The 144,179-nt window shown below is 37.4% G+C and overlaps 4 protein-coding genes across 9 annotated transcripts; 2 read left to right on the top strand and 2 right to left on the bottom strand.

The window, feature by feature from the left end:
* Nucleotides 1-53,899: 53,899 nt before the first annotated feature.
* LOC137031640 (endoplasmic reticulum magnesium-transporting P-type ATPase-like) lies at nucleotides 53,900-89,758 on the bottom strand. Its single transcript, XM_067402744.1, has 29 exons — nucleotides 89,563-89,758; nucleotides 87,987-88,067; nucleotides 86,570-86,701; nucleotides 82,325-82,521; nucleotides 81,645-81,796; nucleotides 80,906-81,008; nucleotides 80,729-80,815; nucleotides 78,270-78,386; nucleotides 78,075-78,179; nucleotides 76,470-76,622; nucleotides 76,107-76,386; nucleotides 75,371-75,544; nucleotides 74,641-74,743; nucleotides 72,594-72,739; nucleotides 72,266-72,423; nucleotides 71,314-71,425; nucleotides 71,145-71,239; nucleotides 71,051-71,053; nucleotides 70,860-70,959; nucleotides 69,632-69,740; nucleotides 68,187-68,367; nucleotides 67,996-68,073; nucleotides 67,326-67,411; nucleotides 58,026-58,107; nucleotides 57,670-57,830; nucleotides 56,461-56,558; nucleotides 56,180-56,273; nucleotides 55,796-55,966; nucleotides 53,900-54,931 (listed from the first exon to the last, which is right to left on the bottom strand). The coding sequence occupies exons 1-29, from the start codon at nucleotides 89,756-89,758 to the stop codon at nucleotides 54,859-54,861; spliced, it is 3,627 nt and encodes a 1,208-aa protein (XP_067258845.1). The 3' UTR covers nucleotides 53,900-54,858.
* Nucleotides 89,759-89,875: 117 nt separating this feature from the next.
* Nucleotides 89,876-102,654, top strand: grapb (GRB2 related adaptor protein b). Of its 2 annotated transcripts, none has more exons than XM_067404527.1 (5): nucleotides 89,876-89,992; nucleotides 90,926-91,023; nucleotides 93,761-93,880; nucleotides 100,536-100,704; nucleotides 102,260-102,654. In XM_067404527.1, exons 1-5 carry the CDS (start codon nucleotides 89,915-89,917, stop codon nucleotides 102,437-102,439), a joined length of 645 nt encoding a protein of 214 aa, XP_067260628.1. In that variant the 5' UTR covers nucleotides 89,876-89,914; the 3' UTR covers nucleotides 102,440-102,654. The 2 variants fall into 2 exon arrangements, with proteins under 2 accessions (XP_067260628.1, XP_067260629.1); XM_067404528.1 differs by having other exon boundaries at nucleotides 100,536-100,713.
* A 971-nt stretch (nucleotides 102,655-103,625) lies between these two features.
* On the bottom strand, nucleotides 103,626-139,225 carry slc5a10 (solute carrier family 5 member 10). 3 transcript variants are annotated; one of them, XR_010896800.1, is made up of 16 exons: nucleotides 138,631-138,814; nucleotides 138,040-138,111; nucleotides 136,174-136,278; nucleotides 135,068-135,127; nucleotides 133,769-133,873; nucleotides 132,439-132,544; nucleotides 129,608-129,688; nucleotides 127,115-127,320; nucleotides 124,619-124,754; nucleotides 116,808-116,915; nucleotides 116,516-116,666; nucleotides 115,853-116,021; nucleotides 112,501-112,716; nucleotides 110,894-111,296; nucleotides 109,266-109,356; nucleotides 105,320-105,355 (listed from the first exon to the last, which is right to left on the bottom strand). XR_010896800.1 is itself a non-coding variant. In XM_067405132.1 (15 exons), the coding sequence occupies exons 2-15, from the start codon at nucleotides 138,052-138,054 to the stop codon at nucleotides 105,159-105,161; spliced, it is 1,746 nt and encodes a 581-aa protein (XP_067261233.1). In that variant the 5' UTR covers nucleotides 138,055-138,111; nucleotides 139,206-139,225; the 3' UTR covers nucleotides 103,626-105,158. The 3 variants fall into 3 exon arrangements, 2 of the variants coding, with proteins under 2 accessions (XP_067261233.1, XP_067261231.1); XM_067405132.1 differs by lacking the exons at nucleotides 110,894-111,296; nucleotides 138,631-138,814 and adding an exon at nucleotides 139,206-139,225 and having other exon boundaries at nucleotides 103,626-105,355; XM_067405130.1 differs by lacking the exon at nucleotides 110,894-111,296 and having other exon boundaries at nucleotides 103,626-105,355.
* Nucleotides 117,945-126,987, top strand: fam83gb (family with sequence similarity 83 member Gb). 3 transcript variants are annotated; one of them, XR_010896799.1, is made up of 6 exons: nucleotides 117,945-119,382; nucleotides 120,088-120,255; nucleotides 120,367-120,491; nucleotides 121,854-123,063; nucleotides 124,581-124,648; nucleotides 124,875-124,922. XR_010896799.1 is itself a non-coding variant. In XM_067405129.1 (5 exons), the coding sequence occupies exons 1-5, from the start codon at nucleotides 118,924-118,926 to the stop codon at nucleotides 124,584-124,586; spliced, it is 1,968 nt and encodes a 655-aa protein (XP_067261230.1). In that variant the 5' UTR covers nucleotides 117,945-118,923; the 3' UTR covers nucleotides 124,587-124,869. The 3 variants fall into 3 exon arrangements, 2 of the variants coding, with proteins under 2 accessions (XP_067261230.1, XP_067261229.1); XM_067405129.1 differs by lacking the exon at nucleotides 124,875-124,922 and having other exon boundaries at nucleotides 124,581-124,869; XM_067405128.1 differs by lacking the exon at nucleotides 124,581-124,648 and having other exon boundaries at nucleotides 117,946-119,382; nucleotides 124,875-126,987.
* Nucleotides 139,226-144,179: the final 4,954 nt, after the last annotated feature.

The following is a 144,179-nucleotide window of genomic DNA, read 5'->3' as shown; positions in this document are numbered from 1 at the left end:
ACCTAAGCAACACCTTGAACTCTTTGTAATGTTCCTCAAACCATTCCTAAACATTTTTTTTTTGCAATGTAGCAGGGTGTATTATCCTGCTGAAAGAGGCCACTGCCATCAGGGAACACCATTTCCATGAAGGGGTGTACTTGATCTGCAACAATCTTTTGTTAGGTGGCTCGTGTCAAAGTAACATCCACAATGAATGCCAGGACCCAAGGTTTCCCAGCAGAATATTGCCCAGAGCATCACACTGCCTCTACCAGCAACCTGCTTCCATCTCAACCACAGGTGCATGAAGCACACGGACCCGGCCCTCCACCTGATCTAAAAGAAAATGTGATTCCTCAGACCAGGCAACCTTCTTCCACTGCTCTATGGTCTAGTTCTGATGCTCACATGCCCACTGAGCAGACTAGTCTGAGGATATGCAACCCCATACGCAAAAAACTGTGATGCACGTTGTGTTCTGACACCATTCTATCATGGCCAGCATTAAGTTTTTTCAGAAATTTGAGCTACAGTAGCTCTTCTGTGTGATTGGAATAGACGGGCAAGTCTTTGCTCCCCATGTGCGTCAATGAGACTTGGGCGCCCATTAGGACTGGATTAAAAATATTGATTTCTAATCTATTCTCATATTGATATCGATTCTTAAATCCCAAAATTCAATTTTTTAGCTGTTTTCAGTTGATGAATGAACAAAACTTTGTAGCATGTCTCCCACGAAATAAACATGAAGGAACATCAGAAGGCATGTTGAAAGATACAGTACAACTTACAGAAATGCGTATCATGTCACGTATTCACTCAATCAGTGTTTCAACTGCGGAAATACGTCAATAAAACAGCTTGTAAACAATGTCACGTAATGTTACATTTACCAGAAAAAGCCATTCAATGTCCTTGAACTTCATCATCAACTCTTGAGGAGGATTTTGATAAATACTGTATATGCACTATATTGCATTTTCATTTTTATTTAACATGTTCTTCCATGTATGTTTGAATAAATCCATCATGTTTCATGGCAGACACTATTTAAATGTTTAAATTTAAAAAAATAAGTAGAAATGTCATTACAAAATGTATTATTATAACGTTATTATTATATAACTTCCTTATGTGTAATTTAAATGTAAGTAGCCTATACAAATCAGTTAATTTTAACTATTAATATTATAGTAATGTACCAACTTGGTTTCCCTGTATATTTACAGCAGTAGTTGATTTTTTTTTTTTCTTCTTGAGAAAATTTGCCATGTACTGTACCTGTGTAACATGTATATTCTGTTTAGGTTCTGTTCTGTTTCTATTTGCCTGTGCTCCTTGTCATTTTAAGTTGACCTAGTTTCTGCTTGTGTGCCAGTTAATTACTGATTATGTTTACCCGTGGTTCATTTAATTCTATTGTTTACCTCTGTGTATTTAAGTCCTTTGTTTCCTTTGTTCAGTTGTCCATTCTATGTTACGTTGAGTTGTTTTCAATAACTCCTGTGTTCTATGCTATATAAAACCATTACTGCTGCTAATAGATCCTGCTTTCAACTTTATTTCCAGCCATGACAGACAAACAGACCAATTAAGATGGACTTACTGTTATTGCACTATCAACGAGGACAGTTGCTGGAGGATTATGTCAAAGACTTTATTGAACTGTACCATCTAGTTCACTGGAATGAGGCCACACTAAAGACCTGCTTTTGGAGTGGGCTGGATGATTACCTTCTCGAACCTATGCCTACGGGAGAAACAAGGTGCTTGTTACGGCAGTATACTGAATATGCTCTGTGGATGACTGCATTTCCCCTGACCGTCGAGGAGATGGAGGAGGATGGCCACTCCACAAACGCCCTCCCAATTCCACCCACAACAGTCCACAATCTTTGAGCCCAGCCACCAGTCCAGCCACACAGAAGCTCCAGCCCACTGCGGACACAGAGCCGAAGCCTGCCACAATCAATGCGCCAGACGCAAACTGAGCCGAGGATCGTCCCAGAACCCACGAGTCTGACCAGGTGTGTGGAGCTTGAGGGAATGGAGGAAGACCCTGTCCACACTCCCACCACTGAAGGTGAGCTGCAGCTGGCCTCTGCAAACTGTTTTTGTGATGATTTGGAAGAGGACTTTCCTGTTTCTCCCATCCCCACTGGTCCCGTCCAGCACAAAGTCTCCTGTGTTCCCAATAGTTCTGCCCAGATTGAAGTCTCCTGTGTCCCGACTGGTCCCGTCCAGCACAAAGTCTCCTGTGCCCCCACTGGTCCCGTCCAGCACATAGTCTCCTGTGCCCCCACTGGTTCCATCCAGCTTGAAGTCTTTCCACCCTGCCTCCCTCTACTGCTTCCTCTTCCAATGTCAGCCAGTTCCTTAGCCCCACCTCCGCTGTTTCCCGTCAGTCCCTCGGCACCTCTTCTGACGGCACTCTACTATGTGGATTTGCCAAGGGTCTTCCGGTCTCCATCTTCGCCTCCAGCCTCCAAACCCATCACTCCACCTTGGCCTGTCGACCTATCGGCTCCACCTTGGCTCCTCCTTCCCTCGGCTCCACCAGATACCATCGTCTTTTCTGCTCCACCGGGCTCCCTTGCCCCTCCGGCTCTGTCTCTCCACCCTTTCTGCTTCATCTGGCTTCACCTTCCCCCCAGCTTCACCTAGTTCCTCAGTCACATCAGTTCCGCCTCAGTCCTTTGGCACCCTGGCTTTACCTCGAACACTCGGTCTCCAGATTCGTCAGAGTTTTATGGTCCTATCAGCTCTTCAGCTCCTCCTGGTGTCATCAGCCATGACTCCACCATGGCTCCTTCCTCTCTCGACTCTGCCATAGGCCATCATCCTGGCTGCTCTTTGGATCCCCGCCTGGCTCCTCCTGCTTCTGGCTCCTCCCACAGTCGCCACCCTGGTCTCTCTGTTTTTCCCCTGGTTTTCTGCCTTTCACCTGCTCTGCATCCTGCATCTGAGCCCCTGCACTCCCTCCTCTGTTGGACTTTTTAACGGTGTGAGGACACACTTTCCTTTGGCACCTTTCTGTTTCTGCTTTGTTCCTTGTCATTGTAAGTTGACCTAGTTTCCTCTTGTGTGCCAGTTAATCACTGATTACGTTCACCTGTTGTTCATTTACCCTTGTGTATTTAAGTACTCAGTTTCCTTTGTTCAGATGTCTGTTCTCTGTTAAGTTGAGTTGTTCTGTTTCCATGACTCATGTGTTCTATGCGAATAGACCCTGCTCTCAACTTTATTTGCAACCTAGCCATGACAACCTGATGCATACTCCAATTAATCAATATCAAATTCAAGCAAATTCGGAATTGAATCAAATCACAAGCTTGTGGATTATAATTGAATCGAATCATGAAACTTGTGTCAATACCTAGCCCTAGCACCCTTGACCCTGACGTCAGTTCACTGGTTGTCCTTTGTTGCACTAATTTTGGTAGATATGTCTCTCCCCTTGACAAGTGCCACTGTAACAATATAATGAATTTTATTCACTTCACCTGTCAGTGGTTGCAATATTGTGGCTTTTCTCTTAAATATTCCTCTAAACATTCAGTGAGGAATCTTGTATAACATTGGGTGGGGGGTTGTGATCATGTGACTAAAATCACTTTGGATTGGACCCAAAGCACAGAGGAAAAGACATTTTAAAGGCATTTAAAACTTCCATAGTGCAAACAAATCTCAGTTCAAATTAACATATTTTGTATGTACACACCAAATGTGTGTGTGCACATATGTGTGTGTGCGAGATGAAAAGGGAGAGAAATCTGGCTGATATTGGAGAGTTAATTAAATTGTGTGAGTAAATGTCACACAGTATTAGAGACAAGCTGCTCTTTCTGTCATCCACACACACTCACAATTAGATATGAACTCCAGGAGGTTTATTAAAGCAGGAGACTGAAGCAGTGAGACATGCTGACAACAACATGCACACATGCGCACAAACACACGCACACACTATTTCACCAATGCAAATCACTGGAAATCATCTGAACATCAATCTTCATGATAAAGTTATCAGTTGTTTTTCATTTATAGATCAACTTTGTCTCCTGTTCATCTTGCATACAGTAAGACAAAAGAGCTATTGCATAACTGGAAAAATTTAATGATAAATATCTGAGTTGATTGCAGACTTTGGTCTCCTGGCAAACCTGAGCATAGCGTGAGACATTGTTGTCATCATTCATTCCCCCTCATGTTGTTCCAAATTCATATGCTGTTATTTTTTCAGTGCTTCACTATGACCACGTCTGCCAAGCTCCAAAATGTGAGGAACAGACCAAATTTTAGTATGTGTGAGGAAAACAAAAGCCAAATGCTGTTTTTTCATCGGTGATGTTGAGACGCCATTTTTTTTAATCTGGATGTAAACGGCACAATAAGCCTCAGGTGTAGGGTGACCACCATCAAACAAACCAAATGTGGGACGAGTACTAAGTTTGTGTGGGACAATGTGGGACATGTTACCAACACTAAAACACAACCTGAAGCTGTTATATAATGTCTATCTACCTTAATAACAACATTTGTATTCTGCCTTTCAGCTGATAAAAATACTTTGTTCTTTAGTCCCTTCCAGAAAACACCATTGCATCACAATATAACATAACATGTCTTTATTTTACATGTAATTTAAATTAAACATAACTGACCCTAAAGGCAGCAGGCATCATGCAGATAACTATTTTTAATAAGATGACCAGAAGATTTCTGAATCGAGAGGTGAAAATGTCACCAAAATCTCATTTGTTATTATCTATTTAAAGGTGCCCTAGTGCCCTTTTTTTTTAAAAAAAAAGATGTAATATAAGTCTAAGGTTTCCCCTGAATGAGTCTGTGAAGTTTCAGCTCAAAATACCCCATAGATTTTTTTTAATTTATTTTTAAAACTGCCTATTTTGGGGCATCATTATAAATGAGCCGATTCAGGGTACATGGCCCCTTTAAATCTGGTGCTCTATGCCCCAAGAGCTTGCGCTTGCCTTAAATAACATAAACAAAGTTATGTTACACAGCTAATATAATCCTCAAACCTTTACAAAGTGTTTGTCATGCAGCATGTCTAATTGCGTAAGTACAGTGTTTATTTGAATGTTTACATTTGATTCTGAATGAGTTTGAGGCTGCGCTCCGTGGCTAACGGCTAATGCTACACTGTTGGAGAGATTTATAAAGAATGAAGTTGTGTTTATGCATTATACAGACTGCAAGTGTTTAAAAATGAAAATAACGACGGCTCTTGTCTCCATGAATACAGTAAGAAACGATGGTAACTTTAACCACATTTAACAGTACATTAGCAACATGCTAACGAAACATTTAGAAAGACAATTTACAAATATCACTAAAAATATCATGATATCATGGATCATGTCAGTTATTATTGCTCCATCTGCCATTTTTCTATTGTCCTTACTTGCTTACCTAGTCTGATGTTTCAGCTGTGCAGATCCAGACATGTAATCCCTTTCATAATGTTGGGAACATGTGCTGGCATATGCAAATATTGGGGTCATACATATTAATGAGCCCGACTGTTACGTAGCAGTCAGTGTTATGTTGAGATTCACCTGTTCTTCGGAGGTCTTTTAGACAAATTAGATTTATATAAGAAGGAGGAAACAATGGAGTTTGAGACTCACTGTATGTCATTTCCATGTACTGAACTATTGTTATTTAACTATGCCGAGGTAAATTCAATTTTTGAATCAAGGGCACCTTTAAAAAACAGGGACAATACATTTTTGAATGTTTTTGTTTTTAATTGTTGTGGGTTCCTTATAGGCTATTATTACATTAATAATTATGATTTAGTTTTTTTATTAGGATTTTTGCTATGGTCTAAATACAATTCACCAAAAAAAAAACCTTTTATACGATTAATAGTAACCACTGTAAAAGCAGTTCAAAACAATATGCCTGTTATAACATTAGTGTGACTTTAGAAAAGCACATTACTTTACAAAAATAAAACTACATAAATATAAGAAGATAAATATTTTACAGCATTTAACAAGTATTTTTTAACATTATTGAATTTAATATTTTAATTTTCACAAGCTGTTTTTAGCTTTATACAGTATACAACTGTTTTAACTTTTAACGATTTTGAAATATTATTCTGCATTTTAGACTCATTTTAAGCACAAAGTACATGTATTATTTTATTTTATTTTATCTTTATTCATATCTGAGTGTACCTTCACCACGTGTGTGTGGAAATTGCTGCATTGTGACGGAACTTATGTGGACGTTTAAAATTGTGCAAAACAATCTCGCACCCTGTTGAGGCCCTGTTATGAAACATACAAACAGTATGAATAGTTAGTATGTTACTAACCTTGAAACTGATAATGATGTTTATTTTGATATTTGACGATAATGGCGCTTTGCTCTGTTCCGGATCCACATTACGTTCCTCAGATTACGTTCAGTAGCGGCGCGCGCGCGCGACCTATGGGGGGCGGTCCGTGCCAGTTCTAAGGCTAAGCAGGCGAAGGATAAGGCGCAGTCTACCCTTACGTCGCCGTCAGACCGTGTCAAATTTTGAATGGGATTGATAGGGAGGACAGACGATAGACCCGCGGCGACGTCATTGTAGATCTAATCGTAGGCGGCGACGTGACGGCGGCGTACGTGAGAAATTTACATTAAAAAATGACGTGTGATTGGTACGTCTGAAATATGTACGTCGCATCATATGACGCCTGATCATCATACGTCGCATTATATGACGCCTGATCATTATACGTCGCATCATATGACGCCTTTAAACGCATTTAAAAATTTCCATTAGTAGTTGTAGGCTATATGTTATAGACTATTGTTTTTACAATAATTAGTTAACTAGTGGCAACAGTGCATATGAATTCTAAATTTATTTAATGTATTATGAGTGTGTGTGTGTGTGTGTGTGTGTGTGTGTGTCTTTGTGTGTATTGGCTGTTACGTTAGTGTTGAAGTGAACAAATTAAGAATGTTTTGAAAATTTAAAGGCATTATTTTAACTTAGCCCTAAAAGCTTATGCTCAATTTGTCTATATCTTTTTTTGTTCTTTCGTGATCTTGCCTGAATTTTCTTTGTCATTTAACATTTTCTTCAAAATGAGATGGAGAACAAGTTATTCCTAGAAAACATTCTTGGTTTCATGGATATAGTTTGTCTATTTGGGAAAATAAGAAGTTACAAAAAGTATAAACAGTAAAAAGATGATGGTAGAAAGGATTCTTCTTCTTATTATATTATTATTATTATTATTACATTTGTTACAACGAAGGAATACTAACATGGTAACTTCTGACCAAAAAGAGGAGCAGTTATAATAGATGTATGAATTTCTGATGCTCAGGAGAACAGCTAATTCTAAACCAGGGGTTGTCAGCTCTTTAAGGTCCACTTTACTGCAGAGTTTAGCTCCAACCCTATTCAGTTGAGAACTCCTGGTTTAGAATTTGCTGTTCTCACCCTGAACTATTATAATTTTATTTTTGGTATTATAACCACTGCTCTAAATCATCAGCAATTTCATCTGCAACCTGAAGGCTTGGATATTAACCTTGTCCACTAGATGGAGCTATAAGATAAGGTATCATTTTAGACTTATATTATTAATTTGTTTTCTATCCCTTTGAATAGAAATAAATGCATTTATTTATGTAGATAATTTGTGTAACTTGTGTATTGACAGTATATTTCATTTACATGTAAGTTTGTGAAATGTGAAACAGTAATAGCCTATTTGATGGTGGAAAAATATATATTTTAATATGATTAATTTTAAATCATATAAATGATGAGATGTGTTAACTTACCTGCATTTTTCCATATTTTTGTATTTTTTCATTATTTATAATTATTTATTATTAATTTAGTAAAGTTTTATTTAACAGGCGGTGATTTCAATAAATATTAGTAGTAAGTAGGCTATTGCTTTAAAAATAACAAAATCAAGTCTATCACTTGGAGAAAATGCATTCCTCCCTTCACTCTAAAGAAAAATGGTTTTAAACGGTACCAAATTATGGTTCTTCAGCTTGTAGCAATAGCAGAAGCTGAAATGTGTAGTTTGATGGTTGAGCTCCAGAAAACCATTAATGAGGTGGCTATGTCAGTTACAGCTTTGAAAAACAAAAAAGCAGGAATAAAGTAATGCATATAAAGGGGTTGTTCATGAGGGCGATGCGGTTCTAAATAGAACTGTTACTATTATCATATTTTTGAGGGAAAGTGTTCCGTAAGTCTATTTTTAATTTTTATTTTCCAGAGAAGAAAGAAAAAGAAATACGTGTTTGGGACAACATAAACATCTATATCCCTTTAACCCATGTTCAGTTCAACAGTTGAGTTTGTGGCAGAACCATTTGCGTTCTTGCATTATTTTATTAACCACTACATAGCTATTTTAGTTATGAAAAAATATTATATAAACGTTAAGCCAAAACGAATTCATTTAAAGCTAAACTGAAACAGAAACCTGCGTTATAACCTACCTCTCTAATTTGGCACAAATCCAAACTATATTTATTATTTAAACGCTTTTACACAGACTATAGCAGTATAACCTTTTATATGTTTGGTTGAATGTATGTTATTTTGACAGTTAACAACTGCGATGTCAAGTTACTAAAACTGATATGTTTTGTGTCCGCGTGATGAGGCGCCGACGCGTTCACTTGAATTTTCTTATAAAAGCGGAAACATCTTAAAATAATCAGACATTTATGGTGTAATAACTTGAGAGAGAGACACATGCAACACCATTCGAATCTGTGAAGGTTTTAATAGGCGTATTAGTTTACACTCAAAAATTAAAAAGAAAAAAAAAATAAACAAAGAATTTCCTTCCGTCTCGGTTTCCTTTCTGTGAACTTCTCAAATGAACCGAAACTCATGTAGTCTAGTCTATTGTCGCATTCTTCCCCTTTCATTTTTTTAATAGGCTATGTTAAGTTATGCGCATAGACATTGGCTATTTATTCCTTTTATATAGCCTAATTTAATCTTTTTTTTCCGTTCACACAGAAGTGCTGCAGATGCGTGATTAATGCATCCTCATGTTCTGTTGTTTATTTTGCTATTTGTTCAAGTAGGCTAAAACTAAACCCCTGGGACTTTTTAATCACAGACACTTATCAATTCTAATTTCGTTTAATTAATTTAATTTAATCTTGTCGGTTAATGAAAAGATGATCGCGTCAATTGAAAGTCAGGGGGAAATAAACAGAAACGATATTGACAAGGCAACAATAATTTTCGTTCAGTTTAAGTTTTTCAACTAATATTTATATTTTCTTATTTCATGTTTATTTCGATTAGCATAAATGTTTTAATAGTTTTTGTTATTAATTAACTATAATGACCCTGCAAAACCGAACTAAACAGTAAATTTTCCCGCTGTATAAGCCACGAATATTTACAAAGATTCACGAATTATTTAATTCCGTCTGGGACACAATCTCAGGCCGGGAGTCTCACGCTCATCGAGGCCAATAAACCTAAAGCTATTGCTGAAAACAAAATTTACATTACTTTTAAGAATAATGTTGGAAAAGTGATAATAATGTGCCTCTTTTGCCCACTTTCATTTATCAGTCCCCCTTTGCAATAGTAATAATTACAAAACATATATAGCCTAAATATGTAAAAATAAATTATAAATTATGTAAAAATATAAATAAATAAATTATTTAGCAGATGATTAACAAAACAATCATTACTGACAGCCCTAGTTAAAACATTTAAAAATTAACCTGCATTGTTATGAAATTTGTGATTAGAATATTTTCCTATATTTTCTATAGGCCTATTTGATTTCTTGAAAATAATAGGCTATTAAAATGACTTAATCTTCTGAAAACAATATTGCATATAGTCAGATATTGTGAGCTGATCTATTCACACATTGTATAGTCAGCTGTATTAATTAAAAATCTTACCACTAGGCTATCAAAAGTAAAAGCTCAGAATGACATCCCAGAATATTATGTTGCATAGATTATAATTATAAATTTTACGTGCTTTGAATTTGAAGTTGGTAGGCTTAATAATCGTGAACATAACATAAAATTGCGAGTTTGGTGGTGTATAATTTGGTACAGTCATTAATCTCAAAGAGAAAGTTAATGATTATTTTTTAATTATTAGGTTTTTTAACAGTAGGCTACAGAGAACTGTGCATGCAATACACCATTTGTATATCCAGTGTCATCAGAACAGGAAAGTAAAAGAAAAAAGTTATTGATAAAGAAAATACGAAAACATAGGAAAAACATGAGGGTAAGATATTAATTTATTGTGGTGGCGACGTGCTCCTTCTCCGGCGTTGGTCTCACGCGTCTGTGTTGCGACGTGCTCCTTCTCACACGTAAAAAGTACACGACTGTTTCCTTTGGTTGGTAATCAATGGCACGAATCCGCCCCCATAGCGACCAAGTATAGCTATCAGCCCCCTCTTGGAGAACATGATTACTACACAATTTCTCCAGCAGGCTTCTGTATGCTCGTCTGTCTTTTTGCAAATGTATACGCGGGTTGGTTTGAACGAGCTGTAAAACGGGGACATGTCAGGGGACAGAACACCAAAAACCGGTCTGGTCACCCTATTTTTGAAACAGTCCAACTCCGCTCCACATTTTGATTGACAGCCGTCACAACCTACTAGTGACCGTGTTTACTTCTTTTTTTTCACCCACTGGATAGGATTTAAAAAACGGCTGTTGGGATGTTACTTCTGTCGAAGCGCAGGTGAAAAACTACACAGCAAAAATAATAAATTTAACGCTTTCTTAAAAAGTCAAAATAACGCATGCACGTTTTCTTTATATTATAATTAAAAACCAACAGACTGCTGAAAATGCAGGACAATTTCTCAATATGCGACGTGCAGGACAAGGAGTCAAAATGCTGTGCAGTACAACGCAAAGTGGGACGGGTGGTTACGGTTTAATTTTTGTTCTGTGTCTAGCTATCATATGACTTCAAAAGACTTGTAATATAACATACAAATTTCAAAGACATTTGCAAGACCTGCACAAATTAATTAACTTGGTATGTCCATACAATTTAAAATTAAATGATGTATGTCTGCGCTTTACTAAAGCCAGCTGCTCATTCAAAAATATAATGGAGATAAAATATGCACTCTTACAACCATCTACAACATATTATAATATAAACTCCATAAAGTACATTTTTGGAAAAAAGGCTCATTGGGGTTCTATATAGAATTTTAAAGAACGCTTGATGTCAAAAAGGTTCTATAAGAAGAAATGTTTTAAATGATTGCAAAATACTTTCATGTTTAATGGGTTATTTCAATTTTTTGCCAGCAAGACAATTTCAATACCCAGAAAGCTACTAAAGACGTAGCCTATTTAAAACAGTTCATGTGATTACAGTGGTTCAACCTCAATGTTATGAAGCGGCGAGAATACTTTTTGTGCGCCAAAAAAAGCCCCAAAATAATGAATTATTCAACAATATACTCCAGATAGATCCAGATAGAGTCCTCAGATGACCAACACCTATGAAGAGACGACGCCAACTCCTGCGAGGATCAACATGCACATTCCCAAATTTCTATATATCCTAATTATTGTTAATATGTAATTCATTTTGCCAGGAGCTCATTTCTTCTACCTTTAGTTCAATCATGACAACTCTCGGAGTAGACTAAATTCAACCAGCATTTATTGGCATGGGGTATGAAGTATACATGGCTTGATTTTGGCGTACAAGATCTGCTGCTGCTGCTGTTGCTGTTGCTGCTGAGCAAATACAAATTGTTCAGCTTAGTCAAATAAAACAAGAATGGTAGAACCCCCGTAGCAGATCTCTACAAGTGGCGCTGGGGAGGAGGAGGGATAACAGCGCTTCACATTGCGCAGCTTGTCGATCGCAGGCTAGGGTACGATATATATGGCTGCGTGGATATGGAATTACTTCCGATTGGCTGATGCCATGGCGTAGAAAGAACCAATCAGCGCTCGGTTAGAGTTTCATGACTGAACTTTGTATTTAAACTGCTAACAGTGATTGTAAATTAATTGCCTAAATTATTATATTATTTGCTAACTGCATTCTTTAAATTGTAATGTTGACATGCATTCTCTGTAAAGCTGCTTTGAAACGATATGTATCATATACAAATAAATGTGAATTGAATTGAATATCTAGTGATGGGCGATTTCAAAACACTGCTTCCTGAAGCTTCGAAGCTTAACAAATCTATTGTTTCGAATCAGTATTTCGAAGCGTGTACCAAACTGCCAAAGTCACGCCCCCCAGTGGTGAACCATTGAAATTTCGAAACACTTATGATGTAATAAAGCCTCGTTTACTGAAATCACATGACTTAGGCAGTTTGACACATGCTTTTTTCATCTTTGGGTGAACTAACCATTTAAATTGCTCTCCATTCAATCTCATTGTTGATTTGAAGAAGCAGTTCAGCTCATTTGTGATTTTTCTTTCCTTCTTTCCTTTATGTAGTCACCAGTTTGTATAGAGAAACTGTTGATCGAATCTGGTGGGCCTTTCACTCAGATAGATTAAGATAAAGGACTGTCCATGAGAAACCACTATAGACAAAGAAAAGGCAGCCTTCTAAATTCAGTTTGTCTTATATGAATCTGTCTTTATCTCTTTCATGAGGGTTGTATAAATCACAGAGCTGAAGCTTTAATTTTTGACTCTGCACAAAACAGTTACAGACTGTTCTGACAGAGTGTTGCTTTCTAATCCATCAGTACCTCATTTAAACATTAAAATGCAGGAGAGCTTCGGCTAATTTCCCTTCAACGGTGTACTGTGGGCTTAGATGGGATTTGTGGGTGACATTAGTGAGGACAGAGTAAAGGACAATGCTCAAGGACTGCGGATTCGAAGATGTCATGTCCGCATGTAACCTGTGTGAGTTCAACCTCTGGCTGAGCAAATAAATGCAACAAAGATACAAAAGGGAATGTCGATCAAAAACAAAAAAGTACACCACAGGCAGAGAACATCTCCAAAACTGAATATTCCCAATAAAATATTCATGCAGGAGTGTGACAGGAGCTTTAGACTTAATATATATGACGGGCAGAATGATGAATTTCACTCACGGCAATTGTCTAACTTAACATCAACATCAGAAATACCTGTTACTGGCCACAATTGGGCTGTCTTCCAAGCCTAATGATTGTATTAAAAATAATATTATATAATAGTAAAATGGAGCAATAATATTTATAAAAGCAGCAACTGTATACAACATTTGTTTAACAGTTGGTATGCGGCAACCAGAACGAACCTTTAAAGGAAGCATTCGAATGAAGGATTAAAGGCAATTAACAGGCATTATTATAATTAATTATGGTAGCAGTAATAATGTCAATGTATAATTATGGGTGTTCCACAACACAATTACAATACATGTTGTTCATTTATATAACTATAATGTTCCAAAACATACACAAACACTAATAGGAAATAAAATTAATAGTGAGATCAAATATAGACTTATGCTTAAAGTGTTAGTTCGCCCAAAAATGAAAATTCTGTAATTAATTACTCACCCTCATGTTGTTCCACAACTGTAAAACCTTTGTTCATCTTTGGAACAAAACTTAAGATATTTTTGTTGAAATCTAAGAGGTATATGATTTGTCCTTAGACAGCAATGTAATCAACACTTTCAATGTCCAGAAAGGTAATAAAGACATTGTTAAAACAGTTGACGTGACTACAGTGGTTCAACCTTAATTTTATGAAGTGACGAGAATACTGTTTGTGTGCAAAAACAAAATGAAAATAATGACTTTATTCAACAATCTCTTCTCTTCTGTGTCATTCTCATATGTTGTTTAAGTCCAGCGCTTCCATGTTCTACGTCAGAACGCCGACTCAATATTGGCCGGCTTGCCACGCATGCGTCGTGCTGCTCACATGATCAGCTTTGGCCAATACTGAGCCGGCATCTGGATGTAAACACAGAAGCCTTCGCTGTGCTTACTGAGGCAACTGCATAATAATGACAGGGAAGAGAAGAGATTGTTGAATAAAGTCGTTATTTTTGTTTTGTTTTTGAGCACAAAAAGTATTCTTGTCACTTCATAATATTGAGGTTGAACCACTGCAGTCACGTCGACTGTTTTAACAATGTCTTTAGTACCTTCTGGACCTTGAAAGTGTTTTAAAAAACAAGTTTTAAAAAAAAGTTTTGAATTATTTGTGATGTCGCAACACAGTCATCTCATAAATATTAAATAGTTCAAACTTACATTCGGCAACCTTCAGCCTAGTCAAGATACTAATTAATATTCATTGACTTAATAATGTAGTAGATGTGTTTTATGTTTGAAATACAAAACAAAACAAAAAAGACTAAAATAGAAATGCAAACCAACAGAAACACATTTCAGCCAACCAACTTTGGTTCAGCAATGCTAGATTCTGGTCTGTTTTGGTCTGAGATTATACTGTATTGGTTGTCTAGATTTTAATTCACATGCACCTTTGTGCACTATGCAGTATATATATATATATATATATATATATATATATATATATATATATATATATATATATATATATATATATATATATATATATATATATATATATATTTATTTTTTATTTTTTGTTGCTCTTTTTAGTCTGGACTGAAATCATTGTGCCGTTATTTTTTTGCTTGTTTGCATACTGTATTTCAACAACTGCCTCAGTTTTAGTAATTTTAGGAGAAATGTCTGAGACAAAGTTGATGAAGAATATAAATAAGTTTTAACCCTTTGAGCGGTACGGTCCCACATGTGGGACTCAGACATTTTTATTTCTGTGTACCTGGGCGTATGGTCCCACATATGGGATTTAGAACGTTCAGTGACGTCACATAACTGCCAGATTCCAACTGTGCTTTCGCACTTTGGCTGCGAGACGGATGCGCACAGCTCTTGTCATATATCACAACTATGCAGTGTTTTCAGCCACATAACGTTTCTTTTAAGGTTTCAGACATTTAAATACGCATAAGCACTATTAAAACAATATATTTAGAGTTTATTAAATACACACTGATGTCAGACATCAGTGGAAGGAGCAATAATAATCCATTCAAATACAATTTGCTGACATTTATTCATATCAGACACACTTAATGGGCCTAAGAAACTACAAAGTGTACTCTATTATTCTTCCAGTTCACAAGCCACTTATTTGCATATATTTCAGGAGAAACGGATGAATTCACCTGCTGTACTGACGGGACTCTGCGAACTGCGGGGCAAACTAAGATGGCGGCGCCCATTTCGTGTTATAGATCAAGATAAAGATTACAACAAAACAACAAAACACACTCACTTACACATATTTGAGGATCTGAATATCAGATAGTTGATGACTGGTAAGCAAGTTTGTGAATATTTTAAATAAACAAAGGAAAACAAAATAATAGCGATCCATCTGTCATACAGTGTTATTGTGGCTGCGTTCAGCACTCGTGACATGCAGGGCGCGTCGCTATGGAAACATTAAAGTTGTAAAATAACGGTCGCCTTAAAAAAACTCACTCTGGGGGGACAGTTAGAATATTTTAAACTCACGCTTGAAAGGGTTAAATATAAATGAAAATAAAGTTTGAAAAAGAACTGCAAAAATAATAGTTGTCTCCAAACAGGTTTCCCAAATGTGTTATTAATAAATATTAATAATATGAAAATATTTTTAATTAACTTTTATTTTTATATTTTTTATTTTAACTATTTCATTTTAACATTTTAACAGCTTTAATAATTTCGTTATTTGCTTCTGTTCTGTTTTTTATTAGTTTTTGTTTAATATTCCTATTTATCTTTCATTTATTTTAATTTCAGTGTTAGGAATTAAAGTACTTCAACTTATTTTACTTCATTTAGTTGCCAAGGCAACACTTCGAATAATTAGGGGCCAAGCACCAAAGGTGCGTAGGCACCTATTGTATCCGTTACCGTTCTTATTATTCTGCTTCTTCAGCTCTGGAAGTCTATGGCAGCCCATAGAACCGTATGGTAAAAAGTTGTGAAATTTGGCACACAGTTAGAGGACAGTCTGATCTATGTCCATAGCAAATTTGGAGTCTCTAACTCAATCCCTCTAGCGCCACCAGCTGTCCAAAGTTGCACTTATGTTTATGCTAATAACTTTTGAACCGTGAGGGTTAGAAATGATTTTTTTTCCCTCTGATTCCTTGGGTCAAGCCTAATCAAATGCACCCTATGACGTCATTGTCCGTCATTAAAATTCGCCATTTTGAATTTTCGGTAAAAAAAAACCTTTTTCATACTCTTCCTAGGCTGTTACTCCGATTTTCACGAAAATTAAACCAGATCGTCTTCAGACCATGCCGACAAAAAGTTATGGATTTCAAGTCAATTCCTAAAAGCGTTTTCGAAAAACACGCAAATTTTACATAGCGCTTGGGAAAATAGACGTAAGGCTGTATCTCCGCAACGCTTTATTGTATTCAGACCAAACTTGGTACATGACATCACAAGCATGAGCTGAGTCATCATGCAGTGTTTCGGTGCAACTCCACCTACTGGTGCGGAGATATGAAAAATGGCTGTTTTTGCTTATCATTTCTGATGGGTTTGTCCAAAAATCATAAATTTGGTCTCGTTGGATTCGAGGCATCATGCCGAGTCGAATGATAACCAATTTTCCCATATCGGACATTTTGGCCATCGACCATTTTGAATTTTGTGCAAAAATGCTGTATTTTACGAACGCATTAGCGTATCTTTACGAAACTCTGTATGGGTCTTTGGCACCATGCCCTGACAATACTCAAAAAGTTTTGGTGCAGTGCCACCTTGTGGTCAAAAGTTATAACAAAATTTACAAAAATGCTAATACCTTTTGACTATATTAATTGATTATAATGAAAATAGTCTCAGTAGATTCCTTGGGTCATGCTGAGAACATAGATATCAAATTTGCCATAGTCGGCTGAACTTCCTGTCCGCCATGTTGTTTTTCTTTAAAAACCTACTTTTTCGAACTCCTCCTAGACCGCTGTTCCGATTTTCACCAAAATTGAACCGTATCATCTTCTGACCATACCGACAAAAAGTTATGGATTTCAAGTCGATACATCAAACCGTTTTCGTATACCAGAGCAAAGAATTTGAGGCATGATGCAAAACCCACTCTTGAAGCTGTATCTCTGCAATGCTTTGACATATTGACACCAAACTTTGCAAGTGTCATTGTCACCTCACTCTGACCATACCACAACAATTTGGACACAGCGCCACCTATTGGTCGAAAGTGGTGAACCAGTAAATCCTAATTTTTCAACTCTTTTGACTAAAATTATCTTAATAGGTCTTTAATTGCTCACTGTTCGGTTAGTCTGATGCTCCCAGCCATGTTGGTTGGCTTCTTGTGCCGTTTTTGTGCTTGGCCCCGTAATTGCTGCTTGCAGCTATATTTTAAGTTAAAGTTTTTCATCTAATATTTATATTGCATTTTATTTCAGCTTTACTTCAATTAACGAAAACCTCACCCCCAAAATAACGCCATTTGTTGAGCCAGGAATGGACATGTCAGATCGCTAAAATAAACAGAATAACTAATGCAAACTCCAAATGACTTACTCAATTGTTTCTGCACATTTAAGTGAGATAGAATGCATTTTAACATTTGAAATAACACACTTTAAATCTCCTGAGCAACCTCTGAGCAATGAACTTTTCCTCTGGGCAGACACACACTCACAGGACATTCTCTGAATCATAATTTCAGCATCATCAGCAGTTACCGTCCTTTCACCCAGACACTGAAACTCAGGATGTGCCGTAACCCCCTCGTATGACTAATGATGCTGTATGTTAGCATATGGACAGCGTGACTGCAGGTGAGTGAGTGTGAGCTGGACAGGGAGGAGGACAGGAAAGGGACTGTTAGTATTTAATAAGACAGAGTGCCTCTCTTCATAAAGAGTAGAATGACTGATGAATGACTGAACGGCTGCCATTCATTCCAACTTGGAACCCTCCGCAAGGACATCGCTATGGAAACTCTCCTTTTTTCCCTCTCCCCACTCCTGTACGTCCATCATCCTTTTTATTCAAATGCCGTTTTCATCAATAAAATTACATTTCGTAACTTTGGCCAGATAACAGGGCTTTTCCAGCACACAATCTATCTGTCCATCCATGTGGAGACTATTAAGCTTTTAGCAGAAACTTGGCACTTTGCATATAGATGCACAGTTATACTAAAACACCCAGCCACACACACTCGCATTACTTTTTCTGATCAAAGGGGTCAAATCATGATTTTCCTTGATCTTTTGATATAATAGAGCTCTATGTACTATCTGGGCTAAATGTGCTCTAGCTTTCCTGCTCATCTCATTAGTATTCATAGATATTCTTACGTAAGGTGTACTTCTACACATGGGTGAATCTCATGAAACCTGTCAAGAACCTGTCTGGGTCCGATTTCACCCCCAAAACCCTAAAAAGAGAGAAATAAGACCTTCAGTTTCTTTAATATAAATATAATTTCTGTTTATTTGGGGGCAACACATGACCTGGACATTTCTTAGTGAGATTACATAAAAAGTTCGTTCAAAAGTTATTACTATTACATAAGAAGACGTTCAAAAGTTTGGGGTCAGTAAAATATAATTTTTTTTTGAAGTCTCTTATGCTTAACCAAGGCTGCATTTATTTGATAGTAATAGTACAAACACTAATATTGTGAAATATTATTACAATTTAAAATAACTAGTTTCTATTTTAATATATTTTAAAATGTATTTATGATGACAAAGCTGAATTTAAAAGCATCAGTGTCACATGATCCTTCAGAAATGTTGAAAGCAATTCCTGATTTTTTGTAAAAGCTGAGATACTTTTTTCAGGATTCTTTGATGAATAGATCATTTACAAGAATGTATATTACTGTCTTTACTGTCACATTTTATGCATCCTTGCTAAATAAAAGTATTACATTTCTTTATTTTATTATTATTATTATTATTTAAAATGGTTATATGGTATGTATTTCAACCATATCACCGTTTTCATGTTTGGATAGACAAACATGAATCCTCTGTTGACATCTACCTGAATTCAATGAATATTAATTGACAAAGTTTACCAAATTGGTCAGATTAAACTGATTGATGCAAAAAACAAACAAACAAAAAAATTATTAGCATTATAAGGAAAAACCATGACAAAACAATTAAAATTCAAACTGAGCAAACTGAAGGATTACGCAGGCTTCACCACTTGAGCTGACAAATACACTTCTGCTAATCAAAAATATTTAATTCTCCCTTCACTGTCTGGTAAAATTTCGCAATTCATGGTGTGATCTGTTGACATGTTTGCGGTGCATTAAAGAACGTTTTAATTGCAGGTTCCTGTGGACAGGGTCTGACACATCGCTGTTCTAATGAGCTGTGAATATGATCAAATGATCAGATGGCTAAGAAGCAGAGAGACGAGAGTCATTATAGCTGACACCCTCTGCTCGTAGTTTGCACTGCAAAACTCAGCTCAGTGGGAGTGGGTTTAAGATGTGCCATTGTACTGCTATATATTAGCATATACTGTGCTTTGCAAAAAACCCTTCAGGACCCACCGTTTTTATTTGTTTACTGAATAAACTATTTCAAAGCATTAAAACTTGAACTTTTTTTAATTTACATTTAATGTGATTTTTTTTTGTTCTAAAAATATTAAAATATAAGTATAAATAAAAGTATAACAAATATAATATAAAACTACATAAATAGAATGAAAATGTAAAAATCACAGTTTATTATTTTGTAGTGTCTACTGGGGTTGAGGATGTAAGAGCTCTATGGAAGCTTTCCCATCATGGAAAGAAAAACGTACTCGGTTACTAACGTAACCTCGGTTCCCTGAGATACGGAACGAGTACTGCGTATGGGGAAAGGTCTCCCTTTTTCCCCGCTGCTGAAGCCTTTTTCAATAACGCAGTGTAACTGCACCGTCATTGGTTCACTCATAGACAAGTTGTTGAACCAATGGCGGCGCGGCATAGCTGCGCGGCCTATGGCGACAAAGCTCACGAATATTCCCGCCGAAATGGGCGGGGTATAGGGCTATATAAGCAGGCGTTTCGCCATAGGATTTCAGTGTCAATCGACTGAAGCGACGACCCTGAGCCGCAGCCTCGTGGCACGGCAAGTGACGCAGTACTCGTTCCGTATCTCAGGGAACCGAGGTTACGTTAGTAACCGAGTACGTTCCCTTTCGATACTTCACTCGTACTGCGTATGGGGAACGAATTCAACCACGCCGTGCCACGGCTGGGAACGATATAGCTTGCATTTGGCCAACCCAGAGGGGGGCCAAAAGGACAAGCGGAGGCAAAGCCTAACCGAACCCATGGTTACACTGAAGGAAGATACTTCCTATGGTGGCGTGAAGCGGGACTTGTTGAAGGCCGCTAATCACACCGACAGGACCCGAGCTTGTAAGGTCGGGACATCGAGGTGATAGAACCTGACAAAGGTGGACGGCGAAGACCAGCCGGCCGCCTCACAGATGTCTTGGATGGAAACTCCGTTGGACCAAGCCCACGAGGAAGCCATTCCTCTAGTGGAGTGGGCCCTGACTCCTATGGGGCAATTAGTGCCCAGTGAGGAGTAGCACAGGTTAATAGCATCCACTATCCAACGGGAAATGCGTTGTTTCGAGACCGGAGACCCTTTGGTGCGGCCGCCAAAACAAACAAAAAGCTGATCCGACTGTCTGAAAGACTGTGATCGGTCTACGTAGGTCCTCAATGCCCTGACTGGGCAGAGTAGCTGCAGCTCTGGTTCGTCCGCCGAGGGAGGAAGAGCAGAGAGCGAGATGACCTGAGCTCTAAACGGAGTTGAGAGCACTTTAGGGACGTAGCCATGCCTAGGTTTCAGAACGACCTTAGAGTCACCAGGCCCGAATTCGAAGCATTCAGGGTTCACGGAGAGGGCCAGCAAATCGCAACACGCTTTACCGATGCTAGTGCTAGTAGCAGAGCGGTTTTTAGCGTTAGGGGCCTGAGGTCGGCTGAACCCATTGGTTCAAATGGGGCTCCTTTCAAGGCCCTGAGGACCAACGAGAGGTCCCAGGAGGGAATAGTGAGAGGGCGAGGAGGATTCAAACGCCTAGCACCTCTCAAAAAACGGATCACAAGCCCGTTTCGTCCCACCGATTGGCCAGCAACAGGAGCGTGGAACGCTGCAATGGCTGCTACGTAAACCTTAAGCGTGGAAGGGGAGCGCCCCATTTCCAAGCGTTCTTGGAGGAAAGACAGTATGGAAGATACGTCACTCTCCACAGGGTCTATGTTGCGTGTTGAACACCAATCAACAAAGACTGACCACTTCTGGTCGTAGAGGCGCCTCGTAGACGGGGCTCTAGCCTGAGAAATGGTATTTAGGACGTCCTCGGGGAGGCTAGTCGGCTCCCATCGAGGGACCAGAGGTGCAGAGCCCAGAGCTGCGGCTGTGGGTGCCAGATTGTTCTGTTTGCCTGAGAGAGGAGGTCCCGTCTCAGGGGAATCGGCCACGGGGCTCTCAGAGAGAGCCTGAATAGCTCTGAGGACCAAACCTGGTTCCTCCAGAGCGGGGCCACCAGAAGGACTCTGTGCTGGTCTTCTCTGATACGCCTGATGACCTGGGGGATCAGTGCGATCGGAGGGAAAGCATAAAGGAGCGTGCTGGGCCATGTGTGGGCCAGAGCATCTACTTCCTTCGAGAAAAATGTTGGGCAATGAGAGTTGTCTTCTGAGGCGAAGAGGTCTACCTCTGCCTTCCCGAAGAGCTCCCAGATCGTGAGGACCACTTGGGGGTGGAGCATCCACTCGTCGGAGGGGATGTTGCTCCGTGACAACATGTCCGCACCCAGATTGTTCCTGCCAGGAACATGAGTCGCTCTGAGCGACTGAAGCCTCGGAAGAGCCCATTCCAGCAGATGTTTCACCAGAGCGCATAAGCGGCTGGACGAAAGACCGCCTTGGTGGTTTAGGTATGACACCACCGTCATACTGTCTGACCGAACTAGAACATGACGTCCCGTCAAGTAAGCCTGAAAGAACTGAAGGGCTTTCATCACTGCTAGCATCTCTAGACAGTTGATGTGTAGATGGCTTTCCTCGTGGCTCCACGAGCCGAAGGCCGGTCTGCCCTCGCACACAGCGCCCCAGCCCAAGTTGGAGGCGTCTGTTGAGAGCACCGTCCTCCGTGAGACCGCCCGTAAAGGGACTCCGCGCTGGAACCATACTGGATCCATCCAAGGTTTCAGGGCTAGAAGACAGGCCCGATTGACCTTGAGACATAGGCGGCCGTGCCGCCATGCGCTGGGAGGAACCCGGAACTTCAACCAGTACTGAAGAGGCCGCATCCGAAGAAGGCCTAGCTGCAGCACCGGGGAGGCGGAAGCCATCAGCCCTAGCAGCCTCTGGAAAAAGGCTTTGTTCGTGACAGATGCCGTGAGCTGCTGAATTGCCAGGGCGCGCTCTGGCGAGACTACTGCCGTCATACGGACCGAGTCGAAAACTGCTCCCAGAAACGAGATTCGTTGAGTGGGGCATAGCGAGCTCTTGGCTAAGTTGACCCTGAGACCCAGGCATTGTAGATGGCTGAGGAGCACGGATCTGTGGCGCTCCAGCTCGACTCGCGAACGGGCTAAGATGAGCCAGTCATCGAGATAATTCAGAACCCGGATTCCCATCTGTCTCAGAGGGGAAAGCGCCGCGTCCATGCACTTGGTGAAAGTGCGGGGAGCCAGAGACAGCCCGAAGGGCAGGACCGTATATTGGTATGCCACCCCTTCGTAAGCGAATCTCAAGAATCGTCTGTGACGGGGGCTATCTGGATGTGAAAATACGCATCCTTCAGGTCCAGCGAGCAGAACCAGTCCTCGGGGCAAATGTGCGCGAGGATCTGCTTCAGCGTCAGCATTTTGAACTTCCGTCTCATGAGGGAGTGATTCAAAAGCCTGAGGTCTAGGATGGGTCTGAGACCGCCATCCTTTTTGGGGACCAGAAAGTAGCGGCTGTAAAAGCCTGTCTCGCTCTCTGACGGAGGAACCGTTTCCACAGCTCCTTTTTCCAGCAACGACATGACTTCGGCCCGGAGGACATGAGCGTCGTCCGGATTGACCGACGTTTGAAGCACCCCGGCGAAGCGGGGGGGCCGTCGTGCAAACTGGAGCGAGTAGCCCTGGTTTACAATCCCCATGACCCATTCTGACACATCGGGGATGGCCTGCCAGGCCTCGGCCCGAGTGGCTAGGGGTTGAATAATGTTGGGTGACAGACCGCCGTTGAGAGGGTCGTACACCACGAGGGGTGGAAGAGGAAATTTGCTCTTTTTGTGATGAGGTAAAAATTTGTTCGCCGTGAAAACGGTGTTTGGAGTGGGCGCAACAGGTGTGGGCCCAGCTGTCACTTGGAGTATGTTTCCCACGCCCGGAAATAAACGAGGCGGAGGGGAAATTACTCGTGGGAGCTTTTGGGGTGGTCCGGTCGTAACGGGACGGTCCCCCATCCTCTTCCTGTCCGACGAATCAGGACGACTTCGGAGGCACCGGGTCCAGCACAATCCTGGGCCGGGGTCCCTGGCGCCTCGGGAAGGGAGGGCGCTTCGCAGGGCGCGAGCGCTGGCGATGCTCCTGGGGCGGCGCTGCCTGTTTTGCAGGTGGGGCTGGATTGTTCTGCTGAGCCGGCGCAGTCCTGGGGCGGCTAGACGCAGAAGCGGAGCAGGAGCGCTTAGGCAAGAAATGCCTCATAGCCTGAGACGATTTCTGCGCGGCAGTAAAGCGCTCAGTGAAGCCATCCACTGCAGGCCCGAAGAGACCGGAAGGCGAGACCGGGGCATCTAAGAAGGCCGTCTTGTCTAGGTCTTTGATCTCCGTTAGGTTGAGCCACAGGTGGCGCTCCAACACGACCAGGCTAGCCATGGAATGACCGATGGCCTGGGCCGCAGCCTTCGTAGCTTGCAGGGCAAGATCCGTGGCGCTGCGGAGATCTTTGAAGGCTGGCGCGTCGATTCCAGACTCATCCAGAGAGCGGAGGAGTTTGGCCTGGAATACTTGAAATATGGCCATGGTGTGGAGCGCAGAGGCAGCTTGGCCCGCCGAGGTGTAAGCCCGTCCAGCCAGAGTAGAGGTGGTCCGACAGGGCTTGGAAGGAAGGGCCCTCTTCGTCTTCCAACCCACAGCCGCGGGAGGACAGAGGTGAGCAGCCACCGCTTCATCTAGGGGTGGCAAGCGCTCGTATCCCTTCTCCTCGGCGCCGTTGACGGCGGTGAGGGCGGAGCGGTGCGTAGTGTGGAGGCGGGCAGAGTAAGGAGCGCGCCACGAGTTCGTCAGCTCTTCGTGGACCTCAGGAAAGAAGGGCGCTGAACGCTGGCGAGGTGCTTGGCGGCGGCCTGGCAGAAACCATTCGTCCAGGCGGTTGCGAGACGGCTCCTCTGGAGGGGCCCACTCGAGGTCCAGCTCTTCAACGGCCCTAGACAGGATGCGGAAGAGCTCGGCATCCATGCCCTGGCCATGCTCGATGGGTTCCAAGGGAGGCGGTGGAGCGGGGTCTTCCGGCTCGCCAGCCCAACCTTCCGCTTCGGAAGCCGCAAGAGACATGGAGTCGTCTTGTTCGTCGTCTGTTCCCCCGAATGAGACGAGGTCACTCGCTTCTGCGGAGGGACGCTGCTCAGGGCGAGAGAACAGAACGGGAGAGAGTTCCCTGGGAGGAGAGGGCGAGGCACGCGGGGGCTGGGCCGGCGTGAGCTCGCTCAACTCCTGGCGCTGAGTCGCTCTACCCCGCCGTCTTTTCCTCACCGGCTCGCGGGAGGAAGGAGACGGGAGGGCGCGAGCGGCGAGATCGCCCTCAGTGAAGAAGGCGACCCGCGAGCGCAGGGAAGCGAGACTCATACACTCGCAGTGCGGGCATGAGTCTGCGTGGGGCTTGCCCAGGCAAGCGGCACACTCGCTGTGTCCATCGTCGTCGTGCAGGGGGGCCCTGCAAGTACCACATGAGTGGCGTGGCATCGTGAGACGCCGCTGCCGTGAAAACGGCAATTGGGTGGCTCTTTTAGAGCGGCGAGGGCCGCGGAAGCTCTTAGAGCGGTGAAAACTGCTGAAATTCGCTCTTTTAGAGCGGCGTTTAAGCCGCGGATGAAGCTCTCAGGCGGCCCGCCGGATGGCGGCAGGGACACACAGGAAGCGGCCGGAAGCGGGAAGCGGGAGGCGGCGGCTCGGCGACGGCGCTAGACGCTGCAGTCCGCGAGGGCGCCGGCGCTTTTTTCCACCGGCGAGTCCAGGCGAGTCCGCTGCGGGAGCCTCTTCAGACGGCGGCGAGAGCAGAAGGCGGCGAGCTTCTTCGGCTTCAGGCGGAGATCAGCGAAGAGAAGTAGATGTCGTCGCTGAAGGAGAAAACACTGAAATCCTATGGCGAAACGCCTGCTTATATAGCCCTATACCCCGCCCATTTCGCCGGGAATATTCGCGCGCTTTGTCGCCATAGGCCGCGCAGCTATGCCGCGTCGCCATTGGTTCAACAACTTGTCTATGAGTGAACCAATGACGGTGCAGTTACACTGCGTTATTGAAAAAGGCTTCAGCAGCGGGGAAAAAGGGAGACCTTTCCCCATACGCAGTACGAGTGAAGTATCGAAAGGGAACTAAAAAAGGTAATTGCGAATTTTATCCCACAACTCTGACTTTTTCTGATATCTTGCAATTACGAGGAAAAAAGTCAAAATGACAAGTTATAAATTCAGAATTGTGAGAAATAAAGATAGAATTGTGAGATATAAACTCGTAATTGCAAGAAAAAAGTCAGAATTGTGAGCTATAAACTTGGAATTGTGAGTTATAAACTCGGAATTGTGAGTTATTGTTACAGATCCCTTGTATTGTGGAAATCCGTATCTGCCTCGTCTCTCTACACCAGCATCCTTAACAGTTATAAACTTGGAATTGTGAGTTATAAACTCGGAATTGTGAGGAAAAGGACAACTGTAAGAAGTAAACGCGAAATTGCGTGAAAAAAGTCAGAACTGTGAAATGTAAACTAGGAATTGCGGGAATAAACTCAGAACTGTGAATTATAAACTTGGAATTGTGAGGAAAAGTCCGAATTGTAAATTATAAACTCTGAATAAAAAAAAAATAATAATAATAATATAGATAAAATCAGAATTCCAAAGAAGACAATTGTAAGATGTAAACTCGGAATTGTGGGAATAAAGTCAGAATTGTGAGATATAAACTCGGAATTGTAAGGAAAAAAAGTCAGAATTGTGAGGAAAAAAGTCCGAATTGTAAGTTATAAGCTCGGAATCACAAGAAAAAAGTCATAATTGTGAGATATAGACTCGGAATTGGGAGAAATAAAGTCAGAACTGAAATGTAAACTTGCAATTGCAAGTTATAAAGTGATAAAAACTTGCAATTTTGAGAAAAAAAGGCCGAATTTTAAGATATGAACTCGCAATTGACCCTTCGCAATTGACCCTTCGCAAAGACCCGTTCCCCTTAGTTACTGTTGCTGTGTCCGACAAGCCGTGGCTCTGTCATGCCAAATGCAGCGAAAAAAACATTGTGGAGTAAAGAGGACACTGATAACACGTCAACAGACAAGATAAAGCAGATTACTTATGATATTAAACAAAGCTTTCAAACTGTGTAGTTCTTTTAAGAAATTCAAACAATAAAAACCGTTTTGTGGCTCTTTAATGTGTCGTGACCATGGTCGTGACAGGTTGCTGTAGCTCCTCAGCTCAAGAGGCTCATAAACCGATCATCTCTTCCTACTAGTTCATTTATAACATCAAATAAACATGAATGAACATGAGAAGGAATGTTGTTTCAAACACAGAAAGACGTCAATACACACCATTTTTAAGTTTAAGTCCACCAAGTTTAATCTTCTAACTCCTGACTGCTTTGTCGGACAAAATGGTGGATTCGGCATTCTGATTGGTTAGATCGCTTGTCAATCAAACTCCCGGCGAAGGGTCAATTGCAAGAAAAACAGACAAAACTGTAAGATAAAAAGTTGTTACCTTTGTTACCTTCCAAATTACCTTTATATATATATATATATATATATATATATATATATATATATATATATATATATATATATATTCCAAGGTAGAAACAAGCTTCCATTCTTCACAATCTGTTGAGGTGTGAATTTGGCCTGTTATTCCAAACAGCTTGGTTCCAGGTTGTTCGGGTTAATAGGATGAAGATTATGCAATTTGCAAATTTAGTGTCACAGATTCTCATTTGGACAGAGATCAGGTAGAACATTTCCCTTCTTAAAGCGTTCCAACTTTAATTTGGCTTTGTGCTCGGGATCAGTGTCTTGCCGAAAAACAAACCTTGTTCTTAACTTAAGGCTTTAAACAGGTTCTCTGTGTTTTTCAGCATCTAATCTTACTCATTTAACAAGATGCCCCAGTCCCTGCTAATGAAAGGCAGCCCCGCAGCATGCAGTCTCAGTAGGCTGGTATACCGTGTCCTTTGAGCTGTGGGCAGTAAATTTGTGCCATGTACAATGCTTTGCTCTGGGTCTCATTTTATCATAAAAGCTTTTCCCCATATTTCAAATGGGTCACTAAAATGCTTTTTAGCGAACTCCAGACATGCTGTTACATGGCCCGTTTACACATCTTGAATTTCTATGGATTTTGCTGCATCAATAAAATATCATCTGCAAAACCTGTTCAGAAAGGGGCCATCACAAATTAACCGCAGGTGTAGTGCACCACATTAACTACAAGCATATTACAGTAACGTTAGACATCTAGAAAATGTCCCAATACATATAAACAGTATATTAATTGTTTTTAGGGATGCACAGATAACAAAATTATGGCTTATGCCAATAAGTAAATAATTATTTTAATGATATGATAATCAGTGAACGGTCAATATTAAAAATTTGGCAACACTTTACAATAAGGTTCCATTTGTCAACATTAGTTAACTACATTAGTTGAACTAACAATGAAAAACACTTCTAAAGCATTTACTAATCTTAGTTAATGATTAGTTAAAGGTGTCATCGAATTGAAAATTGAATTTATCTTGGCATAGTTGAATAACAAGAGTTCAGTACATGGAAAAGACATACAGTGAGTCTCAAAACACCATTGTTTCCTCCTTCTTATGTAAATCCCATTTGGTTAAAAGACCTCCGTAGAACAGGTGAACAGTCGGGATCATTAATATGTACGCCCCCAATATTTGCATATGCCAGACCATGTTCAAGGCATTACACAAGGGCAGCCAGTATTAACGTCTGGATCTGTGCACAGCTAAATCATCAGACTAGATAAGCAAGCAAGTACAACAGCGAAAAATGCAGATGGAGCGATAATAACTGACATGATTCATGATATTTTTAGTGATATTTGTAAATTGTCTTTCTAAATGTTTCGCTAGCATGTTGCTAATGTACTGTTAAATGTGGTTAAAGTTACCATCGTTTCTTACTGTATTCACGGAGACAAGAGATGTCATTATTTTCATTATTAAACACTTGCAGTCTGTATAATTCATAAACACAACTTCATTCTTTATAAATCTCTCCAACAGTGTGTAATGTTAGCTTTAGCCACAAAGCACAGCCTCAAACTCATTCAGAATCAAATGTAAACATCCAAATAAATACCATACTTATGCGATTAAACATGCTGCATGACAAACACATTGTAAAGATCTATTTTCAGGGTTATATTAGCTGTGTGAACTTTGTTTATGCAATGATAGAGTCGAGAGCTTGGGAGGGGGCGGAGAGCGCGAGCAATTAAAGGGGCCGCAGCCTGAATCGGCGCATTTCTAATTATGTCTCAAAATATAGGCATTTAAAATATTAATTTAAAAAAAATCTATGGGGTATTTTGAGCTGAAACTTCACAGACACATTCAGGGGACACCTCAGACTTATATTACATTTTGTAAAAACAACGTTCAATAGCACTTTTAAAGGTGCTGTATTTATTTTTTTTATTTTTTTTACTGTACTAAAGCATAAAAATTCCATAATATGTTCGCAGATATTTAGGAAACATGCAAATTTCAGACAGAATTTGAACATGAACTTACAATGAACAGTTGTATTTTTTTAACGAGTATTAACAAAATATAAATACTGTAACAAACGTATTGCTCATTGTTATTTAATGTTAAAGCATTACCTAAAAATTTAACTAATGGGACCTTATTGTAAAGTATTGCCAAAAATTCAATATAATTTTGTAAATAAATAAATGCAAAAAATTAAAAAAATATTTTATTTTCTATAAATGAATTTAGGCATCACAGCATTATAATCTACAGTATGAAAAATGGAAATTAAATATTATGAAATTATTAAAGATTTTTAACTTTAAGTGAGCATTATATTACAGTATAAGTAATATGTAAAATATAAGTAATATAATACAATATAAGTAAAAATGTAAGTAATGTAAAATGTAAAATAATTTTTTTTGTCAATGTTCATGGTGTGATCATCAAAAAAAATCATACATAGACATTAAAGAGAAAATGGTTATCAGATAAAATAGAATTAATGGTCAGAACTTGAAAGGCATTTTATCGTTGACATTACAGATGCACAATAACAAACTCTGATCTCGCCTGTGATCACCACATACTCAAAATGTTTGAAAAAGAAGCAAAAACAGGCAACTAAAAGATAATTCCAACCTGTGAAATTATGATAAATTGACAGTTAATCGCAATTAACCAAAATGACAGAGTGCAAAGGCTCAACTGGGCACTGAAGAGTCAGCAACAGTCTGTCTAATGTGGTCAGACAAAGCAAAGCAGAGGAGTGTAGAGTTATTGATCCGTGACAGGTCGAGAAACTGGAGAGTGATCGATCTGAACAAGGCAGAGAGAAAGAGGGAAAAGAAGGAGAGAAACAGAGAGTGAATGAGAGAGGGGAGGAAACAGAGCGAGGGCTTTTCCAACCATCAGAGCAATTCAAGTCCGCCACAGTAATATAATGTCTTATATTATTGTTTCTTAGCAAATAATATGGATATCAGCTTATATTAGAATTTTAAAAAACACCAATAATTTAATATTAAATATAATCAAATAAAAATAATAAAAATAACATTTGTTAAATGTAATCTTTAGAAATTTTTTTTATACTTTTAGTTTACAGTTATAATGATAATAGTTCAATAGTTCACAGTTTACATTATAATGTTGTGATGCCTAAATTCACTTCATGCATTTAAAAGATTGATTTCAATCTTAGTTTATATTAAAATTATCTTTAGAATAAAATATAAATTATATAACATGACAAAAAAAATTAACTTTAATTAAAATTAATTTTATATGCATCCCTACTATATCCAGTCGATTGCAATGTATTTGATTAATTTATCAGTATCATGTACTGTACTTAAAGGGGACCAATTATGCTTCTTTTCACAAGATGTAATATAAGTCTCTGGTGAGTCTGTGAAGTTTCAGCTCAAAATACCCCACAGATCATTTATTATAGCTTGGCAAATTTGCCCCTATTTAGGTGTGAGCAAAAACACGCCGTTTTTGTGTGTGTCCCTTTAAATGCAAATGAGCTGCTGCTCCCTGCCTCCTTTCCAGAAGAGGGTGGAGTTTTAAAAGCACATGCTTCGATTACTCAACAACAACAAAGCTGGAGAATCTCACGCAGCTGAACATTCAGCCAAACCGGAGTCTGACACTGATGGAGAGACTCAGGAAGTTATAACTTTTAGAATGAAACTGGACATTTCTGAATGGATAGTGGATAAATTTATGTAGTTGCGGTGAAGTTGATTGCCGTCATGTTCATCTTTTGTGCAAATCCAGCATTGAATTGACCCTCGTTTGTGAAGCAGTCCAGCATAAAATGACCGCATGGCAACAACAACAACAACTCTTCCTCTTCTCTAAAGCAGCCAAACATGGCCTCACCCTCTTTATTGTCTGTTTCTGGGGGCAGGGTTGATGTAAATTTTGGGGTTGGTGATGTCATCAACCCAATAAGAACCTTGTTGTAGTCCCTACCAGCCATTTGTTGCAATCCTTAAAAAGCGATTTCTGTAAAAGAAAATATCTCCCTTTTCATTGAACTTTGAGCATCATAACTTTGCAAATGTTATTTATGCTCAAACAGCAACATTACACACTAATTAAAGTTAAAAAAAGTGAAATCATAATCAAGGACCCCTTTAATCAGTATCATGTAGCTTTTAATCACTGATTTAGCCCTACTAAATACACTTTACTGTAAGATGCATTCAAGACATTAAAAATTGCTTCTGTCCATTCAGTTTTCAATGAGCTGCAGTTTTTCTATCATAATGTTTTTGCAGCGCCAATTAAAATTCAAACACACACACACACACACACACACACATTACAAGTCAAACTCATCAGCACACATGCGGACAAAAACAATTACGCAATCAATTTACTCCAATTTACCATAAAACTAATATTTCAGGCATAATGGCGAATTAGCTGAAGTCTATAATTATCAGACATCATTCCATTAAACTGTAGCTATCCTAATTGGACTAACACATCAGCTATTAGATTAAAACCTCTCTATAAACCATTAAGCCCACAACGCCTTGTGATGATGCTTCAGGACGAGCCCTAGAGACAAAGAAGAACAGAAAGGCATGGAGAATACATGGACAGAGCGAGTGGAGGAAGACAGGAACCGTGCCGGCAGTGTGTTGTAGTTCTTTAGAGGTGATTGATGAAACGCAAGGTGATAGAGGCAGAACGCAGGGAAATGAAGCCTAACGTGCCCTCGCCAACAACACAGATCTGGCCAATAACAAACCCTGCCTGTTTTGTTATGAACTGGCAATGAAATGTTAGATAGAAAGCATTCAAAATAAACCCACAACAATAATATGATATCAAACTATTCTGCATGATAAACACTGTTCACAGTAAGCCCTCCCCCAAAATGCTGATTCAGCCAATCAAATGTGGCGGAGGCTTTGGGGATAGAGTGGAGTCTTAGCTCATTTGTTGCTTGGCAACCAGGTGCTTACCAAGGAAGGGCTGATCCCAAAGAGAGTCCACAGATAGTGCTGTAATATAGCGCAAACCCCCTGCTTCCTCCTGATTAACTTCTTATGTCCACCCACCCGCACACACACACACACACACACACACACACAGAGATGTAGAGATACAACGATCTCACCTCACAGGAATCTGTCAGCACTCTCACCGGCATCACCAACAGAGATGGACCCTTGGGGGCTACACGCTTGGTACACGAGTTAGTGATTATGGGCTGGTCGCTTGGGATCTCTCTAGCTTTTAGTAGAAAAACACTGTTATTACCTGTTTTCTGTGTACACATCCAACTTGGCTTCTAACATTAAAGAGATAGTTCACCAGAAATGAACACTGCCATTTTTTACCTACTTTACTGTCATACAATTCCAAATCCCTTCAATTTTCCTTATGCTGTGAAATAAATAATTTTACATTTTGAATTGAATGGCTTGAATGGAGTATTATACGAGTACATATTATAAGAAAATACCATTTCAGTCTTTCTACCTTAACATTTCAAGTTTAATACAATGTCTTACTTTCTTTGTAATTTTTTGTGAAATTTACTAGCTGTTTCTGAGGGAAACTGTTTCAAATCCTACACAAGGTTTCTTTCATTGTTCATTGCAAGTGTGTGGGATTTTTTTGCACCGTTTTATTGTCTGCGACGTCTGATTGCTTACAACAATAAGAGCACACTGTTCCTCAAAAAGCAGCACAATGTGAGGTAAATTTGAGTTATCCATACAATGTTTGTACAAGGGCTGCATAATTTGGGTGGAAAAGTAATGAAAAATTGCAATTTAAAATGTGTTTTTTAAAGCTCCAGGTTTGCTGTGCCAAAATGATTATAAGACTATAATTAATAAATAAATGAAAACTTCAGATTCAAGGGCCTCTAAGTGCCATCTGAAATTTTCTTCTAAAATGAGAATTTTTATCAAGCTTGTATGTTTAGGTCCAGTTATTTCACTTTAAAGGTGCCCTCGAAAAAAAAATTGAATTTATCTTGGCATAGTCAAATAACAAGAGTTCAGTACATGGAAATGACATACAGTGAGTCTCAAACTCCATTGTTTCCTCCTTCTTATATAAATCTCATTTGTTTAAAAGACCTCCGAAGAACAGGCGAATCTCAACATAACACTGACTGTTACGTAACAGTCGGGGTGTACGCCCCAATATTTGCATATGCCAGCCCATGATCCCAACATTATGAAAGGGCAGGCAGTATTAACGTCTGGATCTGAACAGGTGAATCATCAGACTAGGTAAGCAAGCAAGAACAATAGCGAAAAATGGCAGATGGAGCAATAATAACTGACATGATCCATGATATCATGATATTTTTAGTGATATTTGTAAATTGTCTTTCTAAATGTTTCATTAGCATGTTGCTAATGTACTGTTAAATGTGGTCAAAGTTACCATCGTTTCTTACTGTATTCACGGAGACAAGAGCCGTCGCTATTTTCATTATTAAACACTTGCAGTCTGTATAATTCATAAACACAACTTCATTCTTTATAAATCTCTCCAACAGTGTAGCATTAGCCGTTAGCCACGGATCACAGCCTCAAATTCATTCAGAATCAATGTAAACAATATAACAGTATACAATACTCACATAATCCGAAGCATGCATGCCACATGCATGATGAACACTTTGCTAAGATCCATTTGAGGGTTATATTAGCTGTGTAAACTTTGTTTATGCACTGCTCAAGGCAAGCGCGAGCTCCGTGGGCGGAGAGCACGAGAATTAAAGGGCCAGTAGCCCTGAATCAGCTCATTTATAATGATGCCCCAAAATAGGCAGTTAAAAAAATTAATTATAACAAATCTATGGGGTATTTTGAGCTGAAACTTCACAGACACATTCAGGGGACACCTTAGATTTATATTACATCTTTTTAAAAAAAAGTTCTAGAGCACCTTTAATGGCAATGAAAAGACCTATTAATTGCCACTAAAGTGAAATTACTGAACCTAAACATACAAGCTTGATAAAAATGCTAATTTTAGCAGAAAATTTCAGATAGCACTTAAACCATCAAGCCTTTATTTTGGCAAAATAACACAGGAAGCTCTTGTGTGGATCAAGTTATACGCCAGAGTTACTTAGGATAGAGGTTTGGAACAAACTAAGTAAAACAAAAGGCCAGTAAGGGTAAAATCTTTGCATGACAGCGAGAGCTGCCCCAAAACCTGCCACAGCTGAAGGCAACTGTCAATCCTATAGATGCATGTGAACGAACAGACAATGCAACCCAGGTCTCCTTCTTTTATTTTTTACCTGTCTGGTACCTTACACAATATGTAATTCTGCCATTTTTACTCAAGATGCAGTGCATATGCCGTGCTATCAGAGGGAGCCACAACGGTACACACAATAGTTCAATATCCACCATTAACCAAATGTTTTTCACCTGCAACGGCCACTCCGATTGATGCACATGAGCAAATAGACAATACAACCCATGTCTCCTTCTACTCTTATTTAGCCTACTTATTTGCCTTATATTTTATTCTGCAGTTTTTAACCAAAATGGAGCGTGCGTCCCATTGCACCTACTAAGCATTACGCCTACCTCAAGATCTCTCACTGTTCTACCTAAGACTCCAATTGATGCACATGACCAAATAGGCAGTTCAACCCTACTCTTATTTACCTATTTGCCACCTTACCTTATATTTCATTCCACTCATTTTATCCATTGTCACGTGTAGTCGGTTTTGGTTTTGTTTTCTCTGTGATCTGTTCATGTTTTGCCAACCTGTGTTCTCTGTTTCCTAGTTTGTTAATTAGTCCTGCACACATGTTCTGTTACAATCGATCATCCCGTCTATTTAAGCAATAATCAACTTATTGCTGCTGCTGCTGCAGAGCAAGTACAAAGACTTGCTACTGCCAATACCTACACAACATGCTGCTGTGCAATATCATACATGAATTACCGGTAGCAGATCTATACAGGTGGAGCTGGGGAAGAAGGAGGGTTTCTGAAAGTGTGCTGCAAATTGTTACAGCAAATGCTGACCAGGTATTTGAAAGTTGAGCATCAAGGTCATTTGCTACTGATTCAGCAGGAACCAATCAGCTGAGCCTTATAGAGACAATGACTATGTTTTCATGTGCACCAATAATGAGATTATTTCTCATAATCAAAGTAAGGTCTTAATCGCAGTAAGAGGTTTACATGACACGAGCAGAACTCTTCACTCCAGTTTACACGCAATTTTCATTACTCTGATTACTCGCTAATAAATATGGTTATACCACACTTAGATAGGCATACAGTATGCATGTTACCAGCCATTGTTTTATCTACTCGCATCAAATTCAAGATGGATGAACTGGATATTATTTGGCGCCATGATGAACATCGCAATGCTGGGTTTGCCTAAGCTGCCATCGCATTCTCTACGCCGTCTGGATGAAGATACGGAGCAGAGAGTTGTGTTGACAGAACTTGGCAATTTGGAGAAGAGCAAACTTCCGAATAATATCACAGAGTTCATTCATGAAGTTGTGTCAATAACACACGGCATTCGTGTACGTCCGAGCACATGCGCACTTTCGTCAGAGTGGGAATAATGCGATTAAAGTGTTTACATGCCTGTTTATTGCAATTAAAAATGGCGTACACCACCTAGTTTAATGTGATTATGAGCTTAATCACATATAATCACGTATTGCATTTACATGAAGTAAAGTTTAATCACAATATTGCCAAAATCCCATTATAATCGCATTATGACGGTGCATGTAAACACACTGACCATGATTGCAAGCAGATTGATTTTAGGACCTATCAGCCTGTGCCAACTAGAGTTTCATGGCCGAATTTTGTATTTGTAAAGAGAAAATGTGCATTATTAATTTACCAAGCTGATGGTAGATTTGGGACCTGGCATATCGGCAAATTAATTGATCTGTTGTTGTGACCACAAACTCAGAAAGTTAATCAGATAATGAATGCTTTTAGACTCAATTAACAGTACGCTGCCATTATAATATCCAGATAGCGCTACACATAAATAAACTGAAAAAATGTTCAAGTGTTACAAAGGGTGTCCAAGTGTGTTAAAGTGCAAATTACACACCAGTGTCACAGTAGAAAGCCTTTTGTTACATATTAACAAGAGCTTGTTTTATGTATTTATTTATTTAGGAGTTAGAGTGGCAGCGTGCAACTAATGTCGCCTAAGGCTTCATATTCAGCCTCGCTGTCCGTGGCTCTTGCTGGGTCAGTGTTTGCGCTTGTGTGTGAGTGTGGCAAGGTACTGACACAATACTCAAACAGGGCATACCCATGGTGATGTTACCGTAGCAACCATCCCCTTCCTGCTGACAAAAGAAGTTAAACTGTGTGTGTGTTGTGAAGAGAATGAGTACATCCTGCTTTTTCCTGTGATGTTGTCTGCATGTATTCAGCAGTTTATATATCAGAAAGTACACAGGTTGCAGCGACTGTCAGATTGTAAACATAAATACCCCAGAAACATACACAGACATTCATAAAATAAGCCCTTGTCTCCAGTCTGGGAGTTTTCAGGCTGGACTGATGCTAGCTGACAAGGGCGTTACATCACCATACAAAACAAATCTGTCTGTCGAGAGATTTTCCTTGTGGCTCACTGGACAGAAATTACTTTCAATAATCAAAAAAGATTAAGTTCATCTTTTGGTCAGGACTAAAAAAGAAAAGATTATGTTTAGTCCTGGTTCACTTAGCATTCACACATTTATAACACCAAACCTAAAGATACGAAACAAAAAATGACTTATATTTTGCGACAGAGTTTGTCGAACATTCACAACAATGCTGTGTGCTGGGCTGAATGCGCTCACTGTATGTATGATGGTATATAATGGAGCTGACAACTTGTGAAGAGCTTATGAAATGTGTAAAGGAGTCAAAGCAGAGGCAGGAATCGCTTTGTCACACACACAAACAAAGATCTGCTTTCAAGGAGACGCAGTTCTGATGCCTGAACCGAACTGCGATGGGCAACATCACAGCTATGACGAGAAAAAAACTAGTATGCTTGAGCATTCTGTCCTTTTTAGTCACATCTTGTGACATCATGTCCTGTTTTTGGTTTGTTTACATGTCTTTGGTCTGTGTTGCGTTTATATTTCAGTCAAACCGCACCAGAGTTCATTTGAAAGCAAACCGAGACCAATCTTTTCAGGGGTCTTGGTCCGCTTGATTGGTGCACACCAGGGTTCGGATGGCAGCTTTAGCACTTATTCAAATGAACCGCAGTAACAGAGCAATCGCACCAGAGAACATTTTCATCTAACCAAAGCAGCCAAGTGTGAAGCCAAGTTCCAGACATTTGGATCTACTGGTGCATCATGACATATTGCATTACATTCTCTATTCTCTTTTAAGACATTTTTATTTGTGTAGGGTTGGCCTTAAGTAAACTAAAACATAAAGAGTTATTTTTAAGCTTTGAAAAAGAACTCAATTCGGTGCTCACGCTGACTGACACACAGCTGAAGCGCTCGCACAGAAAACCGCGTCTCTTAGCATGCGATCGTGAATTCAGTTCTCTTTCATGTCTTATTGCGCTTGAATGGTCGAATACACACACACAGTTGTCAAAATGCCCATTGTGTGGAGTATTCATGTAAACAGTGTCAGTTATGTTTCATATGAAAGTAAACAGTTGGGTGTAAACCGGATGTGTATCAGTATAACGGATCTGTGTATTCGGTCTTAAAGTGACAGCAGCCTAATAAACTTGCTGCTTTCTGTGTCACTAATGTTAATCAAACAAAACAGAAAATAGCTTACTGCTCTTGACTGAATAACTTTTGTAGCTATGCTTTTTTTTTTTTTTTTTTGATTATTCAGTTTCTGTACTATTTCTAATTATATAGTAAATAAACCTATTATTCCTGAAAAAACTTTAATGGTAAAAATAATAATTAGTTAACATTAGTTAGCTACATTAGTTAACATGAACTAATAATGACTTGCACTTATACAGCATTTAATAATCTTTGTTGATGTTAATTACAACATTTACTAATACATTATAAAAATCTTGTTAACATTAGTTAATGCACTGTGAACATGAACAAACAATGAACAACTGTATTTTCATTAACTAATGTTAACGAAGATTAGTAAATACAGTAACAAATGTATTGCTCATGGTTAGTTCATGTTAGTTAATACATTAACTAATGTTTAACTAATGAACCTTTTTGTAAAGTGTTACCACTTTAAAGGTGCAGTATGTAATAATTTTGTCCGCTAGAAGTCGCTAGAAGCCTATTAAAAACAAAGGCGTAGCTTGATGACGCCAAGTTTGAAGGGGAATCTTGGGACATGTGGTCTCCACCTCAACGGGATAGGACTTGGGAAGAAATCATGTTCATGGATGTGATTATTAACGTTATTGTAGTATGAAGCAAAACAGGAGCGAGTGTCGTGGGAGCTGAATGAGGCCGCTGGAGCAACTGCACAACACACGCCTCACGAGCAGTGGGACTTTTATTATGCCACAGTCACTGGTGCCGCTTCAGCTTTTCCGGTCATGAGTATGGGGTAATGCAGCTCTGTTTATCATATTAGATACATTAGAGTGTGTTGAAAATGATGATAATGTTACTCTGTGCGTTCGGTGGCTGCTGTGAGACACTTATTTGAGACACACTGCAGTAGGATAGATCGATTTTAGAACATCATATGGTCTGTGTTGATAAATGCCATGTAATTAATTTTAAATCGTATTGTATGATGGAGAAAATTCTGTATTACTGTTACTAGAAATAAAGCTGCATCTGATTATGCTGTTAGCTACTTGACAAAATAGTGTTTTTCTCTGAGGCATGGTAAAGCATGGTACTCACAAAAAAAATCAAGAAAATTAGATTTAAACAATAAGACTAAATGTGTTGAGCTATATAACAATAATTTGTTTTCTGTCTATAAATTTATCAAAACAGATGTTCCCTTGTCTATTAAAATGTGTAATATATTAAAGCGTCTTTGGTGTTTCCAAGATTTCTACAAAATAAAACCGGAAACCGAGGCAGACCGAGGGTAACGCGGGTATGACGCAATTGACAGGCGACTCCTCACACGTCCCGGAGCCTTGGTTAAAATTGCAATTTTCTCACGATTTACAAATAGTTGGAAACATTTGGGATATTGTAAGTACTCAAGTGAACAAAATATATAACACTGGCCTAGTGCTTTTTGGATATTTTACTGCAAAAATATTGCACCTTTAATTTACCTTTAGTTTCATTTATATTTTTGTTATATTGTTTGTCATTTGCCTTGCTCTTATTTTTAAGAACAAAAAATAAAAAAATAAAAAATAACTATATTGTGATATACATATCCCCACCACTAATTATTAACAATTATTACAGAATGTTTTATCACAACAACTTTTAATTCCTATAAACTTAAAATAGAGAATAGAATCATCCCATAAACACATAATAATAAATGTCTCATTTATCTTTGCATTTACTCATGAGAAATAGCAGTTTCTGTCTGGTTTTATGGTACACATCAAATTTAATGCTAAATAAGTAAAAAAAAATAACTAATTAAAACATGTATTATCAATATTCTATATGCATCATTGCTGGGTAGCTTTGTTTTGCTTTGCATAGCGGAGTTTGAACGCAAATGAGCATATAACACTACCCACAGGAAGTAAAAGAACTATAACTGAAGCTTCAGGAAGTGAAAAAAATGGATGCTGCATTAATTAACTGCATTCATTATTTTAACACAGTAGATGGTCTAATATATAATCTAATAATATAATAACTTTTATGGCATTTGTATATTTATAATAAATAATGCATTATACAAACATAAAACTTAAATAAAAACTACAAATGCTCCAAATGTCCACAATTGTCTTGACATAGTCACAGACATTGTTTTTTTTTTTGTTTTTTTTTACTATTTACTTCCTCCCTTTCACATTCTTGGTCAGTTTTCTTTTTTGACTTCATCACTTCCTCTCCTTTCTCTCTCGTGTTAGGTGGTTGAACTCTGCGCTTACATCAGTGACTCCCGTTGTCTTGGAAACCAGTATCGTTACCCTGACAGTGATGACAAGCACCTGTAACCCCGGAGATTCATTAGTGACAGTAGCCATGGAGATCGCCAATCAGTGAAGTTTTTGCACCAGTGTCATTAAGAGTTTCCCTGGGGACTGAGTCTGTGCGTGTGTATGTATATATATATATATATATATATATATATATATATATATATATGCATGTACACTTAACATAAATGCCGTCACATCTCTCTAGAACATAATGTCATCATCTGACAGTCCCTCACTTTCTCAATGTTTCTCTTATCCTCATGGATATAGTCACACATATACACACAGGTATTGGCGAGCTCTGGCTTGTTATTTCCCATTACGTGTATTCAGACTTCCCTTGGGAATGTCCTAGCAATTAAAGAATAAATCACACATGCATATCCAGGTTTCAATTAACACATATAACCCCCACATATGGGATAAATAAATTAGAACCTGTCAAATCCAACACTTGAAACTCACACTCTGATATGCTGCTGGGCATCTAGAGATTAAGTGTGTATTTAAACAAATATCCTATAGTAAATGTTTGCTTAATCAGTGTATGAATGTTAACTGTGATATTTATTGCGGGCTAAGAGTCAGACATGCTGAACCGAGCTGAGGTCGAAGTGAGATAATCATGTCTTTCTTTTTTTTTCCTCCAATAAGGACAGTGGTCTCCAATAATTAGTGGTGCTTTTTAAGACATCACTATTGCCATAGAGTGCAAGTAAGAAAAAAATCCTATTAATTTTCACCATTTTCACAGCCAAGGTCAGGATTTTCGATAAAAAAATACATTAAATTTTGCTTTGTTTTTCACCAAACCCTATCGTATACACCCAGAACACTAGGAATATATGACATGTCTTGCATGGAATCATTCTGTGATACTTTTGAGTCTTTTTTAAAAAGCTTCATGCTGTTCGCCATTCACCATTTTATGGACGAGCGTAAGCGGGATATTTTTTAAAAATTCTCCTTTTGTGGCCTAAAAAATAAGAATGGCATACTGCATAAGAACATCAGAGTGAGTAAATGATTACTTATTTCATTTTAGACTGAACTATCCCTTTAACAAGACTTTTCTTTTTAATCCCTAAGGGAAAATAAATGAGGAAATACTGTATTTCCAGAACCAAGGCAGCTGAAAAAGGGTTGCACTCTACTTCTTACACTTATTAAAGGTCCCGTTTTACGTGTTTTTTTGAAGCTTCGATTGTGTTTATAGTGTGTATATAATATGTATTCATGTTTTGCGTGTAAAAAACACAGTATTTTTCACATAATTTACTTATATATCTGTATACCGCTGTTTCCACTGTCATAAAAATGGGCTGATGACTTCCTTGTTCTATGAAGTCCCTCCTTCAGAAATACGTAACGAGTTCTGATTGTGCCAGCAATTGTGTTCCTGTTTTGTGATTCGACAGCTCTGAGCGCACCGTGCCCGGAAAGGTCACGCCTCTTACCATAACGTGGAGATGCATGTGCTCAGTGTTATTGAAAACATGTCTTTAATTTTACCCTATCAATTTGAGCCGAAATCAGACCCGGTGATTGGACTGCGGGATGAAAATAACAGCGTTTCGACGACATGGCGACAAACACACTCTATAAACGCAACTCTTGTGTATTCCTGTGGGCGGAGGTTAGTCAAAAAACTGTTTTAGTGACGTCATTAAAGAAGGAAGTAGAGGGATGTAGTCCAAACTGGCCATTCGATGTAGGCGACTTCTGTTAAATAAAATATCTCGCTTGGCATTGAACTTTGAGCTTTAAAATTTTACAGATTTTATTTATACTCTAACAACAACATTACACACTAACTAAAGTTTGAAACATGGGATCACGGAGAATGGGACCTTTAAACTTCAGCACTGATTCTGCACCATTTTGCCAGATGTTAAAGGAATAGTTCAAACTTTCATCTACTCACCCTCATGTTATTTCAAGCCTGTATTACCTTCTTTTATTTTTAGGTGAATTGTCACATAAAAAAAAAAAAAAAAATAGAGGCTTGTTGAGTAGAAGTGTGCTATGACTGTTCTAAGAATCAGACTTTTGATTTGATTGTCTGGCAGAAAACAGCAAAAATCTGTTATTAGTCTGTACAGGAAAAAAAAACACACACACAAACACAAATCCCATATTTACAAACCCCTTTCAAATCATATCCACATGATAAATCACATTCACATTGTAATGTGAATGAAATCAAAGTTTTTTGTAATGTGCTCTCATCTGAATGGCTATATTAGATTTGAGATTGTACTCATATATCATTCACTATATAGCAAATACTGAAAGAGTGAAGTCATCATTTTTGGACAAATGTTTAAAATACTTCTCACATAATACATGAGTAAAGCTGAAAATTCCAGTTTTCCACACTGATTTACACAATGACAGCTATGCTGTTGTACAAGAAAGTCTGTAGGCATCATGTTGAAAGTATAATGTTGAAGGGTTAGTTTACCCAAAAATTCTGTCTTTAATTACCCACCTTCAAGTAGTTCCTGGCCCGTAAGATTCTTGTTCATCTTCAGAACACAAATGAAGATCTTTTTGATGAAATCTGAGAGCTTTCTGTCCTTTCATAGACAGCTACGCAACACTGTGATGCTTTAAAATGTTTATTGTAAAACTAATCCATATGAATTGAGTGGTTTAGTCCAAATTTTCTGAAGAGACTTGATCGCTGCTTTTTATGATGAACATATTTAATTTAGGCTTTCATTCACATATAAGCATTGATCAATAAAAACATAAACAGAAGGTCAACCGAACCCACTTGAAGCTGAAACGTGCTGCGTAACACATGAGAATGAACCTCATTGGTTCTCACACGTCAAGCGAACATGCTTGAGCTTCCGTTTTCCACAACTGATATGTGCGTTGATGAATGTTTATATGTGAACAAAAGCCTAAATTAAATCTGTTTATCATATAAAGCGATTTAGTCTCTTCAGAAAATATGGACTAAACTGCTCAATTCATATCAGATTAGTTTAATGATCACTTTTTGAAGCATCAAAGTGTCAGTTGCGTAGCTGTCTATGGAGGGACAGAAAGCTCTCAGATTTCATCAAAAGATCTTCATTTGTGTTCTAAGGATGAATGAAAGTCTTACAGGTTTGGAATGACATGAGGGTGAATAATTAAAGAGAGAATTTCCATTTTTGGGTGAACTAACCCTTTAATATAGTAAACGGTGTAGGTATTGACTGGATAATGACTTTGTCTAAACAAATAGATTAGATCTCATCACTTTTAAGAAACCCATTTGATATTGGCTAACAACCCAGAACGGCCTAGCAACCACATAGCATCATCCTAATCCTACTGTAACAACTACTCAGAACACCTTAGCAACCACATAACACATATTCATCAAATATTCATATTTTCACACACAACCTCACACACATCCCCAGCACAGATTTTCCTTCAGAAAAATATATCGACAAAATCTTTCACAACCTAGGAAGTGCACGAAATCACACACAATCGTACTCTCATGTCTCATGGTTAACATCAAAGAGCATGAAAGGAGACATGAGACAGGAATACTCAGTCAACGTACTCACTGACTGGGAAGACCAGCGGTTACATAACATGGCCAAATTGCTTTGTTTCTCTGCTGCGAGTCCAATAATGTCACTAAAGGGACAGCGTGACACTACTTTGGTAATTTCCAAGGTAATCCTTGTGAGATAGAGAGACTTAAATTATGAATATAATTCTTGTTTGTGTCTCATAACTTTATGCATAAGAAAGGCTCCCTGGGTGGAATTTATGACGCAACATGGAGAATTCTCTCGTAATGTTTGCTTCGCATGCAGGCCGCCTCACCTCTATAGAGAACTTAGGAAAATGCAATATGATAATTCTGATGATTTTTTTTATTGCGCAGAGGGGAGAAGCAAGTGAACAATATGGACAAACCATGCCGCATGCAGCAATTATTCATCAGTGCGAGGCTGGCTCACGGCCATGGCGAACATCACCAACTGAGAGGGACAACAATGAATAAGTGAGACAGAAACAAAAGCAGTTCTCCACCCAGATAAAGACTGAGAGGGAGAGGTGTACTAACAGCACAGTAAGTCTAATTGCCAGTGTTTAATTACTGTACACTGTACAATTGTAAAACAAACAATATGATTATTGCTTATTAAGGGGCTTTTTCCTACCTAATCAGAAACTAAAAATTACTTGTGTTGTTATAAGAAGGTGTAGTAATTAATTTAAATAATAAATAATAAAAAAACATATGAATTTTGGAGTATCTTTTATTTGATATTTATTGTACACTCTATTTGCACCATTTTTGACTATATATTGATTATTTGTATAGAGCATATAATTAGTTAATAAAGTAAATATCTTTTTTTTTTTTGTCTAGCTAATCTGAAACTGAAATTACTTTTGTTGTAACAATGGTAGTAATTATTAAAAAATTATTCAAATATTTTGGTATTTTTAATATATTTTTACTAGTGGGTGCAGGACACTATAGTTTATTTATGTAAGTGAGGATAGCAAAATAAAGTAAACTGTGACATATTATACCCAAAAATTCTTCATACAGTGGATTACCAATAAAATTGATAAAAATGACACTTTGACCTGACCGTGTTTTGCTTACGTGTTATCTGACATAATTAAGATTTTTTTTTTTCTTGCACAGTTTAACCCTGAGATCTTTTCATATTTTATTACCATTTTTTTTAAAACTATAGTGAATAAATTGTATTAATAAATGAAATGTTCAAGGTGTTTGACTGTATTTAATTCTATTTCATTTAATTTTTTTAATTTTCCATTTAATTAATAAATGCATTTAAAAATGTACTTTCATAATAATTTGTTATGTATTGTATACTCTGACTATATATTTACGATTAATATATAGTTGAGTTAATGTATAGTGAATATGATTCTTTTCTTGACTTTTTTAGCTAATCTGAAACTGAAAATTACTTTTGTTGTGACAAGGGGTAGTACTTATTTATTTAGTATTATTTGTATTATTATATCAATTTAATTCATAAATTAACAAAAAAAAATGATAAACTTCAACTTTAAATAAAAGACAAATACAAATGTATTTTATTTAATTTGCTATTTATTGTATACTTTTGAATTATATAATGATGATTAATAAATAGTATATAATAAATATATAGTTAATATATAGTAAATATGATTATTCCCAGGGTATTTTCTAGCTAATCTGAAACTGACAGTTATATTTGTTGTAACAAGGGGCAGTGATTATTTATTTTACTTTATTATTTGCATTATTTTATTAATTTAATTCACAAATAGACTAATGTTAAAATTTGCAGTATTTTTATATTAGTTTATTTGTTATTTATGGTATCCTGCATTTGCGGAGCATTTTTTACAGAGACCCACACATGACATGCAGGAAAAAAAGTAAATCGCACGCACAATTTACTAATTCATTCCTCCGATTTGCTAAAACATGTGCACGATTTAATAATTCATTCCCTCGATTTATAAATCGTGCGGATTATTTAGTAAATCGAGGGAATGAATTAGTAAATCGTGTGCATGATTTATAAATCGAGTGAATGAATTACTAAATCATGCACACGATTTAGCTTAGTATTTTTTATTATGTGCGGACTCCGTAATTTTCGACTATGTTTTGATGATAAAGTTTTCCATTATTTTCATGGCAAGGACCAATTCTGCAAATGCAATTTTTTGCCATGTCAATAAACCATCCTAAATTGTAAATAAGCGAGAGTGCACACAATGAAAGGATATGGGCTGCACACGAGTGCAAGGCACCAGCTGCGGGGTCGTGTGCTCTGATGGAGCCAGAAGAACACCACCGGAGCAAGGGACGGATATGGAAGCTGCCCATTTTCCTTCACCTCTGCCACACTGCCAGTGGACTCCCAAGATGCTCCGCCACTTCCAGTAAGGCCACCGGGCAGCTCCTCTGCCTCCTCGAGGCATGGGCCTTCAGCCTGAGCAGGTGTAGTCAGGGTGGCTTGGGCCCGATCCGGCCACAGGGTTGGTTCTGTGTCCTCACCGGTGGTCATGATGACAGAACGGTGGGCAGCAATGTGACCCTGCTGATGGGAACGTCACTCATATACCAGTCCTCCATCCTAAGAAAATTGACTTAAACACATTATGCCTTTTGCATTCCCTGCATGTGAATGGGGTTAGTCCATCTAAAAATCATTTACTCGCCCTCATCATATTGTTCCAAACCCACCTGACTTTGTGTTCCACAGAAGGTGTAGTCATAGCTGATTGTGCAAAAACCCCAACATATTAAAACCAGCATATATATCAACATATAGCAAGTTCCTTTAATCAAAAGGTAAGCCAGAGGAACATCAATCATGCTCTCTGTTCATTACCATTAAGGCCATCACTAAAATAGAGCCAAAACTGACGTCTTTTCCCTGCAGCAGGGAATTTTAGATGTCCAAACAGAAAGTGCTGACAACACTATTTTTTTTGTCAGGTTTATTATTATTATTTTTTAAGCCTTATGTAGTCTACAGACCACACTGTAAATTGTAGAAACTTAGAAACGTGAACTTTGGAATGAAGGCCAACCGCTGTCCGAGGAATAAAAAGTGCACGATTTTTACTGTTAGTTGTCATGTACAGCAAAAGAAAAAAGATTTTTTTGAAAAAAAGACTATCAATGACAAATGATTAAACTATTATTCTATTATTCTATAAATAAGCAAACATGTTTGATGTATTCATTAATATTTAAACTTTATACAGTAGGAATCTCTGCTGGGGAATAAAAATGTCAATAAAACATTTCTTCATTGGATAAAAAAATAAATAAAAACAAGTATTAAGAATTGATTTTAGAGTATTAGAGAACTAATTTTAGAGAACTAAATTCATTATTTTATTTTCTGTTTTCTAACATCAGTCATAAAGTTTAACGAATCTAGAGTACACTGTAAAAAATTGTCATTTTGAAAAGATATATATATATATATATATATATATATATATATATATATATATATATATATATATATATGAAAATGCTATTTTACATTAAAATATTGTAAAATGGCTACTGTAAAAATCTTTTAACTGGTAAGTAACATTGCCATATATGGTATATAAGACATAATTTTACTGTAATATATATATATATATATTAATATATATATATATATATATATATATATATATATATATATATATATATATATATATTTATGATAAAATATGGAAATCTACATCTACCAAGTCAATATGCCTTCTAAAATAGTAAAATAATACTGAAAATATGCTTTTTTAATATGAATAACCAATGTCCATGCGCGAATCGTGACATTTATTTATATTATATTTAAGGCTCACTGTACATAGCCTCTTCTGTTTTCATAGTTATGTCCATTTGAGTTTTTATGTTGCAGTTTATGTTATTCAGTGCGTTTTTCATTATTTTCGTGTCATATCTAGCCTATTACACTGACGGTATTTTGTATGGGTAAATAAGTAAGACTGCGCTCTGTTTACATGTTATCATTTATCACATCAGTTGCAATATCCAAAGTCATTATGTGGCCTTCTTTTGTTATTATCAGCACATTTTCCAGTATCAAACAGCTTTAAAAGCTCAAATAGTATGGTAAATGAGCATTATATCATTCAAAGACAAACAGATACTATAAAATATACAGTCACCAAAAATGCCATCCCGTAACGCTTGTAACATCGTCACTGCATTTTATACGGTAAAGTTCTGGCAAACACAGCTGCCAGTTTTACCGTAAATTCAACCAAACATTTCTACAGTGTAGTTTCTTACCGTGTGTGAAATGACAGCACGTTCTGGCTCATGCTCTCAACTGCGGCTCCCAATCCCACATAAAATTAGTCCCATCACGTCCCTTCTTCATGAAAGGATCCGGAAAAACAAAAATGATGCATAAAACTCACAGTTATATCAGGTTTAGGGAATTCCTTGTTTGATAATACTCCTTGAAAAGCGCGAGGGTCAGTGCAGCTCGTCTTGGCACAATCGCCTCAGAAGCCTGAAGTTTCTACTGGACGCGTGACGCGCTCTGTGTCGCGAGGAGAACTCCTATGCGCGCGCGCTCCCTCTCTCTTCCTCTCTCTCTCTCTCTTTCTCTCAGTTCAGAACAAACGTGTGTCTTCCACAGCAGCGCAATTTATTTCTTCCAAAAGAAAGTAAGATGTAGAGGACAGGGATTCCCCTAGGAACAGATCCAGATTCAGGCAAAACATTTCCAGATTCTTTCACACAGTCCCTCGACGGCATAAATTTGCGTTAAAGATCAGATTTATGTTATTTTGAAGGCACAGTTTCATAAGATCCAGTATTAAGTGACCTGAGCCCATAAGATGTGGTCGTCTTTGAACGTCTCTGCTGATCTTAATGAGCTCATCACTCAGGACTTTAAGTCCACTCTCACCTCTGACCTTTCAAAGACTGACCTTTTGATTACCATAAATTACATCTTCAGCCAGTAATCAGATATTATTCTCAACTTTTTATTCTTAATAGCCCATAGGGTGTCCCATAAGGTGGAATACTGCCCCTTTACTAATATAAATCTCATATATTGTGCTATAATGTCAGCAAACAAACTGGAATGATGTCTACTCTCAGACTTTTCACTTTTTGTACACTACATTTTTCATATAGCCTATAATTCAGTGACAAGAAATCTTTTTTTCTCTCAGCTTTGAGCATCAAACTTCAAGTCTTACATTTCTATGCTGCATTTGGCTATTAAAATATTATGTATAATAATGATTTTCAATATCAGAGAGGGAGAGATGGGGGAAGAAAAGGACAGTTTTGCTCATTATTTGAAGTTTTAGGAATATCTTCATTTGTAAAAAGGATTCATAAATAAAGAAAACGGTTTTATATTGTTCTCAAAAATGCAAAAAAAATAAATAAAAAAATGTAGGGTTAGGGTTAATTACTATACAAAAACATCAGAAGCTGTTTAAATAGCGGCGTAAACATGTTTGTGTGCGTATCTGATTCTTCGCCAGACATATGATATCTGCATTAGTTTTGTGACCCGGGTTAGGTTGCCATAACAACCATTTCTATGACATCACCTCAAAATGCATTCTGTGTTTTCCTGAATGTGTGCACAATGAGTTGTCTGTTTCAAAATAATGTCATTGTGAATTGTAAAGGTTTAGCTCCAACCCTTAATAAACACACCTATATCAGCTAATCAAGGTCTTCAGGATTACTTGAACATTGCAGGAGAGCAGGGCCGGAAAAGGAATTCAGGACAGTGACCCCGCTGAATTAGAGGCCTGATAAAAATGACAAACCCAGAGCCTTATGATGTAAAAGGGTTAATTACAAATGACTTCATGTAAGTGGATACTCCTCAAATGATTGTGGAAATGAAGCGCTCAGACTAATGGTGCATGTAAGTGTATATTAAAGCAAGTGTGTGCTTTGAGCTCTGTTTGTGTGAGTTTGAGCTGTAGACAGGAGTGTTTATAGATTTAAACAGGTTACTGGCCTATAGCGTTCCACTGTGACTGCAGTACCTTAAAACTGCAACATGGGCAATACACCATCTCTCTCTCTCTCTCACAAACACACACACACACTTTCGATCTCGCACATACCTGTAAGTATTTAAATGGCATTGACTTGTCTCATCTTTTTTTTTTTTTTTTTTTAAATAAAATCTTTTTTTAAATATAAAAAAACTCTTTTGACATTATTGATTTTATTAATGAACACTTTGCCCTTTAAGGACTTCTCGACTGCAGATTTTGTGACATTTAGCTACATTCTGGACATTTTTTTGTAGAATTCAAACACATATCCTTGTCACTTTAAGAACCATAAACAGGCATCAGCTTTTTTTTTTTTTACTAAACTGAAGCAAAGTTCACAACTTCACATGTAATTTAGAAATTCTGCACAGGCTTTGCAGTGTGGTTTTAGCATGAGGACTGTGTGATGGATTGAGGACAGAGCAAAAATCGATGTGATCACTCAGCGGAGTAAATGAAGGGAAACAACACTATAGGTGTCGTGATGTGTTTGATCCACTGCAGTGGTTTTTCCTCAAGTCAGTCACAAGCGCAGAGAGGGGTCAAGCAAGGTACTGTGACAAGCATTGACTGATTATAAAACAAGCACATTCAGAAACATGGATGATATATAACAAGGTGGCACTTCCAATATAGTAATAAATATGCCCTGTAGTAAATAGGGTTTGAAAATGAACATTTTCAAGTTAAGGACTCATTTTGTTCATTTTAAAGAAAGTGTCAGTGAAATCTTGTGCACGATATAGATTTTAAACACACGTATAGATTTTAAAATCTTGCTACTTACTTATAAAGCTCTAAATGGTTTAGCTCCCCAGTACTTAAGTGAGCTCTTAATGCATTATAGTCCTCCACGTTTATTGCGATCTCAGAATTCAGGCCAGTTGATAATACCCAGAATATCAAAATCAACTGAAGGCGGCAGATCCTTTTCCTATTTAGCACCTAAACTCTGGAACAATCTTCCTAGCATTGTTCGGGAAGCAGACACACTCTGTCAGTTTAAATCTAGACTAAAAACACATCTCTTTGCTCTTGCATACACATAACACATTATCAATACATTAACATTTTTCAAATCCGTTAAAGGATTGTTACGCTGCAATAATTAGGTCGGCCAGAACCGAGAACATTTCCTATAACACTAGATATACCTGTACATCAGAATAAGAATGGCATCTACGCTAATATCTGTCTCTCTGCTTATCCTGAGGTTTGCCGGGTGCTGGATCCAGGCCGTATCCAGATCAGATGGAGAACCTGTGTCTGGACCTGACTACAACGTAGCCCAGGAGACAATGGGCCTATAGATCCAGTTCTGGCTGCATATATAATTCAGATTTTTATTCCCCGTATCCGCTTACATATATTTATATATAATCTATTTTTAATCTCTATAATAAAAATGTATAATTCAGATTTTGATCTCCATATACATTTACATATATTATATATATATATATCTTCCAAGGGGTTTTTTCCCTCCTAAGACTTTTTTCCCAGTGCTAGCACGCTGGGTTTTTCTCCTAGGGGTTTTTTCCACCCCTGGGAGTCAGCCGACATTGGCTTAATGTAGCACCATCTTGTATATGTTACATATTACCACGCTTGTTTGTACAGCTTATTTTTAACCACTTCCCTTTTTTCTGTGCTTCTAATATGTAAAGCTGCTTTGAACAATTACCAATTGTAAAAGCGCTATATAAATAAATCTGACTTGACTTGACAATAAAAGAGAAAATTCCAACTCAGAAGGGCAAACTATATTATATGTGTGATTTTATTTTAGATTTATTTTATATGAGGTTCACCATTTAACAAATTAAAATGTGAGTAAATGTATATCTATCTATCTATCTATATATAAAATATGTGTATACTCTATATACAGTATAGAAACTGTCATTGAAATAATCATGATTAATTGCATCTAACATTAAAGTTTATTTACACAAATGTATATATATACATATATAAATGTGTGTGTGATATAGTCTGTGTGTGTCACATTCACGTTTGTTTGGACTCTTTGTGTTTCGTCATTGTTTGCCTTAATCACTCATTTGTTGTCATGGACACTAATGATTTTCATCTGTGCACGCATCAATCACCATCATCATCACCTGTATTTATGTTCAGCTCTGTTCCAGTCTAGAGTCTGGTGTCGTTTATATTGGAAGTGTTGTGTTTTGCTCTGTTTCTATGGATTACCTGTTGAATTTATTAAATATGATCTATTTGCCTTCATATTGCTGTGTTTATACAACCACTCGCATGACAGTGTGTATGTCTCCACACACACGTTTAACATATATAAATATAATAATATACAGGCCTATATATGTATATATATATATATATATATATATATATATATATATATATATATATATATATATATATATATATATATATATATATATATACACACTCTAAAAAATGCTGGGTTAAAAACAACCCAAGTTGGGTTGAAAATGGAAAACCCAGCGATTGGGTTGTTTTAACCCAGCGGTTGGGTTAAATGTTTGCCCAACCTGCTGGGTAGTTTTATTTAAACCAACTATTGTTTAAAAATTGCTATATGGCTAGCTTAAAATGAACCCAAAATAATTGGGAAATTAAAAACCAGATGCAATTAGAGACAACAATAGACAAATGGTGAATGTTTATTAATAAGCTTTAATATTTTATTAATATAAGTTTAATAGTTTATTAATATAAATGTATTAATAAGCAATTTAATAAATGTTTATTGTTTAATAATTATTCATTGAACATTAATAAATATTCATTTCCAACATACTTTGGGTTAATTTTAATTAAGCAATACAGTAATTTTTAATCAAGTTGAGTTTAATAAACTACCCAGCAGGTTGGGCAAACATTTAACCCTACCGCTGGGTTAAAACAACCCAATTACTGGGTTTGTCCATTTTCAACCCAACTTGGGTTGTTTTTAACCCAACATTTTTTAGAGTGTACTTACATTTAAATTAATCATTTGATACAATGCACTTATTGTGTACATATATGATTTTACATTGTACTTATATTTTAAAAACACCTGCATGTAATTAGATCTGTAATTAATTTCTGTAATTACATTTATAATTAATTGTTGACCCATCCCTTACTATATATATATATATAGTCAAAAAAAAAAAATTCAGACACAAGATATAATTTTTTCAGTAGTGGGTGCAGGACACACACACACAGTCAAATCAAAATGTATGTGTGTATATATATATATATATATATATATATATATATATATATATATATATATATATATACACATACATTTTGATTTGACTGTGTGTGTGTGTGTGTGTGTGTGTTCCAGGCAGGTCCTGACCACATTATAGTTCCATATCACTTATCGCCAAATGATTTCGGTTATTTCAGAGGTCCTTACAGCTTCGCGGCATGGCCGCATTACCACCTCTGGAGGCATTATTTTTCTAATTCAACAGCCCATCGTCTATTATTCATTACATAACATATCATATGATTTGAGCCTTAAAATGAATGGGAATCAAATTTGCACCCTATTTGTGCAAAGTGCCAGGTAATGATGAAATAGCTGGCAGTTACATACTTTACATAAATTTACATAACTTAGTTTTCTTTTATATGAGAATAATTCAGCTAACTAAAATACACTAAAACTAGAGTTCTCCTGATTAATGTCTCTCTTTGTAGTAACATCTCACTGCTCATTATAAGTTGACCTGAAGCTAAGGCACAAGAATGTCAGTTGCTCTCTGTGCAACTGAAACATGCAGTTTGCTTGGATTTGGTAACTGAATACACTTTAATCAACACTAGAACACATTAATTATTCCCAAAGTATATAACAAGCTCAAATGATATATGGGGCATAAATGGTCACTTGAATAAGCTGGTGTGATCATGTGATCTACCTGACTTGTGACCTGTGTTCAAATGCAAACAAAATGGACATGGACTGTAAATGGGCATTTTTAAATCTAGCCACAAATACAGCAAAGCACAGCAGTGGTAATCACATGCAAAGTGCGTATTCACTTAGTCTATGAATTTAAAAATATAAATACACTTGTATTCAAAGCATCATCTTCCAAAATGACAGTAACTGCAGATGAGTTGCTTAGCAACCTTTGGCCTCGACGAGAGGAAATTGTAGTCACCACTAAATGATCACAGGTACACACATACATTGAGGTGAGCAAATTCAAATAGCGGGTGGTATTCCTTAGATGAATTAAGAGTTTGTTAACCTTCGTTTTATCAGTGAAAGATTAATGAGGACGGAGGAAGCTTGTGCCGTAGGTAGAGGAAGCTGATAAGGGAGTTTTATGGCGAATCAGCGACTTTCATTGTTTTAACGGAGACAACAAAGGGGAGATGGGTGCAAAGAGATATATTATACACTCACTAATACACATGCAGAGATCTTCCCTTGTGTGCAGAACCATAAAGCTGCTTATATACACTCACATCTTTCCCTATATTCAGACAGCAGTAAAGTGTGTTCATGTAGTTCACACACGCACATAGAATGACAAGTCAATTACTCTCAAATCTGCTGACCCAGCATCTCATAAATGACATTTTATTAAAAGCACTTACCATCTGTTCACTGGGCGATATATACTGGGCAATATATACTGGGCATATACTGTACTGGGGTTTTTATGATAACATCAAATTTCAGTCCAGGCATGACAGTTCCTTTTGAAAGCATGAAAAGAATTGTGTTTCTGAAAGAGATATGCTGTATCATGTATATGTTAATATTGAAAAGTATAATACTAATCAAAAGTTGTGCCTGATTGAACTACAAAAATAAGTAACACAAAAATAAATGTAGTTAAAGCCTGATTATAATGCAATCAAGAAAATCAGAAAGGTGGTTGGGGAGTTACTATGCAATAAACTGATATAACTTCATGTTGGTCAAGGGCCATTAATGTCTACAGAATGCAGAGAGTCTCTTTTAGGGGTTGCTGATGTTGTTGTCATTGCAGTACTGCCACCTAGAGGCCAACACTGTATTTTATTTCATTCCAAAGCTTAGTGTCAATACTAAAGGATGCCTAAGTTTTTGACATGTTTTTGACAGATGTGTCAAAAAGGGGAGTTCATGCCGAGTTTGGTGTCAAATTGAAGCTTCTGTCGTTTCTGGTATCTCACCCTCATCCTGTAGCAAACAATCACAGACCCACAGACATTTAACATGTATGACACAGAATAAAAATCAAAAAATGGTAATTTCTAATACATTTAAATAACAACTTATTTATAATAAATTAATTGCTTAAAATTAGAGTTAATTGTAAAATTAAAAGTTAAAACATGCATGATACATAAGAATAATTATGCATTTTATATGTATTTTCAATAACCAATTGGTACATTTAAAATTAATAAACATGACCACACTATATTATGCTATTGTGTCATTATTTAATCTATAATAATTTTAAAAAATGCATATTCACTAACTGTGGTATTTTTTTAAGGGGGAAAAAAAATATTCAGCAAAGCAGCATTAAATTGATCAATAGTGGCATTAAAGAAATTTATAATGTTGTGAAATATATATTTATTTTTAAATGCTGTTCTTTTGACCCTCAAAAAATATTTATTCCAGTTTCCACAAAAATATTATGCTGTTTTCAACATTAATATCAATAAGAAATATTTCTTGAGCATCATATTAGAATGATTTCTGAAGGATCATCTGAATGAAGACTAGAGTAATGATACTGAAAACAGCTTTGCATCACAGGAATAAATTACATTTTAAAATATATTAAAATATAAAACAGTTATTTAAAACATTACATTCTTTTCTTTTTGAAAAATACAGCATTGAGGAGATTTAGAGACATCTTCCAAGAACAAAAAAAATCATACCAATCCCAAACGGTAGTTTAAATTCATATTTTATAATTATGTGAACTAAACTAGACAGCATTACATACTGTTTGCTAATGACTTACTGAAACTTTTTTAAGTTATAAAGTGTAACAATTATATTCTATTGTTGTGGTTGCTTTACCTGATCTCATGCAGTTTGATGCCTTCATTGATAAAGACCAGCGGAATCAGCCAGAGGATTCCTAACATCCAGGTTACCATGGGAATATCGGAGATATAGAACGTATGGTGGAGGTCCGGATCATGCCACAGGAAGCGGGACGCCATCGCTAAAGAAGCATTAAGAACCGGCCTGTGAGGGAAACATGTCCAGACAGCCTGGTATTTAACTGAACATGCCATAATTTCAATGCAGACAAATTCATTGAACGTGCTATCAAATTTTATGTAACTGCAAACAAAAGTAATAGAATTATGATTCTGAAGTTATTCATTATGCTTTAATGTTCATCTACATGTACGGTACATGAAATGTATAAATATGTAATGATAAAAAGCTACTAACACAATGCAGATGACGGCACACCAGCAGCGGTTGCTCAGCGGACTCTGTTTCCACATGGGAGCTGAGCGATGCACATGACTGATGGATGTACACACTTAACACACACACAAGAAACACCAGGTTGATACTCAGACACATCTTCACTTTCAGCATGCTAAATGATTCATCTTTAAAACATGATTCTGCAAACTTGATGTGGTTAAAAGAACAGTTCATCCAAAAATGAAAACATTAGAAGAAAGAGGATCTTTTTTGAATAGCACTAAGGAATTGTCACTGACTGGCATTGAGCAGCACAAGGAAGGCGATGACTTTCTGAGCCAGAGAGAGACCATCAGAATGCCTGCCGTACCAATCTGGAGACCACACTGTTGAATTCCTAAAAGCAAACACACATAAACATCACAAAACAGAATTACTTTTAGCATTACATATTATTTAAATATCTCAGCAATACAACAAGAGTGAATTTGCTCCATTTATATGCTATGTGATTTTTGTGAACCGTTTGTGAAACAGCATGCATTGTGTAGTATGCTATATTGTTGTCACATGACCTCATGATCTCCAAAAGTGTCAGAATATGCCTACTTCCATACTATAAAGGTGAAAAATGGATGTAGTACATTCGAATTTCATTCATACTACACACATTCATACTATATAGAATAGTAAGTGAGCTGAATAGTATCTACGAATTCATAGTATTCATAAAACAGCAGGAAAAAAAAAATACTCGGATGACCTACTACTTCCAGTGATATTCTGGAGTGCGCATTCGATACTTTACAGTAGTGAAGGGATGCAACTGATACCATAGGTCACATGACATCTGAATTTCATTCATCCTACACACATTTATACTATATAGAACATACTTTTTTTTTAACGGTTGTGAAGTAAGTTTCAAACCAAATGTAGCACCTACTATACAGTATGTGATTTCGAATGCAGCGAAGGTCACCATGATCACAGTGCATTCTGGGACATAGTGTATATCATAGATATATAGATGCCTCATTAAGCCATCCGTCATATTGGAATGGTCAAATCCAGTCTGTAAACACTCAAAAGCAAGCTGACTGTGCATCTGCAACCTAGTTATTCACATGTATGAATATCTTTATCTGCAATAGACATAAGAAGATGATTTTTAGATTATCATTAATGTGATATGTCGGCATATGGATATTGCATATTGAGTTATACATAAAAACACAAACCAGCACATTCTCATCTCTGAAAGGTTACCCCATTTTGTCAGGAATTTATAGCTTGTGGTTTTTATATCCATAAATTCTTTGATTTGTTAGTGTGAGTGATGAACAGCATCATGCTGACGTTTCAAGATGGCGGACACGTCAACATGTCTGGAGAGACTGAATGTGGCATCTAAGTATGCATATCTATGGTGTATACTGCAGAAATACAGTAGAAAGAGTAGTGTTGTATGTTAGAACGCTATTACACAGTCTACATGCATCACATACATTTCCACATACATGAGAAGTGCTGCTGGGTGACAAAGGTCTTCTTCTTGGTGGTTAATATCAAGGCAGAAGCTGTGCAGCAGGAGGCCAAAGCATGAGAGGAAAGTGCAGACGGTGAGACCAAACTTCACCAGGAAACACAGCACAAACAACCGCAATGTCTGTGGAGTAATACACAAAACTACTGCACATCACTTTAGCTGATCAATTATTCAACATAAATAAGTGTTATGTTTATCAAAACAATTTATCGATCTCAATAAGCAGAAAATTATCTTTCAAGCCAATGAAAGATTAATTAAAATGTTCAGAAAACACATGACATACCTCCTTTTAAAACCTTCCCCTTTCTTTACCTTTTTTGGTAGGAATCTGAGATTTTTCCCCGTTGGAACTTTCATGATGGAATTGTCAGATGGCTTTCCCAGGAGGGACACACTGGAAAGAGAAATGAATAAGTAAAAAAAAAAAAAAGAGTAAATCATAATAAAATAATGCCTCTAAAAATTATTTAGCCTATATATGTGTGGCGGGGCGGTGTAATTTTGAGACACAAGCCCAAGGTTTTGTTCACTAATAATGAAGTCCGACTACGCCACCCTAAGGATTAACCCCAGGGAAAATACTCAAACCACCCAAATTGGGGAATATAGCACACAGGTTCGGTTCCCTCAAAATGAGGCCAGAGACATGAGTATAAAAAAATACAAAAATGTTTATTAATACAAAAGTTAATTAAAATACAAAACAATGAATCACAGAAAAATACACGAAACCCCACTTCAAACACAAGAACACAAATTACAAAAAGAAAAAGATATCAAACAAAACCAACTTGAGGTAGTATGTATTTGTGTATGTATATGTAAAACAAAGACGGAGTAATACCAGCAGGGGCTGAGGTTCCCAACGGCTGGGATCAATGTAGAGTTTGGTTTCACAAGAGCACACTTCCACGCGCACACACACCCGTGCACTCTAATCACACTATCAAACACTCAAGGTGTACACCGCACACGATGAAGGAGAACCACCACCACAAGGAGGAAGATCAAACCACCCGTGGGACCCCAGCTCCTGCAATAAATCAGAAAGAAAATAAATAACTATAAAAACAAACTGGGCAGAAATGGCAATATAATCATCAATGCAGCAACTCCTCACATAAGTGGTATCAACAAACAGAAGTGAGGAGAAGCAACAATGTAACCAGAAAATCAGATAGTTAATCACCTGAAATTGTTACAAACACCAACTTCTATACAGTAGATCACCACACGATTTGAATTGCATTCATAGATTAAACATGCACATATCGACAGATTGTAGTTTCACAAAAAAAAAAAGAAAAATCAAAGCAATACCATCAAACAAATGTCCACAAACTTAAAGAAAAAGAAAAAGGTTAACTGATTTAACCATGATAACTAATAATAAAATAAACCAAAACGTGAAGCAGGGCACTAGAAAGGCACGTAACAGAATCAAACCAGCAGTCCCCTTTAATAAACTTTGATGACTTCGTCGGCGCGGCTGTATGGACCGCCGCTCTGTTAACAGCGCGAAGACAGCAGCAAGTGCTCACGGCAGCAAACAATCACGGCATAAACGATCACGGCAGCAAACAATCACAACATAGAACGAGAGGGAGAATCCATCAGGATATCACGCCGAATAGAATGCTTCATAGGCATGGGCTTGTCACCGTCATACCCACCGCTAACACCATGGGGTACAGGAAGTCATGTATACTAAATTACACCAAAAAAAATGTTAAATATACTATACTCACTTTATACTAACCACGCAACGAGCTATTAACATTGCATACCTGAGAGGCAAACAGTCATCAAAACCCACTAAGCAGCACAAAAAGGGCAGCAGCACCAGAATATAGAAACTGCACTCTAATTAAATAAACAGTTTTCAGATTATGCACGCCAACAATGTCTAAGTCACCATATTAAAACACAGCACACTTACCCACAGCCACCGTCAACACAGCCAAAACAAGAGAGGAAAACGGACGTGACGCATCCCAGGTAACAGCCAATCGGCCTTTAAATAGGAGGTACTATTCACTGATAGGCAAACACTGCTGTCAATCACCTAATCCTGTTACATTCCATCCCCAGTTTCTGCAACGTCGTCCCGACGGTGAATCAAACAAAATCCCACCTAGGAACTCAGTTCCAAGGCCGGAACAGGGTACCAGCTGTACTACTCACTATACTGGCCACTGAACCTGCCCCCACTGTTCGAGGGAGGTGGTGCAAATTAGAGTGCTGACCTGCCGTCCTCCTCCCAGTCCTTCTTACCGTAACCTCACCTACCTCTAATGAGTTGGAAGGCAATACAACTGGCTGTGAGCCCACCTCAACCTCTGTTACCCTAGGGGTTTCCACAGCTTGCCGGACACCAGAGGTCTGAGGAAGAGAAGGACCAATGTCCTGTAGCCTCGTCCTACCTCCAAGTTGTGGTGTCTCTGGCACTAAGACAAACAAATCCTCCTCATCATCATACCCCTCTTCCGGAGGCTGCAAAGACTCAGCCACCGGACTATCAGGCAACCCAGTAGGCAGATCCTGACAGATCTGGGCCTTCAGCAAGGACCGGTGCACATGCTTTACTTTTCCCAAATCCATGGTAGGAGCAATGGTATATACTGCCCCACCTTCCTTGGGTGCTCTCATGATCTGGTACACCACTGAACTCCACAGGTCTTGGATTTTACATCTACCCCTCACACTATGATCACGGAGGTATACCAATTGACCCTCCTTCAGTGGTGCTCCCTTACCTGCTGGTCATGCCGAGCCTTTCGCCGATCGGCTGCAGCACCCAAACGTTCACGAGCACTCTCAAACGCAACTTGCAACCGATCCTGCTGCTCCAGAATCCACCTATTAACGCTGCCGGCCAACGGCTCTTGGACTCTGCCCAGCAAGAAGTCAACCGGAAGTCTGGGTTCCTGCCCGAACATTAAAAAATACGGGGATTCCCCCGTTGTCTGATGGGGAGTGGTGTTATATGCAAAGAGTACTTGTGGGAGGCAAAGTGGCCAATCACCCTTTTGGAAAGCGGCAAAGTGCGCAACAGATCATGCAACGTTCTATTGAAACGTTCGCACTGACCGTTTCCGGCCGGGTGATATGGGGTCGTACGTGACTTCTCGACTCCATACAAACTGCAAAGCTGTTGAAGTAGGACGGATTCAAAATTCCGACCTTGGTCGGAGTGAATACGACCCGGCACACCGAATTTACAAAACCACTCTACCACAAGAACCTGAGCTACAGTCTCTGCCCGTTGGTCTCTAGTGGGTACTGCCAAGGTGTATTTTGTAAAAACATCGGTCATAACTAACACGTTTTCAAGGCCAGACCTTGAGGGCTCTAACACTGTGAAATCCAAGGCCAAAATTTCATTTGGCCGAGCAGCCAACAAATGTCCCATGAAACTACCAGGTGCAGAGGGACGCCTTTGGCACACTGGCACCGCTCACACTCCTGGCACCAGCGGGTAATGTCTGCAGACATGCCAGGCCAATAGCACCGCTGCCGCACTAGCTGAAATGTGCGTTCTACCCCCTGATGCCCATGCTGTTGGTGAAGCTGGATCAAGACATCCTGTTTCATGGCTGCAGGCAATAATACCTGGAAGATTTCCTCTCCACCATCTGAGCGCAATACACGCCGATAGAGCACTCCATCAGTCTCCACTAGGCGGTCCCATTGACGGAGCAGAATAACTGCCAATCTGGAGAGTTTCTTACGCTCTTCAGGAGTTGGGGGCAACTTGCGCCTCCAAAAAACCAACAACTCACCTATGACTGAGTCTGCTACCTGCTGAGCACTCATGTCACTAATTGAAGTACAAGGAAATGAGGTAACCTGATTGACCGAGGTCACCAATCCACCTTGGGCAGCTTGCTGCAATGCCACTGGAACAGCCACAGCAGGACAAAACTCATGTACCACCCCTGTACCTGAAAAGTTTTGACGCGACAAGGCATCCGCATTGCGGTTGCTTCTCCCTGACCTATATTTGATCTCAAAATCAAATGATGCCAATTGGGAAGCCCAACGCTGCTCCATGGCACCCAACTTTGCAGAAGTCAGGTAGCTGAGGGGGTTGTTGTCAGTAAAAACCACACATTTATGGCCCAGCAAGTATTCCCTAAATTTTTCAGTCATGGCCCACTTGAGCGCCAAAAACTCCAGTTTCATTGAACTGTAATTGGATGTATTGCGCTCAGTGGGCCTAAGACTGCGGCTACCATAAGCTATAGGGCGTACTTTACCTTGTTGCTCCTGTGAGAGGACTGCCCCTAGTCCTCCATGACTGGCATCTACCTCTAAAATAAAAGGTAGCGAAAAGTCAGCATAAGCAAGCACTGGAGCTGTGGTTAACTTACCTTTCAACCCCTCAAAGCTACACTGACATTCCGCTGACCAGGCTTCAGCAAACTCCTGAACACCCTGCTTCGGCCGCTTGGGATTTGCTAGCTGAGCCACCAACCTATGAAGAGGGGCAGCCAACTTGGCAAACCCCTCCACAAACCGTCGGTAGTAGCTAGCAAATCCCAAAAATGAGCGCAACTCCGCAACACTGGTGGGACAACGCCATTGTGCAACCGCCTCCACCTTCCCTGGATCAGTGGAAACTCCATCTGAAGAGATGACATGCCCCAAATAATGCACTTCCCTTTTGAAAAAGCACACTTCGATAATTTGGCCTTCAACCCTTCACTTTGCAAGCGGCTCAGGACTACCTCCATCCGGGCAAGATGTTGATCTACCGAGGAGGAAAAGACAACAATATCATCAAGATAAAGGAGGAGGGACTGGCACTGCTGATCCCCAAACAACCGTTCCATCAATCGTTGGAAGGTGCTTGGGGCATTGCACAGCCCAAAGGGCATCCTATTCCACTCAAAGAGGCCAAACGGGGTGCAAAAGCAGTTTTAGATTTGTCCCCCTCAGCTACAGGTACCTGATTGTACCCGCTGGCCAGGTCCATGGTAGAAAACCAACGGGCCCCAGCCAGCGAGTCCAGAGTCTCCTCTATACGTGGTAGAGGGAACGCATCCTTCCTAGTCTTTGAATTTAAGCGACGGTAGTCCACGCACATGCGCAGACTACCGTCCTTCTTTGACCAGAACAATGGGCGACGCATAGGGACTGCAGCTCTCTCTAATTACCTGAGTTTCCAACAATTGATTGATATGTGCCTTGACCACCTCATACTCGGATGGAGGAATACGCCTGAACCGCTGCCTAACAGGGATGTCATCCAACAAGGGGATCTCATGGGATATCAAATTTGTGCATCCCAAATCCCCATCGTTTGCAGAGAACACAGGCACATACTTCTCCAGTAGTGCCCTGACCTTACCCTGTTCTTCTTCTGACAACACAGATAAGTCTAACATGGCTATCTGTTCTTGCACAGTAGGGGAAACCTGCACAAACTGTGTACTACCTTAGCTGTAACGGTCTTAACTTCTGCGACCTCCGGGGGCAAACTAATCACATCAACCTTATTCACAGTGCCAATAACAGTGCTAGCGTACAATACCACATCTACAGTACCCACATTAACTACTGGCACATAAACTGTACCACCGTCCACCCTTAAGAGAGCAGGAGAGGCTAGCAAACCTGCCGGTAGACCAGAAACTGGTGGCTCAAACAGTACTGTACCACTCGAATATTGCACTGAACAGGTTGCAGCAACCAATTTCATGGTGCCACCCAAGATGCGCCACGCCCGACGTCCCCGCACTCTAACTCGCCCTCCGCCATCTGAAACTGGCTGAACGTCAACCTGGTGGCAATGCTGTAAGGCCTGAAAAACAAAATTAGGGGCCTGTGATACCACTGGTAAGTCAAAGAGAGCTGTGCCATGCTGGCCAAAGAGCTCCCGGTAGCAGCGGCTCAGGATGTTCATACCTAACACCCCAGGAACTTCTGCACACACACCACCGGGAGGATCTCTGACCACCAGTATGCCGCAGCCTGAAATTACTCGCCCACAGAGTTCCACATCTAATTCCAAATAACCAACATAAGGAATTGAAAGACCGTTTGCAGCTCGAAGTTGTAACCAATGACACGATCTAAGCTGTTCCTGACCCCACGACCCAAAATTTGTCACAAACCAACTCTCAGTAATGGTGGACACCATAGAACCAGTGTCCACCAGGCAAGGTATCTGAGCCCCACCCATAGATACAACAAGCTGTGGACAAGTAGACATAAGGCGTGACATAAAATCAAAATCAGTTACAGTTTTAGAGCCTATCCTTTTCCCAACCAAATTGTGGCCCTGCAACTCGGTGGAACTAGTTTTCCGACGGCTGCGCGGATGACTGTCCACCCTTCATTACGGCAGAATTCACCCGGGCTGATGGTGAAGCTGATCTCCGCTCCCCATCGCAATCTCTGGCCCAATGGCCAGGTTGCTGACACCTTCTGCAAATTTAGTTAGCCTTAAATGGTCTGTAACGTGACTGAGAATTTTGAAGCTGAGCCATACTTTGGGTTAACTGATTTAATTGTTGTTGCTGCTTTCTGAGCATGTCCCGTAGTTCACTCATTTCTGACGTTACTGAACCACTACTACTATTAACATGCTGATGTCCCTGTACCCCATATTGGATGCCATAAGCGGATGGAACAGACTGGCTCCGACCACGTACCCCCCAGGCATACCCTCTCTTTCCCAACGAAGAGCTTCGCTGCGAATGTCAAACAATGTAGCAGTAGGTTGACGACGCACAAATTGCTTAAGTTCACGCCGAAGAGCACAATCGTTAACATACTCAACAAACTGATCTCTTAATAACACTTCGGCGTTAGGCATGCCGTGAGGTGACTGACTTTTAACCTTTTCCAGGAGACTCATCAGGGCCAGGGAGAACTCCACCAGCGTCTCCCCATCCTGTTGTCTTCTGGAAAAGAACGACTCCTGAAGTGCTACATAAGACTTTGTACAACCGTACAATTCACGCAATACCTGAATAATTTGATCTGGATCCTCCCTCTCGTTCCTCGATCGATAACGAATTTCTTCCTCGCCTCTCCTTCCAGATGATCAAACAAGAAAAATGCCTGATCAGCTGTAGACAGATGGCGAAGCCGCATACAGGCCTGAGCCTCCTCCACCCACTCATTGATGCCAATGCCCGACCGACCGCTAAACTTTGGGCACTTGCGATCCCGAGGAATGAAAACAAACCGCTCCGCTGTCGATGCACCAGCACCAATAAGTGGGGGATTTTCAGCCACAGGAATAGCAACATTAGATGGACCTGGCTGCGCAACAGACACTGGCTCTTGCCGCAGCCTTTCATTATCAGCTTTCAGTTGAGCTACCAAATCTCTTAACTCACGCAATTCGTCCTCCATATCTGCAACTGCACACGCAAAGAGGGACTGCTGTTGTCTGGTTCCTACCAGAAGAGAGAGAAAGAGAGAGAGAGAGAAAAAAAAAAAAAAGCAAATATACAAACAAAACCCACGTCTCTGGACTACACAAGAGGGGATCCTGCCGACTACGCCAGAATGTGGCGGGGCGGTGTAATTTTGAGACACAAGCCCAAGGTTTTGTTCACTAATAATGAAGTCCGACTACGCCACCCTAAGGATTAACCCCAGGGAAAATACTCAAACCACCCAAATTGGGGAATATAGCACACAGGTTCGGTTCCCTCAAAATGAGGCCAGAGACATGAGTATAAAAAAATACAAAAATGTTTATTAATACAAAAGTTAATTAAAATACAAAACAATGAATCACAGAAAAATACACGAAACCCCACTTCAAACACAAGAACACAAATTACAAAAAGAAAAAGATATCAAACAAAACCAACTTGAGGTAGTATGTATTTGTGTATGTATATGTAAAACAAAGACGGAGTAATACCAGCAGGGGCTGAGGTTCCCAACGGCTGGGATCAATGTAGAGTTTGGTTTCACAAGAGCACACTTCCACGCGCACACACACCCGTGCACTCTAATCACACTATCAAACACTCAAGGTGTACACCGCACACGATGAAGGAGAACCACCACCACAAGGAGGAAGATCAAACCACCCGTGGGACCCCAGCTCCTGCAATAAATCAGAAAGAAAATAAATAACTATAAAAACAAACTGGGCAGAAATGGCAATATAATCATCAATGCAGCAACTCCTCACATAAGTGGTATCAACAAACAGAAGTGAGGAGAAGCAACAATGTAACCAGAAAATCAGATAGTTAATCACCTGAAATTGTTACAAACACCAACTTCTATACAGTAGATCACCACACGATTTGAATTGCATTCATAGATTAAACATGCACATATCGACAGATTGTAGTTTCACAAAAAAAAAGAAAAATCAAAGCAATACCATCAAACAAATGTCCACAAACTTAAAGAAAAAGAAAAAGGTTAACTGATTTAACCATGATAACTAATAATAAAATAAACCAAAACGTGAAGCAGGGCACTAGAAAGGCACGTAACAGAATCAAACCAGCAGTCCCCTTTAATAAACTTTGATGACTTCGTCGGCGCGGCTGTATGGACCGCCGCTCTGTTAACAGCGCGAAGACAGCAGCAAGTGCTCACGGCAGCAAACAATCACGGCATAAACGATCACGGCAGCAAACAATCACAACATAGAACGAGAGGGAGAATCCATCAGGATATCACGCCGAATAGAATGCTTCATAGGCATGGGCTTGTCACCGTCATACCCACCGCTAACACCATGGGGTACAGGAAGTCATGTATACTAAATTACACCAAAAAAAATGTTAAATATACTATACTCACTTTATACTAACCACGCAACGAGCTATTAACATTGCATACCTGAGAGGCAAACAGTCATCAAAACCCACTAAGCAGCACAAAAAGGGCAGCAGCACCAGAATATAGAAACTGCACTCTAATTAAATAAACAGTTTTCAGATTATGCACGCCAACAATGTCTAAGTCACCATATTAAAACACAGCACACTTACCCACAGCCACCGTCAACACAGCCAAAACAAGAGAGGAAAACGGACGTGACGCATCCCAGGTAACAGCCAATCGGCCTTTAAATAGGAGGTACTATTCACTGATAGGCAAACACTGCTGTCAATCACCTAATCCTGTTACATATGAAACATATGGGACTATGGAAGCTTAAAGGTAATTGCAAATTTTTATCTTACAATTCTGGCATTTTATATATCGCAATTCTCAAAAAAAAAAAAAAAAAAAAAAACTGAACTGTGAAATATAAACTCTCTTTTCGGAACTGAACTTTATAACTCACATTTCTGACGTTATTTCTCACAATTGCAAGTTTATATCGTGCAATTCTGACTGTATAACTCGCAACTGCGAGATGTAAAAAAAGTCAGAATTGCAAGATATTCTGTGGCGGAAACAAGCTTCCATATGGGAAAGTTACATTACATGTTTATATTCAAGAATTTTATCTAACATTCGTGATTGGAGCAGGTGAAATCTTAAAAATCAAAGATGCTTTTGACCGACCACAAATATGAAAGTTTAGGGGCCATTTTATCATTTATTACTGATTTTCTTTGGTCACTTTGCATGAGTATTTGAAAGTGTGTTATTGTTTAGAACATTCGTTCATACCTGAGTAAGGGAAAATAGAAACAGGACAGAAAGAGGACATCACTTGTGCCCAGTGGAGGAGGAAGTTGACACACACATGCCAAAATCTGTGGAAATAAACAAACACACAGCGGCTTACTCAGCTCCGCCTGTCAAACCCTGAGCTTAAGATGTAAATCATGAGTGTGTTACTCATTACTTCTGACAGAAATAGCAAAGTCAAAGAAAAGAAGTGCATGTGGGACAAAGCAAAATTGTCCAATGTTATGGAGTCCTAGATGTGCCTCCTAACATGAGGGAATCAATTCATTCTTAACTAAAAATACAATACTAATTTTAAATGATTAACTTAAAAATATAAACTATATATATATATATATATACACACATTTTATATTACTTAATAAGATACATTTTATATAAAAGTGCAACTGGTGTGATGTGTTAATGTAGTTATACTTAATTGCAAATATTGTGTCATATTATTATGTCATATATTATTTAAATTGTCCTAGACTCTGTCTCCGATGCATTTGCCTTCACTAGCAGTCATCTGTTTTTTGGCAGAAGGATGTGCCTTAATTTATTAGATTATTTTTATTTATTTACAGAATTAGATTTTGTGTCACATTTTAAGAACTTTTTTTATCTTTAATCATTTTTATGAGGCACTCCTAGTCCTCTCTTATACCTGAATGAGAACAAGGGACAGCTGACACTGGAGCAAGAACAGAAAACACTTTCTGATGCCTGCCGTGGTGTGACGTGCCTGAAGAAAACAACATTATAAATTGCATCCACCACACTGATATATAAAAATGTATAATATATTATAAATTTTTCCGTGTACATGTGTAAGCGTTAATGTGCGTCCATATTTACCTGTTTGATGAGCCTGATGACTGTGTTGTTGTCTTTTTGGTTAAACTGTACTGTGCAGGCCAGCCCACAGATGGCGCTAGAGAGCTGCGATACACTCACAGAGTCTGAAGTGTTTAAAGTTTCATCAGCTGCATCAGAAGTGGACCAACAACATGTGGGAACCAGAGGATCTAAACCAATGCTGTAAATTAATAGATCAGAAACAATGGATAATATAATATAATATAATATAATATAATATAATATAATATAATATAATATAATATAATATAATATAATATAATATAATAAAAATATCTTGTATTTAAATACATAGAATAAATAAAACTGTATATAATACAATAATGCAGATAAAACGGCAAGTGATTCCACTTACAAAAGACTTGGCTATTAGTGAAACCAAGACTTGTGCAATTGTGACAACTTACCCCATATAGTACAACAACATGGCCTGCTAATAGGTCACAAAAGGTCAACAGGTGTTTAAAGGGATCATGGCATCTTGATATTTTGACATATAAGTGGTCTTTGTACCATTAAAACATTTTCATAGCTTAAAACATCCTTCACATTATAAACAAAACATTTATTTAATCAAGCTCCAAAAACATCTGATTTTGATATTGTGGGGTCTTTGACATCACACTGCCAAAACATTTGCATATGACTGCCCCCAGAGCAAGACATTGACGAATACTTATACATCATCGCACCATAGGCCCCGCCCACTGGCATTCATGCCGCTTAAAGGCTTTGTCTACATTGGATGTGAGGATTATATGTTTGTTCGGAGCATTTTGTTTTGTAATGAGGCACAGTGTAATGGAGAGTTTGCAAAGAAACTTTTGTTGAAGATGAAGCAGCCAACTGAATTAGATCTGACAACAGCTGCATCACAAACTGTAAGTGAATGACTTCTAATGTTTGTCTGTAAATTATGGTTTTATATGGATAATGTTTGCAAAACACTTACTCATGTGCAATAGCCAGTGGGTGTTGATACTGTTTCCTATGCAATAATCGTTAAAAATTATAATTTTTCTGCATATATATTTGGTTTTATTTGTTGTTTTTTTGTTAAAAAAAACTTTATTAACATTATAAGTGAATATTAAATATTAAAATAATAGAATAAAAACATGTCATGACCCCTTTAATGAACTGTATCTTTTTTTTGTGTGGACAGTATATGTGGAAATGTCTTTGGTAGCCAACATTTTAAGGTATGCCTACACAGAAATTGATGTTGAATATAAATCTGCCCTATGACATGGCAATTTAATGCAACAGTGTGTCACGCTGGCATTACAATGATTTGGGATTAGGATGTTCATTAAAATATTAGATTTAGTCATGCCATGTCATGTCATGAGCAAATCCATTCTTGGCTGGTTGTTGAGATGAAGGGAAATGAGAAGAGGTAAGTTGTAGGTTAGACGGATCACCTGATATCGCTTTGTAGGAAGATTTCATTGTTGTTGATGTTTTGACTGCTCCCGAGGCAGCACACGACCTCTCCATACTCCTGCATGATACACACCATCTCACATTCAGCTACACACACACACACACACACACACACACACACACACACACACACACACACACACACACACACACACACACACACACACACACAGTTTATAATGGCTGCTTTGTTGCTGGTGATAGATGATATAAATAATTTTGAGCAGTGTTGCCAGATCTCACTAGAAAAACAAACAGCTCTGACAAAACAGGCCTAAAACAAGCGACTGCAGTTTTTTTTCGGTTTTCTCTGGTATGTGTTTGTGTTTCAAGGATTGTTTCATTTAATTTATCTGATAAAGAGATATTTTTACACGTTGTATATTTTATTTATATATTTATTTACAACATTATGTAAATATGCATCAGTAGTGGACCAACAACACGTTTAACAGTTTGGGGTCAGGAAGATTTTTTTTATATTTTTGAAAGAAGTCTCTTCTGCTCACCAAGGCTGCATTTATATAATAAAAATACAGTAAAACAGTAATATTGTGAAATATTATTACAATTTAAAAGAACTGTTCTGTGTTTTAATATATTTTAAAATATAATTTATTCCTGTGATGGCAAAGATATATTTACTGCAGTCTTCAGTGTCACATGATCCTTCAGAAATTATACTAATATGCTTATTTGCTGCTCAAGAAACATTTCTTATTATTAGTGTTGAATAAATTTGTGCTGCTTCATATTTTTGTGGAAACCATGATACATTTTTCAGAATTCTTTGATGATTAGAAAGTTTAAATGAACAGCAGATTTGAAATATAAATCTAAAAAGATTATACATGTCTTTACTGTCAATTTTGACCAAATTAATGCATCAAAAATAAAAGTATAATTTCTTTAAAAAAAACGTACTGTTGAACAGTAGAGTATATAATATTCTTTAACAGTGATAAATACGGTTATTTTTCAATAAATGTTTGATCAAGGCATTTTTATAGGGTATTAAAATTAATTTAATTTTAATTTTATCAGTCACAATATTTGTCAATAAAATATGGATCATATGGGGAAAGACAACAAAATTTGTATTTATTTTAGTATTTCGATTTGTTGTCAATTCTATTTGGCTACATTTATTCAATAATAAAAAAAAAAAAAAATGTATGTTTGTGTGTGTATTTGTGTGTGTCTTACTCTGAGATGTGCAGTCTGTAAACAAAGGGACCAGCAATGGAACATTATCAATGTTCTCCAGATGTGGCCTCACATTCTCTATTCCTTTTGGAAGTTTGGCCTGGAAAAACAAAAATCAGGTTATCTCTATTTATGTCAAGGTGTGTGTGTGTGTGTGTGCGAATGGTTTGTCTATCAGTTTGGGATCCTACCTCCTGGTCTCAACAAAGAAAACAGCTTCTTAGAAGGTCTAAAAAATGCCTTTGTAGAAATCTTAAGTGTTAATACAGTATAAATGAGTGGCACCCTGTTTAAGTCCTCGATAAGACATGCCCCATCATGCTCCATGGCCCTTGACTCTGTCCTCTCTCTGACACCGTCTCTTAGCAGAATTTCCTCCTCTGAAATCAATGAACAGTACTGTTTAAAATTCAACAATTGGTCATAAACCAGCAAGAATGTCTCTGTCTCTCACCTTCCTCTGTCTCTGGCTCCTCCACGTTATCTGGGTCGAGAGGGAAGCTCTCTGATTGGAGGGAGATGTGACAGTTCCATCCTGTCTCCAGTCCCATTTTCTCAGCAAACACCTACTCATGGGATGATAATCAAATTAATATGTAAATAACATGAATTAAAACATTTGTACAGTCAATCATCCGATATTGTTTGAATAATGAAAATGTTAAACAGCAGCTGAGATGTAATCAACATGATTTAGACCTGCAAAAACATTCCTTATCCAATAATCATAATAACCTCACCAAAAGTCAACAAAGACTTTTTTTTTTTAATACACATTCCTGGAATCATAGTGCATGCTTTGTCATTGTACAATTGCATATAATTCTAAATATTTTTTTAAATATACATTCTTTTGAAATTTATATTTATCAAAGAATCCTGAAAAAAAAAAAAAAAAAATCATGTCACGATTTTCACATAATATAAAGCAGCACAATAATTTTCAACATTAATAATAACAAGAAATGTTTCTTGAGCAGCAAATCAGCATATTAGAATGATTACTGAAGGATCATGTGACACTGAAGAATGTATTAATGATGCTGAAGATTTAGCTTTGCATCACAGGAATAAATTATATTTTAAAATATATTATCATAGAAACAGTTATTTTAAATTGAAATAATATTTCACAATATTGCTGTTTTTTTGTTCAAATAAACACAGCCTTGGTGAGCAAATCTTACTGACCCCAAACTTTTGAATGGTAGTGTATGACATATTAATTTTAATTAAATTTATATTAAAAATTATTATGTTTTATCCAACGATAGAAACGTTCCTTTTCATCTGATCTGTTCAGGTTATTAATTAGCATTAACCGGGGAACAAAAATGTCTCTGGCTATTACTAATGTGGCAAAATGGCTATTACTAATGTGTGTTCGAGTGTTTATGTCTGCTGACCTTACTTCGAACTTCCTCTTCAATGGAAAAATAGACAAAACGAATGCAAGCACTGTCCAGCCCTGAGATAAGTCTGACCACATCAGGACGGGCTTGAAATTGTGATGACACCAGACCAAGAAAGATCTGCTGCCTGAGGGGTGTGATAGAGATGTCATCTACACACACACACACACACACACACACACACACACACACACACACACACACACACACACACACACACACACACACACACACACACACACACACACACATTTAACTTCCTGATAACTTTTCAATCACATACATGATCATATATTTTTACATAATTATAATCAGAAAATACCTGTAGTATCAGTATTGTGGTTGAAAGGCAGCTCCACACAGGTGTCATCTATTTCTGGGTCATGTGGTTGCAACAGTGGCTTAAAGGAAACAGCCACACACTGACCAGCCATACAAGAACGCTGATAAAAATCCACAACTTTTTTCCTGCACATATGCACACAGCACACAAAATTATATTTCAAATACATGCTGTTCTTGTTATCTTTCTAATAATCAAAGAATCCTGAAAAAAGTACCACAGTTTCTACAAAACTATTAAGCACAACTGTTTTCAACATTGAAAATAATAAGAAATGTTTCTTGAGCAGCAGATCAGCATATTAGAATGATTTCTGAAGGATCATGTGACACTGAAGACTGGAGTAATGATGCTGAAAATTCAGCTTTGATCACAGGAATAAATTACATTTTAAAATATATTCCGATAGAAACCAGTTATTTTAAATTCTAATAACATTTCACAATATTAATGTTTTTACTGACCCCAAACGTTTTTAGGGATTTAATTGCTATCAGTGTGAATGATTCAAGATTTGGGCATGTGATCTGAAAGCTGATGTTTTAATGATGGAGAAGTTAGTGAGATTCCCTAACAACTTTGTGTCCTTGAGCAAACCATTTAACCCAACAGTAGGTGTGCCAGCAGTAATTGTACTTGGACTCAGACTGCAATTGTGAATGAACTCAGATGCACTCGGGTGGACTTTTTTTTTCAAACTTCACATGTACTCTTACATTTTAGACTCATTTTTATGAGTACAGTTGAATCCATAGCAATGAGCATGAAAAATCCTTAAAGATTTGTTAAAACATGTTTGTTTTCATGCCAAGAGTTCAAAAGATAACATCCATTCAATTTTCTGAGAAAAAAAGGTCTGAAAATGTTTTTAATAGAAAAAAAAGAAAAAACATTTATGATTGTGGCGGCAATCTATAACACACGTAAATGTTGTTTTTATGTTTATTAGAGGCTGAATTCATATCAAATTCTGCCAAACTTCCCATACAACTTCTATATAGGATGTCTATTTCATAAATTGTATAAAACTGATGGAAATATATGGTTCAGATCACCTAAACGGAAATGGAGGCGCCTTTATATGGTCACCAATGGAGCTTGGATGTCATCTAGTGAAAAAGTGTGGTACTGCACCCAAACAAAATCTTACTGAAAGCTCATTTTTTGAGATATCAACCTGAAATTTGGAACACAACTTGTTCAGACTTTTGGCTTTGATTTTCTTGCAGTTTTAGAGTAAAACTTTTTTTTTTTGTAAAATATATATTTTATATAAAATATAAAATATTATATTTTTACATTTTACATTTTCATAAACGTAAAGTTCTATTTGTTTTTTTTCACTTACGTATATATGTATATAAGTATATGTCTATACTCCAAAGTATTCTTGAATTACAACCATTTAAGTTTGGATAGTGCATTTTCTTGTCTAAAAAAAAAAAAAAAATGGGGGTGACAGTTAATAGGTTAAAGCGTTAGTTCACCCAAAAAAGAAAATTTTCCCATGATTTACTCACCCTTAAGCCATCCTAGATGTATATGACTATCTTCTTTCAGACAAGCAGAAGTTATATTAAAAATATCCTGGCTCTTCCAAACTTTATAATGGTAGTGAATGGGGCTCAAGTTTTTTAAGGCCAAATAAGTGCATCCATCCATCATAAAAGTCTTCTGAGCCCCAATCACTACCATTATAAAACGTGGAAGAGCCAGGATATTTTATAATATAACTCTGATTGTTTTCTTCTGAAAGAAGATAGTCATATACACCTAGGATGGCTTAAGGGTGAGTAAATCATGGGATCATTTTCATTTTCGGGTGAACTAACCCTTTAATAAACATCTCCCACTCAAAATCAATTGGTTAAGGGCTTGGACTCGACAAGGTGGACTCGGACTCAACGCTTTAGATAAGGCGAAGAGAGCAGAAGGATGAAGCAGAACAAAGAGATGTGGTCACAGCAGGTGCTCTAACACTCACACATACAGAATTCACAGCATGAATCTACAATAGAAGTGAGACCTGTCAGAGTCGGTGAGGCGTTGAATATCCTCTCCATCCCAGAATTCAGTGCATGCACCCAAAATTACATCAGCTGAGCCATATGAGAATAACTGATGGTCTCCTTGGGAAAAGAATGACGTATTATACTCAGCGTAATATGTAAAATTCTCAACAGAATATTATTTTAATGTTGTCTTGGCAACTAACTGAAATAAAAAAACTGTAATACAATGGAATTAAAGCTAAATACAAATATTTTTTAATAATCATAATTATTATTTTTTTTTATTAAAAATGAAAAATGAAAATATAAAATGAAAGCTAATTCAAAATATATATATATATAAAAAATAGTATATAAATAACACTAAAACAACATACAGTATCAGTGCTTGTTTCATATGACTTATGCCGCACATGGTCTCTTTATCTAGCATAATAAGGTTTTATGAATTTATGAGAAATATTAAAGAAATATTTCATGACCATTTATCTATTTGGTAAACAGTCGTGCAAAGAGTGGGATAATGTAAAATCTACAGATTATCATAAAAAATAAAATAAATAAACCCCTTCCTTACATAATGCATTTTTTTTTTCATATACTATTTCTGTATACAGTTTAAACAATATGCTAGAATCCTGTTTCGAACATAGTAACCGCTTACTATTGGCTGTGCGTGTAGTAATGTCACAGGTAACATGCGTCCAAGGATGTTCATGCATGTATACATGTGCATATGCTCACCAGTTTGAGTGTGGTGCACCAGCAGTGCTATGAGATGTGAGAAAGGAAGCCGTCTCATTGACACAGAAGGTGGTGCAATGATCCCTGGGTCTCCAGGGCAGGAGATGGAGGGCAGGGTGTAGGCTGCCACACTCATTCTCTGTTCGAAAGGCTCCTTTGCAGAGGTGGAGAAGCCTGTAGATATGAACACACACTGTTATGACTACAATGCAGTTTTGCTGGAGATATTAAAGATTTCAGGTTATAAGACTCTGATGGAACAGCAACCACAATACTACCATGATGTTTTTGGAATAACCTTGCAATACTAAATAAATACCATAATATTACAATGTCAGATCAAAATATACCATGGTATTGAAATGAATCATGGTATTTAGACTACCTTTCAAAAGCTTAGGGTCATTGTTTTTGTAATAAGTCTCTGAAAAATACAGTAAAAAAAGAACCCCAAGGTATTTTCAAGAATTCCATGGTATACTGTATGTTAAAAAAATGGTGACATCCAAATAACCATGGAAGTGCTTTTTGCAAATGATGTTATTTGCATGGTACTCCAAGCAACTCAAAATATATCTTGCCAAAAACATGGTATTACCATGGTACATGTGAAAAAACCTCTGAGATTTTGTTGAAGCTTCTGCTTTCTCACGGTTGTGAATCTACATGGCAAAAAAATAAATAAAAAAATCTGCTTCATTGGAGCATTAAAAACCACAATTTTTTTTTTTTTTACCTAGAATCCTTGGTAGATGGCAGAGCCCCCAGGGTGGGCGGACTGGCTGACAAGGGGGTCGAGTGCGCACCAGCGCAGCATGGGTCAGGTGGTCGGAGAGGCGGAGCATGCGGGTGGCAACTCCAGGGTCGCAGAGGACTAACTGCACAGCCAATCCCAGAGGCCGAAGAGAGGGGGCGTGGCGTTGCCAGCAAGTGTCATCAAACTGCACCCATGTGTCATCACACTGAGCCTGACCCACCGACAAACTCAACATCTCTAGACTGCAGAGTGAGCGGATCTTGAGAATAAAGACATCAGATGAGTAACAAGAGCAGACTCATTTTGATTTTTTTAAACCTGAACGGGGTCATTCAAGCCAACCTCTTCTTCATCTTTGTCTTTTTCTTTCTTTGCCTCTTTTTGCCTCTGTCTTTCTGTCTCTTGTGATGAGGCGGACTTGCTGAAGAACAGAATCTTTTCAGGGTTTGGACTGGGCCATGAGAGAATACCCTGCTTATCAACACAGCACAGGACCTGCAATACACACATACACACAATTTGTGAGGACTTAAAGGGTTAGTTCACCCAAAAAATTAAATATGTCATTAATTACTCATCCTCATGTCATTCCAAACCCCTAAGACCTTCGTTCATCTTCGGAACACAAATTAAGATATTAATTAATCAAATTGATAGTCACGTGGAGTATTTTAACAATGTCTTTACTACTTTTCTGGACCATGAATATGGTAATTACATTGCTTTTTCTTGGGTATCAGAAACCTCTTGGATTTCATAAAAAATATCTTAATATATGTGTTCCGAAGATGAACGAAGGTCTGTGGGTGTGGAACGACATGAGGGTGAGTAATTAATGACAGAAATGTCATTTTTGGGTGAACTAACCATTTAAAAACTGTAAGTGCTACTCCTAACCCCTAACACTATGTTTACAAAAAAGTACCACATGATGCTATGGTATTCTTTAATGTACCCTGCAAATTACATATAAATAAAGAAATGATTACAGCCAATACCAGTATATTATTCCATGATGTTTTCGTGATGAATTCAATATTTTGTGCAATTATTAAATTGTGTAATTAAACATTAAACACTAAAAATGAAAATCAGTAGTTTAAAATGCTAAAAGTGAATTTGGGCATCATGATATTATAATGTATAGTGTGAAAAATGGGTTATTTCAAAATTTGCTTGCATTTAATAGACTTAATAGCATTTTAATTAATTGTATTTTAGATTAAGTGAGAATTTGATCACAGCAAAGGTAATCTAAATGTAAAAATACTAGAAAATAAGTATGCACACAAATATTATTCATTTAAAAAAGCTCTAATATTGGCCAATAACCTATAAAAACAGGGCCTAATGTGCTGTTAACATGAAGGAATTTTCCATTGTGTTGTATTGTGTGGTTTTATGGTCAAAGGAAATGTCCAAAATTTCCTTTTTCTATGTGATTTTTTTTTTTTTTTTTACAGTGTACCATATACCACATTTCTACAGCATTATCATCTTGATTTAATTTAATACATTATTCGACCCATTTATCAGGACCAATGAAAAACCACCAAGGACGTTTTTGTTATATTTATGATTACATTTTAATTATAGAGTACACTAAGATCACATGGGATTTGTTCACAGATATTCCTGCATGCTGATACTGTGACCGAGTGTATTCTGGAACACACTCAAAGCTCTTATTTCAGAGTTGCATTACTTTGAGAGAGATAGAATAACATTCACTGCCCCAACGTCACCCCATGTGTGAGATGCTATCAGTGTAGTGCAGAGAAACATAAGGCAAACATCAAACCAAGAGCCATTTATTTCAAAGATAAAACATCATTTGTTTGCATATGCCAGTTGATTACTGAATGCAATGACATGCATACATTTTTAAGTGTGCCTTTATGTCTTAATACTTATATATGTGAGTCTTTTTTGCTTGGTTGCACTTACAGTTACAGATCCCAGACTGTGCAGCAAACTAGCGGTGTGGCAAAGTGTCGATGTTTGACCCCAGAACACTGAGTAACATTTCTTGCAGGTCAACTTCCACAGTTCCTATTCAACGAAATGGGAAAATCAGTTTCACATTCCAAATCATTACCAACAACCACCGCTATTGTGTGGTTTCCTTTTTATTGAACATACCCACCAGTCCGCTGGCTCCGAGCCCATCTGTAAAAGAACGCAGGCCTCTCCGTACATGCACACGAAAACCCAAAGCAGGGGGAAAGTCAGGGGCAACAGAGGTAAAACGCCATTCACCTGAAACACAACATTTGATGTTTTCACAAGAGATTTTTATGTTATGTTATGTTTGTTTTATGTTAACATTTTTATGTTATGCTCAATATTTTAAAGGTACATTACCCTAGTGAAAAACATATACTAAAATGTATTTGAAATACATTTATTTTGTGTTAAATATACCACAAATATATTTACATATTTATGTGCTGAATGAAATACCATGCAGTTGTACTTTTTCATATACTAAACTGGTATACTTAAAGTCTTTTTTTTTTTTGTACTTAAAGGGATAGTTCACCCAAAAATGAAAAATCTGTCATCATTTACTCACCCTCAAGTTGTTCCAAACCTGTATAAATTTATTTGTTCTGCTGTACACAAGGGACAATATTTGGAAAAAATGTTTATACCCAAGCAGATCTTGGCCCCCATTGACTACAATAGTAGGGGAAAAAATACTATGGTAGTCAATAGGGGGCGAGATCTGCTTGTTACAAACATTCTTCTAAATATCTTCCCTTGTGTACAGCAGAACAAATAAATTTATACAGGTTTGGAACAACTTGATGGTGAGTAAATGATGACAGAATTTTCATTTTTGGCCTTTTATGCAGTTTAATTGTGTGGAAATAGTGCTGAGGTCCAACTAAAGATATACTTGAGTAAATTTGATTGTACTTTAGGTACACTTTAAATATCTTGCATTTAAAGATTGATATTATACAAAGATTAATAATGTTATTAAAACACTTTTTAGGCATAATATTAAGAAATGTGCATTGTGCAATAAAGAATTACCCCAAATAAAGTTTGATTATAATTTTATATCAGTAAGTCATAAGTGATATGTCAATAAATATGTTAATGGATTTGAAGTATACTTAGTATGTAATAAATGTATTTTAAATAGATTCTAGTATAGTTTTTTTTTTCTTTTCTAGGGCTATGTAACATTTTTTGTTTAAAATTAACAAAATGTAAATAATAAGCCAATACATCAACAGTCCTTGCAAAACAAGTTTTTTACCCTGATTCACTATGGTAAGTCTGTTGTGTTTATATTTTAGACATGACAGGATAGTTTTCGCAGGAATTTGCATACAAACATCACTCTTCTGTGCATGTCTCATCATATCCGTAAATAGAGAAAATTACTCTGCTACACCATGCTACTCTGGCGCATGTATGGTGTGGGAGTGGCATAGGTTAGTTGTCACAACGAACGAGAAAGGTTAATATGGAGCAGCTGAATCTCAAACCTGCAGGGATTAACAATCAAAAATGTTAAAGAAATGCCAAACAGAGGAGACTGCTGGCAAAAAGAGAACACGACAGAGCTCGTAATAAAACAAGAATCAACATTGGCTTGGCTTTTCGAAGGTGGTGGGAACTGAGGGATCTGAAATGTAGTAAAAGCAATGCAAAGATAATGTTTTTATTCAAAGGGTGAGTAATGTAATTAATTGACCCTTCCCCAAGAGCTTGATTGACAGGCAATCTAACCAATCATAATGCAATTTTGTCCAACAAAGCAGTCAGGGGAGTTAGCAGATTAACATAGGTGGACTTGAACTTGAAAAATAGTGTGTACTGATGTCTTTCTGCAATTGAAACAATATTCCTTATGATGTTCATTCATGTTTATTTGATGCTATAAATGAACTAGTAGGAAAAGGTGATCGGTTCACGAGCCGCTTGAACTGAGGCACTACAGCGATCTGTCATGACACATTAAAGAGCCACAAAATGGTATTTATTGTTTGAATTTCTTTAAAAATTACAAAATTTGAAATTTGAGACTTTGTTTCATATCACAAGTAACCTGATCTGTCTTGTCTGTTGACGCGTTGTCAGTGTCCTCTTTGCTCGGCGATGTATTTTTCACTGCGTGAGAACATAATGTGTGGCGAGAGTTCGGCATGGCTTGTCGGACATAGCAACAGTAACTAAAGGAATCAACATTGGCAAACGGGTCTTTGCAAAGGTCAATTGAACAGATAAATTGCCATATGTAGCTCTTAAACCAAGAATGTTTTATGAACAGTAGGATAATCTCTTTTTTAGTTATGAGAAAGAACCATATTCATCTGCACAGTCATGCAGATCCAAAACAATGTTCTTCTGCAAAATTCATGGTTTTGTTTTTTAACTGCCAGAGAGACAAAAGTTACGTAGTGTACCTTTAAATATAAAAAAAAAATAGTGCCTGTTTTGCTCTACCATATCACATGTTCTCACAAAATATGATGTGCATTTTATAGCAAAACACTCCATGTGATACTTTCCTAGTATTTGCATTTGTGTGTTTCAGAGAATGTTAGTGTAGATGTGTGTATGTTTGTTTTTGGATATCCTACAGGTAGCTGCAGGAGTGTAACAGGCCATGGTCCCACACCAGGAGCGCCAAACAAAATACGCAACAGATTCAAAACCAGGAGCAGCACCTGGAAAATAAAGGTCAGAAAGATGTTACAACCAGTCCTGGACAAGGGAATTTTTCCATTTCAAAAATATGCATAAAAGATTAGTCTCACCAAGACAAAAGGCGCTGGGCCTCTCTCTAGTAAACTTTGCACAGTGAAACGTTCATTATCCAGAACAGAAACAGGTCTGTGCTGAGAGAGCTCCAAACACCTCCTACATAAAAAGATCCATATAAAAGAGATGCTGTGTCAAATTCTGGGCCCTTTTCCATAAATCCTTCCTTTTTGAACATCCTGGGGCTGTAGTTCAGGAGTTCAAGTGTATAGGATATGCTTTACCGTTGTCAATGATAATTTCTGTTATGTTGTTACAAGCTGATCCAGTGACAGTGTTGTAATGGTGGAATATTATATTGAATACAGTCCTTAAGCTCTTAAGTCCTCCACTAGGATCTATGTTTTGTGTCTGACAGATGAGCTAACATGAAAAGACTCTTATTCAAATGAGAGTACTAGAAGAACACCACTGGGACACAATAGTGCTTGTTATCTGAAACCCTTTCTCTTTTACTTGGAGTTTAGGACTACATTACATCTTCTGAGCTATGAAAAAGCAATAACATTTTCCTCTGGGAAGCACTTGTTTTCTGAAGTATTTGACATATTTCTGTTGATGCAGTACTGAATCGTTTTATAATTGAGCAATCAAAACAGCAATGTGATATAACACCAAAAAGGTTGAGAGGCGTTTAGAAAAGAAAAAAATAGATAAAAAAAAAAGTAAGTTGTTAGTAAAAAGGGAAGAAAAAAAAATAAAAGTAGGAAAGTTAAATAAAAGATAAAAACTTACAGAACCACTTCAGCTGTTGGAGTCTTCATTACCCTAAAGAGCTGCGGTTGGAGCAAACGATGTGGGCGGGGCCGTCCACTATCCAATGGGGATGGGGGAGAGGAGAGGTGACTAAACACATCACTGCGGGATAAGACAACATGCTCTTCTTCCTGTCCTCACAGACCAATCAGAGACAAACAAATAAAAATGAGTTTTATGACAGAGTCAGAGCTCTCATTTTGTGCTCTTGTGCAAAGAGAAAGTCATTTAGTTCCAGTCTTACAGTTAAAGGAAAAAAATGGAATTCATCTGTTGAAAACAGCATAAAAAGATGCAAGTGCCTTGGGCACATTGGAAACAAACTGTATTTACTTAGCCTTATTTATTCATAATAATGGTTCACACAAAAATAACACACTGCTCTTTCACATAAAGCATATATCAAGATTTCTACATACTGATCTGTTCATCACACAAAGATATTTTTTGCTTCAGAGAACTAAGAATATTGTGCATAAGTCATATGAACTATTTTTAAGTTGCTTTTTTGTCCTTTTTGCAGCCTCTGGTCACTGTATGTTTTTGTATGGGAAAGAGCATTGTGAATATTCTGCAAAATCTCTCCTTTTTGTATTCTACAGAAGAAAAAAAAACATCTTTTCGCTATTCAGTGAACTATTCCTCATGTATGTGCTAACCTGAATTCCTCTTAGTTCAGTTGGCGCTTCACTGCCAGGGCGTAAAGAGATGATGTCACCCTCCACCAGCAGACTGACAGGTAGATTGACCAGTTTTCCATCACGATAGGCCCACTGTCGTGACACGGCAGGGGAGGGTGGGGCGAACAGGTCCTCTGTGCCTCTTAACCAATCAGAGGAAGGATGTTTCCAGAACTCTGTGATGCATTCAAAGAGTTTAAAGTCACCATGAAATCAAAATGGACAATTCCTTTTATTTAATTATTTATGGAATATTGCAGTGTTTATTAAAATTCATGTGCCCTTGTAATCTTTAATCAAAATAACTTCCCCTCCATCTTGCTGCAACATCTCTTCTCTGATGATATGTTTACTGGCACGAGGGCGGGACAACCTGTCACGAACATGAGATCACAGCAATAGCGAACGACAACGATCCAATCAGGACAAAATCAAGTGAGTATGAGGTCTCTGTGGAACAAAAGTGGTATTTATGGGTGTTTTCAAACTGGTGGGTGTTTATATATCATGCAATGAAAATGATCCCCTTCACCCGATACCACCCCTGAACCCTACCCACACTCTGACATGGGTAATGCTCTAAAAAACGCCCCTCTGTTTATGGACTCGCCCACTGATCATTACTGGCCTGCAGAGACCTGTACTTTAATAAAGTCCCATTCTAAATTTTTTCTTGTTTGAGAAGCAGTTTCACGTCACATCAGGGGTAAAAAAAGAGTATTGCAACTTGTTTCATGCTGTCTTTAATTATTTTTCTTTGCCAGGTAGGCCTATTAAAAAAAAAATTAGCTAGCTTAGGCTAAGCTACAAAAAAAGCTGCAAACTAATAGATAAAGGACCCTTTAAGGTAGTTGCATTACAATGTTTCAAATAAATTTGAAATATTAAAAAGAATCAGCGATAATTTAACCTAATATGTGTTAAAATTAGGGCTGTCAAAATAACGGGTTAAATTCGATTAATTAATTGCGTAAAAAAATAAAAAAATAATGCAGATTAATCCATTCCATACTGACCTTTGAACCTGGAGCAGTTCTAGCCACCATAGAGTGCCCCAGGGATGACGCGTTTGTGTAGGCAAAACCCGGAAGCGAGTTAGCATTTTAGGACTTCCGGTTCCAACGCCGTAAAGTCTATGGGTTTTTTGAACGGGTTTTTGCTAAATCGCCTGAAATAAGGTCTGTGGTTAACAAAGCCTCAAAATACTTTCACGTTTTGATCTATGACATAAAACACACAAGTTATAACCCACTTGTGATTTTTTAAACTTTTACTGTGTCTTAAAATCGGCGGTTGCTAACAAATTGCTAAAAGGGACTACTTCCTTTGGCGGGGACTTTAGACGTCATCATGACAAACGGGACATTTGGACAGCATTTCTCATGAAAAAGTGGAAAAAGTATTCATAACAGCACAGATCATAATCAGTGAGCATGTTTTTAAATAGAGTTGTTTTCTAAATAAAGTTTGAGGACGCTTGGTGGTGACGACGTTGATCCGCGACCATGGTGTGCTGTAGTCCGTTTATAGCCTACTGTTAGCCTTTTATATCGACTTTATTTAGGCTTCAAAATCTATGTTGTGTTAACTTGTAAAGATTAGTTTGATAGACAAAACGTGTAAGTGTCATAACCCTTTGTTAAACACAGAGCTTATTTTCTGCGATTTTCCAAAAGTCTATGGGAAAAATGCATAGGCTTTCAGTCGAGGGAACCCGTGCGCCGCTAACTTCCGGGTTGGCCAACAAAAACGTGTCATCCCTGGGGCACTCTATTCGACTGTAAAATAAAGGAGGGACAGACGACTGCTGCGCTGACGGACAGAACGAGCAGAGCTCCTCCCTCGTGCGCGCGAGCTCTATTCAAAGTAAGCACCGTCTTTGCACTCTCTCTACCTCACACATAATAATCTAAATCAACTGACACGATGCTAAAAGTTCGTAAGACCGAATCCATGTTTCACGAGGCGCATTCAGAGAATGTTTTTCCTGAATAACCGCTGAGTGTGAATAGTGCTCAAAGAACGTCACCTCATCTTCTCTGACAGGCGCCCTGCACGTGCAGCTGACATAAACCACACTTTCAGTAAACAAAAAGAAAATCCTATCCAGTGGTGAAGTGTTTTCTGTGTTGACAAATCTTTTGCGATGTCCTAATAACATTCGCGATTCGGATGCAACGCGTCAAAGTCTGCTAATGTCCAATTCGCGACCTAATGACTCATTTGAACAGATTCATTTTTATGAATCATGACAACAACTGATTTGTCCACACGGTGTTTAATGAATCATTTACTCGAACAACTCTGAAATGAAAACATAAGTGTGCTTACCCCATTTAGCAAGAGTGGTTAGTAAAATTATTTAGTAAAATTATTTCTCATAGAGACTAATGGCAAACAAACGGACTGGCTTAGTGCCCTGCTTCTTCTTTTTTTTTTTTTTTTTTTTTTTGCAGTTTGGAGCAAACATGATGAGGTTGAGTAGCCTAAATGACACAAAGTTTATTTTTAGGAACTGTTATTCACTACAATACAGTACATACACCATTAAAGCCCAAAGTATGGTTTTTACACCACCTGATATAAGTCTCCCAAATGAAAGAGCGACCTCATGGGCAATAAAATGTTCTCCTGGCAAGAAAAGTAGATGAGCATGCCTCGACTATGCACTCTTTGCACTGTGTCAAACGAGAATTGGAGAGGATTCAAATGAATGATGCCATCAGGATGTGTGCTCAGTAGGGTACATGTAATGTAACTAACCCTGCAAAGTGTTCAGTAAAGTCTCGACTCTGCGGGGCATCTCCTCTCTCTTCAGCCACTGGAGGACTGTCATGGCAACCAGCCCAGCCAGAAGGAGAAGCAACACTGTGCATCCGCCAATCAAAGCTGTGCTGTCACTATGACAACCATACAACAAGATTACTTGTGTAACATTACAGACTTTATGCAAATGACTAATGATTCAGTGTTTAAGATGCACAAAGTATTTTTGGGCTAAAAAACCAAAGTGGTTTTGTTTTTTTCAAAGGTGTATTTGACACCCGCCAACATTTAAGTGGATATAATAATAATTAAATGCATGTAGTTAATGTGTTACCTGTTTGGTTCAATCACATGGCAGGTGATCAGACTTGTTGCACACAGGGCTGTCAGTAAAACCCCTGACCAGTGGAGACTGGACCAACGGACAGAGTGATGCAGAAAACATCTGCTCCACGCTGCCTGAACAACATGATATCAAAAGGTGACCTTCGAACAAAAGACCTTCTCTGGTGGTATCATTGGGAATCTTTAATTTGGGCTTACTTGCCTTCCATTGGCTGTCTTTTATACAGCTCTCTCTGTGTTGTTGTAGGACAGTTGACAGCTGAGTATGAAGCTGAGATAGAGCTTCCTCCGAGGACAAGCCGAGTTGACTCTAATAAGAGAGATTTATTACAAAAACTGATATGCATGCAAATCATCTCCAGTGAGCTGAAATACATCAACCATCAGTGAGCTGCTGTCACACTCTTTGAGATTTAATCTTTTGAATGGGTTTTGTGTCAGCATGATCCTTGAATCAATAATAACGTTTATGCAAACTCTCCTTTCAAGAGGTCATGTGCTCACGTCCTGATATTGCTGTTAGACGTGTTCCTGGGTCAACATATTTTGTTGATCCTGGAACAACATTTCTGTCCAAAAATGTAGTCCTAACCCTATCCGTACTACTAAACCTAACCTTACCAATAAGTTATCCCTAAAATCAGAGGGAAATGATTGGAGAATAACACTGATGTAGAACTACTGGTTGTAAGCCTAACATAAACTTTAAATCCTCAAATCTGATTGGTTGACTGGAATGTTTTTCCAGGATCGACAAAGATGTTGATCCAGGAACATGCTGCACTTGGAATCAGGTTCTACATCATATACAATGGCCCTGTCCCAAATGGCACCCTAAACACTCACAGTCTTCCTACGAGTGTGCACTTTCGTGACGTAATGCCGCTTTAACTTTAGGGAAGAGCACATATCGAGAGCACATATCAAACGCAAAGGGGGCACTCGCGAGCACACTTCTGAGACCTAAAATTGACAAATGGGACACACTACGGTCTCGTGGACTTAACAGACACGGACACACACACATGCGGAAGCCATTGTAAGTCCACAAGACTGAAAGTGCTATGAAGGCCCTGTCCCAAATGGCACCCTAAACACTCGCGATCTTCCTACGAGTCCGCACTTTCATGACGTAATGCCGCTTTGACTGTCGGGAAGATGTCTGCTGCAGAGCTCGCACCAGTTCAGGCTCGGCAAAAGTGCATATCGAGGGCACATATCGACCGCAAAGCACCCTTCTGAGACCTAAAATTGACAAATGGGACACACTACGGTCTCATGGACTTAACGGACACAGACACGCGGCAGCCATTGTAAGTGCACAAGACCGAAAGTGCTATGAAGTGTGCCATTTGGGACTGGGCCAATCTCTAAATCAGGGGTCTCCATACTCAGTCCTGAAGGGCCAGTGTCCTGCGGAGTCTAGCTCCAACCCCAATTAAACACACCTGAACCAGCTAATCAAGGTCTGATTGACCCTTCGCAAAGACCCGCCCCCATTAGTTACTGTTGCTTTGTCCGACAAGCCATGGTGCTGTCACGCCACACAGAGTGAAAAATACATCGCAGAGCAAAGAGGACACTGACAGTGACAACATGTCGACAGACAAGACAGAGCAGGTTACTTATGATATTAAACAAAGTCCCAGCTTTCAAACTGTGTAATTTTTTAATAAATTCGAACAATAAAAACCGTTTTGTGGCTCTTTAATATGTTGTGACATCTCTTCCTAATAGTTAATTTATATTAATTTAAAATGCGGAAAGACGTCAATACACACCATTTTTCAAGTTCAAGTCCACTGAGATTAATCTAACTCCTGACTGCTTTGTTGGACAAAATGGCAGATTCAGCATTATGATTGGTTAGATCGCTTGTCAATCAAACATCCGGCGAAGAGTCAATTAGGCATACTAGACACTTCCAGGCAGGTGTGTTGAGGTTGGAGCTAAACTCTGCAGGACAGTGGCCCTCCAGGACTGAGTTTGGAGACTCCTACTCTAAATCCTAAATACTTCATGTAAAGTTAAAATTGTGAACTTTAAATATTCCTTAGGACCATAGTTGCCTAACGATGCTTTTGGGAAACGCACCCCTGAATGGCAAGCTATCATTACTTTCAGCGATATCCGTTTTAAAACAAAGCAAGGTTCATGAAGTATTTCTTGCATAGTAGCCATAATTTAAAGTGTGGTACTTAAATTAAGACCATAGTAAAGTAACAAATAGATGGCTCATCATTACCACGTTGAGATCTTCAACTATACTAACTAAACTATGATACTTGCTATGAAAACCTAACTGAAATTTGATCTCCCTATATGAATCATCAATGTTACCACCATAAGCATTCAGTTCTACTATAGTAAATTTTCATAAGGGTCAAAGATTTGTTGCACTTCTAGAAAATATAATATCAGTATTCTATTCATTTTAGTGAATATATTGCTTCTGTACTCACCGGCTCACAGCTATCCTTCATAAAAGCTCTCATTGTGAGCACTGACGTGCACTATGAGGGTTTCTTACATGTTTGTGTGTGTTTGTGCAGGATAGGGGGCTGGGTGGATGCTGCCACCAGCACATGTTCAGATGCCAACTGACTGTCAGCTGTCAGATACAGAGAACTGAAATCATCTCCATGCAAACACGCACAAATCGGAGAATTAAATATTCAGTGCAGTCTCATGTGTATAGCTGTACAGCTCTGAAACACTCACTTTAAAATGAGTTAATCAAGCCTCACTAAGTCAAGAGGCAGAGATATTGCGTGACCATGTGCGCTTATTAAATGTCGTGTCATCTGAATCAGAGAGGACGTGACCAGCATGCAAAACAATCATACACATGCACAGCTGCAGTGCTCTTAATAAGGGCCATGTTGTTGGTTCAACAGATACTGCCATAGGCTAAAAAGCATATGCCCCCTCCAACAAGATTTATGATTAAATATGCTTCATAAATTGTTAAATATATAGGTCTACTAAATAATCTTTGTAGACTATTTTAGTCACACAAATGGAAGAATGTGGGAATTATGCATAAAAAAAAAAACCATTACGTCAAAACTCTTTTTTGTGTGTTCTCTGGATGTATGATGGACATATTTGACAGCTTTTCAGTCCAACTCATCTATTATAGGCCTACATATAATAATAATCCCTGATAGCACACATACATCTCAGAGACGTCTATTTGATATGCGTGTTTACGTCTGGAAGTGTTTGCTCTGCAATACGTCTTCCTGTAAGATGTCAAATAGACGTTTAGAAAATGTCTTTAAGATGTGTATAATTTATAATGTATGTAAAACTGTCATCTTAAAGACGTCTGTCAGATGAAGAGATCTTTAACAGACATCTGGCAGACCTAAGAATAACAATAGCATGTTACTAGCATGATTTAAAATGTTTTACATGCCTTGGCACATTGCTAGCATGAATTAACATGTTGCTAGCAAGTTTTAGCACGTTGCTAGCATGATTTTATCATACTTCTAGTATGTTTTAGCACATTGCTAACATGATTTAGCATGCTGTCAGAATTATTTACATTGCTAACATAAATTACCATGTTGCTAGTGTTTTAACATCTTGCTAGCATGAATTAGCATGTTGCTAGCATGTATTAACACATCGTTACCATGTCCTAAGCTAGTTGCTTGGCTTTGCTTGTGATAGATACTTGGTGGATGAAGCTTAAAAACTCTATTAGCATTGTTGTATAAAAGTTTTGACCCCCTCAATGACAGTCTATGAGATTTTTCATAGATTTGATCATCTGTTTAATGAAAACATAGTCCAATCAAGATATAGCAACCCTAGAACAGTCTGAACTGACCCGAGTTTGGTGGTTGTAGCTTTAAAGCTACAGACTAAATTTAGTAAGAAGAAGCTTAAATAGGATTTCAATATGTTGGCTTGACAAAAATCATAGGAAATATAAGTTCACATGATTTAATTTTTGATTGTACATTTGTGTTTTAGTGCATTGTATTTCACTATATCTGGGCCATTTGAAAAATCTAATCAAAAGCATGTGATGTTCTGATCTAGTCTCTGCTTTTCTGCTCACTTTAATTCTCTCTTTCTTCTCTCTCTCTCACACTCTCTCTTTCTCTCTCTCCTTCCTCCTCCACTGCACAGCTGTACTACAGCAGACACACATATTCTCTCCGTTTCTCTATTAACATTGTGCTTCCTCAGTTTTCCACTCAATGTTTTAGTCGCTCCAATTTTTATGCGCTGAAGGCTATACTCATCATCCTTCTTCAGATTATTCTTCTCATTCACCCTCTTCATTCTACATCTCCATACTCCATCCTTTTTAATTATTTTTTCTCTCTTCCCATTTGTGCTCGTCCTTTCCCATCCCTTCATCTCTTCCCTTCTTCTTGTCTTCATCCTGGTCTCATCTCCACTTCACTGCTTGTTATTTTTTCTTCTGCTCTTTCTCCAATGGAGGCTGAGGCACTTTACAGTTTCAGAGCGAGTGAATGTGATGAGCTCAGTTTCCAGAAGGGTGACATCCTGAAGGTGAGTCTGAGTGTGTATGTGTGTGCATGCAATAGTTCACTGTGAACACTTGGATGAAACTATAAGGATCATACCTTTGCAGAAAATACGTGCAAGAGTGTTCTAGAATCTATTTCAGATTGGATATCTGCATGAATAGGTGGTGATTTATGTAGCTGGGCAGCTTGTGGGAGGGAACAGTACAAGATCATTCGTGTGTGATGATATTTATGTGTCTTAACAAACATTGTCTACTTTATAAAATAGGGAAAATTGTAAATACTTCTCAGGATAGACTGTATTTAAACTGTTAAACCACCATAGTCAGTCATTTGTTTATTTGTTTATTTGAACTTAAGTGGAAAACACTTTTTTTTTTTTTTTTACCAAATTTGTTATCTCAGGCTGTTACATAATTAGTATGGTACTTGAAATGTCTTTTAAATTCCCACTTCCTAAGCAAATAGTAGCAAATGGTAGATTTACACTGTTCTTTTTGGATAATGAAATATAGTATACTTCCAGAGCATTGAAAAGCATATGCAGAATATTCAATTACCTTATTTTAATATATGCACTTAAAAGAGCCTGTCTGGGGATTCCAGAACGTTTTTTGTCAGCTGAACCCCTTTGATATTATATTTTTACATATGAGTATTTAAATAGGTAAACAAATGATTTAATCTATTTTAGTAAGTGTTTTATTTTTTAACAATTTATAATAAATACATCATTTAAAATAATAATGTAAAAGTTTTTATTTTAAAATATTTATTTTTAGTCTTACATTTCTGAGATCATTATTAAGATTTATCATCATCATTAAGATTATTGGATTTTCATTATCTCACAAACCTCCATCATGCAGTTTTGGAAAGCCTAGCCTAGACTAGACTTAAAAATATCTAACCTAAGCTGATAGAACATTGAACATTGATCTTATGCTTATTTTAGGTGACAAACATGGACGACGATCCAAACTGGTACACAGCTGAGCTGTTGGGTAGGCGGGGATATGTACCGAAGAACTATATCAATGTAAGGCCTCACACGTAAGTATCACATGACCAAAGTGAATCTAACTTAGCATGTGGCTTTATCTGTTAATAACAAAATTCATCAAGAAAACTTTTATTGGGAACCCTTTGCAGAAATCTTCTGTTCTTGTAACTTTTTATTAATAGAAATAAATGTTTTAGCCATATGATAATTAAAACAATGAACCATTCAAGTGGAGACAGCTCACATGTTCTGTTATTCTGGTGTACAGATGCTGCCTGAGATGGAAACTAGGATGTTTTCATAATACATTCATTTAATATCTTTCACCTTTACTTTATTTTCTTTGTACTTTTTTCTTGCTCAGTTTAATTAATTAAAACGAGCTAATGTTTCATGATTTTTAAGCATTTTGTTACAACCTAATTGATCAATCCACCTAATATTTTTTAAACTGAATCCATTTGTGTTAAAACTACATGAATAATTTTTTTTTAACATAACTAACTGGGCAATGAATCCTGGGATTAGTTCCCAGAATGCTTTGGAAGTGGCTGCATTAGTAGAGTAAATTTAGGGATAAAGTGTAATTTTATGTGTTTTTCAAGTAAAGAGAAAGGCATGTTAATGTGTAATGTTCAGTTATGTTGGACGTTTAGAAGGGTTTCTGTAATGTTTTTGAATTTTGTGGATACCATTGTGCTGGACAGTGACGCTTGTGCAGGCTGTGGTGGGCAGCCGGTAATTCATTTATTGTGCTTCAGGACTTCTGTTAAGGGAACAAAGTGACCATTGATGTTCCCTGGTTTTCATGGTGCATTGTGGGACTTTATAGGGAGCTTTATAGGGAGCTGCAGTGCACTGAAAGGATTTTGTGATTGGAATGGCCAAATTCCTGATCAATGCTCTGACTTCTGAATATAGAACTGATTGCGATGCATCATACAGTAAAAGTAAGGGTGAAGAAATTTTTTCTTTTTGAGTCCTAAAAATCTCTAGTTGTTTGTGGTCCAGAAGGTATTCGATAGTTGTTGTTTTCTCTGTGGTTCTGAATGACGATTGCATCAGTCCCGCATCAGATTGCCTCATCAGAATGACAATGACAATCAGCATCATCCAGACTAGAAAACAAGACTTTCAAAGAAGTAGCTTCTTCTGTACAAATAGGGATTTCCCAGCATTACACCTCACTGTGATGTCATACGACTCACAAATTGTTGTGGGTGTGGCCTTCCCGATGGTGTGATTAGGATTGAAACTGCTATGTAAGGACATCTGCTAGATAAGGACTTCCTTACCCTGCAGTTTCACCATGATGTGGATGATTAAGATTCTTGTGAAACGGTGAGGATTAGCAAAAATCAAAGTCCACACCAAAGCCCCAAAAACATGCTATGGCTTGGCCTGATCAGAGCAGTTTTATGACTGAGAACCTATACTTGTCATTCTGAATTGAAAGGTTGAGTCAGTTCAAATTCACGATCGTAATGAAAAAGAGGATTGAATGAGATCAAACACTGGCTTACGGTCAATGCAGCTCAAGTATTGAGTATAAATGGCAGAAAGCACTGTTAAATATGTTGCTTAACCTTATATTATGCAAGCACTCACATTTCTAAAAATTTGAAAACATCCAGTGTGTAATGAAAAAAAAAAAAAAAAAAAAAAAAAAAAAAAAATAAAATATATATATATATATATATATATATATATATATATATATATATATATATATATACTGATAAAATGATGATATATATATATATATATATATATATATATATATATATATATATATATAATTTTTCTGAATAAATTGTTCAGAAAATAAAAACAAATATATTAAGGTAAAATTTGTATTTTTTGATTGATTTATTAATTTTAAATAATTATTTTAAATTGTGCTACATCATTTTATCAGTTCAGTGAAATACATATAAATATATTCACTGAACTGAACAAAAATACATTGCACAATTTAAAAACAGAAGTTGCTTTAATTGTATTAATAATAATTGTAATAATTTGGCATTTCTATAGCTTGAACAGCAGTGAAAGTCATAGGGTCGATTGCTAGAAAATATAAAAAGAGAATATACAATAAAAAAGGGATAGTTCACACAAAAATGAAAATTCTGTCAACATTTACTCACCTGTATGAATTTCTTTCTTCTGATGAACACAAAATAAGATATTTTGAAGAATATGGGTAAACAGATAGTTGATGGACCCCACTGACTTCCGTATTATGGGGAAAAAAATACTATGGAAGTCAGTGGGTCTATTTGGTTACCGACATTCTTCAAAATATCTTCTTTTGTGTTCATCAGAAGAAAGAAATTCATATTTGCCATAAATGCAATTTAAAAAGTAAAAAAAAAAAAGAAAGCCAAATGCATAAATATAAATGTAATAATTGCCTATTTCGATCAAGTCTAACTTGAAATATTTAGAGTTCAGTGCATATTATTCCCTTTATTTACAAGATTTTAAATTATTTAAAATTATATGCTTCATCTAATGTATTTTCTATGAAATGCACTGACAAAATAATTTAAAACGTCACATATTTAAAACGTCACAATTGCTTACTAGTTTGACAAAGCATAGATTTGCTTCTGTTCTGTTCTTCAAAGGTGTACTACAATAATCAAGTAAATCTTTTTTGAAATTTTTTTACTTGATCAAAGAACCATTTATTTAAATGTAAACTACTATACCACTTGTCCCCTTTCAGTTTAAAAATATACAATATGATGTTGAACTGACAGATGAGCTTGTATTTTGCAGGTGGTTTGTGGGTGGAATATCACGGCAGGCTGCAGAGAACCGTCTGAGACCGCTGGAGTGTGGAGCGTTTCTCATTAGGGAGAGTGAGAGCACACCAGGAGAGTTCTCTGTGTCTGTCAGGTCAGATGCACCCTACAAATGAAACCTACCTTCACTGTTCTACCACAAACATGTACACCTCATACACGATGCTCACAATAAAGGCTTGTTATTATTCCCTGCATGTGCTGCAAATGTCGACAGTCGACATGAGTGCAACTTGCATATGTGTGTGTGTGTTAATGTGTGTCCTTGTTACCCTATCTGGTTCATTAATACACTCTAATTAGAGTGGAGTGCATGGTAGCATTTTGCTGTGATGTAATCCTTTTGCTCCCAGCACTCCAGAACCTATTTAAACAGTTCAGAGTTCTCTTGGTGGAAATTGAATCCTTTTAAATATGCCAAGCAATAAGTACTTTTCGTAACACTTTCAAAGAAGCCACTACTGTATATGTATGTATGTACACAATTCAGATTGCTAGATTATTGCTAGGATGTTCTGGGTGGTTGCTAAGTGGTTACTTACTTGCCTAATTCAAAAGATCCTATTAAAGTGGGCATGAAATGGAAGTTTAGAGGCTTTTCTTCCCTATTTTGATGTATATCTGAGTGAAACTGTTTTACGAACAAGAAAAAAATGTAGGGCAGGACTTGATTTTGTCCAATTGGAATTGATTGGATTGTTAATTGGTTGTGGTTTGCAATTGGTCGATCTCATGTGATTGACAGGTTGTCCCGCCCTCACGCCAGTAAACACGTCATCGGAGAAGAGAAGTTATTCTCATTAAAGATTATGAGGGCACATGAATTAAAAAAATGATGTGCACGGATAAATTATTTATAATAAACACTGCAATAATCATTAAAAACAAGAATTGTCCATTTTGATTTCATGGCGACTTTAAGTTTCTTTGATATTGTGGACTTTACATGTGACTTAGGGTATGTTTAGACAACAATGATGTGCTAAAAATAGAGAAGTTTTTCCTTTGTGTTTTTCGTGTACAGACGACAATGTTGTCATAAAGATCCCTGTTGACACTGATCAGCGGAAACGCTGTATTATTCATGCCAGGCCAGTAGTTGGCGATGTCACTTTGTAAAGAAAAACTACATTACGCGCCTGAACACGTAATATGCATGCGCATGACGTCACCGTTTTCACAAATTCATGTTTTTGTAGTTTACTTGGAGATTATAATGGTACAGTTTTCAAAAACTTGCACTTTGAAACCTAATTTCAAAAGTTTGCATTTTCAGGCCCCCAAAACGCTGTTGTTGTGTAAATGAATGGCTAAAACACATGTAAATGGCCCCTTTGTGTGATATTTCACTAGTTTCATTGTCCACCAGTCGCCAAGGTTAAAAGTAATAGGTTACATGATTTCAGGTATCATTCATTGTTAGGGGTTGTTCATATCAATAATGTTTGCCTTTGCATCAGCACCTTTTCTTTTCCACTTTTATTTACAGCTCACAGCTCATGGTAGAATTCTATTGAAAAAGCTGGTGTGTGTTGGAGGGTGGACATGCATAGATTATTTTTAGATCGCTTTGCTTTACACCCCTGAAGACCTGACCTAAAACGTCAAATTCTACTGAGACAGAGAGAAGGAAATAGAAAGAGAAATCGAGGGATAGTTGCAACACAATTGCAGCACATTGAATCCGATCCAGTCACAGTGATTATTATCACAGTGCCTCTTAACAAGCTTTATTACCTGAGGCCAGCACAGATGTTCCTGTGTGTTTTCACATGTGTGTGATGGAAAGGGAGGGATAAAGCAAGAAAAAAAGAGAGGGAAAGAGAAAAAGATATAGGAATAGTAATCAGTTATATTTTCAGGTAAATCAACTTTCACAGACCTATACAGAGACCTTTAGTATAAAAACCACTAGATTTTTTTTTTTTTATGAACTCTAAATAATGCTTAACACACTCTCTGAGAACAGGTTCAAAAGCTGTCACCCTTTCAAAAAGGTACACCTTTGTACCTAAAGAGTGCATATTAGTACCTCAAAGGTATTACAACCTTTTTAAACGGTACTGCCCTTTAAACATGCCTAAGACTTTTGCACAGTACTGTAATGTCGACAGACCTGCAGTACCTCATGGGCCCCAAGGGAATGTGTTCAGTAGCTGATGAACAGCTGTTTTGTGGCATAATTGCAAAATTGTTGTGTAGTTTAGCACAGCTGGAATGCTGTCATCATTCAGGAATGAACTTAACTATACATACAGTACATACATACTGGATATGTTTTTTTTTTTTACTTTTTCAACCATTCTGTTTTAGATTTGCCGGTGTGAATGAGATCATTGTCCTGTTGCATGGCCCAATTTCGGCCAAGCTTTAGCTGTCTGACAGATGGCCTTACATTTGACTTTAAAATGCGTTGGTATACAGAGGAGTTCATGGTTGACTCAATTGACTGCAAGGATGTCAAACAAGCCCAAATCATCACCCCTCCACCAATGTGATGGACAGTTGGTATACTGTGCATTATGGCCAAATATCTCCACTTTGGTCTTGTCTGTCCAATGGACATTGTTCCAGAAGTCTTTTCTTGTGGTTTGTTCAGATACAACTTGCAACCATGCTTGAATGTTCTTTTTACAGGGAAGAAGCTTTCTCCTGGCAACCTTTTCAAATATGCCATACTTGTCCAGTGTTTTTCAAATTGTATTGCCATAAACTATATCGTTAACTGAGGCCTGTAGAGTCTGAGGTATAGTTCTTGGGTGTTTTGTGATTTCTCTGAGCATTGCATGATCTGACCTTGGGGTGAATTTGCTGGGACGTCCACTCCTGGGAAGATAGGTGGTTTTGAATGTCTTCCACTTGTGAATAATCTTCCTCACTGTAGAATGATGGACTGCAAATTGTTTGGAAATGGCTGTATAACCCTTCCCAGATTGATGGCAGCAACATTTGCTTCTTTAAGACAACTGCTGATGTCTTTCCTCTTTGTGTTAACACACATCTGAAGGCTCCAGACCAGCAAACAGCCAGAACTTCTGCTTTTATAGAGGTGATCACTCTTGCTGATGATCAATTATTCAAAGGTATTTGATTAGCAGTGCCTGACCATTACTTACACTCTTAATTCCTATATGGAAGCAGTAAGGGTGTCCTTAGTTTGTCACCCGTGGCTTTTCCTAGTTTTTGTTAAATAAATAATGACGGTGTAATATGTCATGTGCTGTTGTTCATCTGAGGTTGTATTTACCTAATTTTAAGACCTGCCAGTAACCAGATGATTTTTATTGTGTCCTCCTGATATGTAAAACCATGTAATTCAATAGGGTGTACTTTCTTTTTCACAGGACTGTATACACACACACACACACACACACACACACACACACATGTTTGTTTTTGTGAATTGTGGGGACTTTCCATAGACTTCAATGCATTTTACACTGAACAAACTGTACATTCTATCCCCCTACCCTGCCCCTACCCCTAAACCTAACCCTCACAGGAAACTGTGCAAACTTTTACTTTTTCACAAAAACTCATTCTATATGATTTATAAACCCATTTACATTGTGGGGACCGCTGGCTGGTCCCCACGATGTAGGTGAACTCAGGTTTATATTACATCATGGGGACATTTGGTCCCCACAATGTAATATAAACAAAAGCACACACACACACACACACACACACACACACACACACACACACACACACACACACACACACACACACACACACACACACACACACACACACACACACACACACACACACACACACACACACACACACACACACACACACACACACACACACACAGTGGGGTCCATTCAAAGAGTTAATTTACATTTCAGATTTTATCCATTCATTATTTATCATGTATATTATTTAATATGAATTTCAGTTATATACAACAAATGAATTTGAAAACATTATAAAATTTTAGTGTGAACTAATGAAACTAATATAGAGTTCCTATGCAGTTTGGAAAAGTGTGGATTTGAGTAATTTCCAGGTCTGTATAAGTATGGAGGAAAAAAATAAAAAAATAAATTATATATATATATATATATATATATATATATATATATATATATATATATATATATATATATATATATATATATATATATATATATATATATTTGTGTTTCCAGACTATTGTCCCTATTCAGTTTTCTAAAACAATTTAAGAATTTCTAAAAATAAATTTATCATACAAGCAGAGTGTTTTTCATGGCAAAAGTTCATTATGTGGAACTGTTTGTCTTTAATATAAGCGAGTCTCTTTTGAATGAATGTGCGTGTGACACTCAAACCAGCAGGAGATAAAGGAGCAAATGATCATCTCAATCAGGCTGTACTTTGCTGTTTGGTACCAAATAACATATATAATGCTGAAAACAATATGGCATGAGACACTTATGTTAAACATGGTCTGAGAAATCTAGAGAGGTTTGGAGTTTTGAAATGGAAAATGTGTAGGAACCCTGTATAACATATTTTTATATGTGACACACACTACCATTCAAAAGTTTGGGGTCAGTACATGTTTTTGAAAAGAAATGAATACTTTTATGTAGCAGGGATGCATTAAATTGACATTTATAATGTTACAGAAGATTTCTATTTCAAATAAATTAGGTCGTTTTTAACTTTCTATTCATAAAAGATTCATGACAAAAATGTATGAAGGTATACTAAACATAGATAATAATAAGAAATGTTTCTTTAGCAGCATATTAGACTGATTTCTGAAGGATCATGTGACACTAAAGACAGGAAAAATGATGCTGAAAATTCAGCTTTGCCATCACAGGAATAAATTACATTTTAAAATATATTCAAATAGAAAATAGTTATTTTAAATTGTATTAATATTTCAGTACATTATTATTTTACTGTATTTTTTGATCAAATAAATGCAGCCTTGGTGAGCAGAAGAGACTTCTTTCAAAAATAGCAAAAAATCTCACCGACTCCAAACTTTTGAACAGTGTGTATTTGGGCAATTTGAACCTATAGAGAATGAAAAAAAGGGCCATTTGTATTGTTTAAAGCTTAATGTAAATACAGAAACCACAATGCTACACAAAATCAAGAAAAGTAATGTGAGACTTGTGTCTTATTAATGTGGGTCTTTTCTCATGTTGGGTCATATGTATAATGACTGTGATTATAATGACTCAGCTTTGCTCTCCCTAAACATGCCCTGTTGTTTTGATGATCTTTAGTATAACTCTCTCCCTCTCTCTCTCTCACACACACACACACACACACACACAAATCCACATCCCAGAGGCAGTTCCTCATTCTGTCACCGTTTCTGTCTGAACAGGCAGAGTGATCTATGTGATGTTGCATGGACTGATATGCATCTATCTGTGTGTGTGTGTGAGTAAAACCCATCCAGGTTAAGGGCAGGTGTGGTAGGGTGGAGCCACCAGGTGATTAAAGACATCTGCCGCAGGCACAGGGTGTGTGTCAGTGTCTGCACATTTCTCAGTAAACCAGAAACAATTAATAGCATGCTTTCAAATGTTGTTTTTTTTTTTAAAGAATGATTTACAACAAACATTCACTAAAAATAAGATTAAAGGGTTAGTTCAACCAAAAGTAAAATTTCTCTCATTAATTACTCACCATTGTGTCTTTCCAAACCTATAAGACCTTTTTATCTTTGGAACACAAATTAAAATATTTTGAGTTTTTTTTTTTTTTTATCCCCCATAGAAAGGTGTTCAGACATAAACACGGAAGCACTGCACTGCGTCATGACAGGGTAGAGAGGAAATTATTGAATAAAGTCGTTATTTTGGTTTTGTTTTTGCACACAAAAAGTATTCTCGTCGCTTCAATAACATTAAGGTTGAACCACTGTTGTTACGTTTACTATTTTAATAATGTCTTTACCACTTTTTCTGGACCTTGAATGTGGTAATTTCATTGTTTTCTATGGGAGACAAAAAACCTCTCGGATTTCATCCAAAATATCTTAATTTGTGTTCCAAAGATGAACGAAGGTCTTGGTTCGGAACGACAGGAGGGTGAGTAATTAATGATAGAAATTTAATTTTTGGGCGAACTAACCCAATATATATATATATATATATATATATATATATATATATATATATATATATATATATATATATATATATATATATGGGTAATTGAACAAATGATTGGATTATTGTTTGATTTGCCTGGTTTCACATAGGTTAAGCCAGGATTAGGCCTTAGACTAATTAGGACATTTAAGTAGCTTTTATAAACGTACCTTAGAAAAAAACAAAAAACAAAAACAACATTACTGGTGTGAATCTTGAGACAAAACAATGACACTGACATATTTTAAGATATGTCAATGCAAGTTGCTTTCACTTAAGACAACTCAAACATGCATTTTACTCCAGGATAGGCTTAAGCCTTGTCTGTGAAACCAGGGGAAAGTGTATTTATTATGCTGTTTAATGTACTGTTATGAGCACTTGATCTGAGAGGAATATATACTGTAATATATCTGCAGGAGAATAAGCACAGACTTGTTCAAAGCCTAATTTGATTAAAGTTATTAACACTGTGCTTTTACATCATTGGGATTCAAATACTTGCTGAGAGCTGAAATGTCAAACTGTGATTTATTGGGCAAAACCTTTAATCAAACACTCCAGATGTAATAAACTGGTAAGTTCAGCCAACCCCTTTGTCTAGAAGGTAAACAATCCTTTCTCTCTCTCTTTCTCTAGTTACGGGGACCATGTGCAGCACTTTAGGGTTTTGAAAGATGGATTAGGGCAGTACTTCATATGGGATGAAGTCTTCAGCTCCCTTAACCAGCTGGTGGACTTCTACAAAATCAACAGCATTGCCAAAGAGAGGACAGTCTTCCTGCAAGAGCCTGAGGGATCATTAGCTGTAAGAGCCGTTTTGAACAGCATTTTACTGAGGTGCCAAAGTTCAACTCTGGTGAACTCTGATCTGCAAATTTGAAAAGCAAAAGGATGTTTGACCATAGAGTATGTAAAGATAAACTTTGATCTCTTGGCTCAATGCAAACCTCATTAGCTTTAGTGTGACATCATATCCTGTTACAAGCTCTTACGAGGCATGCGTAGAGCCAAACGTGACCCCTCCATTATCAGTATCATTGTTGATTTTCTATCGAAGCCCCTTTGAACTTCAGAGGATGTTATATCTCACTACTGTGGCAACTTTCTCATAATTGTGAGACGTTATTGAAATTATTGACATTTTTTTTTCCCTCATCTGACAATATCTTACAATTGCAACTTTCTCATAAATTTAAATTTATTTCTTCTTATTGTTACTTTGTTTCTCACATTTGCCACTTTATTTTTCACAGTCGTGGCTTTATATCTCACACTTGTAACCACTTTCTCAAGATTTTGAGATTGTTTTCTTGTAATTGCAATTTTTTTTATCATAATTGTGACTATTGCAACTTTATTTCTCCTAAATTTCGATTTCTTGTATTTCTTGTAATTGTGACTTTCTCACATGTCACCTTATATCTCACAATTGTGGCATGTGTTCCACAATCGTGACACTTTTTTCTCATAATTGCAACTTTATTTTTCCCCAAAATTGTGATTGTATTTCTTGTAATTGTGACTTTCTTTCTCACATTTGCATAATTGCAATTTTTTTTTCATAATTGTGACTATTGCAACTTTATTTTTCCTAAATTTCGATTTCTTGTATTTTGTCTATTTCTTGTAATTTCAACTGAGACTAATTCTGAAAGTCGTGACCTTATATATCACAGTTGTGGCATGTTTTTCACAATTGTGACACTTTTATTCTCATAATTGCAACTTTATTTTCCAAAATTTTGATATTATTTCTTGTAATTGTGACTTTCTTTCTCATATTCGCAACTTTATTTTTCACAGTTGTGACTTTATATTTTACAATTGTGACAACTTTTTTCTTGTAATTGAATTTTTAATCATAACTATTGCAACTTTATTTCTCCTAAGTTTCGATTTCTTGTATTTCTTGTAATTGCGACTTTGCATCTCACATTTGCAACTTTATTTTTCTCAGTCGTGACTTTATATCTCACAATTGTGACTATACTTTCTCATAATTTTGAGACTTTTTTCAAAATTGCAACTTTTTTCACATAATTGTGAATATTGCAACTTAATTTCTCCTAAATTTCGATTGTATTTGAGAATTGTGACTTTTTATCTCACAAGTGAGGCATGTTTTTCATAATTGTGAGACTTTTTTTTCTTGTGATTGCAATGTATTTCTCGTAATTTTTGTAATTGCAACTTTGTTTTTCACAGCCATGTCTATTTCTCTAAAAATTGGACGTTATTTCTTCTAATTGTGACTTTATTTCTCACATTTGGACTTTATTTTTGTTATTTTGTATGTGTTGTTTGACCAGTCACGCTCTTGTCATGTCCCTGATGTGTGTGTGTGTGTGTTTGTGTTTCAGAGGCCACGTCATGCCCATGCCCTCTTTGACTTCACATCTCATCATGCGACTCATCTCCGTTTCTTGCGCGGTGATGTCATTGACCTGCTGGACTGTTCGGATGCCCAGTGCTGGAGGGGGCGTTGCCGTGGAAGAGTAGGCGTGTTCCCACCAGAGTATGTGCAGCCAATTTACCACTGAACTTCAGATATGCGTGTCAATGTCCTGAACAGCCAAATTCACCTGAATGAGAGCCTGAGACTTATTCATCAATTACACATTCTCTCCATAAATCCAAAGGTGAACTAATCCTTATGCATCAATGTTTGTTGTATCAGGCGATTAAGGTTTGAATGAAATCTTATGTGTCACGGTCAGCATTTGCCCATCAATCTCTTTGTTAATCATTTTCAGGAAAACAGGACGCAATTCTTAACTTGTCAACAAACCAGTTTTGTAACACCCTTAAGAATCTAACAGTTGACTATTGAGTGACATGTACTCCCTGATCAGCCATTGTATGAGCTTCCTGTCTATTCTTCTTTCAAGTCCTTTCAAATGGAGGAAATTGGAGTGTTGATTTGGTATATATATTTTTTGCACTTAATGTTTTTAATTGACATACTTACAAAAAAGCACATTGTCATTTTTTTTTCACACCTACTATATATTCCCTCATTTAAAAGAACATTCATAATAAAGTTCTACATACTTGGAAAATCTGATAATGATTTTCTTTGTTTTCTTCTTTTTTTATTTCCTTAGCAGAAACATACTTTTGAAGATTACTAATGACCATTTTTGTGATTTAAAAGATTCAATCTCAGATTATTATTCAGAGACAACTTTAAATCATTTGCATGTTGACACTTTGTAAACACTGTGGCTTTATGGTGCTATAAAAACATTTGCTCGACCAATGGTGTGAGTCTAGGGTGGGGCTATCACATTGTTCAGCCAATGGCAGATTGTGGGAGTGTCCGGGATCCCTGTTGAATTTATTTTTGCAATTCTGTTTAGTGTCACAGAAATTACACACTTTAACAATAAATAAATAATAGATTTTTTTTTTTTTACTGTAATGTTGAAATATTTGAGTTTAGACCACAAAATTACTCATTTCCAAAACCATAATTTGAGAAATCATAGATAAAATGAACAAAAATGTATTTATGTTGTTAAATAGGTGAATGGTTGAACTTATTCTGTACTAAAGAAGATACCATAAAGTTGATGGGGCCCCATTGACTTTCATAGTATGGGGAAAAAAAATACTTTGGAAGTCAACTTTTTGTGATCAGAAGAAGAAAGAAATTCATAGAGGTTTGAAATAAATTGAGGGTGAGTAAATGATTTTAGTGAACCATCCCTTTAAGAGAGGGTCATTTGATTGTTATCATTAAATGTCTGTTCAGGAAGACCTCTGACTGATGTTCTAAAATAAACATCGTATCCACCCATGCCATGGGAAAACATTTGGGAATCTATGCTGTTAATGTGATGACCATCAAAATTTTATTTTCAGAGTGACATAATTTAAGCAATTCTTTCCTCTGCTGATCAGTTTATTTATTACAAGAAATGTAATTTTATTTACATAGACATGTATGTGTGAAATGAATGGTTAAACAGTTGTTTTTCTCTTTAAGTCGCAACTGCTGTTCAATGATATGCAAAATATACAGTAGATATCAGCAAGCTTTGCTGCAATGCTAACGGTCTGACATGTACTGTGATAAAATATGAGTCAGTCAAACCGCTGACTCATCTTCACACCTGTTAACATAAATTGCCTGCACGCATTTAATACATGATAGACATTTTAACTGTACAAGTTTTGTAGAAATATAGCAATCAGATGTAATATTGTATAAACAATGTAAGGATGTATTTTACGACCAGATATTGTCTCTATGAACTTTCAACTCAAGGGGAAAAATAAACTTTTATTTAATAAATGTATTTTATGTTCTTCCTGTTCACATTTATATTCTAAATATAAAGGAGCATTAAGAAGCTCATTCTCACCCCAAATGTTTTCAAATCTGCACACACGAACACTCCAGACCCAATACACTTGGTTTACACATTGCTTCATGATTTTAATGTATCAATTTTTCATTTGCACATTAACAATAAAACAATATAAATTAAGAGAAAACAAAAACATGACCAGCCACAAATATTCAACAGTCAACGTTTCATGTAAGCCACCCTGATTTTCTGTTCTTAAAATCATTTACAAACTGTTCTTACAATCATATAATCTATGGCTATTTCTTGTTGAAATAATTATTTAGGCACAAATTACCGTGCCATTGTTGTGCTGTACAGAACATTACAGTTTAATCACGGTTCATTTATTTATAAGAAGAAGAAAAAAAACTGCAGTTAAATTTACACCCACTTCTTTGGGAGTATCTAGTAATGTTTCTCTCTCTCTCTCTTTTCTTTTTTTTTCTTTTTGGTTTCCCAGTTAATGTGAACATAAGATCATCAAATCAGATTATCAAACATAAGATCTTACTTAATGCATAACATATTGCCTTTTAAGCATGCACTGTGAGAAAACTCATGGTAACTTTTTTTTTTTATGTACAGCATATATTCATCATATGAAATGCTAACTGAACAACTATTATAACAATATGTAAAATGCTCCTCTAGTTTTGTGTAGCCCAAATTATTTAAAGGGATTTATATCACTATTTATATTAAAAAAAAAAAAAAAAAGTATATTGTGATGACAGTCTTAATTCAGTTATTGCATTTTTTTGCAATCATTCTCATCTAAATGTAATTGTAATTTTAACATGGATATGCAACAAGTAAAATCCCAAAGGTTTTATCAGTCATCTATGTGATGCATTTGTATCAAAAGGACAAGAAACTGATGTGCGTGACTGTTTGCTTGAGTATGTTACGCATAGTAAGCATAGAGGAAGATGTTAACGCACACGAGAATGATGGCATTGACACAGCAGAAGCGAGACCAGAAAGGATCTTCTCTGATGCTGTGAATGATGGGAGATGGAGGCCCGGATGTGATTCGGCCAGGTCGGGGGCTACAGAACCCAGTGGTGCGGACACACTTACCCCTGCGCACAGACTCACAGCCTAGATTGAAACAAAAATGTTAGCTGTGAAATTAACTGGCAAAGGAGTGTTACAGTATCAGATGTTAATACCATGGTACTATGATTACCATATTCATAAACTATGGGATTTAAATGGTAGCTTTAACCCTTAAATGCATGACTGTTTCGCCAATCATTCTTACATATTCGGGTCTTTATCGACCCGGATCTATATCTAACACGGAAGGATCTCTACCTGATGCGATAATATAAAACTCCTCTGATATTAGAGTAACAATTACAGAAGAATAAAATAAAGCATATTTTGTTACCTTTTGGAGTTTGAAAGGGCTCAGTTTGAGCAGATGTTTTATGCCATCATCACTGTCCTCGTCAGAGCTCATTTCCCAGTAAATTCAGCAAAAAATGGGCTAGTTTTATGTATGAGGTCACGAATATGAGCCCATTCGCGATCTCAAACGTATTCTCAAAACTGTATCATTTTCAACATCTTCAAAATCAGTATTATGATCGCTAACAGCTTCACCAGATTCATCCTGTAACAGTTACAGTCTTATTTGATTGCGTTCAGTACTTGCTCTGCAGTAAATCGCTGAGCCATTTCATGTTTCTCTTATTATTTAGTTTTCTGTCTGAAAGAGTCGTCACTTCAGCATTGTGTATCAGACATTGCCACCTTGTGCAATAAAGGTGAATTGCACTTCCGTCATCTAAGATTCAATTATTGTTGTGCAGAAAAAATACGTACACTCATACACACCTTGGGTCGTTTGCGACCCTATACAATTTTTACCAAAAAATTAACACAAAAATAGGCATTCTTTTATAATTTTATGATTTTTTTTTTCTTGTTATATTCTTTATAATGAATTGATTGAGGAATACCAAGAAGGCTGATGTCTAACTTTAAAAAAATGAACGAGGAGGAGGGTAGTGAATGACGTCCCGGGTCACTAAAGACCCGAGGTATGCATTGAAGGGTTAAAGGATGTACTTTATAAAATGGTTAGTTCCTGTCCTTGATTCTGATTGGTCAAAAGCTGTGTGTTATTTACAATAAAACATGGCTATGACCAATTCACCCAACGGTTCTGTGTATCACTACACAACACCCTTAGCAACGTAAACTGTATGTTCTCAACTGATATTGTTCATTGAAGCTTACTGTATTATGTAGAGTATTGTGAGAAAGAGATCGATTGAGCGAGTTTATGACCTGCATTCAGATTAAGCGTTTTCCTTCAGGTCAGTCCTATGTTTATAATAAAAAGTCTGTTTAAATGTCTGATGTATTATCTTGTCCTTTTAACAGTTAAGGTTTTTTCCGTGACTGACGGCGCTAGTCAAAGCATTTGTCAGTTGCGTCTTGTTCCGTATTCACAACAATTCAGACTTTTCAATGTAAAAGTCTTCGCTACTGACTGACTCACTCATGAACACAGTCTTTGCTGCCATCTAATGGCGTAATAATGTAACGTCTGTTGCTGTTCACGGTCAGGGACTATTTTTTCCAGCGGAAGGAAGGCTTTTAGTGAAACTTTACTTCATGAAAGTCGCATTGATGCATATTTTTGGTTTGAATATTTGTCTTGTGTGGTAACCATTTTATTAAAGCAATAAGGTACTCGAGGCTAGTGCTGTATCGTGAATAAGCCACGGCTGAAGGGCGTTGCTTCTCGTACCTTATTGCTTACTTATAGCTGAATCCTTTCATAATTGACGCTGCCGGAGCAGTGGGCAGCCATTTTTTGCTGTGGCACCCGGGGAGTGATTGGGGGTTAGGTGCCTTGCTCAAGGACACCTCAGTCATTTCCTGCTGGTATTGAGAATCGAACCCGCAACCTTCGGGTTACCAGTCTGACTCTCTAACCATTAGGCCTCAACTGCCCACAAATTGATGAACTTTACAGAATTATTATAATTATGACACTATTGCCTTCTGTAGAGATGTTTTACAGCAGAATTTGAAACTTGACTTGATGTGGTATTTTAAGGTTCTTGAAAGAATACCAAGGTATTATCACGGTCCAATTTAAAAAGCCATGGTACATTTTATACTTAAAAGGCTTTATAACTGAATTAAATGACATATTGCATGATTATATTGCATCTAATTTTAAACTGCCTTACAGTTTTCAAATGTTGTGCATGGTAACATAATCCACTTTATGCAGTAAGCTTACTTACTATACATTCAAAACCAAGTAAATGACAATTGGTATTTTTCTCAGTTCCTTGTGTGTGTTCTCACGCATATAAGACTCCTTTGTTTTGTCAACTGATACACAAATGTAGAACACCACCACACCCTGATGAATAGACTGCAACAAACCTCTTGAGATCGATCATCCTGTAAACTATCACACTGTATCAGGAAGCAGGATTAGTTTGTGTGTACAGGTTTGACTATACTTGTGGTGCCAAAAATCTCCTCACTATTCAAAAAATGTCCTCAGTAATATTGTGAAACCTGTTGAACGCAGACTAAGCTGGACCTCACTAGTTTAAAAGGCTTATAAATGAGCTAAATCATGTTTATTTTCAAATCTAGTGTTTCGCACAGGTTTCTGTAGGCTTATGTTTAAGGGTAGGGTTCGGGTTTACATCAGAAGTTGTATAAAAACAATGGGCCTCATTCACTAAGCATGCGTGAAAATCATGATCCATTAATAACTCTCAGGCGAGAATGCATCATGTTTGCTGAGAATGACGAAAGAAAAGGGTGTACGGAAAGCCCTTATATGGACATGGTGTGTGGGTGTGTTTTATGTAAATTACTTAGCTTGGACAGGCAGTCACTCATTTATAATACTCCAAATTCATTAAAGGGTTAGTTCACCCAAAAATGAACTTTCTGTCATTTATTACTCACCCTCATGTCGTTCCACACCCGTAAGACCTTCGTTCATCTTCGTAACACAAATTAAGATATTTTTGATGAAATCCGAGGGTATCAACTTCATTGAACCTTTTGACATCCAGAAGGGTAGTTGAACCACTGTAGTCACGTTGACTGTTTTAACTACCTTTCTGGATGTCAAAAGGTGCAATGATGTTGCTGCCTACGTGTGGATCAGATACCCTCGGATTTCATCAAAAATATCTTAATTTGTGTTCCGACGATGAACAAAGGACTTACGGTGTGGAATGACATGAAGGTGACTACTTAATGACAGAAATTTCATTTTTGGGTGAACTAACCCTTTAAAATTAGAAGGAGGTTAAGGAGAATTCATGTGTGTACACATGTATTGTGAATTAGGCGGAAAGTTTTTGTGAGAAGTTCAAATGTGCGTGTGTATAATGAATAGTGTACACAATTATTAGTGAATGAGACCCAGTGGAAATCTATGAGACGTCCTCACTAATATAGTCAAACAAACGTGTGTGCGTGGTCCTGGTAAACTCTACATTATGGGGTTGCCAAAGTTGGCAATATCCGAAATCCTTGTCCTTGGGGGGACATCTTTTGGTCGCGATGAGGAAAACTGCTTATAAATCATACAGAATTCTGTTTTTTTTTTTGCAGGAAGTTTTCTATGATGGGCAGGTTTAAGGGTTAGGGGATAGAATATACAGTTTGTACAGTATAAAAATCATTATGTCTATCAAATGTCCCCATAATACATGAAATCCCAACGTGCGTGTGTGTGTGCGTGTTCTTGTATACATGGTTTATGAGAACACAAATGTGTATAATGACACTTGTTGTGTCCTCGTAAACCAAATGGCTTAAAAACATATTGAAAATTCAAAAAAATTTGAAATTCAAAAAAATGCAGACATTTTTCTGTGTTGGGTAGGTTTAGGTGTAGGGGTTGTGTATTGGAATAGTATATACAGTTTGCATAAAAACCATTACGTCTATGGAGAGTCCCTGTAAACCACATATACAAGTGTGTGTGTGTGTGTGTGTGTGTGTCCCATACCGTCCGTTCTGCGGCTGAGTGTAGTTACTTTCTGTAGAGGTATTTCTCTCTCAGTGCTGTTTTGGAGAGTCCACCAGGTAAGATTATGTATCTGAAACAAAATCAAACATAAGCCGCTCTATATGACATGCTGCAAATATACTACTGGATTTTATTAAATTACTTGATTAAATTTTGAAGAAATCAAAATGTATTTTGTATAGGCTAGGTTTAGAATAGCATACTACCATACTCCTCTTATTATTTATACAGTATATTAGGCACATAGGGGTGATAGAGCGTTTGAGGCAGCCAGTCCAAACTAAAAACTTTATTCTCTTAGGCTTTTAAATATAAATATTTTTGGGTTAATTATGTTGCTATGGGAACGCTGTCTTATTATCTTTGTTTGTATTTAGTTTTACCTTACAACCGTAAAGCACCTTGGACAAAGTACACTGTAATTATATAGTGCTATATAAATAAAATGACAAAATGCATTTGACCTTGACCTTCTATTTTCTGTATGAAAAATCAACTGAAAGTAATATTTGCAATGATTTTAAGATCTTTTCCTTATGCAAATTATAATTAGACTGAAAAAAGTTGAGACAATTTTCCCACAAAATGTGCAAAATAATCATTATATACAGGTGCTGGTCATATAATAAGAATATCGTGAAAAAGTTCATTTTTTTATTGTAAATTATTTTAAAAAATGAAACTTTCATTTATACTAGATTCTAGGGCTGCACGATATATCGCATGAGATTGTCACGTGCATTTCATCAATAAAGCCGGTTCCCTGATTACCGCTAAATCACCATAACCTGCTTTCAAATGGAGCGGCATTTAATAGACAGAGCCGTAGATCACTGAAAAGCCACGCAATATCGCGTTCATATCGCAGATGAATCGCCTTCGATAATGAACGTGATATTGCGTGGCTTTTCAGTGATCTACGGCTCTGTCTATTAAATGCCACTCCATTTGAAAGCAGGTGATGGCGATTTAGCGGTAATCAGGGAACCGGCTTTACTGACAAAATGCGCGTGACAATCTCATGCGATATATCGTGCAGCCCTACTAGATTCCCTACATGTAAAGTAAAACATTTCAAAAGTTTTTTTTTTTTTTTTTTTTAATTTGTTGATTAGAGCGTACAGCTCATGAAAGTCCAAAATCCAGTATCTCAAAATATTAGAATATTTACATTTGAGTGTCATTAAATGACCATCCCTACAGTATAAATTACGGGTATCTCTTGTTCTTTGAAACCACACTAATGGGGAAGACTGCTGACTTGGCAATGGTCCAGGAGACAATCATTGACACCCTCCACAAAGAGAGTAAGTCACAGATGGCCATTACTGAATGTGATGGCTGTTTACAGAGTGATGTATCAAAGCATATTAAATGCAAAGTTGACTAGAAGGAAGAAATTGGGTAGGCAAAGGTGCACAAGCAACAGGGATGACTGCAAGCTTGAGAATACTGTATAGTAAAGTCGATTCAGACACTTGGGAGAGCTTCACAATGAGTCAAACGAAGCCGGAGTCAGCGCATCAAGAGTCACCACACTCAGACATCTTCAGGAAAAGGACTACAAAGCCACTTCTGAAACAGAAACAACGTCAGAAGCATCTTACCTGGGCTGAGAAGATAAAGAACTGGACAGTGAACAGTGGTCGAAAGTCCTCTTTTCAGATAAAAGTAAATTTTGCATTTCATGTTGAAATCATGGTCCCAGAGTTTGAAGGAAGACTGGAGAGGCACAGAATCCAAGCTGCTAGAAGTCTAGTGGGACGTTTCTGAAGTTAGTCTGGTGTTGGTCCATTGTGTTTTATCAAGTGCAAAGTCAATGCAGCCATCTTCCAGGAGATTTTGGAGCACTTTATGCTTCCATCTGCTGACAAGCTTTATGGAGATGCTGATTTCCTTTTCCAGCAGGACTTTAGCACCTGCCCACAGTGCAAAAACCACTTCCAAGTGGTTTGCTGACCATGATATTACTGTGTTTTATTGGCCAGCCAACATGCCTGACGCCTGAATCTATGGGAAATTTTCAAGAGAAAGATGAGAAACAGGGGATCCAACAATATATAGATGATCTGAAGGCTCAATAGTGCCTCAGCAGTGCCACAGGCTGATCACTTCCATGCCACACTTCACTGATGCTGTAATTTGTGCTAGGAGCAAGTCATTTGCTGTAATATGTGCTGCCGACCAAGTATTGAGTGTACAAATGAACATACTTTAAAGAACTTGAACTTTTCTGTTTTGAAAATCCATTTTTTGATTGATCTTAGGAAATATTCTAATATTTTGAGATACTGGATTTTGGACTTTCATGAGCTGTACGCTCTAATCATCAAAATAAAAATAAAAAAATAAAAAAAACTTTTGAAATGTTTATTTTACATGTAGGGAATCTAGAATATATGAAAGTTTCATTTTTAAAAATAATTTACAATAAAAAATTTTTTTCACGATATTCTAAATGACCAGCACCTGTATAGTTTATATCTGTTCTGGTATGTCACTTGCAGAATTAAACATGCTTGTACAACAATGGTACATATTAACTTTTACAAACATACACATTAAATTGATCAAAAGTCACAGGAAAGACATTTAGATTTTGAACTTTCCATTCATCAAAGAATCCTGAAAATAAAAAAGAATGCATCACGGTTTCATCGGCTTAAAATCTTTTAAGCAGCACAACTGTTTACAACATTGATATTAATAAGAAATATTTCTTGAGCATCAAATCAGCATATTAGAATGATTCTGAATTATCATGTGACACTGAAGGCTCTTTAAAATAGAAAACAGTTATTTGAAATTGTATTAATATTTCACAATCACAATATTACAATTTTTACTGTATTTTTGGCCAAACAAATGCAGCCTTGGTGAGCATAACCAACCACAAAATTGTAATGGTAATGTATGCCATTCTGACTGGACAGGCAAAGGACAAGAACAAATAATCCTTTAATTATTTAATTATTCGTTTATTTCTTCTAATCCTGTCTCAATTATTGGTAGCTACTGTATGTGTTGCAAAAGATCAAGTCTTTGTTTTATTTTGGAATCTTATAAGAACTTTCCCATTAGGATCCATTTGGACTGGTTTAAAAAAAAAAAAATCCCATAGGAATTCAGATTTTTTTTTTTTTTTTTAAAACTAGGGTATTATGGGTGCAAAACTAAAAATCTATGAAAACATTTTTTTAACACAGAATAGTACCTGTTCCTCAGTGGGAGGAGGGGTCAGCAGACTGATCACCAACACAACAAATGCAGTGATTGCGCACAGTATGATGGCAAAGTGTAGGTAGTGTACACTCCTTAGGACAGAGGGAGCAGGGTCAAACACTCCACAGCGAGGTGGAGGGAATGCAAACTCTAGGATCATCCGTGTCAAGCCCACCACTAGACCCACCATCAGGCCCCAGAATGCTCCCTGCATACACAATACCAAACAAACACACATTCAGCTCTGCTGCTCTATAGCAACATCGGTGTTCCTTTTTCTCAACATGTTAAAAGAGCGTGGGATACTGTTAAACTAACTGTTTATTTTTAAACCCTTATTTATTTCAGGCATCTGAGAGGATGAACTGAATGAACTTTGAGCCGAGATTCCTGACATGACAGGTTCTTATTTGCTTTTTCAAGGTACTTAAGGGTGGAGTGCAGTGTGAAAGTCCCTTGACAAGTGTAAAATTCCTGTGAAACATCATATTTCAGTGAGAAATCTATCTATCTATCTATCTATCTATCTATCTATCTATCTATCTATCTATCTATCTATCTATCTATCTATCTATCTATCTATCTATCTATCTATCTATCTATCTATCTATCTATCTATCTATCTATCTATCTATCTATCTATCTATCTATCTATCTATCTCAGTGATGGGTGTCTATTTACGTATGTGTTTTGAAAAGAGTGTAAAGACAGTAGATTTTATAATTATGTAAGTTAAACTGATTTCATTCTTGTACATTTTGTATCACTGACGCACACGGATGTGCTTACACAAATATGCTCACTGTAACGATTTATTTCTTACCCCAATGAATGTCACCTGGCCAGTTTTGGTTTCTTAAGGCAAATTTCTCAGTGCACCTTCAGCTTTCAACATAGCATGCCCTAAAACGTTAAACTAATGTTAAACTCATGTTTTCCATACTGAAAAATACTTTCAGAGCAATTATACTTATCTGAAATGTCACTAGCTAAAATGGGTACTTCCTTTTTGCTGTGGGGGATGGGGATAACTTTCCAGTAAGAGACCCTTCAGGCTAAAAACAAAGGAATTCTGAAATCCCACCCTCCTGCTTTTAAAGCCCTGAAATTATGTGTTCAACAGGTTTTCGTTCTTATGTTAAACTGCCTTAACAGCTAATCTTTTGCTAAGACAATGTGAGCACTGATTTTTGGCAGATCCAGTTAGTCGAATGCACTCTAATGTGAAAAAACAGCATTTTGTTCTTTGCTTTTAAGTGAAACAACCAAGATAATCAGCCTGGTACACCGCAATCCTCCTAAAACATTCATTCTAAGCATATTTGTCAAAACACATCAGAACAGGGGGTTTTCATAAAATCAAATGAATGAATCACGAGGCCTATTTTTTTTTCTTTTTTCTGTATCTTGTGCTCTCTCACACAATGTTACTACTGTTCTATGAATCTATATCCTTGTTGATCACTGGAAAACAACTCAAGACAACACTTTACACTGGTTTATCAACATTATCGATCAATTATTATCATTATCTATCTATCTATCTATCTATCTATCTATCTATCTATCTATCTATCTATCTATCTATCTATCTATCTATCTATCTATCTATCTATCTATCTATCTATCTATTTGTTCGTCCGTCATTCTGTCATCTGTCTATCCATCCATCTATCTATCTGTAATCTGTCTGTCCGTCCGTCCCTCTATCTATCTATCTATCTATCTATCTATCTATCTATCTATCTATCTATCTATCTATCTATCTATCTATCTATCTATCTATCTATCTATCTATCTATCTATCTATTTATCTGTAATCTGTCCGTCTGTCTATCCATCCATCATCCATCCATCCATCTCTAATTTGTCTGTCCGTCTATCTATCTATCTATCTATCTATCTATCTATCTATCTATCTATCTATCTATCTATCTATCTATCTATCTATCTATCTATCTATCTATATATCTATCTATCCATCCGTAATATGTCCATCCATCCATCCATCCATCCATCCATCCGACTGTCTCTCCATCTATCTATCTATCTATCTATCTATCTATCTATCTATCTATCTATCTATCTATCTATCTATCTATCTATCTATCTATCTATCTATCTATTTGTTCGTCCGTCATTCTGTCATCTGTCTATCCATCCATCTATCTATCTACCTGTAATCTGTCTATCCATCCATCCGTCCGACTGTCTGTCCATCCATCCATCCATCCATCCATCCATCCATCCATCCATCCATCCATCCATCCATCCATCCATCCATCCATCCATCCATCCATCCATCCATCCGTAATATGTCCATCCATCCATCCATCCATCCATCCATCCAACTGTTTGTCTCTCCATCTTCTATCTATCTATTTGTTCGTCCGTCATTCTGTCATCTGTCTATCCATCCATCTATCTATCTGTAATCTGTCTGTCCGTCCGTCCGTTCATTCCTGTCTATCTATCTATCTATCTATCTATCTATCTATCTATCTATCTATCTATCTATCTATCTATCTATCTATCTATCTATCTGTAATCTGTCCGTCTGTCTGTCCGTCCATCATCCATCCATCTGTAATTTGTCTATCTATCTATCTATCTATCTATCTATCTATCTATCTATCTATCTATCTATCTATCTATCTATCTATCTATCAATCTACCTGTAATCTGTCTATCCATCCGTCCGACTGTCTGTCTGTCCATCCATCCATCCATCCATCCATGCATCCATCCATCTATCCATCCGTAATATGTCCATCCGTCCATCCGACTGTCTGTCTGTCTCTCTATCATCCATCCATCTATCTATCTACCTGTAATCTGTCTCTCTATCCATCCATCCATCCATCTATCATTTTATGAACTTTATGCAAACAGTTTAAATGTTCTTTCTATCTTTTTGTACTGAAGGTAAATGTAATACACAGTTTATACACAGGTGTGACTCATCAATGATTTTTCCTTCTCAAAAACACAATTCACAATGAGTCAGCAGCACAATATAATGACTTAAATTAAGGTGTGACTTATTTTCTGGAAAATACAGACATCTATCATCTCAACCACTTACAAGTGAAAGTTACACTATCTTTTGCTGTAATTCATGCAAGTACATACAAACACTCTGTGTGCTTGAACAGTCAAATACACACACTCTGACTAATCTGATCCATTAAAATAGCCAGGCATTCATTTTTCACAAGTGAGAAGTGGTTTCTTCGAATGCATGTGACTGATAATGTCAGTGTGTCAATATGTACATAGTCCTAGAGAGGCTTTAGATAGTGTTTATTTGTTGAATGTATGCATTTGTGTGTGTGTGCATTACCGCCTCGTTGGTTCTTTTCCAAAAAACAGCCATTACAAAAATGGCAGTAACAGGAGGGGCCAGATAGCTGGTCACTGACTGAATGTAAACATACAGCTGACCACTGTTAGCGCTCTGAAGAATTGGGATCCAAACCACGCTAATCACCACCAGAATAACCGTCACTATCCTGAGAGAACAAATTGACATACATTGTATGATCATCTTCAGTTTCAGCAACAGTTCATGATATGGAAAATGAAAGTCATTATGTTAATAAGTGAATAAAGTTAAGTTCTGCAACATCCAAATCCTATGGGACCCCATTAGTGATATTCCATTATTAGGCTACTAGTTAGCTTCCATTGTTTATTTATATAAAGAAGAATTTGTGGTTTTGTTTCCATTTATGGTTTCAACCCAATGACAGGACAAAAATATGAGCTAATCTAAATGATTAATCCACCCTTTGATATCTAGTTCATACTGCGGTTGTGCATTGCATTTCTGAAGCTATACATCATACTTTCTTTCGTGTAATTGCTTTTGCATAAAAAACACCATGATGTTAGATCTTAGAAAACACGTAACCTTTATGCATGTCATAATGACTGATGATTTTAAATAGGTGACATAATTCTACGCATGAAATGCAAACACACACTCATAAGCACTCATAGACACCTGCCAACCAGCAGCAGCTCCTTCTCGCTAGCACCTCTTCGATACTTCTTCCAGATGTCCATGGTGAAAAGAGTACTGCTGCTGTTAAAGATGGAGGTCAGTGATGACATCAAAGCAGCCATCATTACAGCTATCATTAACCCCCGGAGGCCTAAAACACACACATTACTGGAGTTAGGGCTAATAGATTGTGACATGGACTTTATTCACATTTGATAAAGTAATGTTAACAGTTTAAACATATAATATAGGCCATACAATTTGAAAAACATAAAATTCTGATCCTGATTACCGCTGGGCATAAGCTCGATGACCAGTTTTGGAAAAGCAAGGTTGGTACAGCCCACCTCTGCACCACACACCTTTACACATTCTTCAGGGTCGACACAAGCCACTGTGTCTGGAAAAAAAGTGCAACATGTTGAAATAAATAAAACATCTGTGGCCTATTTCAAATAAAAATACTATAGCCTAAGGAACAATTACAAAACAAAACAGTCATGAAACCGCAAATAATGAAAAGGTAAATTACGAAACAAAACAGTAATTAAACCGCAAATAATGGAAAAGGTAAATTACGAAACAAAACAGTAATGAAACCGCAAATAATGGAAAAGGTAAATTGTAGCCTAATAGAAAAGCAACTATTTGAATAGTAATGTTTATATATATACACTGCCCTCCAAAAGTTTGAAAACACCCTCGAAAAGTGGGGTTTTGGAAAATATTGGCATGAATCCTTTTTTAATTTGTGATAATTTTGCACTGATAAAGGACAACACAAACTAAGAAAACATGTTTTATTATAAACAGTTTATACATAGAAAAACTTAAATTTTCGATTCATCAAAATATCCACCATTAGCAGCTATCTGACCTAAACTGGGTTCTAATGGGTTTACTGTATTCTAAACTTAATTGGCAATCAATTGTTGAAGCTATTAAGGTATGCTGACCCAAAAATCTTTTACAAACCTGGGCCAAGTTTAAACCAGTAACCAGGCATCACAGCTGGCAAAGGGGCATGTCTGACTTTGACATGCATATATTGCCATTATTATGTAATCAAAATGAGAATTATTATTGCTGGTCTTCTATGATAATGTCAAGTTACTTGTTAATGTATTTGCACCAAAAAAAAAAAAAGAAAAAAGATAAGGATTCATGCTGATATCGTCCAAAACCACACTTAGCCAGGGGTGTTTGGAGGGCAGTGTATAGGCTATATATATATATATATATATATATATATATATATATATATATATATATATATATATATATATATATATATATATATATAACTAATTGCTAGACAAATAAACAAATCGGACTGGACAAAAAAATTGACTTTTTACTCAACTTTGTAGAGAAGGAAAATTCTTTGAGACAGCTTCCCCGTGTGACAACTAGCCCCGGTTGTCTATTTAAGTGTCTGTCTACAACCACTACTTTGTTTCAAAGTCAGGGGGAAATAGGAACTGTCTGTTTCACTTTCCTCCGTTTCCTGTCTCTTTTCTCGGACACCCCGCCCAAATCCACGTAACAGTTGACTCAACTCTGTAATATTCGGCCAGCACGCCGCGTCATCGGTGCTCATGCACCCGACGTCTGGCCTCTTCCTCTTTCTGGCTCGACAGAAGTAGGGCAAAGTAACACAAAAGCCCCACAGGACTTCACTGGACAACAAACTCGGGACATTCATCAAATCGAGAGACGGTGAAAGTTTGGTTTAACTCGCAACACTGTGGTGAACACCCGAAAACTTTAGTTTAATCGTTGTTGTTTTTTTGTTTTGTTTTTTTTCACCGGCGTCGATGATGAATGGCTTTTGTGGAAGATAAACGCGGAGACAGCCGGTGTGGCTGAAGCCTGTTGCGCTTGTGTATACATGTGTGTGTGTGTGTGTGTCTGCGCCCCTCCCGGTCAGGTGACTGAGGTGTGTCTAATCACTAGAGCCTCTGGAGATGCTTTGTTCTCTTCTACCTGCCTGTTAACTGAAAGATGATCTCCGGCTCAGCGGTCAACTGCGTCCTGTACTAAACTAGGACTCTGCTCGGGGAAATATGATCAAATAAAAATTGAGGCATCGTTTATATCTTTGGGAACCAATATCGCCTTTATTTTAATGAAAAAACGAGCTTTTTGATGCCTAAGTTATCACTTTATTTGGCAACAGCAAAATCGATTGAATCACCCGGTCTCGCTTTGCCATGGAAACGCTTTATCGCCATCGCGAAAGGAATGTTTCTAGCCGTTAACCGAGGAAGAAAACTTTGAGAAGAGTTTTTTTTATACATTTCTGGGATTACAGTGGGACTTAACTTATTAAAATCCTAATAATAACGAGAAGAGAGAAAAAAAAGTACCCGGTTTATATCACCTAATTCGAATCGTGTGTGGAAGCGATGGCTCTCTCTCAGGTTCAGTGTCTTGATGACAATCACGTGAACTGGCGTTTAAATGAATCTAAACCGGAGTTTTTCTATAGTGAGGACCAGCGGCTAGCGCTCGAGGCGCTTGCTACTAAAGGACGCGACGCTTTTGACGCATATGTGAAAGAGCACGAGCTGCGACCTTTCCTGTCGGAACCCGAGCTCGAGGTGCTCCGTCGGAAAATAGAAGATTATAAGCCCGGTTCTGAGCATCATAAATCAGATGGTACGACGGAGGGAGATGACAGTGCGGTGTCTTTGCAGTATTGGCCGGACCGCTCTGATATCTCCATACCGAATCTGGACCTCGGATGGCCCGACTGCAGTTCTTACCGCGGGGTGACGCGCGTCAATGTGTACACGCAACCGCCGCTGGACGGACAGACGCATATAAAAGAGGTTGTTAGAAAAGCCATCGCGCAAGCCCAGAAGGTAAGTAAACTAGAGAAACTTGAAAAGCATGATTCTATGGTCTCCAAAGTAGACCCTTAAAAAGAAAGGCTCTCCGGTTGTGTGATGGAGTATATTTAATTTTAAACCATTCTCTAAGGCCCTAACTAAGCAAAACAGATACTATATTTATGTAGCTATGTCAACACACACTATTTAACACAACTCTTCTTCTACAGGCTGATTAATTTTTAAAAAGATGACCTGGAATTGTTAGTCATTTATTGAGTTAAGCAGAAATGCTGAATGTCCAAATATCCATCACGTTTCACAATCCATACTGGTTTCCAACTGACTCATTTGTCTTGTTAGAACTTGCTTGAACCCAAAGCTTCGGCCCATGACACATACCGGCACAAATTCTCTTCCACCACCTCTCGCGCACACTCTGAAATAATCAAAGAGATCCCTTTATCCAAAGACATTTGTCACAATGAACACTTATAATGAGATGTAGGTCTTAATGGGTGCAGTACAACTGACATAGGGTGTGTAGGAGTTGTTTTGTGTCTACATCATCATGTTGTCTTTTTAATAAAGAGAACATACTCCATGCCAACAATAGAACTGTAATTAGAACATGACCTGTGTAGTAATATGTACACTGAGAAATAATACAAAATGATCTTGATGTTGCCTGGGTTGAACTGTCTAACATCTGTACATTTACTGTGTATGTGTTTGCAGATGATAGCTGTGGTAATGGACGTTTTCACAGACGTTGACATTTTTAAGGATCTAATAGAGGCTGGATTTAGAAAGAAAGTGGCTATATACATTATTATAGATAATGCTTCTGTACAGCATTTCCTACTTATGTGTGAGAGAGCCAACATGCACAGAGGACACCTCAATGTGAGTTGAAGATGCATGCAGTTATGTCTGTTTTGTAGACTGTTTTAAGTTCCTAATATCAGAATAGATGTAGTTTGTGCATGAATAACAATTTGTTTTTGGTTTTTTTAGCATCTGAGGGTGCGATGCATCGGTGGTTGCGAATTCTACACGCGCTCATCTCAGAAGGTGCGTGGCTCGTTGAGTCAGAAATTCATGTTTGTGGATGGAGACCGCGCTGTGTCCGGATCATACAGGTTTGTACTGTGCACTTTAATGTATGTACATAAACATGAAGCTGTTTCTTAAACACAAGCCAATCACATTGTTTCAGAAACTGGTCCGTGAGCCTGTAGGATGAAGTACAGATATATAGCAAGCATGCTAGTAAAAACTGTATGCTTTGAAAATTGCAAGCGCAATTGGCTATGGGAAAATCTGTGGATTGAGTTTTTTTGTTAATGTTTTTAATGATGAAGAGCATCTCTGATACTGTTTGAAAACTGTCATCAATTACTTGCCTTCAAGTTGTTCCAAACCCATAAGACTTTTGATCATCTTCAGAACACAAATGAAGATCTTTTTGATGTAATCTGATAGATTTCTGTCCCTCCTTTGACAGTTCAAAAGACATTCAAAAAGTAGAGATTGTAAAACTATATGAATTGAGCAGTTTAGTCCAAATTTTCTGAAGAGACATGATTGCTTTATATGATGAACGGATGTAATTTAGGCTTAAACATTCATCAACACACTCCTCAGATATGGAAAAAGGAAGCTCAAGCATGTTTGCTTGACATTCAACTACCAATGAGGTTCATTCCCACGTGTTACGCAGCACATTTCAGCTTCCGCTAGAACCAATGAGGTTTTTTCTCATGCATCAATCAACTACAGTTGAGCTTTTGTTTATGTTTGCTGATGAATGTTTATATGTGAATAAAAAGCCTAAAATTAAATCACTTTGTCATACAAAGTGATCGAGTCTTCAGAAAATTTGGACTAAACAACTCAATTAATTTGGATTAGTTTCACGATCTCTTTATGAACTTTTTTAATGGTAACAGAATTTTCAATCTTTGGGTGAACTAACCCTTTTAAACAGCAACTACTTTGAGAAAGTTCAAACACTAGTGGATTAAAGGGTATTAATGCTGTGATTTAAATTTTTAACCCAAGCGCAGTTTATGAACAAAAACCGAGTCAAAGTAACAACAAAAACCAAAAACCAAACTCAAAGCAGGAAAGGTCTAGGTCACCTGATAGAGAACATGGAAAAACATTTAATACACAATGGCAAATTAAAGGGTATACATTTCCAAGGGTGTAACAAAACAATCAAACTAGAAACTGAATAAAAAAGTCAAACAATAATCAAGTCACAAAACAAGCCGATTTAACTAATCACATGGCAGGAAACACCAGAATACAAAAAAGGGAAGTGTGAACAGACAAATCAAGAACAAAAAAAAATCAGTAGTGAGCTACTGTACTGTCACAGAAATGGATAACAATGTTGCCATTATTGTTTTTGAATTTATGTGCTTATGTTCTGTGCATGTATTATTTGTTTGTCCATTTTGTATTTGTTTCCAACTTCTGGAATTTTTATGTTTCAGTTTTACATGGACAGCTTCTCGTTTGGACCGCAACATCATTACAGTCCTGACTGGGCAGGCCGTTGAAACTTTTGACAAGGAGTTCCGTGAACTATACCTGTACTCTCGTGGGGTCAATCTCAACAAGATTCCTTTGGCGGACCCTCCGGAGCCGGAACCTGCCCTGGTCGTTGTTCCTCCCCCTGTTTCCGCAGCTGTTGCAAGAAAACTAATTAACCCCAAATATGCTTTGGTCACCGTAGATACAGCAAGCAAATCATCTTCAGACAAAGCTAGTGCCAAGAACAATAAATCCCAGAATCCTTTGGTCCAGATTCCCAAGCCTCAACGGGAGATACAAAAGCACCCAGGACTTGTAGGCTTGCCAAAAGCAGATCTCACTCTCTACTTGCCCACCTGGCCCGAGCCAGACCCATCCAGTGATGTTATTGGGTATATTAATATCCGTGACACAAGCAAGCCAACACAGGTGCATTTAATGCGTTCGCAAATGTTTGAAACATCTCAAGCAATCCGCTTTAAAGACCCTTTCACTGGCCCACCTGAGGAACCGCTACCAGATAAGGCAACTCCTCGTCCTTCAACAGCACAGTTGTCTAAAATGGATGCAAATGTTAAATCAAGCACCCAACCTCAACCGGAGACTGATTCTAGCAATGCCCATCAAGATACACAAGCCAATATTTCTGATTCGCCAAGCTCTCCAATCCAGCAACAAGACCCCAAACCCAACCTTCCTCCAAAAGAGCAGGAACCCAACCATGAACCAGCAGAGGTCCAACAGGTTTCAGATCTGCCTGTTCCCAAGCCACGCACCCTTCAGTTGGTGGTTAATATGCCGGAAGGCTCTGGAGATGCAGAGGTCACTTTAGTCAAAAGGGAGGAAAACCAGACGAAGGATTCACACATGGATGCTCAAGACAACAACGCCGACAGCACCACTGTGACCTGTGCAGATTCATTAAAGGATAAAGATGCGAATTCCACAATGTCAGATGAATACTATGAATGTACTGACTCTGATAGCAGTGATAAACTCCCTAACGGAAGGATAACTGGTTCCGGTCGTGTTGGAGAACACAGCCCTAATGCTCTTAACGTGATGGCCCGCTTCTCTCAATCCATGCTGGACTTGCGATCGGATGACGCTGATCTACAAAGCACTGCCGAGAGGAATTTACTAAACATGCAGAACAGAAACAAAACAAAGGTAGGCAGATTTTGATTTAGTGCGTCTGAATGTGAAAGTGCTTTTTATCAGATTTGGCTCTCCACTCTACCAGTCCATAACCCTGGGAGTGTCTCAAATAGATGAAAAGAAGCCAGGCATGTGCGTTATGGAACACGTGAGGGTGTGTCGATGTATGTTCCGGGACTCTGTTGGCATTTCCTGCATGCCTTAACCTGCTATAAGTGCTAAAACGCATGTATGGGGGTAGTGGGATGGACGAGGTTAAATGTAAATGATGTTGCTTATCAGATGAGAACAGGAAAATAGCATGTTATTAGGGTTTGTCAGATCCTCATTTTGGTGGGACTTCTCCATGAAAGAAGAAGTCCATGTGTGTCTACAAACATTTCCTGAGTTAAAGATGTCTGGAAACTTTTGTCTAGGGATGCACAATATATTGGCTATCGGTCCATTTTTTATTCATTTATTTGTATCAGTCAGAATTATGTGTGTGTGAAAATATAAAATATATATATTAATTATAGGCCATTATTTGATCATTTATTGTGCATGCTTCTTTTCCCCATTACAAAATGATATACAGTACTGTGCAAAAGTCTTAGCAATGTTGTTTTAGCAGTGATATAACCATCTCTTATATAAATAACCATAATTATTTATCCATCTCTTAATTAGAACATAACCAGAAAATACAGTAAATTTGTATGCAGTATTAAAAACAGGGGAAAAAAACTTTTTATAGGCTACAATGGCAAGTATTTAGTGACCTCCCCTTTACACTTGAGCAATAGCAGGAACCTGGCTCTCTTAAACCTAAATGGAATGGAAAAGGACTGGAAAGCCAAGAAAACTTTCAAAATCTGATGAGAAGTTTCTCAGAATTTCTTCTTTGAGGAAATTGAAGTCTAGGAGACATGTGACAGGAGGTCACACTAAATACTGATTTTTTGTTTCAGAATGTGTTTTTACATTTTTTGTACATATTTCCTGTTTTTTATGTTTGTATCGTAATAAAGAGACTGAAAAATAAATATGGATGGTCATTAAAACATTGCTAAAAACCAAAGCTGGTTGTGGCCTAAGACTTTTGCACAGTACTGTACATTTAGAACTAGAAACAAATTTGTAATATTCATGCATCCCTTTTTTTATCACATAGTTCTTACAAATATTTGCATAATGCCATTCATTACTTTTAGTTACATCCTAAACTATTTCCATCAAATCTAATGTTTCTAATAAAATGCTTCCATTGATTATGATGTAAAAAATATTTTGAAACCAAAACCATTTTCTGGGGCATAAAACTATCCTGCTTAAGGTTGTAGTTGGTTTTTGTATGTTTAGAATAGTGTATTACAACTTGGTCAAACTTGATTAGGTCTGGTAGTCCACCTTGGACCAGCAACAAAGCAGCTACCATGTACCAAAAACCATCTTGACCACCTTAAGCTGGAATTACCTGATTTTCTTTAGTTAGGCTTAAAAGGTGACAAAGCTTGCACAAAAGATGACATAGCACTGAATTTTTGCAGCACTAGCGGATACAGCAGCTGGAGCGTGTGTGTAGTACCTGGGTAGAGTGCCCTGCTGATCATGCCAGGTAGGATGATGAAGATCATGGGAAGCAACTTGAGATAGCTGGCAAAGATGGATGCCCCTTTGGCGTGACTCATATTCTTGGCTGACAGAGACCTCTGCACGATTACCTGCCAATAATCAAACAACATTAATTATTTTTTACTGAAAAATTCAGAACAGTTTAGTATAGTTTGTCATTATGCCTGTTTATCATTTTTCTTTTTCACATATACCATCCTCCCTTTCAGCTTTACCAGATGGTCTCCAGGTCACCTGTTCGAGACACTTATGGCCGGGCCAAAGTGATGGTTGCTAAACCTGGAGTGTTCCATAGACCCCCTAAAAGCAGCGGCCATGTGATCGGGGGCCACAGGTACTGGCAGGGGAAGATGTCTGGCAATGAACTCCCCTCAAGTGGATCAGGCCAGCAAAACCTAAACCGTTCTGGCCGGTCCCCCAGAAGACAAAGCCCCGCCTATACGATAGAAGGACTGCGAACAAGCCAATCACCCGCTCAGCGGCTATTGCACTCTCAATCTCTCTCCCCCGCTCATCGGGCCTCTCAAACAAAGTCTCCGTCTCCTCGTAGACGGGTTGAGACTCGCACGCCATTAGGAATCTCTTTATCTAAACTCGCCAGCTTCAAACACCTCCGGGGGAAGGTTCCAGTGAACACGTCTGGTTTTGCTTTGGGGGATAAATTGTTGACACGCAGTCACAATGAGAATTAACGGATTTATAGTGGCTTTCTTCCCTCAAAAAACAACTTTGTATTGAGTACAAAGACACGAATGTGTAATGATGTAGCCACCAGTCTCCACTGATAAAGGCTGGAGTTCAACTGGATCTATAAACTGACTTGAGTATTACAGTGGCACACAAACAAATGACATTTTCTGGACAATGGCAAGGAGCACTTGTTACATAAAGCATTAGTCTTTTTTGATGTGCCTTCAAGTAATCTGTACTAGTGCAAGGGAATTTGGTGGTGGATTTATGACTGTGGTGATGACGATTTCACGTTCACCTCGATTACTGGCTAATTAGTGTCTTAAATTGTGGGAAAAGGACGTTGAAAAGTTTAAGTACAAACTGAACTTGAGCTATTTTTTAAAACGTGCATGCTAATACAGTTGTCCCTGGTTTATCAAAGGAGATCAAGTCTCGTTCACACCTGGACAAATGTTATGTGCGGAAATTTGTTAGGATACACATTTTATTTTTAATGAACGGCTTTTAATGCATCTGTTCACACCAATTTGATCTTTCGCTTGCTTTCAATGCAACTTTTTTTCTAACCTCACTTTCATCATATTGCAAAAAATATATATTTTTAAATAAGGTTAAAAGGTTTGCACTTTAGGTCACATGCTCAGAGTTGCTACTGTTACATAAAACTATGACTTTGTGGTACACAGACTATTTTGCATGGAAACAGTGAATAAACCTGGGTATTTTAGTTTTTCCATAAGTACCACCTACTGTCAGAGGTGAGTTTGTATTTTCATTCAGCCCATTTGCCATTTTGTTTTTTGTTTTTTCTGCATGGGTCTGAACAAAAAAAAAAATTGCGTGCAAAAATTGGACCACATTTTCATGCCAAACATTTGTGCTGGTGTGTACCAAGCCTTCAGCTTTTGAGTTGGAGTCAAGACCAAACCTTCCAGACCAAGACCTGTCCATTTGCTGAATTTATTGCAGCATTCATTTCAGATACTGAGCCACTTTGCACAGTGGTGAACTGTGGTCATGACTGAGTTCCTTAGCCAAGACCCAGAACAAGACTTTTAAGATTTGAGCCCCCAACCAGAGGACCTACTGTAATAAGACACAGACCAAACCAACATTTTTTTTGGGTCTTGAGGGGACTCCAACTCTGTCAGTATTTCTAGGAATTTAATATTTTTTTGCCTTCCAAGGAGGTTTGGAAGTATAGTTTTTAAGGATGTGATGTGCACTATACTTTAAGGAAGGAAAGTGTTATAACTTTAGTTATTACAGTCTTCTAAATTGTCTCAATTTTGCTTGTTTTTTATTTTTTTTTTAATTTTTAAATAAATGATCTTGAAAAGCAAGGTATTTTAAAGATGCTAGTCTGCACACACTGATTCCTACAGTTTCTGTGAGGATATACTTGAATCATTTGGTGATGTTTTTGGTGACACAGGAGAAGCATAGGCTTTAGTCAGGGTAGTTGTACTTAATTTGACGTAAATCTCTCACAGTCTTGTTTTCATTGCGTCAAATTAGAAGGGTCTAGCCTATCCTGACTTGGGTCCATTTCAAGCTTGGTAGATTTTTTTTCTCTTAAACCTTTGTCACTAAAACTGGGCTAACAAGTGATACATTACATATCTTATAGCAGAACACAACTCATAATGCAAAATACATTTGCAATATTGTCCTCTATATGAGGCTTTTTACATTGTGTGAGAACCAGGGTAGGTTTATTATCTATTTTTGAGAGTAAGTGTGTGCTTAAACATACCTGATCGGTGCACCAGTACCATGTTGCAAGAATCGTTAATCCCAGTGTCATGCCTGGCCAGGGCAGGTCTCCATGAACAGGGTCTCTGAACAGGTGCATGGCATCAGGCCTGGGCAGGTGACATGTTGTGTTTGGGATGATCTTAGATGGCACCGCTTCCAAATACACACTCTCCAGTTTATTGTAGCCTCCAATTTCATTGAATGCTGTAACGTGTACATAAATACATATCAGCTAAATCTACTACAACTGTTTTGGGTAATATGTAGAGGTTTTGCATAAAAATGTATCTTTGTAGTATCATCAGGACAACACGGCGTCGATACGCAATGTATATTTTGAATTGATTCCAATTAAAAATATTATTTAAATTTCTTTAACTTGTTTAGACTTGTGTGTGTCAAAGTGTATTTTTCATTTCATTTTCAGTTCTTTTAAATCCTTTAGAGATGGCTTTCTGCAAGTGGCTAAAGATAGTCATGGGATTTTCCACATCTCCATGCAAACCAGCTATGTTGGTTTTAAAGTGTTTTAATGTGTCATAACCAGACGTGATGTGATAAAACCTCTCTCTTTGACAAAAATGTTTGGTGCGTTTTTGTTCTTACTGAACAGCTGTGTCGAGTTACAGGACGTTTAGTTTGTTGCCTGTGACAAACACAGTGAAATCTGCTCCACATTACGCCAAATATGTTATTTTTGTCTGTTATTGTGCAGCATTGTATGGTGTTTTCACTTTCGCTGAGAAAAGCCCAATTCTGGGCAGCAAATTCTATCATAAGGTGAACGTTTGAGTGTAATCTCAGCTCTTAAAAATGAAGGTCTTTTATTGGCATAGATGGTTCCATCAAAAACCTTTTAGCATCCATGGAACCTTTCCAGTGCACTAAAGGTTCTTTTTAGTGGAAAAAGTAGATCTTTAGATTATAAAATGTTCTTCACACTAAGAAAAAAAAGTGGCTCTTTTAAGAAAGAATATCTATTTTGGGTTCTCTGAAGAACCTATGGCATCACTGCAGAAACCCTCTTTTGGAACCTTAATTTTTTAAGAGTGTTGGAATGTTGTTTTTGATTAAAGCGCTTTTGTTTGCACTGAATATTCATATTTGGTGAATATTCAAAATTTTAATAATAATTAATGGTGCTAAATTTTATGCAAATTAAATCATTTTTAACTTCCATAATTGTTTTAGGCTACCTGGAAATTTATAGGAGTAGTTCACCCAAAAATTCTTCCAAAATATCTTATTTTGTGTTCATCCGAAGAAATAAATTCATACAGGTTTGAAACAACATGAGGGTGAGTAAATGATGATGATTGTTTTGGTGAACTATCCCTACTTTCTTTAAAAAAAAAAAAAGAAAAAAAAAAGTTCTAGCTAATTATTAACTAATTATTTATTTTGTTATTTGGAAAATAGATAAATAATTGAACCACATTTCATTATTTCACCTTTATTACTATTTTATTATTCTCATCATCAATAGGCAGTTTTACAATATGTTTTTTTTCCCATACCAGCGGACAACCAAACAATAACACCGAACAGTGAAATTAATTAAATGAAATGACTTTGTTTCACTCAAATAATAATGAAAGTTCATGGTACAAAATAGAAAAAGTTGCATGAACTCAATTTCATTGTAGTAAGCTGAACTTAATATTATTGAGTTGAGTTGCAGCAGATTTCTAATTCCCAGCATGCTTTGCATCAGACTATAAATAAATGTTGAAATTACGTGTTATTTTGTGTGTTTTTGCACAAGATTACATGGAGACATAAGTTGGTGTTTAATGTTGTGTTATGTTGGGATTTACAGGGGGTTCTGTTATGTTAGTTTTGTAGGGTTACCATCAAGGTGAAGAGTAGAGCCTGTGGTTAGCCTGAGGATGGGCTGCAAAACTTTTAAGACCACATGTACTGTATGTTGTTTGATTATATGCACGCAAGTATGACAGTTTTTTGATGGTTATAATAGCATGTTATTAGTTATCTAACATTTAACCAAGATCTGAATGTGATGTTTATATAAATGAGGTAATTAACATTATGATGAGTGGGGCGAGGCTGAGAACTGTGGGAGTGAAGGGATGCCAGTCACGTGATTGTTAATGAGAGAAACGTGTGTACTACACTGGCCTTGCTCTACTTCCATGGCTCTTGGCCCCGCCCCACAAAAATGTTAAGTTCTACTAAATTAAAAAAATGAGTTAGTTTACTTAAATGTTTTGAGTATTCAGAACTTTTTGAGTTTTACAGTGCAGGCAAGTCAAGCTAAAACTTATTTTATCTGCATTTAGGACACATGACATATCTGTACATGGAATGCATGGTTATAAACCACATAACCCTGAAAATGTGGCTCGTACAGCTGCCATCTGTTTTCAGCAGTGGCACTTTCACAATGCAAGATGTTCTTACTTCCCTAGTGACAGCTGACATGAGATCACTGCCAGAGGAGAATAAAAGAAAAGGCCTGAGATTGACTGACCTGTAATAGTGAGGATGACTGCTCCAATGATCATGACGAAGGTCTGAAGAGTGTCAGTGTAGATTACAGCAGCCAAGCCACCTGGAAAAACTAGGAGGACTAAGCGGGTATTGCTCAATTTTCTCATGATGGTTTAAAATGATCTGAGTCATCGAGGTCAAGTCTGAATCAGCACTTGTAGACAGAGGAGTGAATACAGTGACAGCAGAGCCGCGGATTAAAGTAATTATGCAATTATGCTGGAATCAGTCATGTAGACCATAATTACTGCTGCAGAAGTGAACTGCTACTGAACCAATGGGCTTCAGTGAGAAAGTTTAAAAAAGTAATCATTTAGTAGAAGCTTTTATCCAAACAATTGACAGTACTCAAACCTGTGGTTAAGTCCCTCACTTGAGGACTCTTATATTTAATAATCTGCACTGTCAGCAACTCAAACCAGCAACATTCCTGTTACCAGCCCTGAGTTTTAACCATTATGCCACTCTATCCAGTTTTACAACATTGCAGTGCAAGAGAAAACTTCTTTATGAGTGCAAGTGATTATTGCATCTGTTTGCTTATCTGTAAATCTGTTAAATATCAAAAGCTGATTTGTCACGCTACACTGCTGCTTGTTGAAACAAGAGCTTGTTTACAGGATAAGCTAATTTCAATAACTGCTCCCTACTGAAACATGTAGTGGTACCACTTTATACAATAAGCATCATGAACATTTATTAATCTAGGTTGACGTGAAGTTATAACTATACTATTAATAAATGTTAAGCAGCTCAACTGTTTTCAACAATGATAATTAAAAGAAATGTTTCTTGAGTAAATCAGCATATTAGAATGATTTCTGAAGGATCATTGAAGACTGATGAAAATTGCTTCACATCACAGAAATAACTTGCATGTTAAAATATATTCAAATAGAAAAGGGATAGGGATTTAAAGGGATAGTTCACACAAAAAATGAAAATGATCCCATGATTTACTCACCTTCAAGCCATCCTAGGTGTATATGACTATCTTCTTTCAGACAAACACAATCAGAGATATATTTAAAAATATCATTGCTCCGAAAAAGTGCATCCATCCATCATAAAAATAATCCAGGCCTTCTGTAGTGAAGCGATAGGTTTTTGTAAGAAAAATATCCATATTTAAAACTTTATTATCTTCCGCCAGATGGCTGTATGCATCGATTTGTGGCAGAAGAGTGACCTCTGATGCACTGATGAATGCAGAAGCACAGAGGATAGAGCAAAGCAAAACACCGGTTATGAATTCACCCCATTCACTACCATTATAAAGCTTGGATATTTTAAGAGCCAGGATATTTTTAAATATATCATCAATTGTGTTTGTCTGAAAGAAGGTAGTCATATACACCTAGGATGGCTTAAGGGTGAGTAAATCATGGGATAATTTTCATTTTTGGGTGAACCTTTAAAGGGGTCATATAATGCCACGTTTACAAGATGTAAAATAAGTCTCTGGTGTCCCCAGGCCCCAGTGTGTGTGAAGTTTTAGCTGAAAATACCCCCAAATCATTTTTTATAGAATGTTAAATTTGTAATTTTTTTTAGCAAAAAAACGTTTTTGTGTGTGTCCCTTTAAATGCAAATGAGCTGCTGCTCTCAAGAAGAAGGCAGAGTTTCAAGAGCTCACCTAAGCAGCGCTGATTACCTCACACAGACTTACTTAAAATGCGTTAGAAACTGTTCAGCCTTTTACGTTCAAACCGGAGTCGGACAATGATGGAGAGACTCAAGAAGTGACAACATGTAGAATGCAACAGGACGTTTCTGAATGGTTAGTTGATGAATTTATGTAGCTGATGTATAGTTAACTATCTTAAAGTCATTGATTAGCATATTCTGTCATGATTATCTATAAATCGCTCATGTGGGAACTGTTGTAAGATGCTATACAGAACCAGAGAATATATGCAGGGTTTATGTAAATTTTAGGGTTAGCGATGTCACTAACCCAGGAAGAAGCTCGTTGTAGTCCCTACCAGCCATTTGTTGTAGTCCTTAAAGGTGCTAAAGAGGATGTTTTGTTTTATACATTTTTGCAATATTACTTGAAACTGTCTTTACTAACTAATAAAAGACTATTTATTAGGTGCACTGAAAGGAATAATATTAATATTCATCATCTGTGCACGAGGTAGGGCCTTAAAAACATCAGTCAATCGGTCAATTGGCCCTCTGGCTTGTCAATCACTACCATAACATTCCTTGTGAAGGACGAGCGCGGCTGCGCGCTCCAGTAACTTTCCACACTCCACAGGCACCGCATGCAATGTTTTTGTCAGGAGACAGGAGTAACAACTGCAGATTATGAGTTACCTGCGGTGAGTCCGACATAATGAATCCACTAACACGACACAGCGAATGCCGGTGGTAAACACTTGTGTTCCAATACTCGTGCACGAGTTTTGGGATGCGTTCCCACGACAGGAGGGGGGGGTGTTCTTACGCATGCGCTCATTTCAAAAGCTCAGTAACAGTCTTTGGTTTCTCAGTCGAGGAAAAGATCCTCTTTAGCACCTTTAAACAAATAATTTTTTAAAAGAAAATATCTTCATTTGCTTTGAACTTTGAGCGTCGTATCTTTGCAGATGTTGTTTATGCTCTAACAGCAACATTACACACTAACTAAAGTAAAAAAAATAAAATCATAATCAACCACCCCTTTAAATTGTAATAATATTTCACAATATGATTGTTTTTACTTTATTTTTAACAAATTAATGCAGCTTTGGTGGGCATAAGAGACTTCTTTCAAAAACACAAAACAAGCTTAATGACCCCACATTATTGAACGGAAATACAAACCTGCAATAGTGTAGAGGGCAGTGACGACCAGCATGAGCACAGTAGAGAGGTAGAGATTCCAACCCAAACAAACCTGGATAAACAGAGCTCCAGAGTACAGATCCGTCTGCAAACGATACAGAAAGATCACAGGTTGCTCATTCTTAGATATAGGAGGCTTAATTGTGAAGTGTTTTCAGCTATACTGCATTTGAGTATCAACTTTGTTTTTACCCTAAAACAATAAAGTAAAACAGTTGTTGACATAGGCCTACATTAAGAGTACTGAACATGAATGTGCAAGGAAAAATTTGATGAGAAATATTTGAGATCTGACTTTCTTGTCGGGTATCTTGTCATGTTTAAGATCTCTTCTGAAAAGAGGACAATCTGAGAAGCAGGATACTTACGCAAACGTCTCATTTAATCTTATTGCTGTCTATCTTAAATGGTTGAAATATTAAATAGATCTTTTTCTTTCTGAGTGGTTCTTGCTGGCACACAAATCCTGTTGCCATGATGTTAAGGTGTAGTATGTGGTGCCAAGATGTTTCTGTGCCTTTGTTCTAAATAGTTTTTTAGCATGTTACAATGCAATTGCTAGGGTATTGTGGGTAATTGCTAAGGTTTTTTATGTTAATGGAACAGTCAATGTTTTTTTTTTTTTTTTAAATCTTGTGTTGGGCGACACCATTCTAAAGTTTTTGGTCGGTACGATTTTTAAAAATGTATTTGAAAGAAGTTTCTAATGCTCATAAAGGCTGCATTTATTTGATTCGATTTTTTTTATTATGGAGAACGAGAAATAACTTTTTTAAGGATTCTTTGATGAACAGAAAGTTCAAAAAAAGTTTAAAATAGAAGACTTTTGTAACATTATAATGTCTTTACCATCACTTTCGATCAATTTAATATGTCCTTGTTAAATAAAATTAAAAAAATTAATTCCTTTAAAAAAGATCTTACTGACCCCAAACTTTTGAATGGTAGTTTTAACACTTAATTCTCTTAATATCATTTAATACACGCACTTAATACTCTTATGACAAATAATGCTTGTTAAGTGCCAAAGTTTGATAGGCACACCTAGCATTAATGGTTTATTAGCAAGCCAACAAGGCAGCACGAACATTTGGGTGTGAGTGTTTTTTATGCCTACAGTGAAAAACAGATGTTGAAACAGCTAAACTACATTCTCTTTCACAACACATTCCTTGGGTGCAGAAACATGCCAGCACAGCAATACAGGACTCAATAAGTGAAGCCTTTGTAGATTAATGTTTAACTTCTAGCTTTGTGAAAATGAGACAGCAAAAAACATGAGTGAATGTATGTGAGATTTCGTGCTCACTGAGATCTTGGTAAACACAGACAGCATCAAACTGAGAGCTGACAAGTACATGCGAATTCGCTCTCCTCCAAACCGCCGACCCAGATACTCTGGCATTGTGACAATCTGAGAGAGAGAGAGAGAGAGAGAGAGAGGAAGTGCAGAGGGAATGGCACGATCTAAGCAAATTTACAGGCAAATCTGGGAAAGTAGCACATGTGGTGAGTTTGTGTGTGAGAGAAAGAGACTGTAAGTCTGTAGTACATGTGGCAGCATTAAAGGTGCCCTAGATTCAAAAATTGAATTTACCTCAGCATAGTTAAATAACAAGAGTTCATTACATGGAAATGACATACAGTGAGTCTCAAACTCCATTGTTTCCTCCTTCTTATATAAATCTCATTTGTTTAAAAGACCTCCGAAGAACAGGCGAATCTCAACATAACACCGACTGTTACATAACAGTCGGGATCATTAATATGTATGACCCCAATATTTGCTTATGCCAGCCCATGATCCCAACATTATGAAAGGCATTAGACAAGGGCAGCCAGTTAACGTCTGGATCTGCACAGCTGAATCATCAGTCTAGGTAAGCAAGCAAGAACAATAGTGAAAAATGGCAGATGGAGCAATAATAACTGACATGATCCATGATATCATGATATTTTTAGTGATATTTGTAAATTGTCTTTCTAAATGTTTCGTTAGCATGTTGCTAATGTACTGTTAAATGTGGTTAAAGTTACCATTGTTTCTTACTGTATTCACAGAGACAAGAGCCGTCGCTATTTTCATTATTAAACACTTGCAGTCTGTATAATGCATAAACACAACTTAATTCTTTATAAATCTCTCCAACAGTGTGTAATGTTAGCTTTAGCCACGGAGCACTATCAAACTCATTCAGAATCAATGTAAACATCAAAATAAACACTGTACTTACGCGATTAGACATGCTGCATGACAAACACTTTGTAAAGATCCATTTTGAGGGTTATATTAGCTGTGTGAACTTTGTTTATGCTGTTTAAGGCAAGCGCGAGCTCTTGGGGTGTGGAGCACCAGATTTAAAGGGCCACACACCCTGAATCAGCTCATTTCTAATTATGCCCCAAAATAGGCAGTTAAAAAAATGAATAAAAAAAAAAATCTATGGGGTATTTTGAGCTGAAACTTCACAGACACATTCAGGGGACACCTTAGACTTATATTACATCTTTTAAAAAAAGGGCACCTTTAAATAAGTTCTGAATTATTAATTCACATACTGTATAGCTCAGCAGGCACATCAGTATGAACAGAAAGTCTAAAACTCACCCCAGAAGACACATAAACTGGGACAAAGACCCAGGCAAGAGCCAACAGGACATAAGTTGCCTAACAGAGAAAGAAGGTGTTAGAGCACTGTGAAAAATCTATTTCTTCTTTGGCATTTATTTATTTTCCTGTAAAGCATCTGTTTTTACAACAAGATCAGTTTACTTGAGGAGCAAAACTGCATGAGATATTACATTGTGTTTTGGACTGTACAATGGCCCTAAAAGGTATTAAGACATCTATTTTTATATTATGAGATATATTATAATGTTTTATTATTAGATTTGGAAAAGTTTTGCTTGTAACGAGTATTTGTGCTATCTTTCTTTAAAAAAAATGCCATTTGGTATGATATTTTATAATCTAATGACAATCAAACAGCTTAAAGTTAGTTCACTCAAAAAGGAAAATGATATGTTGGATAAAATTCAAACTGTTTACATCCATATAATGAAAATTAATGGGGTCCAAAATGACATTGGACCCCATTTACTTTCATTGTATGGGGGGAAAAACACTAAGAAATATTTTATAGAAGAAGGTAAATCATACAGGTTTGGAACGACATGAAGATGAATGAATAATGACAGAGCTTTCATTTTTGGGTGAACTATAGCTTTAAGTGCAATTAAAGTGTCAAAATACATTTTGGTCAAAGTCTTTTTTTTTTTATTGAGTTGTCTTAATTTATTCAGATGCATCAGATTTTGTTTAGGTTGCTTATTTTATTTAGTTTGCTCACTTTTCTACAAATTTGGACAACGTACAAATAAAAAGACAAAATACTATTCAAGTCTTATTTATTTGTATTCCTCTTTTATTCCTCAGGTACATTTGTCTTGTTGTAAGAATCTTCAAATATTTTTACTGACAGTCTAGAGTCTAGACAATAACTAAGAACAGCATTTTCAGCACCCATAATGTTGATTTAAGACAGAAGCTGGTCTTTTTCTCCCCCTAGTGCTGATCGAATGCTGGTGCATTTATATGAACTGCTAAATTTGTTGTGTTAAAAGTAATGATCAATAACGAATTATGACTAATAAATATTTTGCACTTGTTTAGAGTAAATAGGAAACGAGGCATTAAAAAATGATGTCACTCACATTCCATTCAAATCCAGCGACAGCGATCCCTCCTGCTGCTCCTGTCCCAGCCAGGCCGATGAACAGTCCTGAACCCTCACTGCTGGCAAACAGAGATGCACCAATCTGCACCCATTCAGACTACATATTAGTGCAATTCTCAGGATGGACAACATAAAACAAACTTGATTTACAACAAAAAGCTTCACACTTAATATTTGCAACATAGTTGACATGACATGCCAGGCAGTGTCTGTTATTACTGTTATTACTATTTATTACTAAATTATTACATTTTGTTACCCCACATTTTTGAATGGCACAACACTGATAATAATAAGGTGCACATTTACATGACAACAATGTACTGAAATGGAAAAGTTTTTCCTTTGCTTTTTTCGCATAGACAACATTGTCAAAACTATCCTCTTTCACATGGATCCACAAAAGCAGCTAAATGCATGTCATGCAAGTAGTTGCCGATGCCACTTTGTAAAGAAAGAAATACTACACGCCTATAAACTGAACATGTAATACGCATGCACATGACGTCACAGTTTTCACAAATTCACATTTCTTCTTCAGTAGTTTACACGAAGATGATAATGGTATCGTTTTCAAAAACTTGCACTTTGAAATCTACATTCAAAAGTTTGTTTTCAGGCCACCAAAACACCATTGTTGAGTAACTGTACGGCCAAAATGCATAAAAAGTTTCCTGTTTTTATACTAGTTGAAAATGGTTTTATGTAAACAGCCCTAATGTTTCTTAAGCTGCAAATCAGCATATTAGGGGTCGTTTACGTTTTCAACTAAAATCTTTTTGGCCATTCTGAAAAAGGATTCAAAGTGCAGGTTATGATGCTGTCATCATTACAAAAACCCGAATTTGTGAAAATGTTGATGTCATGCACATGCAATTTATGTTTTCAGTCTATATGTGCATTGTGTTTCTTTACAAAGTGACATCGCCATCTACTGGCCTGGCAGGCAGTGTTGCCAAGTCTGCGGTTTTCCTGCAGAATTGGGCTACTTTTACACTTTTGCCGCAGGTTGTTTTTCATGTCCTTGGGTTGAATCGACCCAAAATAATGTGATATTTACCCCCTGGAATGTTAATTTTACCAGAGGAGCCCCACCAAAAATGTGAATTTTACCCCCTGGAAAGTGATTTTTACCATGAGACCCCCCTGAAATGCGATTAGGCTAGTTTTGAGAAGCAATTGGGTGGGTTTTGTTGTGAAAATTGTTGTTGTGTAAACATACCCTTGAAATGATTTCTGAAGGAACATGTGACTCTGAACTGTAATACGGTGAACGTGTGTGTGTGTGTGTATAGCTATATAGTTGTACATTAGTGCAAAGTGATTTAATTTTACCCAATAATGCATAACATGCATGTTGTGCCTCTATTTTTTTTTTTTTTTTTTTTTAATAATCATTTATTGGTTGGTGTATTATTTTTATAATGTACAAGATTCTTTTCTACGTATATATTAGATTTTTACTTAAAATCTTTTTTTTTTTTTTTTGTTGCTTATTTGTACATTTAGATTTGGTTTTGTGGTTTGACTTTTGGACACCACTGTATATAAATACTGATCTAAAATCTGGATGTTGAAAATAAGTATTTTCATGTCCATGTTATTTTTCAAATACCTATTAAAAAAAAGAAACTTTTTCCAACATTGTAATAAAACTTGAGGTCACTTTTATTGAGGTCACTTTTATCATATCAGCCATATAGTTTACATTATTGTACTGCTTTTTAGGTTATAAAGGTTGTAAAAAATGTATCTGCTCATTATCAGGCTATAACCATAGTTAATTCTGGTAAATGTACGTTCATTACTTCAGTTGGGTCAGTTTACATTAATTATCACTTACCGGCCACCAAGCCATGTCTCTGCCAGCCAGAAAATATCCACTTAGTGTGTTTCGACTCACTCTGCAAGATGACTGAAACACACATAATAGTTTATCCGAACTTCAGATATTGTATTACCCACTTTACCATCTCAGATAATGTTAGAATAATGTTATATTTTAAGTAATGTTTTCTTTCTGATTCCACAGTTTACATTCACGTTCTTAAACACAACAGAAAATATGTTAACAATGCATTAACTAACATTAACTAACGACGAGCAAAACTTTTGTTCCAGTATTTAATAAAGTTTGTTAAAATTAATTAGGCCTAATTCAAATACAACTGTTCATTGTTAGTTCATATCAAGTCCATTAAATAATATTGACAGATACAACTTTCAATTTTAATAACGTATTAGTAAATGTTGAAATTGGCATTAAACAAGAATAAATAAATGCTTTAGAGGTATATTTCATTGTTTCATCATGTTACCAAATGTAGTTAACTAATGTTAACAAATGGTAAGTGATAACAAATATTAAAATAATAATAATGTTTGTTACAGTTAACACACACACATAATTATGCAATACATGAATGCATCTCACCCATATTCCAACTGCGACGTTCAATAAAAAATATGCTCCGATTACAATGATATCAGATACGCTGAAAGACTGGGAAAGGGCGAAATATTTAGTGGTAGAGTTAGACTCCATGTCCTGCCTTCACACACACTACACACAGACTAACACGACAAGACAAAGAGGCTAAAAAGACACAAGGTGTTCCGGGCAGTCAGCTCCGTGTTTGAATTGATCATTAAACACATCAGTTTAATGAAGCAAACTTGCATGAAAACAACAAGGCAGAGGAAATACATCCCTGAAGACACACAAAACCTGCTGCTTGCTGTGGTTTCAGAGACTTACACATGCACCTGCTCATAGAGACAAACACACACACACTCACTCACTCACATACACATGCTTAGACGTATAATCAGAGCATTTAGACGTGTAATCTAACTAACCTAATGTGACTGTCAGAGTCTAAAAAACATCCCTAGACACACTTAACAAAGTAAATCATTTACTTAAACACCCACTGGTGCTACCCATTAACACACACACATGCACTAACCATTAGCATCAATCTTACACATGGACATAAGTATACTCACTTGCGATACCTTTAGTGTTTGGGGTCACTGTTCACATCAGCAGTACTTTATTTGACAGAGTGGCAGGAGTATTTACAATCTAATTTCTTTGAAAATGCATCACAATTGACACAAGATAAAGTTAATTAGTAAAGAAAACTGCATATCAGGAAGCATTTAGTTCAAATTGAGAAATACTGTCTGATGAAATAATAATGTCTTTGGCTGACTTCTGTATTTCAGAGTATTTCTTTATAGTATATCATATTATTTTGGCCTTAGCAGTCTTAAATGATGGCAGCGTATACGGTTCCAGTGACTTTTTGTCTCTTATTGAAATGGGCATCTTCGGTCAAAAATGACTGAAAACTTTTACATTTTGAAATTTTATTTTATTTTTTGCTTCATTGGAAAAGGATGAAACTCTGTGACTTTTGTCGCATTAGATATGTGAACACAAAAACTGACATAAAAATATGAAAACGCAGAGAAACTTTTGGTGGTACAAATCAGCCACTGTGCAGAAAAAAAGTGCACAGCAATGAAGGGATGACGCTCTAAAATTTCAAGAGTGCAAAATAGACACATCCCCTCCCCATCCCCCTATCCCCACATGTATACTGTATATATGAACTAGCACAACTATAACACAGAGCAATTTTGCAAATGTATGAAATAAAATCAATAATTCAGCCACAAAGCAGTAAAAAAAAAAAAAAAAAAAAAAAAAAAAAAATGGCAAGGAATTGGTTTCACTTTAAAATATCCACACCCACTCAAACACAACACACTCACATAGACAAATGCGGAGACACACACAAAATGCTACACACAAATGAACTGGTGTGGCTGTAACAATATGGTAAAACTGAGCCAAAAGACTCAAATAAGAAGTTGAAATCAGATCACTTAGATTTATTAAGCTGTGATAAAGCATACCTTTTCTTTTTGGTTACATTTTCATAGAATTTTGATGTTATATGTAACAAAAAAATTCTCCTCTGTGTTCAGGCTTGACTGTAGTAAAATTAATGCAAAAACTGACACTTGAAATCAACACTTCAAAAAAAAAAAAAAAAAAAAAAAAATCTAAATCTTGACAAAAAGTAGTCTTTGAGAATGTTTGAGTGTAAATCCAAATCCACAGCTTAATAAAAATAAGTATGTATGTCTATAAACACTAGATCATTTATAAGCCTCTTTATATTGAATATATTGAAATATATAGGAATCTAGTGGTTACACAATGGCATTACAAAAGTTATTTTTTTACTTCCACCAGATGGCACTAATCTACCTTCACAAAGTTGGATTTTTAAAGGGTTAGTTTACCCAAAAAATGAAAATAATGTCATTTATTACTCAAACTCATGCCGTTCCACACTCGTAAGACCTTCATTAATCTTCGGAACACAAATTAAGATATTTTTGTTGAAACCCATTGACTCAGTGAGGCCTCTATAGCCAGCAATGACATTTCCTCTCTCAAGATCCATTAATGTACTAAAAACATATTTAAATCAGTTCATGTGAGTACAGTGGTTCAATATTAATATTATAAAGAGACAAGAATATTTTTGGTGCGCCAAAAAAACAAAATAACAACTTATTTAGTGATGGACGATTTCAAAACACTGCTTCAGGAAGTTGCCAAACTGCTGAAATCACGTGACTTTGGCGCTCCGAACCGCTGATTCGACACGCTGATTCATTATGCTCTGAAGCTCCCTGAAGCAGTGTTTTGACATCAGCCATCACTATAAGGCGTTATTTTGTTTTTTTTGGCGCACCAAAAATATTCTCGTCGCTTTATAATATTAGAAACCATCTGGATGCATTACGCTACATTACACTATCATGCTGAAAAACGAAGAGTGCCTTTACTCTAGCAATCCTTTCCCTTGATATTTACCTTCTGGAAGGGTTTAGTTCCAGCCCCAGTCAACACACCTGCTGAATTTGTTGTTTCAGTTGTGTTTAATTACAATTGGAGCTAATCTCAGCAGGAAGGCACATCTCCAGGCGTAAACTGTTGGTGAACTAGTGATTAAGGTTCTGGACGGCAAACGCAAATGTAGCAGATTCCAGGTTAGTCAGAGCCAGGAACTGGTAGGAGGGGAATCAAGTTATATAATAAGTTTTACCTCACAAATAACTGAGTATAAATTTAGTCACTGCAGTCCTTAAAAATGACTGTGCAAAATAAGTACAGAACGACCAAATTACCCACTGAATGATGTGGGTTAGAATGGAGCCCAAATTAGACATCTGCTCTGGTTTTGCTGACACCCTTAGGGAGTAATGTATCGTATCACAGACTTTTAATTGTAAGATTGTCACCAAAATTATGGCTGAAATGACAGAGATAGAGAGGAAGAGAGCGATTAAATTATATGATAATAATCAGAGCTGAATGGCTATCAGTGTCTGAGGGCCAACAATGAGATTTAAAGAAATTCATTCTTTCTTTATCTGTTCATCTGTTGCTATAACTATACTGTTTCTTTTTCTGTTTTTTAACCTTGTCACATTGTGGTCACTGTCATTGTATGCTTGTGTTATATTATGGGAACTTATTTTGAAATATTCCCTTTTGTGTTCAACTGGAGAAAAGAAGGTCGGATTTGGAACAATTATGGGTGAGTATCCTAAACAATGACTGAATTTTTTTGTATGGTATGTTCAATTAACAGTGTGCATCTTCCCTCCTTCTTGTGCCTTTGGCTCAGTGTACACGGTCAGTATCTACCCCACAAAAATTTGTCCTGTAACCTTTCTCCTCAAAAACACACTCGTTCACACACAAACACAACATGCACAGCTTTCCTCCCTTTTATCTGTCAGGCTCATGGGAAAGGGTCTATTTAGTCACGCCCCCTGATTGATGCAGCACCATCAATTTAACCAAGCAACCTCTCTCTCTTTCACACACACACACACACACACACACTGTGGCAAGCTGCTTTAACATTTATTCCAGTAATGTGTTTTTTATGTTAATAGGACTTACTTATAGCATGTGACTAGTATTCTGTTTTTAATTAGTCACTAAAAAAAATTCAGGAGACACATTACTGCAATTTACATAAATACATGGTTGCTTGCAAATTCTAATGTATTGATTTAATTCAACCTTTTCCGTAAAAATTTATGGTTACCATTGTGCAGAAGAGTATAGTGCACATGCATGGTTAGGTTGTCGGTGGCTACATGAAGGTATACTGTACAATAACTCTATGAGAAATGTTATAACGTCTTTGGCAAGTAATGTTTTATTTGTTAATTATATTTATATGTTAAATAAGTTAGTATGTGTTATGTTAGCTGTTGATTTTAATTGAAATAAATAAGCTTAATTAGTTCCAGGACCACAACTCGGTTACAAACCCGATTCCAAAAAAGTTGGGACACTGTACAAATTGTGAATAAAAAAGGAATGCAAAACTTTACAAATCTCATAAACTTATATTTTATTCACAAAAGAATATAGATAACATATCAAATGTTGAAAATGAGACATATTGGAATGTCATGCCAAATATTGGCTCATTTTGGATTTCATGAGAGCTACACATTCCAAAAAAGTTGTGACAGGTAGCATTAAGAGGCCGGAAAAGTTAAATGTACATATAAGGAACAGTTGGAGGACCAATTTGCAACTTATTAGGTCAATTGGCAACATGATTGGGTATAAAAAGAGCCTCTCAGAGAGGCAGTGTCTCTCAGAAGTCAAGATGGGCAGAGGATCACCAATTCCCCCAATGCTGCGGAGAAAAACAGTGGAGCAATATCAGAAAGGAGTTTCTCAGAGAAAAATTGCAAAGAGTTTGAAGTTATCATCATCTACAGTGCATAATATCATCCAAAGATTCAGAGAATCTGGAACAATCTCTGTGCGTAAGGGTCAAGGCCGGAAAACCATACTGGATGCCCGTGATCTTCCGGCCCTTAGACGGCACTGCATCACATACAGGAATGCTACTGTAATGAAAATCACAACATGGGCTCAGGAATACTTCCAGAAAACATTGTCGGTGAACACAATCCACAGTGCCATTCGCCGTTGCCGGCTAAAACTCTATAGGTCAAAAAAGAAGCCATATCTAAACATGATCCAGAAGCGCAGGCATTTTCTCTGGGCCAAGGCTCATTTAAAATGGACTGTGGCAAAGTGGAAAACTGTTCTGTGGTCAGACGAATCAAAATTTGAAGTTCTTTTTGGAAAACTGGGATGCCATGTCATCCGGACTAAAGAGGACAAGGACAACACAAGTTGTTATCAGCGCTCAGTTCAGAAGCCTGCATCTCTGATGGTATGGGGTTGCATGAGTGCGTGTGGCATGGGCAGCTTACACATCTGGAAAGGCACCATCAATGCTGAAAGGTATATCCAAGTTCTAGAATAACATACAGTATGCTCCCATCCAGACGTCGTCTCTTTCAGGGAAGACCTTGCATTTTCCAACATGACAATGCCAGACCCCATACTGCATCAATTACAACATCATGGCTGCGTAGAAGAAGGATCCGGGTACTGAAACGGCCAGCCTGCAGTCCAGATCTTTCACCCATAGAAAACATTTGGCACATCATAAAGAGGAAGATGCGACAAAGAAGACCTAAGACAGTTGAGAAACTAGAAGCCTGTATTAGACAAGAATGGGACAACATTCCTATTCCTAAACTTGAGCAACTTGTCTCCTCAGTCCCCAGATGTTTGCAGACTGTTATAAAAAGAAGAGGGGATGCCACACAGTGGTAAACATGGCCTTGTAACAACTTTTTTGAGATGTGTTGATGCCATGAAATTTAAAATCAACTTATTTTTCCCTCAAAATGATACATTTTCTCAGTTTAAACATTTGATATGTCATCTATGTTGTATTCTGAATAAAATATTGAAATATGAAACTTCCACATCATTGCATTCTGTTTTTATTCACAATTTGTACACAATTTGTATAATCGCGCGTGATATTCATCCCGGTGTGTACA

The sequence above is a fragment of the Chanodichthys erythropterus genome, chromosome 12 (assembly GCF_024489055.1).
Source record: "Chanodichthys erythropterus isolate Z2021 chromosome 12, ASM2448905v1, whole genome shotgun sequence".
Taxonomy (NCBI): Eukaryota; Metazoa; Chordata; class Actinopteri; order Cypriniformes; family Xenocyprididae; genus Chanodichthys; species Chanodichthys erythropterus.
The sequence above is the reverse complement of the archived record's forward strand: the minus strand, read 5'-3'. Positions and strand labels throughout refer to the sequence as shown.

Excerpts from the sequence above, each read along its gene's own strand:
- LOC137031640 (XM_067402744.1), bottom strand. The coding sequence starts at position 89,758 with ATGAAGAGGGTGAATGAGAAGAATAATCTGAAGAAGGATGATGAGTAT. Across the intron at positions 81,797-82,324 it reads CTGAACTAAGAGGAATTCAG|GAAGAAGAGCATGTTGTCTT; the intron begins GTTAGCACATAC and ends CTGTGAGGACAG. Across the intron at positions 69,741-70,859 it reads TACAGACTGCACATCTCAGA|CTGAATGTGAGATGGTGTGT; the intron begins GTAAGACACACA and ends GTGTGTGTGTAG.
- grapb (XM_067404528.1), top strand. The coding sequence starts at position 89,915 with ATGGAGGCTGAGGCACTTTACAGTTTCAGAGCGAGTGAATGTGATGAG. Across the intron at positions 89,993-90,925 it reads AGAAGGGTGACATCCTGAAG|GTGACAAACATGGACGACGA; the intron begins GTGAGTCTGAGT and ends TGCTTATTTTAG. Across the intron at positions 93,881-100,535 it reads GAGTTCTCTGTGTCTGTCAG|TTACGGGGACCATGTGCAGC; the intron begins GTCAGATGCACC and ends CTCTTTCTCTAG.
- fam83gb (XM_067405128.1), top strand. The coding sequence starts at position 118,924 with ATGGCTCTCTCTCAGGTTCAGTGTCTTGATGACAATCACGTGAACTGG. Across the intron at positions 119,383-120,087 it reads CCATCGCGCAAGCCCAGAAG|ATGATAGCTGTGGTAATGGA; the intron begins GTAAGTAAACTA and ends ATGTGTTTGCAG. Across the intron at positions 120,256-120,366 it reads TGCACAGAGGACACCTCAAT|CATCTGAGGGTGCGATGCAT; the intron begins GTGAGTTGAAGA and ends TGGTTTTTTTAG.
- slc5a10 (XM_067405130.1), bottom strand. The coding sequence starts at position 138,741 with ATGGAGTCTAACTCTACCACTAAATATTTCGCCCTTTCCCAGTCTTTC. Across the intron at positions 132,545-133,768 it reads CTGTGTTTACCAAGATCTCA|ACGGATCTGTACTCTGGAGC; the intron begins GTGAGCACGAAA and ends TATCGTTTGCAG. Across the intron at positions 127,321-129,607 it reads AGTCATCCTCACTATTACAG|CATTCAATGAAATTGGAGGC; the intron begins GTCAGTCAATCT and ends TACACGTTACAG.